Genomic DNA, 144,179 nt, shown 5'->3' on the forward strand with positions numbered 1-144,179 from the left:
TTTTCCTATGAGAAAGGACAGAAATCAGAGCAGACAGCCATGTACAGAGCACTAATCCAAAAGATAATGGGAAGAAACTTTGCAAGGAGAGAATTCAATTCACTTTATAACAAGAAAATGTTCATTTCTCACAGTGACATCCAGAATGAGCAGTGCTGGGTTCCTGCCGGCTCAGCTCTTTGTATAAAGGTTGTGATATTTTGTCAGCAAGGAAAACAAAGGTGCTGAGATGGGCTGGTCAATAATTGACTGAGCCTTGTTACTCACTGCAATCACTATCTTGTCACCACATCTCTGTCTCAAAGTTTCAGTTAAAACTAGTGAATCACCACACTGAAAAAGACTTCTTTTTTGGAAAAAAAAGGAAATTACCATCACTGACAACAACAACAAAGACTTCCTATCTGGCTTTGTCAAAGGTCACTCAGCAGTTAAGTCCATTTACACTGTGACTTCTATCAGCTGTGAAGAACACAGAACAAAGCGAACACCAATATTCACTCCTCTGGCTTCAGAAATTTCCATGGAAACCCTTTTTTCCCCCCCTTCTTTTTAAGTTACCTCAATCTTCAAAGAACCAGTAAAGGACAAAGCCTGCACTCAAAACCACTTTCACTTTGCATGTCTGACATTCCTATTTCCAGCCCACCTGAGAGTTATAACCTTGACACATTTCTTGGCAACTGCCTGGAGTTTTATCTTCCAGCAGTGAAGGTAAGTGAGCAACTCCTTTCACCACTGGATTACAGGTTCTGTGTATGGCCATCAGTCCCAGCCTCCCTCCAACCTGGCTTTCACCTGAGGACACAGCTCTCCTGCAGTAGGCTCAGCACTAACTCAGAAAACACCCTGTCCCAAAGCACCCCTCTCTGAAGAGACAGAGCAGATAAATCAAATCTTTTCCCTCCAACCTATACGTGGAAAACCATGCTGGTGTCTCAACTAAATGACAAACCCAAAGGCAATTAGGTCTGATTTACAAGGGAGTCTATGCAATTATGCCTCCAGCTTAGGGACCTAAATTGTCTCAATTGTTTTTGAGCCCATGCCTTAGAGAAGCCCAAGGGCTGACAAGAAAACATGGAGACAGAAAAGAAACGTGCCCCCAGCACCCTGACACATTCCCAAACTCATAGATCATCCCTCCTCCATAACAGCACAGCTGCTTTACCACAAGGGCTGCACACCTCCAACCTTCAGCAGCAAATGCAAAATATCCACATCTAACCACTAACATTCACTATTGCAACATATCAAAAAGAACAATCCAGAAAGTGAGACAGTATTAAAAAAAGCCCTTAGGGAAAAAAAACCAAATTAGCAGAAGAAGAACAGAAGTCACTGACAACCAAACAGATCCAGGAAAAGTCCATCCTGCTGATGGGAAGGGAGGGAGAGAGACCCCAAGACATCACCACCTCCCTTGGCAAAATAACAGCAGACTCCCCACATCTTCATCAAGGCCAAGCCAGCCCTAGTCCAGGCTAGAATGGGTTAATTCCGAGCTCAGGGCTGTGTAGCAGGAGCTGCACAGGCTGGGATGGAGCAGCTGCCTCAGCAGGGTGACAGCAGTGCCCTGGCAGGAGCAGAGAGCAGGGACCCAAGCCACAGGACAAGGAGCAATCCATCAGAAAGGAAGCTCCCACCAAGCCAAGAAATAAGGACACTGCCAAGATAAAGGGTTTCACAACTCAGGGACTCACCCCAAGTCCCAGTGTTTCAGACCTTCCTACAAAGAATATTTTCAGGATTCCAAATTTCTCCTGGGGTTAAAGTCAGGAGTATGAATTATTCTCCAAAGAAGCAAGACCTAAAATACCACCATTTCCCTCCTGTTTTTATTAATAGATTCTCAAAATGCTCCAGGGTATCCTTCCCACCAGACAAGGAGACAGAACTAAAGCAACTTCTCAGCATCACATTGGCAAAGGAGCATCCAAGCTGGGGAGAATCCTGGTGTCTCCCAAGGGTAGAGTAATTCACAGCTTAGTATCCTAGGTTCCCATGAGGGTTTCTATTAGTATTTTAATTTCTATTTCTGGCTCTCACATGCTTAAAATGTCTTGTGGTTTGCTCTCAGTTTCTCAGGTGTTGTTTTTTTTTTAATAATCTGATTGAAAAATTAGCCATCCAAGAGGAAAAAAGCTCAAGCTGAGACGTCAAAACATCCATACAAATCAAAATTTGAATAAAAAAAATAAAAATTATTCCCAGGAGAGATTCTTCAGTATACAATTAGACTGTTCATAGTTTTGTATGCACTCAGATGGGTCTGTGTGTGACTGCACACCGCAATAGCAGAAGCTTTCTCTGTGCATGTGTAGCTACACCTTGTTTTAGTATCAGGATGCACTTTTTTCCTGCCATAAATCAGGTAGCCTCCTCAATTTCACTGCAAAATTATTTTATGTGTAATTTAGCAAGCCATGTTTTCTATGCTTTACAAAGATTCATGCACTAACTCAGAAAGTCCACAAGGAACACAGGCTATTTGATCACAATTATTTTTAGAGGAATTAGTTGCTGTAAGAAGATGAAATTACGATAGCTCAAGCAGTGCATACTCTTATGTCATGCACATCAAGATAATTTGTTTTGACTTGGTCTCAGGGATAATTTTTAGATAAGAACACAACCTCCTAACAACTAATTTTCTTTATAACATCCTACCACTTAGGAAGGTAATTTCTCAGCCCCTCTGTAATGTAGCTATATGAAAGATCACAACTCCACTTGAATGCCTCCAGCAAATGTGATCCCTCCACAGGCCCAACCCCATCACTACAGCAACAACAAGAATTTTGTTCTTGCATGGCCAGGCAGCTCTTTGTTCCAAACAGTGGAAGAATTAAGCATTGTGGCCCAGATCCTCAGCTGATATAATTAGATGGCATTTCATTGAAACCATGGCTAGCTGATACCAGCTGAGGAGCCAACCCTTGATCTGCAGCAGCAGCAACAGAGGAGTAATAAACAGGCAGGGGAAAAAACCTCCTGTTCCACTGCCTTAATAAAATAACCAGCTCAGTGCTTCCAACAGGTTGATGAAGAAATCCCTGGGGGTTTAGATCATCCAGAATATTGCATCCCAAATAAATGTATGGGAGCACTCAAAACCAAAAGGCTGGAGTTGGAAGCTTTGGCTTTCTGAATTTGGTTGAGGCTGGTGATGTGTCACCACACAGATCTCCCCTTTTCCCTTCCCTGATGTTCTGACAGGAGCAGTCCCCCCCTTCCAGCACTATTTATCTCCAGCCTGCAGCTCAGTGCTCCTTCAGACAAATTTAGGAAAGCCCCATGGGAAGGAGCAGGTGACCACACTGCCTTTATGATTTGGGAGTGGAGATTTGGTCAAGATTCATTCCAAAAAATACCAAATACCTAACAAAACCCTGGGCCAGGAGGCAGCCAAAAGAACACTAGTATGCATTATTGAAAACAATACCAGCACACCACTTGAAACGTGTGTTGCTGGTTCTTCATACACAGAAAAAGCTGAAAGTGAAACCAAACTTATGGAATCACCTCCTGTTCAGAACCAAGTGTATTCCTCGGCAATAAAAGTGATTTTGGCAGTGTGGGAGGTTAATGCGCAGCACCCATTAGAGGGCCAGTGTGATCTGTGATTATAAGGCAAAGCACCAGTAAATTAGGTCAGCACATGGATCCTCAGAAGGAGGAAGGAGAGCAGGAAGAGGACCCTGGGCAGCATGGCCAGAGGGGCCAGGCAAGGCATGTGATGCCCTAAGGACTCCCAGCATCACAGACAGAGGTTCTCAGAGAGGAAAATCCATTTTTCCATTAGAAGTAACAATAAAAATATTACACTGATTCAAAATGTGCAATCAGGCCTGACTTACAGCTTGCCCTGCTGCATTCAGGCTTTGCAGCAGAAGGCTGTAAACCGTTATAACAGAAAATAATAGCTGGGTATGTTTACTCACCCAAAACCATGCTTCATTTATTTACCTGAATACACTATCACGTACACTGACCATTGTCACTGCTCACTGAGGCAGGCAGACAAAAATGGGGAAAATAAACATCTACACAGATTTCAGCAGCAGATAAGCTATTAATTCATGCACAAAACAATGAAGAAATGCCAGGACATACGACAATAACCCCTCCTGAATTCTTGATTGTATTATTAAACAAAAGCAAAGGTAGAACATGCAAAGAAGTGCTGAGTGCCAATTTGTAATACCAAATTAAAAAGCCTGTTAGATCCAAGGCAATCCTGGCTTGCAATTGTGATTGTAGCAATTCAATGTGAAATTCCCAATAACATTCAAGTACTTCAATAGAAGAAAGATTTTAATTAAATGACCAAAAATAAAATAAAGGGTTGATGTAAGGGACTTGATTTCATTTATATTATTGAAATGAGCTGTATGCAACAACCTATTGATGTCATAATATTCCATTAAGAACTTATTATTTTCTTGTTTACATATTGCCAGCAATTATAGGGCTAATGCTGGTCCAACACACAGCACAGCAGAAATAAAAAGTTCTTTGCCACATACCCTATGAAAGCATCAAGTTTAGTTAAGGAGAAATATTTAAATATTCCTTACTAAGACCAAGTTAACTTGGAAAGTTAAATAACAAACTATCTTCTACTTCTAACAACTGCCCAAATCGGGCATGATAACAAAGACACTGTGGCTCTGTGCACACAAATTTGGTACTTAAAAGCCTGCTTGAACAATAGTCAGCAGTTACCAAAATTTTTGAGATTTTTATCAAGTCATGAAGGCAAATGTTTGGAGCCAGAGGAGGTAACTTGCATGCAAACATTGCACTTGCACTGAAAGGGAAGGGGCCAGGGCCTCACAGTACATGGACAGGGAGGTAGGGCTGAAATCCAGCTGGCTGGACACAAATCCCCATTTCCTCCCTTGCAGCAGAAAAAGGGAACCCTTCCCTAGCAGGGGTGGATCACACAACCCACAGATCCCAGCACAAACTCTCTTGCACCAAGCTCCCCCTTGCCCAGGGCCAGCAATGAGGTCTTGAGAAGCTGCACCAGCCTTGGGATACCTCAGACCCCATCCCTGAGCCTGCCTGCCAGCTGCCACCCAATTCCCAGGCTGTGCTGACCTGCAGCTCAACTCCTGACTTCTCCCATCACACATTTCACACATCAACAATCTGTGGCTTCCTGACCACAGGCCACCTCAGCCCTCCAACCCAGCAGATCCTTCAGTTCCCATCTCCCTGGCCAGAGCACCAAACTCCCTGCCAGCCCCACGGGATGGCCAGCAGGAATGCAAATGTGAGATTGGCACTAATTTTGTGCTCCCAAACAGATAATTAGGGAGGTGAGAGGGGCTCCTTCACTCACACCCAAGGCACAGTGACTCCAGGACAAGAGCAGGGCTCTTGCACCTGGCTCATGGGAAAGGACCAAGGGAAAGAGGTAGGCTGGTATCCTCCTTGTGTGATGTGCCATGGCCCAGAGGGGCTTGGGAAGAGCCAGCTGAGCTCTGGCTTCATTCTCTTGGCTTCACCAATCACCACAGCTTAGAGGCACCTAGGGGCTGTGACACACTGCTGGTGCTGATCATAACCAGCCTTCAGGACAGAGGAAGAAAGAGTCAAGAAACAAGGAATTATGCATTTCCTGTAGTCTGAAGCAAAGCTACAAGCACTCTCTGCCAGAGTTCACTAACTGGCCTGTGCATCTTATTTCACAGATGACCAATCAGTGGCTAAAGGCATTTGTGGATGCTGAAGTTGAGAAACAAATGCAGAGACAGCTCTCTTTTATTCACATCTCTGGGGCACTTTGGTCCAGGCAAAACTTGCCCACAAAGGTCAGTTACAGAAGAGAATATAGTACATCTACCAATTTCACATTCTTAGATAAAACTCAAATGTTTCAAAAGCTCAAGGAATAAACAGCTTGTGGAAGACTGGGAGATTCAGTTTAAAGGCAGACAAAATTTAGATGAAACCATACTTAATAGCCAATATGCACTAAAGGTCACACTGTTAAAAACATGTCGTTTCAAGGAATTAGTTACTTTTTCACAATATTGTCATTTTCACCTCTTGAAAGTCATGCAATTAACTGCATCTAGTTGCTTGCATATTTCAAAGCCAGTCTCCCTTGCATTATGTAACTCTTACACATGGAGTTTGACACAATGTTCTTTTACTGTAAACTAAATTCAAACAACTTTAAGTTAAAGAACTCACTTAAGTGATTTGTAATTTCCTCCTCAGACCTGTTCAGTTTCACCCCCATCTAACACCACAGACCTCAGCTTTAGTAGGACAAACATTAAGGAGAAAAAAAAAACAAACTCTCCATGTAGCTAAAATTTGCAACCTACAAGTTCTATTGTGCCTCGCTAAAGGAGATAATGTGTCATGTTATGTATCCTCACTTGAAGTGCTACAAACAGCTCCCCCAGAACTCCTTAAAAAACCACAGCACAGTGTAACATAAATGATACACAGGGAACCACGCACCCCTCACTGGTTTCTGCTGCTCTTCTCCGTCAGCTGTCCAGACAGCATTTGTCCAAGCTGAGCTTGGCAAAAAAAAAGTGGGAATAAACAGAAAGCCTTGCTTCTGGCTCTGCAGCAAAATGTATTTCTGAGACTAAGTACACTGCACTTGAAGGGTCCAGCTGTACCTCTGAACCCTGGGACTACAAGGTCGTCTTAGGACAGCAAGTTTTGTCTCTCCACAAAGGTACAGAGCAGTCCATAGGATCATGGTCCTGTTAGGCTGTTTTGTTTTGGTTTTGTGCATCAGTCTCTTTTTTTCCTGCTGGAAAATCAGTGATTTCCCTTGTGCAAAACACGGTGACACTGTAAAACTGTATGGATGTGCTTCAGAGGAGTGCGGGGGACAGGGCTCTGCAGAAGTGCCAGTGTTCCAGAAGTGTTCCAGAAGTGTTCCAGAAGTGTTCCAGAAGTGTTCCAGAAGTGGATGGAACCTGGCAGGTGGGGGAAGACTTTTTGAGGAAAAGAAATGTGACTCAGTGCAGGGAAAAAATGGACCACCCCATTCAGCATTGAGATATTCTGTGGGAAGGTGGTGGTGGGTCAGAGTAAGCACTTTACCTTTCTCACCCCTCCTACTGCCCGACTCAACAACTGCTGGAGCCCTGCTACGGACCACAGGATCCAGGGAAACTGCCCAGAGACAGAAATCTGAGTTCCTGCCTGATTCTGCCAGTTCTGAGCACCCCTGCGCGATCACCTGAAGAACCAGGAACATCTCGTTCCTTCCTCCAGAGTGCCCTCGCTCTCAGCCAGCCGCCAGCAGCGTTCTGCGGGCTGTGCTGGCCCCAAGGCCACCGCTCCCACCAGCCCAGCGGGCCACCCAGCCCCGGAGCCCGCTGCGAGGGGAAGGCAGCAGGACCAGGGCAGCAGCATCCCGGCTCAGCACAGCCCGGGGGATCCCGGATTAGCCAGCACGGCTGGTCCCGGGGGAAGCGGAGCCGCGGCTCCCCGGGCTGACCTTGCCGGGCCGGGGGCGAGGGCAGCGGGCAAAGCGGCGCTTGCAGCCCGGGCAGCGGCGGAGCAGGATCGCCCATCCAGCCCGGGCACACACCGCGCTGCTGCTTCGCAATGCTGGGAGCGCAGATTCCTCTCTCCTCTGACGCTTCTTCTTTTTTATTTTTTTTTCCCTTTATGTATTTTTTTTTTCCCCCAAACCTTTGTGGAACAGACGCCCTCTCCTTGCCCCAGTTGGAGCTGCAGTAGAATGAAAAGGGGGGGTGGGAAGGAGGGAGGAGAGGAGGGAAAAAAAAACCTCTTTTGGTTGAGGTTTTCCTGTTACTATCACTGTAGCGTTTATTTAGCCAATCTCCTAACTATGACGTGAGGAAGGCAGGAATCATGGCTCGCTCATAATATTTAACACACCCACTGAAAGCTGGAGCCGCAGAGCTACTAGTCCAACCAGTCTCCAGAATTCAGTGTAGCTGAAAGAGGTTTTCACTCTGCACCTGCCAAAGATCTCTCCCCGCTTTTCCCTTCTCTCCCCCCTTCTCTCTTCCTTTCTCTCTCTCTCTTTAAAAGAAAGATCTGTAAGACCCAGCAGAGATCAAAGACCTCTTCGCTAAAAAGAACCTCTACTGATTAATATTAGTTTCTTTCTTCTAATCCTTCCTTCTCCCCCCTCTTTTTTTTTTTTTTTCCCTGTGCCATATTTAACCTTTATGTTGCAGTTGTGCCATCAGACAGTTTTGCAGCCAAAAAAAACCAACCCAAGCCAAAGCACAAGCCCAGCTCGGATACAGCAGCCACCCAGACTCGATCTCAGTTGAACATACTAATCTCTCCCAAGCACTGGACGCGATGGATGAAGAAACTGGAACCGCTCTAAGAAAATGATTTTCCAGCCAATGTTCTTAAAGAGTCTGAGAGAAGAGAGGGAACAAGAGCGAGCGGGGAGCGCTTCTGCTGCATCACTGCTCAAATCCAAGGGAAGGGAGTCAGCGTTTCCAGCACAGCCAAATATTATGGATGATTTTTTTTCTTCTGTCGCCTTTCCGCACAGGTTTTCTTAATATTTTTCCTTCCCCCGTTCTCTTCCCCATAATTTTTTTTAAATTTTATTTAATCAGCGCCTGTGTCTGATGTCGGTTTCTCTCCAAGAACCAGTTTTCCCCGTTTGTTGTGATCCCTGTAATAAAAAGAGGGAGAAATCGTGAACAGATGGCTTTCTATATTACCATGCCGCTGGCATTGTTTTCCTGTTGATTTTAAAGGCTCGGTCCGGAGCTCCTTTTCTTTTTATTTTTTTAATATTTTTCCCCTTTTATTTTTTTTTTTTCCCTCCCCCTCCCAAGTTCTTGATGATACTGAGACATGAGGACCTATCGGGTTTAGCCTGTTTATTTCTCGGCGCCTATGGAGGTAACTTTATTGACTTGATCGCTCGCTTCCCGACCCGAGAGGAGCACGCCGGAGCCCCGGGGGGGGCCCGGCAGCCCCGCGCCCGCCCGGGCTCCGTCCGCCGCCTCCCCTCCCTCCCCCTCCGCCGCTAATTCATCATCGCCCCGGCCATGAAAATGCTCCTGGTCCGCAAGTTCCGGGTGCTGATCCTGATGGTGTTCCTCGTCGCCTGCACCATGCACATCATGATCGACCTGCTGCCGCGCCTGGAGCGCCGGGGCCCCGAGGGCCGCCCGGGCTGCTCCTGCCCGCCGCCCGCCGCCGCGCCGCCCCGCGCCGCCGCTCCGCGCTGGCCCAGCAAGCACACGCTGCGGATCCTGCAGGACTTCAGCGCCGAGCCGGCCTCCAACCTCTCGTCGCAGTCGCGGGAGGCGGCGGAGCGGGCGGCGGAGCGGGCGGCGGGCGGCGGGGGCGCGGCGGAGCGGGCGGCGGGGAGGGCGCGGCGCTTGATCGGCCCCGGGGCGCCGCGCCCGCCGCCCCCCGCCGGCAACGCCGCCCCGCTGGCCGCGCTCTTCCAGCACCCGCTGTACCGCGCCGCCCTGCCCCCGCTGGCCGACGGGGACCTCCTCTTCAATGTCAACAGCGACATCAGGTTCAACCCGCGGGCGGCCGAGCAGCCCGAGTGGTGAGTGGCCGCGGGGGGGTGCGGACGTGGCGCGGCCCCCGGGTCGCTGCCCTTCGCTGGGTAGCGCGGCTTTAGGGTGTCGTGGCTGGGTGGAAGTGGGGCACGGGCTTGAGCCGAGCGTTTCGGGGTCACCGGGGAAAAAGAGAAACCGTTCACAGGCTCGCCCGGTCGCGTTCCTTCGGAAAATAAATGCACTGAAATACGGAATAAACTCAGGAGCACGGGAAGGCTGGAGCCTTGGAGCTTCCTTCCCCTTGAGCTGAGGCCGAGGGGTCGGTCTGCCCCATCTCCAGCTGCAGCCGAGGAAGATGCTGCCAGAAGAACGGTGTGAGGAAGAGGGTGAGCTCACAGCGAGCCTTCCTCTCCAGCACCTTCCCTCTCTCCCACCCAGCGGTGAAAGGGCTGAGCAGTGAGGCCAGGCAGTAATACATTAACTTTTCTCAAAAGCAAGGTCTAGTACCATAAAAGCATTCATCCTGGCAGGTATTTCCGCTTTCAGGATCTGATGTGTGCTACATTTTTTATCCTCAATTAATTCCCAGTGCCCTGCACCTCCGCAGCTCTCCAGCCTTCAAAGCAGTCAGTTGCCTCTGTGAATCGTATGCCCTGTTGGCTCCTAAGAAATGCTGAGAAATTCAATGACTGAAAAATCAAAAGGGTTGTCTAATACAACAGCACCCTCTTCCAAACACACTGACATTGTAATGTTTAAACAGCTGCATTGTACCGTGCAAAAGCTCTGTCAAGCTGCAGAGCAGACAGCATGATCTAAACCTTTAGAAAGAGAGGATAAATAATTCCAATTTCCGCCCCATGAGTATGTGAATTGTCCAGGCCCCTTCCATCTAATAATCCTAACTGATTGTGAAGGGAAATAATCTGGAAAGTTTTGGGTTCCCTGAAAGGAAGAAGGAAAAAAAAAAAAAAGTCACAAATGCCTAAACATCTGGAGATGTCTGTAAACACAGAGAACTCTGCATCAAAAATATGGGTTAGTCTGTTCAGTAGGTGAAGAGTGAAATCAGCACTGATATCCACAATGTAGCTGCCTGTTGTACATATTTTCCTTAGTGGCTGCAGCCAAAGTTCACAGAACTAAAGTGAAATTCAGAAGGCAGTGATCATTTCAATTAATTCTTTGCTGTAATAGGTTCCTACTGCTCAGGAAGGGGCAAGACCAGTTCTTCTGTAGCAATCAGTTCAGAGTGATGCAGTTTCCCTCATTCTCCCTCTTTAAGAAGGAGGAGGGTGTGGGAGCATTGGGCACCACAGGTCAGGTTCTGCTGCCTTGGTTTCCTGCCCCACATCCCTGTTAAATAAAGGTTCAGGATGATGCTGTTGTTCGAGTCAGACCTGTAAAAGCTGTGTACAACATAAAGCCAGCTAAACACAAGGTAAAACTTGACCTCTGTGTTTCTGCCATAGAGGGGCCTCTGCCAATGCTCAGTGATGCTGTGCTGAGTTTTGCTCCTGACTTTCATGGGTGTTAAATCAGGCAGCATGAGGGGAAGTGAGAATCCATCTCCCCATTAGTCCCAGATGGGAGAAGGCTTCTGGTGCAGGGAGGGACCTGGGACCTCTCTTCCTTCTGTAGCTCTTTCCCTTTCCAAGTTGTCAAAGTTTGAAGCCCTGTTTCTTGATGCGTGTTACAAACTGTAACATTATTTCTTTCTCCTCAACTTTGGGTTTTTGTTGTTTTGTTCTTTTTTTTTTTTTTTTTTGGTGGTAGGCAAAATGAAGATCATCATGAAGAATTTTTGCCAACTGGAGAAACCTCCATAGACTCCTACCCAAACTGGTTAAAATTCCACATTGGCATTAATCGGTATGAGTTGTATTCCAGACATAATCCTGCAATTGAGGCTTTACTACAAGACCTTGTCTCCCAAAAGATAACCAGTGTTGGTATGTTTGGATATATGTTATTTTTTATCATTATTTGCACTTTGTTCAGGATCTCACTGTTGTTTGAGTATTAATATTTTGCATGGCTTCTCTCCAGCATTTCTGAAACTTTGCTTTCCGACTTCCCTGCTCATTTTCCCTGCTAAATGTAACGAGATATTGCCTGCTCTGTATTACCTGAATAATTGCCAAGTCTGCCAGCAAGGCAAACCCCATTCGTGTCAGAGATCCTTTAGTCACAATCAGGCTGAAAGCGCCCTTTTCGGTTATTTAAAATAAAGACACAGACCAAAAAAAAGGGATGGCAGGAGGCAGACAGCATCTTGCACGAGCTAGATTTGTATCACTGGCTGATTATTATTTAAAAGGCTGTGCCTGGCAGCGCCTGCCTTGCCAAGGAAGGAGAGGCTGCCCTGCAGCCCTGCTGCGGTGGCTGCGGGAGCATCCGGCACCGCGGGCTCTGCGGCTGCAGGAGCTGCAGCTTCCCCAGGCATGGCAGGGAGCTCCAGGCAAGCCAGCCTGAGCCAGAGCTCAGCTCTGTTTGCTCTGCCTGTAAATCCACACCAGGGATGTTCCCGTGTCAGCCTTTGGCTCTGGTTAAACAAGGTGCCACCATTCGGGGCTTTTCTCCATCCAGGGATGTTTTCTCCAGGGCAATGTGTGTCTTCTTGAATTTAGCTGCTTAGCTGCACAGGGAAAGAAATGTCACAAGCTTAGGTGAAAGCCCTGGGACACTAAACAAGTGTGCACCCCGTGGTTTCCAGAGGTAGGGAGTTGCAGAACAGGCAACGGTTTCCATCCACCAGGCAGAAAATGGAGTTACTTGTGCTGACCACAAAGTTGCGACGTCCCTTTCAAAGGGATGAAATAGCAGGAGCTCTGTGAAAATGCTGATGGTGTGTTGGCACTGTGGGATGAGGTCAGCAGGTCTTTAACCCTGCAAGGCAAAAATTCCCCTGGCTTCAGCAGGAAATGGCCTGGGCAAGAATAGCTCAAGCAGCCCTAAGGTTTACATTTTCCATTGTGTGAATCACAGTGCTGCTGAGCAGGAATAAAGGAGATCCTTGGTCATCAGGAGTGGGCTGATTTAGCTGCTTGGGATGGAGTAGGTGTAAAGTGCAGGGTGCCACAGGAGAGCTTCAGCTCAGTGAATCTTGCCGAGCATTGGCTGTGCTCAGTGCACTGCTCTGCTGGAGCAGCACTTTGTGTAGAGCAGTTTGTGGTACCCAGGTGCCGTCCCACATGTTGGACTCGAGGGTCCAGTGGACTTGCAGCTCAGGAAAGATGACAAACATGGGCTTGTTTATTAACCTGTGATGGGTTTCCTGTTCCCAAAAGTCTGGATCAGAGTGAGTCATTAAGGGGTCATGTTTGCCCATTAAGCCACGTGTTTTCCCTTCCCCAGCTCAGAGGTGATGCTGCAGGTAGCAGCAGACTGCCCACACTCCTCTGGTTTGCACTGGAGGGTGATGAGGGCATTGTATGGACACAACCTGGGTGATTTTCTCCCTGATACAGCCCTTGCCTTTCCTGACCTCACCCCTCAATATCCACCAATTTTTGGAATGTTAGTGGCACACACAAATGGGGATTGAGCCAGCACTTTGTAACGTGTGCCTTGGGCACATGCACTGAGGAGGGACAGTCTGTGCCCATCCCTGTCCCCACAGAGAGCAGCAGTGCCCAGGCAGGGGCCAGGCTGTCCCCAGAGGGGCAGAGGTGATGCCCAATGGAGCCACGTCCTGCCCATCTCTTGAGGTTTGCACAAAGTGCCGTGGCTGTAGCAGTTTGTAGCACATGGCTGCTGAGTGCTGATCTTTACTCACCTCCCCAACACTCCAGAGCTCAGACATGAGGAGAGCAGCAAACTCAGCAGTGCTCGAGCCATGAAGTCTGTCCCTTCTGCAGAGCAGGGGGATGGCTGAGGTGGATTGGGGACATAGAAACTGGTGGGAGAAAAAGGGAGGCAGGAGCAAGAAATAGGAATTTAGCCCTCACTCTTCACTTGATCTTCTGGGCTTGGTGTTCACTTGTGCTTCTGGGCATGTGGCTTCACCTCTCTCTGCTTCAGTTGGCCTAGCATAAAAAAATTACTATCATAAAAAATGAGAGTGAAATCCTGACCCTGCTGACGTAAGTAGAAGTTTTTGCCACTTACTTCCCCGGGGCCATGATTTCACCTAATGTGTCATATAGATGTGTCATGGGGTTTCCATTAATTCTGGTTTCGATAGAGCTTTCAGATCAATGGGGGGAAAGGGCCATGGGACCACAGAGGAAGATTTATGGTTGCTATTAGTGATTCCCTTTGGGATTGTCTCTGTTAATGTTTGAACAAGGCTCTTAAGAGCATGGCAGGGCCTCTTATGCCTCTAACAAAAAAACACAGAGCCATGGTTTCTAGCAATGAATCAGGATAATTTCCATAAATTAAACCATGAGGTGTATTTGGTGTTGTTTTTGACCACTATGGGAACTGACAGGGAATGATTCCTACACATAAATCCCAGTCTAAAATCAAGTATATGGAAATGGAAGGGGACTTTTGCCAATATAGAGATGCCAGGATCTGAATTTTGGTGTTGGCATTCACTGCCTGACCCTGTGGGGATTCAGGAGCTTTGTCATCTTGCAAAGAAAGAAAGAGCATATTGCTAATGTACTTTTAAAAATTATTTTTTGCACAATGCAACTTCTCTTATTTTAGGTTTCAAATTCTTTGGATGTTTAAAAATACATGCTTTAAAGTAATTCCTGCCAGTTTTCAGCTTTACTGCAGAGCAGCAGAGGGATTCAAAAGCATGTAAGCTGATTAATAAGGAGTAATATATTTGACCAAAGGACATTTATAGGGCTGTTACATTCTTTGCATATTCCTGCTTATCTTCTAATTAGCCTTGTTTCTTTTCCTTATGCTCAAATTCTGCTGGGTTGGTTTTTTGCTCTTTTTTTTATTTTTAAGGCAGCTGGAAAGATGTCAGGTTAAGAGTATAAAATAAATTGGAACCTTGATAATGCCTGGTCTTCAGGCTTCTTTTAGCAAGCAGGACAATTAAATATACAGGGTAACGTGCATTAGATGAAATGGGATAGGGCTTTATCCAGTTCCTTCCCAGTGCTCAGATTTACTTTGGCTCTAATAGAATTAGATGGTTTGCCTGATACCTACAGTAATTAGATCCAAACTGCAGCAAAGCAGCATTCTTGGCCACACTGTGATTTCTCTGCTCACCCTGCATTTATTTGTGGGTGAGAGTGGTGACCAGACTGATCCCCCACGTCTGCTAGAGCTGCTCACACGACTCTGTAATGTGCAGTGGTATTTTAAAATGAAAACGGTGACAGAAGCAGTTCCCAAGAGCAGGGAGCACCAAGGTGACATTTTCTTGATGTTGAAGTTTAAATGGAACAAATCCATGGATGGGAAGGAGCATCCCATCCAGCTCCCACAGTGACACCTAGAGCTGGCCTGGAAAAGGACAGGGTTACCCAGGCTCGGGCTGAGGATGTTTCTGTGCCCTGCGTCTCTCTATATATACATATTTCCTATTCATTTTGTTCAGCATAAAGGGATAGCTCTTAATTTGATTTAATTCACTGAAAATTTCCTCTTGCCATAAATAGGAGCCTAGAGAGAATTGTTTTTCCACTGAGCACTGAAGCCTGGTTTTCAGAAGCACATGCACAGGCAATTGCACATTTCCTTTGCCTTTCATAGATGCTTATTGCATGCATAAATAACCACAGTTAGCTATTTTCTTGCATATTTACAAGATGTCTGTGCATAATTGTGGCAGCACTATCAGCAGTTTAACACCAGCTCTGGCATGGTGTGTTGGAGGGGCACTGTGGCCTTGATCTTGCTGTCCAGGGAGATTCCCTGTAAACAGAATAGATTTTGTAATTCCTCTGAGTAGATGGGACTTATTTTGTTGATTCTTTAAGTTCTCTGGTTGTAAAGGCTTGGAAACATTACCTGGCTGAGGTAATTTGTGGGTCTGTGATGCCTTCAGTTTGTACAGGCAGCGATTAGAAAGTGAGTGTGTGAGGTTACTCACACCGGGAATAAAAGATGCAATTACCTGAGGTGGACTCTGCTTCAAGGCAAGGAAAGAAAAGAGAAAAGGGAAAGACAAGATGTTAAATATTGAACATAAATTCTGCCTCTAAAGAAAATCATGAAAATTTCATCCAAAGGAAAGGAAGAAGTGCTTTTGAGAACTTGTGAAAAACAATGAAATGTTGCATCTTTGATTTACTGCGCAAGGAAACAATGAATCTGCCAAGAGTCAACAGATTGATTTAATGTACAGCTCCAGATGAAATGAGGGGACTTAAAATGTACAGAAAAGCCTTCAAATAATTTCACAGATCTCTTCCCCTGCAGAAATCTTTTACTTTCTTGACTAAGCCAGAAAGTCCTTTAAAAAACCTAGCAGAATTGGCTGAACAAGGACAAACCAAGAGATGATGAGGGCTTGAATTTATTTTTAAATATGTTTTTTACAGCTTTTACAGGGCTGTGTCTCCAGCCTGGGGCAGAGCATTACTTGTTAAAGCCAATCAACATGTTTATGTTAGATTTAGGCTTGATCTATAAATAGGAATCGAAAATGGATCTGAGCATCCTCTGTTTCAGATGTTAACTGCATCCCAGGCTGTGTCTGTATCTCACTTCTCAGGCACTAGCACTGCATAATTAAGTACATTTTAAAATGTTTGTTGGATTCTGACCAAAAGAACCAGAAAAAGTTCAGAGATCCTGTTGGGAGTCTCTCTCTCCATCAGAAAACCATATGGTTTAGACAGGCTGGTAGGATCAGGGTTATCATGGAGCAAAACAGAAGAGCTGGAAAGCCAGCCCAGTTGGAATTCCAAATCCATCTGGGTCAAATCCCTCTGGGCAGCACTGCCAGTACCAGAGGGTAGCCAGGAACCCTGCACAACTTGAAAAGATGAGTGAGAGATGATAGCTGGGACATCTTTTGTGTTGGTTGGGGTCTGTGGCTCAGGGTGGGGATTCAGGACTGGTGTTGGTGAGGTGACAAGGTGGGGAAGTAGCAGACGTGGCAGGTGGCCATGACAGCAGGCTCAGGGATGTGAGTGGAGAGGGGATTTCTGCAGGCTTGATCCAAAGTCTGTCAGAAAAACACAGAAGGAATCCCACCAATTTCACTAATCTTTGGACAAGACTCTAATCCCAAACATTCAAGCAAAAAGATATCTCAGGGAATTTTTTTGCAAAGCCTCCTGAAGTTAGGAAGATTTCTGATCACACCCCAGAGCCCTTACACTGGGTTAACAGGAAAGGTTAATGCTGCTTTCCATCTCCTTCTACTTTGGAGGGAAAAGAGGGGCTTTGAATTGCCTGAAGATGAAAAGTAATGATGACATTGGGATTTGTTTTTAGCAGTGTGCCAGTACATCCAGGAGCTGTGTGAGACTTGATTTGAAGCACCTGCTGTGAGCTAGCAGGTTTATAAAGCCTTTACAGAGCTGTTTGTGACCTGTGGTCACAGTATATTAAAATACTTCAAAAAAATAGAAGCTGAATTTAGAGTGTGACTAGTGGTTCCTTTGGAGTCAGCACAGCCTTGTGTTGCAAGGCTTTTGTAAAAGTCCCTGAAGCTGCTGATCACAGATGTGACAGATTGCAATGGGGCAGCACCCTCCAGCTCACTGGATTCTTCAGGATTGCTCCTGTGGGCAGCAGATGGAGGCGTGAGGATGTCTCCAGATGTTTGTTTGGGACAAACCCCTGGAAGATGACAGGCAACAATGGCCAGAGGGACATGTTTAACTGAGGCTGAGCAGGAAAGGGAGTTCCTGGAGGAGCACATCTCAGAAAGCAAGAGGGGAGCCAGAGTGCTGATGTGACACTAAGTTAGTACAGGGGAAATGATCTGACCTAGAGTGGATCATCTCCAGTGAGATCTGCTCTTCCCCAAAATTTGGGCAACCTGGACTGCTCCAAGGCTGCTTGCAGGTACAGCAAAGTCTTGTTGAGCTGAAAAGAACAGTCCAAGCTTAGGTGTCTCCATCTCTGTGTGGATTAATGTTGGGCTCTAGCCAGCCTGGATTTGGAGGGTGGCCTTGCATCACCCCCAGCCTGGCCAGCACATCTGTGGCACTGGAGGAGGAGACAAAGTGGGAATAGCTGCATGTGAGTCTGGATAATGGGGAAAGCCAAGGTGGAGCTCTGGCACTGGGTTGTTTTCCATGATCCATGTGGGTTCCACCTTGCCCTGCCATGAAGCACAATGGGACACAATTCCCACCAGTGTCCCCCTCTGGTTTTCAGAGTTCCAAAGTTTGCTCCCAGCAGCCGTGGAGAAACAACTTGTGCCAGCAGAACTTGTGTTGGGGTGAGGCTACTGGTGCAACCAATTAAGGCAATACAATAAGATGGATCTAAAAACACAAGGGAGATGCTTTTGTCTTACTTCAGCTCAGTTCCTTCTGACAGGAAACCAGGCTTTTGTGTCTCATGGAAGAATTATTCTGAATTGTTAATCTTCTTCATACATTTCCCTGCTTGGTGATGACATCCTCGCTGTTGAGTTTGGCTGCTAACAAATTCATTATCTGTGTGGCTTCAATTAGCTGAGTAACCAGTCCTTTCAGTATCTGAAACCCTGTGCTTAGAGAAGGGAGTGCTGAAACTTCCTTTTTTATTTCTTTGCATTGCTGTGATGGCAGGGGGGTAACCTGATTTGTTAAAGATTAGTGGATCTTTAAGGTCCCTTCCAACCCAGACCATTCTGTGATGCCATGTTTCTTTGAAATGCCAGGCCTGTGGTGGTGGCTGGGCAGTGAAGGTGGTGGGGACTGCCCTGTGCCTGGCCCTGTGGCCCTGTGGCCATGGGGCAAGGGCAGCTCCAGCTGCCCACACTGGCCAGGGCTGCTTCCAGAGTGGTCCCAGGGCACCACAGGTAGGGTTTGGACTGGAAGCTTCTCTACTTCTCATTCTCCTCATCTCTGAGCTGGGCATGAAAAAGCCTTGTGCTCCTCCTGCCCCCAGGTGCAGATAAAATGACCTGTCCTGCACAAGGGAGGGAGTTTAATCCAGGAAAGCCCTCTGCTTCTGCTTTACCTGGTCAGTGCAAATTGCTTAATGCCCTTTAATTTCTAATTATTTATTTGTTCCTTTGGGATAAAGTGGAAAGGCAAGAGAAGACTGGGATCAGCAAAACAGCAGGGCAGGAGGGATTTTATTCTAGGAGAACTGTAATTACACTGACCAGATTTGCATAGCATTTTGTTGCAAAAATATAGGTTACAAGTGCTGAAAGAGAGATGATGACCTATCAGTGATAAGGCACAGAGATGAGTAATTAAAAAGATGTGCAGCTAATGGCATTGGTTAGAGAAAAAACATGTACAAGCTGTATAGGTGGAACAAGGGCTACTCTCAGGCAGAATTTACAGGGCAAGATAACTTGACATTTTGTAGTTCTCCAGTTGACTTGGCTTTTGTCAGAACTGCAGAGAGAGGGATTGATTATCTGATGATTCCTAGAAAGCATCTTTAAAAGAATGACTCATCCACACAGCCCTGCTGGCCATGGCCTGCCTTCCCAACACAGAGGTGCATTCAGGAGTCAGGCTATAGGTCATTTCATTTAGTAGGATGCTTTTGATTGAGGCAGCAGAAAAGCAGCTGTTTTCTGAAGTATATGTTTTTAAGTAGCCTTGTCATCAAGTAAAATGCATTTTTATGAATTCTTATATGTATATTTTAAAAAATCCTAATTTTAAAACCACTATAACCTGGCTGTTACTGTGACATTGTCCAAGTTTTTCAGAATGGTATGAGTGAGTATCAGTCTTAAATTCCCATTAGCTCCCAGCTGGGAGATGAGCAGAGCCACTGTCCTTGTCACCTTCACTGTCCTCTTCAGCCAGGCTGCTCTGCACAGCTCTGCTCTCTTGTATGAGCCACCTCGGGATCCCTGGAAGTTAACAGCTGGGCTTGGATACATCTCCATTGTGCACAGAGGAGGTGAATTTACATATCTCTACTGCTCAGAAACAGTTATTAAAATCGCAGCAGAGATCAGAGATTGCTACAGTATCTGCTCATACTTTTAATTAAGGCGCTGTCTGCTGTGCACTGGGCTGTACATCCCAGCTGCAGCTGCCTTTGAAAGCATCCCCATCTCCTTCACCAGTGTCAGCCCCTGGTTAAAAGGGACTCCAAGAGCAATGAGAGATGGAGAAAACAAGACTCCAGAGGTCTGCTCCTATAGGTGCTGCTTATCTGGGGTGCTTGTGGAGCCCATGGTGGCCAGAAAAAGGCAAAAAAGTGTCAGGAAATACAATCCATGTTAGTCCTGGTCAGCAGCTCAAAGCCCTTCTCTGTACTCTGCTGAATAATCTGTTGTCCAGTTCATCATCCTGCTTGATGCTCTGATACCACAGTGCTGAACTGATGCAGAAAAACAGATATGATTTGGTTTCAAGGAAGCTGAGTGTAAGCAGATCTGCATGTCTCATTTTAAAGCTGTTTTGTGTTTTGCCCCCACAGCAATGAAATCAGGAGGCACCCAGCTGAAGCTGATCATGACATTCCAGAACTATGGACAAGCATTGTTTAAACCAATGAAGTAAGTAAAAAAAGTCTGTGATTTAAAGTGGAATTGTGGTGGAGTGGCCATTTTCTAAGCTGTTAAAGGTTTGCTGTAGGTTAATGTGTCTGGTTCCTGAGCCTTGCTGCTGAGCCTCAACCTTCAGGGTCTGTTGACCCCTTGTCCTGCTAGGGGAGGACGTGAGGAGATGCTGAGGAGGCTTCAGAGACATTGTAGTCTTCTCAGGAATGTTATTCACTCTGATCTCTGTGAAATCTCCCATCATAAATACAGGATGTTTTCAGCATTTCTATCTCATGTAAACTTATTCCACAGGTCTGAGCTTTATCTAGTGTCAGTGCTCCTCTGGAACATGGCCAGACAAGAGAGATGATTCAAAACAGCTTTGGGAAGAGCTAAAGAGTATTTGTCTGATAAATTAGAATTTAATCAGTTGATTTATTGTTGTTTGTATTAAAGAGTTGTACTAGTCATTTGGTTAGGTCTATGCTGAGTCTGTGAAAATGAGTTTATCCAAGAATGGTACTGCAAGGGAAAGACTCTGGAGAGAAAGGGAAGAACTAGGATTATGCAGCCTTGATTTCTGCCTGCCTGGATCCCACTGAGATGTGTTGAAGTTATTCAGGTACAAAAAAGGCTCTTGAATCCTGACCTGTATGTTTGTGTTGTAAGAAGGAAAATTACTCTGTGCTCATTGTAGAGGGTTTAGCAAAGACACTTGGGGCTGCGAAAAGTTTAATGGAGCTATTCAGTGTCTTTGTCAAGGGTACCACTGGAATCATAAATTCATTTCCTTATTTCGTTCCCACTGTAGGGAAGTTCAGTTCATTTCCTCTAAGATGGTCCATGGAAGACTAAAGTAGCAGGGAATGGTTTGGAATGTGTGTTGGCACTGTGCTAGAGCTGTAGCAGGGAGTGCAGGCTGGAGAAGCTGCTGGCTGGAGACCGACAGATTCCCTCTTTCACTACAGATTTTGCTGTAGATTGACTTCAGACAAGTACAGATTTGACTTGATTTTATTTGACTGCCACAAGGGTCAAAAAATTGATCTGACCTTCCTTCAACCCAAGTTTGAGCAGGGACCCTCCCTCTGTGCCTCTATCCTGGGAATCACAAGAAAATCCTGAGCTTCCAGAGAGTACAAGGCATCTGTGCAAAGGCCAAATGCCTCTGTGTCATTTCCCAAATTGCACACAAATTTCTCCACGTTTCTAGTGGATCACTGGCTGCCTGGGAGTGGTTGGAAGAAGCACAGACAATACTGGCAACTCAGACAGCATCTATTCCAGCACCTGTCCTTCCTCTCCCTGAGGGTTTAATCACCAGTGCATGAGCCTGTCCCTTTTATCTGCAGGTTTGATGCACATAGGCACAACTCCTAATCGTGACTTGTCCCACATGCAAAATCAAGAACCAGGGGGATTCAGGCTGCCTTTGAGCATTTGGCAGAGTCATGGTTGCACTGTTGGCTTTTCAGTGTGTGATATGCTCCTTCTGCATTCCCTCAGATGCAGATAATCTCAGCCTTTATCATTGGTATGACATTGTAATTCTGGGAATGCTAATGAGGTCAGATCAAAATACTGTACAATGCACAGCCTCAGCAAGATGATGGATGACAACAGAGGTGTAGCCACGTTCCTGTGTAGGAGCAATTCCTACCACCCGCTGGAACAATAACAGATGATGTCTTAATCATTCCCTTGGCTTGGTTTGAGGGGCAGCAACACCCTCTTTTCTCACTGCTCTTTGTACTGCCTAAACCACTGGAAGAAGCATTCAGCAGCTGCTTTTCCAGGCAGCACACCTTCCAGGAGCAGCCTGTTGTGCTGAGTGTGGCTGAACGCATTAGTGCTTTGGAATAAGGCTGTTTGCAAGCATTTGTCTTCACTCTGATAACAGGGAACAGGGAGCCAGATGCTCAGCTAGCATAAATCTTCCTACCTCCTTTGGCATCTGGTCCCACTGGCCTCTTTCTCCACCTTATGGACTGTGGTTGATGAAGTTCTTGGAGAGGTTTGCAGAATAATTTCTTTATACAGAAATAAGCAGCCTAGAATGAAATAAAAATTTAAAAAACAAAAAACAACACACACACACAAAAAAGCCCCCAGGCCTTAAATCTATGAGACTTATGCTTGTAGGATCTTCTTAAGTCCCTTGACAGCCTTAAGACATGGCAATCCTTAAGATATCCTCAACATGGAAGCCCTTAACAGCTGCCATAATGTTTCTTGTGCTTCCCCTTTTCTATTGGGTACCCTTTTTATCCAGGCCTCACAAAGCTGGATCTTCCTTCCCAGGACAGGAGGCTGTAGGTAGCTCAGGAACATTTCTGCTCATCAGGGCTGGCAGACAATTTTTTTCTAGGTAGTTTAATTTGAGAGCCATAAAATGTCATCCTGGTGGCTACATCTGAGATGAGTTCATTGAAGGAAGTCGTCAGTGGGTAGTCAGGTTGTCTCCACCTGGTGCATCCCACGTATTCCACTTGTGTTATCAGCCCTGTGGCCTTTCAAAGCAGCAGGAATTACACGTTTTTTTCCTCATGACTTGATAAGCCTCTTCAGACAAGCAATCTCCTTCATGAAGCCCAGGTAACACTATTAGATAGGTGTAGGATTTCAAGCCTGATCCCAAGGAATATTGATAATCCAGAGTTTCCTGTCCTGTCTGAGATCTCGAATACTGAAAGCTGCATGGTGTGAGGTACATGAAGGGTATTATGTAGACATGAGGCCAGTCCCAGGCTCTGTTTGCATTTGATTCTCTGGAATTGCCTGGAAAGCTGTTTTTGCCACACATCACTGTACTCAGCGTCTTCCAAACTGAATTAATACCTGTTTGAGTGGGATTGCAGCAGACAGCAGAGGCCATGCCAGCCCTTCCCTGACACAGCTGGGCATCTGCTCATGGGAGGGGAGCTCTCCAGACCTTTGGCAGTGACTTCTACAGGGCAGCCACAGCAAAATGTGCTCCCTGGAAAACTGCTGAGCACACTGCAGAACTCATCTGACTGACTCTGCCCTTTCCCAGCCTCCCAGTTCCACACTGAATTTATCCAGGGAGCAAGCCAGCTCCAGAAAATCCCAGGCAGAATTTGGAAAGGGGAAATTAGAATCAGCCTTTGGCATCTTTTTTTCTCTGTGTTTGACATTAACTGACAGCTCTTCATCTGGTCATTGATTCAGGCTAGTGGATCAAATGAGGGAAGTGTAGCAGTCAGGGAAATGTGATAGCAGTAAATAAAGCCTGATCAGCTGCAATTATTTTATTTATCCGTGGCTCTGCATCTTCATTTCTGAAATAATTGCCCATAAAGTATTGCAGAGGAAGCCAAATCTATTTATAAATCCTATGGCCCAGTGTAGATTCCTTTACTAATTCCAAATGCATGATAGAAAAAGCACGTATTTGCTAAAACTCCAGGGAAGATTTAATGTATTTGCAATGTATCTTAGAGCTAATGTGTACTTTTATTTAGATCATAACAGTTCAATCATACAAAATTATTACCATATGGGACAGGAAAAAAATAGCAACCTCCCCTCCTTCCATGATTAGTGGAGCTAACTGTACTAGTATTGTACATACAACATAATAAAATTTATTTACGTGATTGCTGATATCTGCAGTTGCAGCTTTCTGTATGACTTATCAGGTAGGGATGTGTAGAGCCATAAATGTCAAAAGAGTTTTGGCTCATTTGTCCAAAAGGAGCATTTGTAGCTTTGTAGTTTTATTTGGTTTCCCTTTGTTTCTGCTGGCTCGTGGAGTTAAATAGCTGGCTCAGCCACAAAACCAACACACTATTTCTTTCCTCCCAAGGCTTTATTCTTGAAGAGGGAAATTCTGCTCCAGCAGAGGCAGCATTAGGATTCCTATTGCACACATTGGTGCCAGGATTTTGAGAGAGGTTTTTACAGTTCCTTATGGAAAAGCCAAATAGGATCAGATAGAAAATTATACCTTGTTATTGGAGTTGTGAGAAAAGTGTCCCGTGGTCTGTGTTTAGAAATGACATCTCTCATTCCATTTTTATAGGCTGCATTGTACAAATGTGTGCAAGGGGTATTCATTATAAAATCTTTGAGGCTTATTTTTTTCCATTCAAAGAAATACTACTGTATCTAGTGAACTCAGTTTTGAATGAACAGATAAAAGCCAGTTCTGCTCCAGCTTTAGATTTTACTCAATATTTTTAACATCTTTCTTTTCTTCTGATTTTACAAGTCACAGTACAGGATTAGAAACAGCCACATGACTGTTTCTTCCAGTAGATGAAGACTACTAAGAGTTTAACTTGCACTTAAAGTCTTTATTAAAGTAGAGCCAATTAGTATCAGGGGGATACCAGGCCAGAAGAGGATTTTGGGGTTGTGGAATCCAGTCTCCTTGAATCATGGGCATTCATTAATTGATCAAACACTGCTGACTGTGTTATTTGTAACTTTGGCTCTCACTGTCCCTCCTGAAACTTGCTGCTGTGGAAATAATGCTGCCCATGGGAGCATCTCCATGTTCCTGCAGCCTTCAGAGCCCTGACCCATCCCAGTGCCAGCCACAAAACTGGCTGGTAGTCACAGCCTGGGGCAAGCTGCTTTTCTACAGGACTGAAACAAGCACACCCACCTTTCTCTCGTGTTCCTGTAGCTGTCTCATGGCTCAAAGGCACAGGTGCTGTTAACTGGGCTGAGATCAAGCAGCCAGGGTCATGGGAAAGCCAGTACTGGCCCTCAGGGGAGTGGATGTGACACCTGGGGATGTGGTTTAGTGGTCAACGCCGTGTGCTGGGTGTTGAGCTGGGAGTTGGGCTTGGCAGTGCTTATTAGTGCTTGGGCTCAATGATCTCAGGGGTCTTTCCCAATTTAAATGAGTACATGATTCTGTGATTTTCGTTTCAATTGGCAAAGCACAGCTTTTCACTGGCTTTTAGATGTCACACAGTGGCAAAGGATAGCAGTGTTCTTCAGGTTTCTCTTTGATTTGCTATTAGGACTGTTCAACAAGTAATGCATCTTTTGATAGGGATATTAAATAGTCCAAACAATCCCTGTAATACAAACAACCATTAATCGCTTTCATTTCCTATATTGCCTTTCTGGGGTAGTGGCTGTTGTACCTGGGAAGTGCAGCCTCCAGGCTTGATTATCATATCAATTAGGGTGGTGTAATCCTTCTGCACTGGTGGCATTGCTTCCAAGTCAGAGGAGTTGAAATGAACTCCAGAATGGAGGCTGCTGAAAGATTGCTTTCCTTATTACATCGCATCTCACGCTGTTTTGAGGAAATACGTTTTGCCAACCTGTTACATGTGAGCTGGCAGGCATCCAGTGTAAACATACTGTTATAAGTCAACATAGCAATTAAATCAAATTGCAATGTTTCCTCTGAGCAGCTAGAGAAGTGAGATGTGCATCCAGTAGCTGCTGTGCTCAGAGCCTTCCAGGATTAGCGCTTTGGCACTCTGGAATGTGCTGTGTGAAACCCAACTGAGCAGTCGCTGGTCAAAGTACAACCCAACCACTGAGACTGGTCCCTCAGCCTGAGCAGTGTTACTGTGCCACTCACTGGTTCTGTGCAGGGTGGGTTACTGGAGACCTAAGGTTGAATAAACCGGTTGGAAAGGTTAAAACTGGCAATCCCAGCATTTGGTTTATGTAGGAGTATTTTAAAATTGCAAGGAATGCTCTTGTTATATCGTGAAGGAGAAGTGCTTTCATTGCTGCTGGAAGGAATAATCAGTAATCAGATATTCTATGGACCTCATCTATGAGATTTGGGGCTTTTTAAGGGCATTCAAATTCTTGCCAACCAAATCCCTACTGATATGTTTACCTGAATGAGACTGATAGGTACATTTGATTGTACTTAAATCAGGAATAAATCTGGAGTTAACTGGATGAATTATATCCTTTGATATTTAAAGTGCATGAGATCTGAATGTGGTCCTAAATAAGGACAGTGGGGGATGCTGTGTAGTATTTTAGCTCTTTAACTTTTGGTATATTATGCATGAACTGTTTTTCTCTTTTATAACTAATCCTGTTCATCAGATCAGACTTCTTCAGTATTTCAGTGCAAATTGCGTTTCAGGACTCAGCAGTGCCTCTGGTCCAAATCTCATTTATGCAGATTGGAAAATTTGTGGTGACTTCAAGGGGAGCTGGATCAGGATTGAGGCTGACTGATGGCCCTGGACAGCAGTGAAATCTTGTCTCTGTCCACCACCATGCTCTGTATTTCCCCTTGCCACAGCTCAGCAGCTGCTGGTTGGAATATCGATCAATCTCATCCAGCTCAGGAGCAATTTGTTCTCAAATTCTGCAAACATGTTTATGGAATGACCCCAGAGTCAATGTCTGCAAGCCCAGGTAGCTCAAAGGTTGTCCATTCAGATTAGGATCTGTGACAGCAGATTTCACTGTGCCAGCAGCCAGGAGGGGAAGATAAACCTCCTTCCCTCTCTGGGCAGCAGCTCCTTTGTGCTATCCCAAGCTGAGCTGCCCTGGATTATCCCCTCCTGGAGCAGGGCAGGATCTGCTCTAAGCCAGGACTGGACAACGTGAGTCCCATTGGTGGAAGAGACCAGACTTTATTCCAACAAACCAGAGCTGTTTTGCTGGATATCAACATCTCTGTGGGGTTCAGCTCCATCCCACTTCCCAGCACTGGGAAGCTGCCATCCACCACTGCTGGTGAATCACCCCCAAAATCCCTCTCTCCTGACATTCCCATGGCATCTTCAGCTCCTGACAGAGAAGACTTTGCTCTACATCTCATAGAAATGCCAGCCCCCCAGTCTCTGTCACTGGGGTTTTCTGCACAGCCTTCCACCCTTGCATTTCTCCTTGGGCTGTTTTTGGCAGATGATAACAGGATGCTCAATATCTATTTTTGTTCTTGTCTTACACCAACACAAATGGGCACAGGTGCTGCCTGTACCTGACCCTTGTCACTGTTAAAAGGCAGACCTGAGTCTGCAGCCACATTTTACAGTACAGAATTGTCTCTGCTTGATTAGCTGTCTTCTAGGTACTTAGAGAATCTTGCTAATTAGTCTTTGAGAACAAAGACATGCTGGTGTTTATTTTTTCTTTAAAAGCCATTTATTGCAGCAGCTAACTTTTTTTTTTTTTTTTTTTTTTTAACATTACCACAGTATATTAGGAAAGAAACATCTTCAGCATCTGATTTTAATCAAGCCACTTCTTCACTTTAATTTTCTGCATACCAAGAAGCGCAGTCCTGTGGCTTTGTCTTTTAATCAGAGAGGCACTTTAGCTCCTCAGTTCCTTATTTCACACAGTTCACCATGTATCAATGGTGCAGAGAAGTGAAGAGCTGGCATGAAATACATAGCCTGTAATTTACTGCTGAGTAACAGGGCTTGGCACACAGGGGACTGGTGGAGCACTGAGGTAAGATGTCCTAGTAAATCTAAGCAAAAAAAAATGTGTCCGCAGTGTTTTCAGTGGGATATGCAGATACTGCTACCCTGAAACATTCCATGGGAATTTGTCTGTTTCTCTACAATTTATAATCCTTAAACTAGGCTCCAGGGGCTGAAATTCAGGGGGGAGGAAAATGATTTGTGCAAGACTTGTGGTGTAAACCACAGGCTGAGGCTGTTTTCTCTCTGGAGCAGCACATGCGGCTTTGTCCTGAGGATGAGTTGCACCACACTCATCTCACCCCTTGGGATGAGTTATTTTTGGATGTTTTATGGAGCTAAATTGCTCTTTCTCTGTCCCTGGTCTTTATGTCACACAGAGATAGCTCTGGGGATCACCACCACTTTGGAGGAGGCAGATGGGGATTTGGCCTCTTGCGCCAAGATTTGTTTGAAGTTTGTCAGCTCATTTCAGCTCTCAGCATTTCTACAGGTTTTTGAGTTAGGGCTGCTGGCCATCCAAAGTGGCAGGAGATAAGCAGCAGTGAAGTGGATGTGATGAAACAGCAAGTGTAGGACTGAGGAACCGTGCCCAGCTTCTCCAGAGGTCACCAGTTCAGGCAGCACAGTTCTGTGGTCAGTGACAATGCAGAACTGGTGTGGCATTTAGGACAGACCCACAGCCAAAGTATCAGTGCCTTGCAGGTCCAGACAGGAAGGTTTTGGCAAAGCTGAGGAGAGAGGGCACAGCAGAAATCCAAATTATGCCCTTGGCATGGTGCTGTGGGTGACTCACCGCTGTAAACCAACAAAAAGGGTGTTTCAAATAGCCATAGTAGCTCTTAATAACACAGATTTAGGGCAGGCTGAACTGAATTGGTTTTTTTTTCCCTGAATTTTTTTTTTTTTCTGTGTCTAGTTTAATAGTCCTAGTACTTTTCCTCCTAATTTTTAATTTTTCACTCTGCTGTAGTTCTGCATATGGGTAAATAAAAGTGAGAAAGCCTGAAAGACTCATTTGCATGTGAAGAAGTAGCAGAAACACAGAGTAAGTAGCATCTGCAAATGTGTGGGAGATGGAGAGTAGCAGGGGGACAGCAAAACTGTTGTAAATAGAAGCAGCTTAAAGTGCAGGATTATGTGCTATGGATAATAAAACACCCCAAGCCAGCACATAAGCCAGATACTGTTCTCAGCAGCAGCATCCAACTGATCCTGTTAGCACTTCAAGACCCTTTTGTAAACCTTGCTAATTGGTAGTCCAAATTCTTTGTGCCAGGGTGTTCACCTGGCCATAGGACACATATGGCTGGCCATGGAGACCTATAACAGCAGAAATATTGCACACAGACCTCAGCTACACACAGGTTGTATATGGATTTTAAACTGCTTTGATTAGCTGGCAGCAGGCAGCAAAAGAAATGGAGGTGTTAAATAAATTTGTAGGTTTAATGGGAAATCTAGCAATAATTGATTTAATTTTCTTTGATTCCCAGTATGACTGACTTGTATTTAGTTTGAGTCTATCTTGTGATACACAAGAAGGGAACTTTGACCCAGCATATTTGTGTTGCCCTGTATTCCTGTTTGAATCACCACTCTAAGATAACCCAGCCAAAATTTTCAAACAAACCTCTTTTGCATCTGATTCTTTAGGGGGTTTATTAAGCAGAAAATCTGATTTTCAGGGCATAAGACCCAGAGATTTTTCAGCCTTTCATGTTGCAAACCCAGGGTTTGTGTCAGGGCTCTGAGTGAGCCCCAGCCAAGAGGAGGAGGGAGAGCAGTGCTGTAGTTCCAGCGCCAGCTCTGTCTTCTGGGCTGACAGTGGCAGATAACTGGCAGCAAAATCCTGGTTTTCTCCATAGGACTGAAGTGTGGGGCGAGGGGTTGTTGGCAGTAGGAGGATGGGGTGCAGAAAGAAGTATTTGTGCCAGCCCTGGAAAAGGTGGGGACAGCAGCTGTCCCTTCATCTTGACCCAGTGCCATCAGGAGGGCAGAGTCTGCTTTTCCCATTGCCTGCCTAATTTTCCTATTCCCAGAGCCAGCTCCAATATTTTTTTTGCAGCCTCTCAGGTGCAGGAGCTGGGTAACTGGGATTTTAGCCCAAAACATTCCCTTTTATGCTCTGCCTGACCTACTTGTCACTGCCCATGGGGAGCTGCGGGGGTTTCTGCTCCGCTTGTGCTTTGCTTCCAAGAGTCAGGCTTTTGTGCCCAATGGTATCATGGTGCCTTGAAGTTATCTTGGCATGCACTGGGTATTTTGGTAGAGAAGCTGGTTTTTCTGTGCTTCAGTAGCGCTCAGGACACTGATGCTTTGCCTGAAGCGTGGCAGAGCTTTCCTGCTGCGGCGTGGAGGGGCAGTGCCAGTCCACAGCGAGCCCGTGAGCACAGACAGGCCCTGCTCTGTTAGCAGTCAGAGAGAGGAGATGATTTTGCAGCATATCCAGGCCACCTATTCAAGTCCAGGTTCTTTTGGCACCCGTGAAATTGTCTGACAACTTGTGAGCGGGCAGCGTGCCATGTGAGCAGATGGGCTGGCTGTCCTGGCAGCCAAGAGCCTGGGATGCTCAGCTGGCAGAGGGGAACGGGAGCAGAGCTCCTCGGTGCTCCTGTCCAAATGCCTGTCCCTCCTGAAGTTACCCAGGGAAGAGCAGGCCTGGGGGATGTCTGGCATGGGCACGGGGTGTTTCACAGCAGAGATGATACCCCCACATTCTGCCCTGGGCTCCTGCTCCTCCATCACCCAGGACAAGGCAGTTTCTGAGATGCTTTCAGCCTGAGCTCCACCCTGGGGCCAGCTGGCACCTGCCACCATCCTGTGTCCTCCAGAGACTCACCTTGAAGACAGCAGCACAGCAATTATTTTTTTAACCACCTCTGCTAGGTGGTTTCCTATGAGAAGTGGATCCTGAGATAAAGGGATTAAAATATCCTCTTTGAGGCTTCAGAAATTGTCACAAGGACTTTCTCCAGGGGAAGGACTTAATGCTCATCACCCTGAGGGGCAGCTTTCCTCACACAGGCTTGCACTGCATGATGATTGACGCATCATTAATTAACTCTTATTAATTAACCCCATAATCTGAAGGGATGGGGAAGGCATTCCTCGCAGGGCTGGATCCTGTCATTTCTTTGAACACTGGAGTCCCCTGTTCTGCTGCATTCCCACACCCATCTGGCTTTGGGACTGAAGAAGCTCATAAAGAAGGCAGGACTAATGAACAGCCTTTTACAGGCCCCCATCAGGTGCCTTCATTTCCTGGCAGCCACAGTTCAAACGAGTTTTGCAGGAGAGCAACTATTTGTATCTGTTACTTGCAGTTTAGAGGAAGAGGAAAATGGAAAAAAAATAAAAATAAAGTATTGGTTGTTGCCTTTCAGGCTTCCCTTGTTCCCTGCTGTGTAGGGTATGATGCTGTGAAAGATAAAGGATCTGTCTGATGTGACACAGGTTCCACCTGTCTCATCCCTCCTACTGGAATGGTCATGCTACATAAGCCCAAAATTAGGACAGGAATTCAGTCCTGCCTCTGTCTCCTTGTTTACTCCATCATAATTTCCTCCCTCCCCACAGCTCTCCAGCCCTGTACTGTGCTGAAGGGCTGAGCTGCACCCAGAACAGCAGCACAAGGGGCAGTGCTTCTCCTGCTGACTTCAGCTGGGCTCTAGTGACCACTGACAATCTCCCATGTCAGGCAGCAGCATGATTATAGCTTTCTTTCACTAATTCTGGCTGCATTTGCTGTTGAAGGAACAACAATGCAGCGATTCTGTAGTCTAAATGTGGCCTAAGGACAGAAATTTCCCTGTTTGCCCACAAACACAGATTCTTGGGGTGATGCCAGTGCCAGTAAGACATCAGTGGTGCTGATAAGCCAATAGTCATAATCACTGATCAGTGCTTTGCTGATGTTCTGGCAAGGCTCTGGACAATTCTGTGCCCAATATTGTCAACCCTACACTTTTGCTATTATGTGCTGCATCCTTTGGCAGGAGAAAGACCTTCTCAGTGATCAGAATGGTACCTGGGCTGCAGGAGGTGCCCAGCCCCCCCATTATTCTTGGCATAGCTGGCTCCTTTTATTTGGGGTTGTAAATCAGTGCTCATCCCTCCGATGCAATTCCAGACCCAGCAGTATTAATCCTGCCATTTTGTGTCTCTGCAATTGGGAACGGCCTCCTGTTGCTGACATCTGAATTACATTCTTAACAACAATTTCCTTTGTTATACAGAATGATGCCAAAGCAAACACTGCTGTTGAAGGCTCACTATCTGGTTTAAATAACACAGACCTTTAAATGGATGAGGACTATGAATAATTTTTATGTAGATCCTGGGTTTGTGTTTTTTACTTGCTTGTTTTTGAAAGATTTGGTTTTGGGGTTTTTTTTAATCTTTTTATTTTAATTTGTTTATGTATTTATGTATTTATTTATTATTTTTATTTTCCCTGGCAGTGTAAGCCTGTCACTTTTGCAGTAGGACAGTTTGGAAAAGCTCCCTGATCCCTCTTAGCTAATTGTACTCTTATTATGTTTTTGGATTCTCTTGTCCTTCCTTTCTCCTAAAAAATGCATTGAATTGCCTGATATTGCACCAATTCTTTATGGCAATATCTTCTAGATTTAAAAGCTACATGTGTTGAAACTATTTTGGTGTTACCAAAGCTATCTAGTGTCTGTGAACTTAAGGAATGTATTTTCTGGCGCTCAGCAGTGACTCCAAAGCCCCAAAGAATTGCACTCAACAGCCCTGAATTTCAAAGCCTGACATCACTGTGAGCAAGGAATACAAATCCATCAACAGAAGCAAGATTTTAATTGCTTTTGAATGATTCTATAGAAATCTAAAATTGCTTTGTGGGATGAAAAAAAAAATCCCCACTTTTGTCTGTGAAGGAGGTTTTAATTCTGGTGAATAAAATAAGTGGTTGCTGGAATAATACAAGATTTTTTCCCCTCTGACTGTGTAGCTGTTCCTACAGCCACTGCCTGCTGGGATTTTATCCCTGAGCAGTGAGACATCAGAGTTCATCAGATATTATATGTGGCAATTGCCAAGCCAGGAGAGGCTGTTTGGTGGCTGGAAGATTTGTGCATTCACTGTTAAAAAATGAGACCACCTGCATTCTTTTGCAATGTGACCTTCTCTAGTTGGTCATATGCTGTGTTTTCTTTGTGATCTGATCTGATTTTAAGGATAATCAAAAGACCAACAGTTCTTTAAAACCCAGTAATACCTTGACTTTTCTTTTACAGTTTTCCTTTTTTTTTTCTCTCTTTTTTTAAATGAAAGGAATGAAAACCTTTGCAGGCGTTTCTACATCTGGCTTAGCTTCTAGTTAAATGATCTTCAGGGAGGGCTGGAAAATATTACTTCTCCTGTTTAGAAGAGAAGCAAATGAGTCATATTTTCCAAAATAGTTTTCAAGGAAGGGAATATCAGAAGTTGTTTGTATTTTCCTGTTTAATAGATTTAGTGAATACTTAAAATCTGGTCTGCATCACGAGAGGAGCAGCACCAGGGTGTGAGTGGTTCCTGTGCCATGGCAAATGGCAGAAGCCTGCCCAGCTGGCAGGTGCCAGGGCAGAATCCACATCTGAGACCCCTGGGATGGGGCAACCTGAGGGTCCCTTCCCTGTCCCACCCCTTTCTTGTGTGGGGGTCAAATGCTGCAGCCTTCCTGGCCTGCAGAGGAAATAAAATGTGGTCTCTTGTCTCATCCCAGCATTTCTGCCTGTGAATCAGCTGGAGGAATCCCCTTCCCCTACCTAAAATATTTAGGATGCCCAAAGATATCCAGGGCAGCCAAACTGGAGAGACCACAGTGGAGGCTGGGAGCCTGTCCCACCTTCTGCCTCTCCACGTGGCTTCTTGGCAGAGAAGCCTTTGCTGAGACCCTGAACAAGCCTCAGCCCAGGCCAGGACACAAAAAAGTTTCCATATCCCCCGTGTCCACCTAAATCAAATCACAGATGAGCTAAACCTTCTCAAAGGCGTTCAAGGACATCAACAGACATCACTCAAGTGGGGCCATAAGAACATCTAATACAGCAATAACGTTTCCTTCACCAGGTATGGAAAATATTGCTGAGCTTGTTTCAGGAAAAACAAAACATGACAAGAAAACCCAGTATTTTATATCTTATTTAGCATTACACTTACATAAAGGTGTTTGGTTGCAGCATCTGACATTCCTCCCTGGTATTTTCCTGGAATTCAAAGCATGTTGATGCTGACATGTATTAGAGTACAGAAAACCTTCCTATTGAGGGCCTTTAAATAATTTTAATTCTTTTCAGAAACAAAACCAGCCATTATTGTATTTTTTAAACACAGTCATTTTGTCCTTTCTTGCCTAACCTCATATCTTAAAAATTCTTTTGAAACAATTATTTTTGAATCGTTTTTTCCTTTAAATTGACCATAACAAACCAGACAGATCTCTTCAGGACTAATTTTCCACCTAGCTGAAGAAATTAGCTCTTGCTTTCTCCCTCCCACCTTGAAGCCGTGCTAGGATGGTTACCTGGATACCCTGCCTGTAAAGGATGTATGTGCTGAGGCAATTTAAATAGCCTTAGATTTGTCATCTAACTGCAGACATCATTAGCAAAGCATTATTTGGCTGGAACACTGTAGGCTGAACATGGATAACTCCTCTGTGTTGAGGAAAGATTTAATTTAACCACCTGGTGACCAAATATTGTCAGTCCTCAATGCAGAGCTGCAGCAAGGCTGGTGTGAGGAATACATGTGGTATCTGGGTTGGAAGTTATTCTCCTGTGGTGTATAACTCTTGGGAATTCATTCTGAACCAGGAGGAGGACAGCTGCTTTTAAATTTGTTGGTTCAGAATCTGCTGGTTAGTTTATTTTGGGGCAAGGAAATATTTCTTGTGTCAAGGAGAAGAGGAAGGAAAGAAAATATGAGCCTGGCTTTTCCTTTTTGCTATGTAACTTTTCTCCTTGTCACAGTCCCCATTTCAATTTATTTCTCTGGTTATCATCTCTGGTTTTAAAATAGCAATCCCATCAGGATGGAAGGATACTTATAAGCAGGTTTTTAAAAACTTTTAAAAGCTGCTGAAGTTACAGTGATATTTTCAAATATGTGACAGAGTGTAAAGCAGGAAATAATGGCCTCCTCTGTTAAAAACTACTTGTCAAAAGGCAGAAATTGGCATTTCCTTGGAATCTGACTGTGGAGTGTGGTCAGGCTTGTAGTCTGGGCATAACAATAAGGAACATGTGAAAACAAATCTGAGTTTTAGGAAAAGGTTTTTTTTTTAATTTTCAGATCACTTTTTAGTTTAGGATTGAATGTAACATAACCATCTTAAGGCTGTAGCCAAAATCAGATCATTTATTATTGAATCCAGTATGATTTGGACAACTCAGCTGGAGTCTGGTGATCTGTCAGGTTCCACAGACCTGCAGCCTCCCATTGAAGGTGATTCTGCAGCTACGGCTGAATTGCAGAAGCACCACAGTTGCAGAGCTGCCAATTACATATCCCTGAACATTCTTCTTGGCAAATCAGCCCCCAAATCATGTTCAGAAATCAGTCTTAAATGAAGCACGGCTGCAAAATATTCTGCTGATCTGTGGTGCAAGTCCTTTTCCTTTAGTCATAATTGATGTTACAAAATATTTTATGGCTTCTGTCATTAGTATTCCCAGTTGGCTCAATCTACAATTTATCTCATGCTGTAAAAATACTAAGAATTTTCTACTGATTAGCAGCAACAGTAGGGCATGTTTCTACATTAATCAACATGGGGTATTTTTGGGTGGGTAAGGAGTCTTTTGTCTTTGAATTATAATGTGTCTAGATTTGTTACAAATCTAGCAAAATGAAGATGTTTTTCAGGTAGTAATTAAATTCTTTCAGTGACATAAAGTCTACTGTGCACAAGGCTTCGGGATAATGAATATATTTATTTCCAGGAAATCTGCAGTATTTTCCTTGCCATTTGTAGGACTCAGCATATAAATAATGCAGGCCATGCTGTGCTGATTTTCAGTTCATCCCAGGAAATTATGCCATTAAAAATGCCACAGTTCTTTCAGGCACACACAGACCCAGCAGGTAAAGGGAATATTCATGTGATGAACAGTGACAGAAGCAGCATTAGCTAATGCATAACCTTGCAAAGCACCCCTTAGACAATGAAATTGTTTGCAGTAATTACTGTGTGGAATGAGACTGTTGTTTAACTTAACATCGTGGCAGCCAATCTGTGATCCATCAAAGTGGCTCTGAATTTGTAACCCAGGGTTAGGACTTGGAAATGCAAAATAAGGTGAAGGAAAATGAGAGCTCTGGAGCCTCCCCACCACCCCAAACACACACAGTTGATGAGCAAGGTGAAAATGGAACTTCTTTTAAGCAGTTCTGGGAATGTAAGGTCCCCACAAATTCCTCCCAGCCTTGCTTTTGTCTGTGAGCATATGTTGCTTTTTGAAATCTGCAATTCTGGTGTTAAGATCTCCCCTCTAGAAAACCAGCAGTGGCTCTTGTGGTGCTCAGACAGCAAAGATCACAGGGTGTGTGAAAGCAGCACCGTGTCCCTGCTCTGTAAGGTGAGAGTGCTTTGTGTGTTTAACAAGGAAAATTTACCATCTCCAGTTCGTAGGCATTACTTATGCATAAGCAGAGCTTTAGTACGTGTTGCAAATGGAAATCAAGTACATGATGTGCCTGGAAGGAGTTTATCCGACTATTTATGGGCTGATCACATTTGGAGCTAGAACTGGCTTGGTTATTTTTAGTTGAATAACGTTACAGTAGTAGTCACGTTTATAAAGGAGTGAGAAGATTCTCCTGCAATTCACAGACCTTTCCCGCTGGATCTCCTTTCAAACCTCAGTGTCCCCACGCTCTGTGCCCCAGAGAAGAGGCTGAAATCCACCTGCCAGGGGCTGCCTGTGTGACTGCAGGTCAAGGAGTCACAGCCCAGACGCAGATTTAAACTCCCACAAAGCAGCTTTGTGGGTCTCTGTGCCTTTCCTCCTTCCCTCCCAGCTCTGTGCAGCGCACTCAGATGGGCTTTGGCTGCTTGAAGCCACCTGCTCTGCTCTGGAAGTGGACCATGATTGTTCTTTGGCAACCCAGGACAGGTTTTCCCATCCCTCTGAGGTGGTACCTGTGTGGAGTGCATGTGTTTGCCCGGTGGTGTTGGAGAAGATCATTTATCAGAGCTGGAGTTGGGTGGAACTGGCACAAAGGAGCTTTGTGCAGGAGGGAATTCAGCTGGGCACGAGGCTTGCTGTGAAAAGTTCTGACTGCATCTCTCAAAAATCTCAAAAATCTCTCTGTCCTTTGGGGAAAAAAAAAACAAAAAAAAAGTCCTCAATCTTATTTCTCATCTTTATTTTCATGATAAAAATCAACAACTTCAAGCTAACGGTCTTTGATATGCCTCAAGAAGAAAATTCCAATCATTTTAAAGATGCAGATGTGATACATAGGTACTTCATTAGCATGAGTCATTGTTCCTTCTTTCTTACAAAGAAAAGGAATTGAAAACCATTAAAAATCATGAAATAATAAGACAGAAGCATATAATTTAATATGGTCATCTATTAAAAATGCACATTGTGCATAAATAATCAGACATATCAGCAGGGAATCCACAACCATCTAACAACTAAGTTGCTTTGCAATTGCCATCTGACCTGTAGATAAGTGGAAACAATGTCTTCATTAAGCTTACAGAACTGAATATTAATCATGAGCAAAACCAGCACTGCAAGATGAAGTGGAGGTCTTGCTATGTCCCTGGGAGCTGTGTGCATGTACCTAATGGCAGGATTTAACTATTAAGGTCATATCAAAAATAGATCTGCTATTTGTCCACGGGGCTTACTGGTCTGCTACAAAGGCAATCGGATTTAGGATGTCATTTAAAGACTTACTGCATGTTCTGAGAAGAAAAGGTGTAGCTGGAAATATACCCTAAAAGACTTGACTTCACTTGATTTGTCCTCTTATTTCCTCCTCTGGGTGAAAAGGATTAAGAACAACCGAGTGTTTAATTTTTATAGGATTTTATGAAAATAGTGGGTTTTTTTTGTTTGTTTTCATTGTCCCCACTGCTCTGGCCTCTGCCCCTGCCAGAGCTGGGTGGTGGGAGCAGGAGATGATTCCCTGACATTCCTGGGACACCTCATCCCCTGTTCTCAGACTGCACTGTGGGTGTGTAGGTGAAATCCCTCATTTGGAGAATGCAACAGTGCACCATCAGTGTATGTGATGCTGGAAATCAAAGAGTAGAGCCAATATTTTTAAAGATGTGACTAAAAAGATCTGTATATATATATATATATGAAAAAATGGGATTTCAAATTTAATCTTCTTTGTACTTTTGGGTCATTTTCCTCCTTTTCCTGGAGGTGAGCAAGGACCACATGTTATTTTGTTTCTTTTGGTTTCCTCTTCCACCTGTTTGAACCAGTAAGCTGATTCAGTCTGGAGGTGCTCTGGCTTTCTGTAACTAATCCTGTAATACTTTCTTGACATTCATATTGATGTTGAGTAGTTCTGTCAATACAATCACTGCCTGTGAGCTGCATGGAAAACAGTGCACAGGGGAAAAAAAAAGAAAAAAAAAACAGGTTTAATTCTTGCCAATATTTGTGATGAAATGAAGATCTTCACTCAACTTTATTGGAATTTACTCAGGCATTTGGTAATAGCAGCCTACTGGAGATTGCTTAAGGAGGGAACTCAAGGGACCTGTAATAAAACACAAAAAGATGGCTTGTGTATTCTTTGCTATCTGAGATCTCAGGTCCTGAAAGTGCCAGACACACAGTGTGCTGTAGACAGAGTTGAAATTCCAATATTAATTTAAGATTCTTCAGCTCCTGCTCTTGCTTAATCCTGCATTATCCACCTTGATATTGGCAGGAGCTATGGAGGATATCATGGATGTATTCAAACTAAACGCTAAAACCAGAGGTTATGTCTCCTGTCCCCCTTGCCAAGGCACAGATGGGAGCAGGGTGTTTGCTGTCAAAGCCGGCTCGTTTAGTTGTTTGGTTGAGCCTGCATTGGTTCCACAATCCTCTGGAGTCCTCGAGGAGCTTTTCCCATGAATTCACTGCCCTTTAAGTTTGAGTACAGGCAGGTCAGGCCCCAGTTTATGAGCTGGCTCTGTCTTTCCTGATCTCGTTCACCTTGAACTCATGGGGAACCTTCCACTGAGTAGAAGGAAAGTTGGAACAAATGCAGAGGAGAAACAGTAAGTGCTGCAGGAATGGGACAATGAAGTGCCATGATTAAAGCACACTATCGCCTTTCTCTGCCATTTACTTATGCCCACAGTAGGAAAAATGAAATACAGGTGTCCTTGGCTTTGGGAAAAACATCATTCTATCTTTGAAACCAGACTGCTGTGGGCTGTGCACACACAGCTATCACACTGTACATACAGTAGATAAGTTTCACATTTTGTAGACATTTAAACACAGCTAAAATTTCAAGGAGAGGTAACCAGACATTCACCATTAGAGAAAAGCAGCTGAACATCATAAATCAGCTCCACAAAAAAATAAAAAATAAAATAAAATCTGGCAACAATATAATTTCACTAAAGCTTTTACGGTACATCTTTTGCATAATTTTCCTCCCCTCTCTTGTCCTCTACTCTTGCCTCTTTTTTTAACATGTTGTTTTTTCTAAGCTCTGCTTTTTCTCTCAGCCTTCTCACACTTTATTGAATTCTCTCCTTATCTTACCAAACATTCTCAACATAGACAGGCTTTAAATTAGCTGGAACGAGTGTCTAAGAGTGGGGCAGGGGAGCACACCTGTTTCACACAGAGCACTGGCTCAGCACAGCCACAGGAAAGCGTTCCCTGCCTGTACACACACAGATCCCTTCCTTTATCTCCACTCCAGCTCTGAGTGGGTGCATTTTTGCAACCCACCAAGCGTGAATATTCCTCTGCACCTCGAGCGTGGGAGTTCACCGAACGATTGCACTCGATGGGAGATGTTTATATTAAACAGTGATTGCCCTGAGCAGCCAAGCCAGCCACAGCCTTCCTTCCCTTGCACTGCCAGGGAGTTCTTCCTGTAACATCCTTTTGCTCTTTGTCTTTTCATATGGAATATTTTTCAGAGATTTCAATAGGTCTTTTTCTAATTTTTTATAATTATTTTTATTTTATTTAAGAGGTGCAGTTTAGGCCAATACTGAGTCCTTTTGAAATCTTACATCCACTGTCATTTTAAGTGATTCTCCTCTAAGCCTGCACTTCCATTTTTTCCCCTGAAATGCTGTGTCTATAACTGGGATAAAAGGAGCAGAGGGATGATGCTCTGTGGCAGGCAGGGTCTGTATTTGCAGCTCCCCAGCAGCAGGGCTCACATGGAGGCCAGGACATTAAAATCTTCCTTCTCAGTGGAGGTGGAGAAAAGGGAAAAGATGCTAATATGGCTTGATTTTCCCCTGGGAATAACCCAGTGGGCTGCAGAGCATGAACCCACACTTCATGCACATGGCTGTAAGCTTAAAGGACCCTGATGTGTAATTTCCAGTGTAATTTGTGACTTATGTGGTGCCCTTAACATAAAGTGTGGATTAGCAGGGAATGTTTCCAGCCTGGAAAAACAGAAGTTTAAAGGGAAAGGAAAGGGTTTTTTTTATAGGTTTGTAAAACAGCATGATTATTCTGTGAAATGGGTACTAAAAAAGCTTCCAACCCAGTACACTCTTCCTCATGCAATAAATGAACAACCAAGGCTGAGGAAGATGGAGTTAACAAACTCAAATTTGGCCAGGAAGTGAAACATTTAGGCTAATACTGAGATCATCCAGGGCTGTGTTCTACTTGAGAAGTTAAAGCATCTTCTAACTGAGGCTGAGGAATGTTGAAGTTGTTGAGAGGTTTAGGAGCACCCAGGAATATTTGCACTTGTAAGTCACCTTGGCAGCCTCCAGGCAGTAACTCCCTGAGAAACGCTGGAAGCGGTGATATCAGCACATTCCCAAACATGTAACCTTCTGCAGATGGAAATAGTCCAGGTGGGAGATGTGTGAGTGAAGGGAAATCAGCCTCAGAGGTGTACTGATCACCTGCAGGGCTTTGCAGAGGGATGGGGCCAGTGCCAGAGCTCAGCTGGGGAATGGCGAGCAACAACATGCTGCTCCATATTCCTTGTTTAGGCAAAATTCTGGTTGGGAAGAAAACACATGAGAAAATGAGGGGCTACCCACGAACTCCAGAACCAGCTTAGGGCAAAGAATAAGTTGGGCACTCTTCACAGAGATTGTGTTGCTGACAGGAGCGGTAATGAGGCAGGAGTTAAAATAAAATAAATGAGGAAACAGAGAGGTTGCATAGTTTGCTTTAGTAGAGCAATGAAATAACCACACCATATCAAAGCAGTTCCCTTTCCTTTTGTAACTATGAAGCAGTCAGAGGAAGGCTATTATTCCTCCTTTCCAGCTCAGAGAGGCACATCACCCTTTGCCACTAGTTAAGGAATGTTAACAGCAGCAGGAAGGCGAGTTCAGAGGTGTGTGTGCTTTACTGGAGAATGACACCTTCGAGGAGTTAGAAACACACAGTCCTGGGGAGCAATTACCTCACAGTAACCACATGCCTGCTGTCCTCAGTGGCATAATTATGGAAGATTTTTAGGATGTGGGATTGAAGCAAGCTTGAAAAGCAAAACTTTTGGTTCTTTGGGTGAAAGTCCCCTCTGATGGGCAGAAGGATGGGGCACCAGTGCATCCTCTGGCCTCTCTGTGGGGCATTCTCAGGGAAAATGATGTATGGGGCTGGGGCTGGCACTCAGAAGGTCTGGGGTTTGCAAAGGAGCTTTTACAAGATGCTCTGATCCCCTATTTCTTATTTTGTACTGAAACTTTGATATGCATAGCTGGTAAAGCAGCTCTAAAATAAGAATTTCATGCTCCTTTTTTTAAATATTGGTCCACACACTATGTAGGCTCTGTCCCATTAATGATTTTGGTGGTAGTTATTTGTCTGCAGTCTTGGGCACTTAGTGCAGTTCAGTATCCAGTAGTTCTTGAATGTTAATCTGGAAATACAAAAGTGTTTGAACTTGTGCATGGGCATGTGGGAAGGGAGGAGGGAGCTTGCTCTTAGGGTGGTTTTGGGTCCTTGGGAAAGCACAGCTCTCCTATATAAATGCAGATACATAGGTAAGCCATGACACAACACAGTGAAATCTCAAAGGATTTTTCACTTTCATAGCCTGTGCATCCTTTTATTTATTCTTCTGAGCCATAGGTTTTATGCCTGTTACATGATCTTAAGAACTAAGAACTGCAACACTTCATGAGTGAGAGAGAGGGAGACACAGGGTGCAGAAATTCAAACTCTCAACTACTAATTGGAAGAGGGAGCCTGGGCCAAATGTGCTGAATAGGGAGTGAAAACCCTGTGGTGCCTTTAGTGGTGTCAATACAAAGTTCAGACAAATTTTGGCCCAGAGACAGGAGAACGTTGTGTCTGTACATTGTGCTCATACACGTTGTTTGTACTGCCCTGTGGCCCCTCAGCACATTCCTCTACCTGGCACAGCTCAAAAGGCATTTTGAGAGCACAAGAGCTCTCAAACGTTGTCTGAGCCTTTCTAGATCTCTTTGTATTTGTGTGGGGCAGGAGACACACTGGAAGGCAGGATTTGAGCCTCGTTTCACTCACCAGGAGTCTTGTTCACAGCAAGGGACTGCAGGCCTCAGGCTCAGCCTGAAAGGCGACATTTGGGGCCTACCAAAGCCCATGGCCAAACTGACCTGTGCTTTTGGCAGAATGCTTTTTGGAAAATGATTTTTTCCCAAAGAATTTGTTGCCAGGGGTGGAAAGAAGAAGAAGAAGAAGGAGAAAGAGCAGTTCTGAGTCTGGCAGTGGGCAGGCTGAGTGGCCAGAGCTGCTGTGGGGATCTGGTGCTGATCACTGGCTCGCTCTTGCAAAGTGCTGAGCACAAAACAGCTCGGAGGAAGGATTAAATCTGTGCTTGACTGTCAAGGACACACACAGTTCACTGGCTATATGTGTGCCCAAAGTTAAGCATGTGCTTAATGAGGCTCGAGTGCTTCGCTCAGGGCAGAGCTGAATCCTTAATAGCTCCATGTTTTTGCAGTTTTTGCTGAAAAACGGGGCTAATATTTTCCTGCTTCCTGGGAGATTTTGAGGACAAACTTAGTAGTATTCATGGTTCTCGTAATGACAGCAAGGAAACTCATGAATAAAAAGGAAGAAATTATGTATCAATACATCAGACTCAGAGTAATTACTTTTTCCAACCTATAAACCTATTGTGAGCCCAGGAATTTCAATGGGCACATACATCACGTACAGTGAGAAGAAAAAATCCAAAAAGCTGAAAGAAATTTGAGCTCTGCTATGCTTCTAATATGTTTAATGTTTTTGTTCCATTAAATCCCTACCCTTAATGACCCCAGACATATTAAATAACATTCTCAGGGCTGAAGAAATGCTTCAGACTTCTAATTTTACACATATTTTTTCCTCCTGTGCTCTCAGACCTCTAGAAGTGTTGTATATTGAAAAACCTCTGTTTAAAATACTCTGCAGCCTTTTTCTTGAAGGGATGCTGCAGGTAGCTGGGCTCACATGGAGCTCTGTTTGCTCTTGACAGTTTTTCAAAAATAGTTTTTGCAGCTGTATCATTTTTTCACGTTTGCAGTTTGTGGCGAGCAGACAATGTTACAGTGGAGCCTCAAAGGGATAAATAAAGGGGAAAGATGACAGATATCATGGGCTTGGCATGGCAAAAATGCTCACACCATTTGCTTAAGAGCACAAAGAAATCTAGACCATGCAGGGACAGAAAATATTATTGATGATATAATTTCTTAATGAAGATGTCTTTAAAAAGATACAAAATATCACTGCAACACCTCATTAATGACATCTCCTGCTTTTTTAATTGCTGTGAGGTTTTTTTTCTCCCTGCTGTGACAACAGCATTGACCATGTTAACATTGGCGCTGGGAACTCTTTTGTTGTGCTGTCAAGTACCTTTTAATCTTTCAATTTGTGTATGTCAAGTCAGGTTTCTATCTCAAGGATGAACCAAACCGTATTTCTGGGTCAAGAATTTTTTTTTATCTGCAGAGTAAATTAGTGACAGGAGCTTCCCAGAGCTTGCCTTTCTTTTCATGCTGTGACTCATTTGTTTTTCTGTGCAAGCCCTGCTTGTTCTCGATGACAGAAAACCATTTCTACCCAACAAGCACTGCCACTTAGCCATTGTGGCATCAGTGTTCATCTTCTCTCTACATTCCCTCTTCCCATTAGCATCTCAAGGAGGGAGACAAAGATGAGTTTGCAGCCAGAGTCCCACCTTTGCACCCCTGTAATTTCTGGGTGTGTGTGCTGCCTCCTGTGCAATCAGTGCTCCAGTATGAATTGTAACCCTCCTGCTGAGCTCCCTGGGCAGGCAAGGCTTCTCTAAATCAGGGTATGAAGACCTGAGCTTCTGATTTTGGAAATGCACACTTCAGCTGGCCATAAAGCAGCTGAGATCAGCCCCATAATGTTGGAAAAACTCATCTTACCTCAAATGTTTCTTAAACTTGTGTGCTTTCTAACACTATGCCTGGCTTTTAAATGCAAAAATTCCTTAAAGATATCACTGTAGCACTTCACTAGTGTTTGCAGGGTGCTGGGGAAATACAGGCAAATGTTATAAAGAGTGATCCTGCTTGTCTGGGCACATCATGTCCAAACCACAGCAGGCAATGTTAGATATTGCTGTATGTGCTGGATTATACAGTAAATGACTCTGTACATCCATCTGGAGCTGGGTAGCACTGGAGCTCAACTCTCTGGAGCCCACCTGCTCTGTAGCAGCATTTCCTTTGGCTTTCTTTACAGCCACCTCCTAAACAGTAATAACAAGAACAGGAATAAGAACAGGAATAAGAAAATAAGAATAAGAATAAGAATAAGAATAAGAATAAGAATAAGAATAAGAATAAGAATAAGAATAAGAATAAGAATAAGAATAAGAATAANAGAATAAGAATAAGAATAAGAATAAGAATAAGAATAAGAATAAGAATAAGAATAAGAATAAGAATAAGAATAAGAATAAGAATAAGAATAAGAATCACAACAGCCTGTGAATCTGAGCTCTGATCAGGCTGAGAGCTCAGCACCCAGCACACCCCATCTCCTCAGCCACATTCCCAGGGGACAGGAAGGGGACCAGTGGCTGTCACACCAAAAAGCACAGGTGGGGAACACATCCTGACAAATGTGCTTACACTATTAGATTTTTTTGCCATTTGCCTTTCCTGTGGTGACAGACAGCTACTTACTGGGCAGAGCTGGAAGTAATATTCTGAATTGCTGAAGGAAATTTTCCCAGTTGATCAAACTCTTATGCGTTTTGTGCTGATCAGAAATTCTCTTCATGTCTTATGCATTTGAAAGCACAAAAGAATGAATGAAAAAAGAGCTATTCTTCTGAGCTGGTAGACAATGAAATGATGATTGGTGAGATTATGCCTTGACTTGACTGTCAGCACAATGTCAGTAAAGGCAACAGTATAGAGAAGGCACATTTTGAGATATTAATACTACTAAAAGAAACAGAAAAGTCCCCAAAAAGAGGGAAATGTCTGGGTGTATTATTATTTTTATAGTTTAGTGGAGAATAAAAAGAATTCTTCATATTCTTGGATCATATTATTTGCCCTGATTATTCATCCCTTCGTTTCATATCTGCTTGTGTAGGCAGGAATGGTAACTCAATGTTTTGCTCAGGTGAAAATCTGCTTTTATATATATATATGTATATATATATATATATTTATATATGTAGACATCTAGTGCATGGGATGGCAGGAAGCTTTCACTGGTGCTGCTCTTAGCAAGGGACTGACTTTTCACAACCTTTTCTCAAATGCCCTGAGCTGTGTAGAGGAATTAGAGGTTGCTTCTTTGTCTTCTAGCAACATTGCTGGTTTTAATGGCAAAGCCTAAAATAGGCTTTCAGGTCTCTGGGTTGGATTTTTAATGAGTTAAAAATAAATTAATTGTGCTTAGTAAAGAAGGGGATTCTGAGCTGAGGTATCTGTGGTCTCAGGGCATTAAGGCTTTGTTCCCAGGCCGTGGCTTGGGGATGCTCTTTTCAGGAATGGAAGCCAGTTGTTGTGGTGTGTTTGTCACATGTGGCCCCCCTCAGAAAGGCACTCACATCAACTGCAGCAGGTGTCTCTGGGATGGTTCTACCCTGATCATGGAAGGAGAAGAAAGAGCAAGGCTGGAAATAAGCAGGGGAGTAAGGCCAGCATGAGAGGGCTGTAGCTGTGGCATCACAAAAGTACATTTTGAGGATCAACATTAGAGCAATGTCTGTCAAGAATGGTTTAGTTCTAGCTGATCTCACCCTGGGGCCAGGGAATGGGCTAGGTGACCTCCCGCGCCTCCTTTTGCTTTTCCACTGGAAACAGAAAGAAAACCCACCTCAATATGTTGTTTCCCTGGGGATTTTCTCTCTGTCTTCCCCCCACTGTCCTTCTGTGCCAGGTAACATGATATTTATATATACAAATGTGCTTTCAGAAGCTTACTGCCATTCTCTGCATAGGAAGTTTATGATTTATATTAAGCTAACTGGTCCTTGAGCATGTGCTGTTGTCAAGCTCTCTCCGTCTGCTCAGGAGAAAAGCACTCCAGGGCTGGCACGCAAGAGCATGATCTGGGTATTTATCCTTTTGGCAGTTTGCTAATTATTCCTATTGCTATCACATCCCTGAGCGAATTTCTGTCTCTCTGCCACAGTAAATACTCTCTCATTTTTTCGAGCTGCAGAGCTGCTACTTAAACTGGAGGAGCCTGAATATCCTGCAGGGGCCCATATTGTCATTTGGTTGATAGTGGTGAAACGGGCCAAACATCCTTTCTGTACCACTCAAACTGCATGTCTTTGCATTCCTGCGTTGGCCACTCATTTTCTGGCCCATATTCTGCTCTTGTAAACAGCTCCTATTGTCCCTGGGAGTGCTCTTTGTAGCACAATGCTTTGATAAAGCCAGAGCCATCAGCTGCCAAGGCTCCATAAGGAGTCAGAAACAGGCACCAGATATCTCTGCTACTGTAGATGTAGCTGCATTAGCAGTATCATTTCTCATCCTAAGGACTTACTCAGCCATTAAAATGTATTATAAAATTAAATGCCGTTTTTTTCCACCTGTTCTAAGTGGTGCCAAGTGCATTGAAAACCCTCCCAGATGATACAACTCTGCGTGCAAAATCTCAGTACCCTCCTAAGGACTGCAGCTGCCTCAGAGAGACCTTTTTTTTCCCATGGGCTGCCTCCTTCACTTAGAATAATAAGCTTTAGATGATCTCAGGGCACTCTAGATCCTCCTGCTGCACAATCCAATTTGGCATAAGTGTTGTATGGAGGGGAGGGAGGGAGAAAATCTTGCAAGCAGACACCGGACTTTCAGTCTGAGTTTTCCATTAGGACAAAGAAGAAGTTCACCAGTGGGGGCTTGGGAGATTTCATGCCTGTCTGTGTTGGAAGAAAGGCACTCTGGAATTGATGGAGCATCTGTGCTTCAGTGGTGTGCTGGATCAAGGGGCTGCCTATGGAGCTTCCAAATACAAAAAAATCCCAAGTCCATTCCAGGCCATAAAATCATTGAAACAGCAGCAAACTGCTGAGTGGCCACCTTTTAGTCTCGTATTAACTATCCTTTTAGTCCTGTATTAGCTATATTTTATCATTTAGCTAACACTGTGTATGAACTGTTGAGCCTGCAACTGGGCTTCAGGACAGGTATTCAAACACCTTAAGTGCTCCACAGGAAGAGAGGAAAGCTGCTTTCCAAAGGAGAAGAATAGCAACATCTAGCTGTGGGTAGACCCCGTTAATCTCCTGTTATCTGTTCTGATAGCCAAATTGTGCTCTTATCAGTGTTAGTCCTGTCCCTGCCAATGCAATTACAAAGCCTCTCTGCTTTATATCTCTTTCTGAATTTGCTGCTGCCCAATTCCCCTGGCTGGGTCAGGCAGAGGCTCTGTCTGCAGAATGGCCTGACCCAAGCAAACCCGCTCCCTGCTGCAGCAAAGCTCCTTGTTGTGCTCCCTAATCATGCCTAATCCCAGTGGCTGATTCCCCTGATTATGTGTCAGAACACGAGGGTAACCTGTTTAAAAGGAGCTGTTTTCCAAGCAGCAGCACATCCTCTCATTAGTTCAGGGATGTGGGTCTGACACCAGAGGTGTCTCAGAGACGTCTCTGGGCTGCAGAGATCATGTGTCTGTCAGGATAACACTTAGCTCACCTTGGGCTCTCTGCCCTATTTTCTATCCTTCTGGCTGCTATACAGATAATAGAGCCCCTCCAGAGCAGAGGAAGTCTGGCACTGAGCAGGATTCTTTCGAGTAATGCACAGCCCTTGTGGGTATTAATCCTGGTAGTTTAGGCAGGTGTATGCTAGTGATCCTGGAAACTAAATACAGATTTCCATGGTAAGGGTTTCGTTTTTATAATGCTGTTTTCTCAAATGCCAGAGAGTCTGCAGAGCCTGCAGTCACCCTGTGGTGATTTGGTTCATGAACAGCAAAAAAAAATCCTGAGATATTATTAATGTTGAGGCTGCAAGACCAAGCAATTGAAAAAAAAAATAAAAAATTTACAGAAACATTGAAGAGAAGTTTAAGACTTTATACTTTATACTTTCTGAACACAAATCACTATGTTGATTTATTCAAATACTACTCAAGCAAACCAGGTCCAAACTAGAGCTCGAATGGAGCTAACTCACCAGATTTATTCATGACTGTTCATTTATCAGAGCAGCTTTCTCTCTTCTGTTTGTTAGCATGACTCATTTTTATAGCCACTGGATCAGATCACAGTTGCATCTTGTCTTGTGTCAACACAATCATGTCCCTGTCCTGTTTAAAATCATTCTTTGCTTCCTATGTTTTTTCTGAGTTGTGCCATGGTGGGAAAATCTTCATGGGCTTTGATTTCCCCTTAGTTCTGATTTCTTCCCTACACGTGTTATGGTGCTGATTTGTCTTTTCCTCATGCTGTAATTGGGCTGGTGCCACAGTGTAATTTTTAACTGTGTGCAGTATCAACAGACCTCCATCTGTCTCTCCTCCAGAGCTTCCCAGCCTGCCTTTATAAATATCTGCCAAATCCTTCTCCAAAGAGAGGATCACCAGATTCCAACTGTTTGCAAAATAGGAGCTGCTGCCAGAAATCCTCTCCCACCGTCTGCAACCTGTGCAGAACCTGTCCCTGCCTGGTGTGGGATGGCACTGCTGGCACTGAGGAGCTCACACTGGAATTCAGAGTCTCTCAAAAGTGTGTGCTGGGGGCAGAGGGCTCAGCATGTCAGTGTCTGCTCAAGGGTCTCGTTGTATGTGTCATTTTATTAGACAATAACCTCCAGGTGATAAAACCAAATTGATTTGTAGGTGGGGGTGGATTTTTTTTTCCCCCTTTTAAAATGGAATTCTGATTTAAAACATGCTGTGGGGTGGATCAGTTCCAGTGTTGTTTTAAAAGATGTTTTACTTGACCTGGAAGGGTCTGGGAGTTCATTCCCCTTTCCCAGCCTGTCACTTAGTGACTGAAGACCAGTGACCATGATCCAAAGCTGGAGTAACTGATTGGACTTGCTGAGAGCAGTTTGATCTTCCACCTCTCTGATTTTTACATCAGAATAGGTCATTAGAAGAATTAGCAACAAACAGGCTTGATTAGATTGTGGACAGTTAAAAAAAAAAAAAAATGCAATTTTTAACATGGATAACATAAAATTATATATCAATGCAGTTAGATAAAGTCAAAATTCTAGATTATGATGTAGGTGCCCTTTAACACTTAAAGCCACTCTCATATCAGTCTGTTAATGGCATTGGTTCAGAGCTCTGTTAGACTCACGTGGCTTTATAAGTTCAGTTGTGTATCTTGGGCTACAATCCACACACGTGCTGGGATGGCAGCTTGCTCTGGCTGGGAAACTCCCAAGGAACCTCTTCAGGTACTGCTGCAGACATCAAATTAAAAATAAATGTCGGCTTGAATAAAAATCTGTCTAGTTAATATCAGATCCAAAGTATTAAGTTTCTTTTATATCTGTGGAAGATTGGAGAAAGTCAGCACAAAGGCTATTTCAAGGTTGTTTCAGGAAAGGGCTTCATGATTGTATCTGCTACGTCTTTGTTCTGGAGAGCTCTGCAGAGGAATATAAGGGATGTCAAGAATCTTGGGGGGTTGGTAAATCCTCCTTCCAGTCTACTTTCTGAATAACAGGATGTTTTCAAGAGGCAGAGAAGTGGGTATGATGTGTTGGACATGTGCATGGACCATATGGAAAGTGGCTGTAGAGTGTTTCTTGTAGAAGGAAGCACCTTAAGCTCTGAAGAAACTTGGGAGTTTGTTTCATGATGTGTCATCTGGTTCAAAAATACTGGTATTTCCATTGTCTAGATTGCACTGTGGATTTGGTGTCCATTATTGAAGGTTTTAGGGCAATCAGTTTCATTGTTTTCTTAGGACGGTGTGCTACCACTTAATAATACATTATGACAGCAAGAAGATATGTACAAACAAGCCTGAGCCTGCAGGACAGCTGTGCTTACTCCCAAATGAAAAATATCCACATCCATTTCCAGGGGTGGCAGGGAGCACAGGGAGCAGTGGAAGGGAGCTGGGCTGGGGCAGGGCTGTTCTTGCAAGGCTGAGATCCAGCCCTCAGTTAAGTCTGATTTTCTGGAGCAAAGTTTTCTCATAAATGAACAGCTGTGATTTCTTTTAAAGTGCCTGGGAGATAAAAAGCAGATGGCATTGATTAGCTAATTAATAATATTTTCTGCACCTTATCAGCTGTGCTTGATGTGCGTAGAGTTTGTGAAATCTTGGGGTGAGGACTTGTTGAAGAAATCAACTCTTAAAAATCTGGAGAGGAGGGAAGGCTACATGCCAATATGTGATTTTATGTCCAGCAGAAACAGGTTTATCTTTTTTCCTTTGAATTTATATTCAGGGCTCATTCCTTCATTTTTTAGGAGCATATGCAGGATGAGGTTGCAGCTCTCCTAACTCCTGACTGTGAAGTGCATTGTGTGGCATGCCAGAGGTTCTGCTCTCCCCTGTTCCTCTTTGTGGGTGTACTCCTTGCCCTTTTGCGTTGCTTATGGAGACAAAGCAAAATATTACTTTTTATTTAATGCCAGGTTCACTTTTAGCTTGTGTCCTCGTGAACCCTTTGTGGCCAGAGCAGCTCCCTAGCAGGATTTCTGCCAAGTGTTGGCCACTTCCATGACCTCTGCTGTGACAGTGGTCAGTGCTGTTTTCCCACAGCATCACTGGGCTGGTTAAGGCCTCTCTGACCTTGAGTTCTACAGGACACAAACACTTTGATGTTGTTCATCATTTAGGGTAAGATAGAGTACCTTGCCAAGATGTTAATATAAAAAAGAATGTCTGAGAAGGGATATCAGGCACCCTGTTGGGTGCACAGCAAAGTCCTCATGAAGTCAAAGCCCACAAGACTCATTTGGTTTCTCCAGCAACTTGGAGAGCCCCCGGGTGGATTTGTGGGCAGAGACCAGCTCTGGTAGTCACAGTGGTGGGTGGACACAGCTCCAGTCCTCAACAAACCCAAAATTAGGACTTCAGTGGAGGTTTGATCTCTGCACCAGCACCACCCCAAAGCCTCTCATGCACCAAGGTCCCCGTGCAGAAGCTGTATTTTAATTGCCAGCAGGCAGCACGAGTGACACATGAGCTGTCAGCTGGGCCACCTGTGACAGCAGGGAGTGAGAAAGAGCTTTGTTTTCCTCTTCTGGAGAGTTGTCCTCCCTTGCAGATGCTCTGCAGGCAGCTTTGCTGTGCTTATCTCCCTCTGAGGACTTCAAAACAGGTTGAGGTGGGACACAAATGTTGCACTGGTCAGCTGCTTGAGCTGTGCTCCATCCAAAAGGACTGGAAGCTGCCTTGAGTGAGACAGGATTTGCTTTTCTCTTACACAGAGCTTTGTATTTTCCATGTACTGTAGTGTGGAAGCTTTAGCCTTCCTATTTCCAGCCTTCCTATCAGAATAACATTTTTTATTAGTTCTTAAACTGAAGAAACAACAAACTCTGCATCCTCTCTCAAGCACAGTCTTGCTAATGTTCTTTGAAACATGACAAGTGTCGTGGTCATCAAACTGCAATGATCCTGTTCCTTCTGAAATGAGAAAAACATGTCACTTTTGGCTCTAAGTAATGCAAAGGGAGAGGCATATTCTAGATGGGAGCTGCATGGCTGCCAAAGATGAAAGAAAAATGTTATTACTTTTGGAAATTTCATAATTACAGTTAATGATAATTTAATGAAATGACATTGTCTTCACCGTTATCGCTAATGAAATGTTTGAGAGTGATAAAACAGATCTTGTTAAATAGAGCGAGGAATTTGAGTGGAACACCTTTGTGACAGCACACTGCCTGCACAAGTCTTGAATTCCTATTTTTTTGTTAGAGTAGCTTAAAAAAGAAGATAAAATGAAGGCTGCATGGCAAATATTGCACAAATGAGGTATTTAAAGGTCTTCCATTAAGCAAACAATACAAATCTCCTGAACAGCACGCTGATGGCTGATCACTGCTCCTTAGCAATGCTAACCCTTCATTAAAACACTTCCCTTGTTGTCCTTTGCAGGCAAACCAGAGAACAAGAAACCCCGCCTGACTTTTTTTACTTCTCAGACTATGAGAGACATAATGCAGAAATAGCAGCATTTCATCTGGACAGGCAAGTAGAACGGATTTGCTTTAAAAGGGGAAATACTGTGATGAGTTGCACTTGGCTATTCCTGTTACTGAATTATTTTTTAAAGGGGAAACTGGAACAAAGGTGGGCAAATGCCATGAATAAATGAAATGGCAGATGATGAAAGAGTAAGTTAATAATTAGGAAATGAGACTTACTCTGGAAATGAGAAACCTGTAATAAGTAATTCTCAAAAAGAAAGAGAAGTTATATTGAAGAGAAGCTGAAAAATTAATTTCCCCTGTGACCTTCAAGTAGATATGGAGAGGACCCATCTCCCAGGGAAAGTGTCACGTTAGTGTGATGGGAATCTGGCTCACCCCAATTAGCTCAGGGCATGGAGATCCAAACGAGACTCAGGGAATGGTGTGAGCATTCAGAGAGGAGTAATGGAGATGGAAGTTCTGGTTTCACAGCAAGAAGCTGGAACTGTCCTACATCAGGAGCATATTCAGTGGGAAGGAGAGGGCAGTGGTGGTCATCTCATGCTCCTGTTGCTGAATGTGTCCCCCCTCCAGAGTTAGTGCAGGGGATGGTGGATACCCCAAGACTGCAGCCCACCCTGCCTGCCCAGATTACAGGTGGGAACTACTAATTAGTGATTTACAGTAAATCTGGAAACAACAGTATTTCACTGAAGCATCTTTCACACTGGGAATGGCCAAGAAACATCCTTTCAAAAGTGCAAAGCTTTGGGGAATCAAATTATTTGGGGGTTTGTGTAGCATTTCTGCCTTCTGGGATGATGGCTGGGATATGAGGATGTGTCAGTGGGTGGCACAGGGTAGATTTGCCATTTAGAGCCAATCCTGATCAGATCCTTCAAGGATCTTCTCCATTTTATTTTTGTTGACCTTGGTGTTGATCCCTTCTGCTTTATGTTTTATATTGCCGTTTTAAGCAGATGGTGCTGTAGAAAAAAGCATCAGTGGAGTTCCTACAGGGGGTATGTTAAATATCCACACACTGAGCAGGAAAAGCAGTTGCTACCCAATGTAGAAAATCTGAACAGCAGACAGTGGATATAAAAATCCTGCCTATGGGGAGACCTTGCACGGCATCTTTGCTCTTTTACTGTATCTAATAGCAGTGCTTCTTGGGAAAGTTTTTATGATCTGTGAAGGCAGGGGAGTTTGGGGTAGGGAGAGGCTCTTCTCCCAGCCTTTGCCCATGGGAAGATTTTTGGTCTCAGGGAGATTGTTTAGGTTAGTATAAGGGTATTAAAACAGAGAGGAGCAGAAGGAAATAAATCAAACACATACTAAGGCTGTCAGAAAAAGAATTACATGGTGTTTATGTAAGAAAAAGGCTGAAATCCCATTCCCCAAGTCACTTAAAAAACTGGTGAGCAAATGTATGTCATAACAACCATAAAGTAGCACAAAGTAAAAAAATAAATTTTTGCTGTCTCTGGTTTTTGGAGTCGTATGTATCTTTGTTTTTATCATGGAACAATACCCTCCATACTTTTCTTGTATTTTACTCCATACTACATCAGCAATGCAGAGCTCATCATATTCAGGACATATTTTGTAATACATTATATGAGGAATTATCCAGTTTAAAGTTGATGGTCTTTATACTCCTTAAAGACCACAGATAAATGTGCCTTCAGAGTGTAATGAAGCTTCCTAAAACCTATAACTATCATTACATTTTAATCCCTTACATAAACGATGTCTTTTCTCCCTCTTGCAGGATCCTGGATTTCCGGCGCGTGCCCCCGGTTGCAGGTAGACTGGTTAACATGACGAGAGAGATACGAGATGTTACTCGTGACAAGAAGCTGTGGAGAACATTTTTCATCTCACCAGGTAGTCCTGGAAATAACACTCTATTCTCTCTATCCTGCTGAACACATACTTAAGGAAACGATGTGTAGATTGCTTAATTGCTCCGATATTTCTAATAAAACTGTCTTCTAGACCTTTGAATAAAAATAAATGTGGAGACATAGCTTACAAAGAGGACTTTATTGTTTTGAGTTGAGTGCCTTTTCCCCTTGACAAATTATCTGCAGAGAGAGGCTTTTATGTTCGCCAAAGCAATGCATTCAACAAATGTTTTATGTAGAACAATTTCTAAGGCAATTTTTTCTGGTGCTCTCAGTTTACCCAAAACCTTATTACCCAGCCCATTAGTTATCCAGGGGTTTTCTCCTGCTGCAATGTGATCTGTCACTTCTGTTGGTTAGATGCATTTATTTCTGGGTTTGACTGGAGGACCAAACCTAATTTCTCAGAGCCATTCAGGTTTTATTACAAGAGTTTGGACAAAAAATCAGAAAATAGATGTGTAATATATCCCACTTCCAGCTCAAATTCTCTGTTGGGCTAGAAGTGACCTGAATTGTTCCCAGTCCTCACTCTGTCTTCGAGGCCTGACCCAGAAGCTGATACCACTCACTCTTCAGTCTTTGATAACATTTTGACTGGACCTAGTCAAGGATGGAGCTCCACAGGGTGGGAATTTTACAAGCACAGGGTAAAACCCTATCCTGCTCACTGTAATATACAACTGGAATAGGGAAAAATGAGCAAAAGCTGGGAAAAAGAGGCAGCATCTCTGTTCAACATCTGGGATGCTGAGATGGAGAAATTAGGGCTCTGAGTTAAGGCACAGAAATAATGTTTAAGTTTGTTCTTGCATATGGAATTTATAGGTTATAGGTTCAAATGAAATCAGTGCCAAGTTCCAGTAGCTTAACTCTTATTGTTTCAGCTGAGTGCAAGTGTGCTTTGCTGAACTGAGGGTGACTTGTGTAAGAGGCAATCTGGAGCAGAAACCTCTGGAGATCTCTCCCTTGCTCTGAGTATGATTGGCCAGAAGCTGTTTATCCCAGATCCCTAAACTCGAGATCCAAAGACTTAATTACAGTTTCTCCCAATGTAACTGTAATTTATTGCTGTTAGCTAGAAACCAGAACCCTGTCATTGCCAAGCTTTTGCTCTTAAAATGTTTATCACACTTTTCTGATCCCCAGTAAAGTCATTATTACAGCTGTTATTTTTAGCTTCATCTTTATGTTCAGCTCTGGAGGACACAGTTGAGCAGACAGTTATTTATTCCAGGAACCTGACTTGTAAAATACGTTACATAATCACAGAAGGTTTCATTTTACCCAGTATTATCACTCCAATTTTACATATACAGTTATGCTGACAATACATGTTCACCAAACCTGGTGGACACACATTTCTGTATTTGCCTTGCTGGTTTCTCTCCCTCTTTGTTTCTCTATACTTGGTTTTTGGCTTGAATTTTGTAGGTAAAAATGTGCAAAAATCGGCAAAAAAATATTTTGACTGTCCACAAGATGCTTTGGCTCACTTTAAACATGAGCCATTTCATTCCCATTTTGGCAAGTAAGATGTGCATTAGTTGGTTTGCTTTATTTTTAGTCTTCCTAGGTTATATTTCAAGACTTAGGGGTGAACTTGAATGATTTCTGAGAATTACAACACTGTTCTCAAGTACTGAGCAGCTTACAGCAGCCAGAGCAGGGTAATACAGAGTTAAGGCTGCCAGTTTGGATGAAGATCTTTATCTTGCCATTATGAAATTCCAGACATCCAAGCATAATCCTTTATTCAAATTTATTTAGAGGTCTCAGATAAATTCAATTAAAATATTTGATTAACTATGAATCAGGCTTTTCTGGAGAATAAAATGCTTAAGCAATTAATTTTTCTTTCCATTTTACATTTCCTGAATCAATATACTTTGGTTAAATCACGTTGGTTACTTGTCAGAGTTCTTCCCTACAAGTCCCCAGTTTAATTAGTCAGATTCTCATTAACATATGCCCAACCTCCGTCTTGTATTTCACACTGACCTTAAAAGGCAGACATTAATTAATGCTTAATGAAAAAATAACAAAGATCCTAAATTAAGCTTTTAGAAACAGCTTTCACAAGCCCAGCAGGCAGCTCAGGCAGCAGATTGAGGGCAGAGAAGGAGGAGCAGGGTGCTGGGTTGAGACTCGTGCTCTGGGGGGTGAGGATGAGGAGGGAACAGGGAGCCTGGGGAAGGCTGACTTGCCCCTCTGGCAGAGGAAGGACAGCTGAGTCAGTTGGTTTTGAGGGGGAGCTGCCTCCAAAGGTGAGGGATTGAGGTGTGACCTCTTGGTATGAGCATGAGCCAGGCTATGCCTGTAGAGGCTCCTCTGGGCTCCCTCTCAGGTGGCTCTGTCACTGCATCTCCATCCCCAGTGGTGCTCAGGGACAATTAATGGTCCTGGGGATGCTTGGTGCCTGCTGGCAAAATATTCCTCTCCATGCACACACACACACACACACACAGAGCTCTTAAAATCAAACAAGCACTAAGTGAAATTGATTTTATAGGAAGATGTTCCCCGTGGTTTGCACCCTCAGAGGGTGGTTTTTGATGATGCTCATCAGTCATGGGATAATGGAATAAACTGAGTTGGAAGGGGCTCACCAGGCTGATCAAGTCCAGCTCCCAGCCCTGCACAGGACACCCCAAGGATCCCACCAGGAGCATTGTCCAAACACTTGTTATCTCCTAGAGCAGTGTGGGGAGGTGTTAGAAGAAACCTCACTGCATTTCCACTCCTGGGCCACCTCCCTTGTCCCATCAGGTGTGGAAATCCAGGCAGCCACAGGCAGCTTCAGAGAGCAGTGCCAAGCAGCATCCCTGCTCCCATGGAAAAGTGGCAATGGCTTGAGCAGGCAGGTCAGTGGATGCATTAGGCTGCACTCAGAGAGAAAGCAGATTGCAGAAAAGTGCACTTGCAGGCAGTTTGGACTTAAACATGAGAAATGGAATTAGGTCAGTAATTATTTAAATTAATTTTACGTTCTTTGCAGCAGGGCAGACTGCAGTAGCCCTGCTACTCTTACAAATGAATGGTAATTTGCTAGGAAAAAAGAGACATATTAATGATGTCAGCCTTCATTTTGGAAGTAATAGAGGCAGCAGCTTAAAGAAATCAATGTTACACAGCTAGTAAGCACTATGTTTTTGTTCATATTAACCAATTCCAAGGGATTATGGATTTTTTTCCCCTCTCAGCATACAATAGCAGCTCTGAATTACCTATTATTTTGAGCAGGTAAATGAAAGATCTTTTCATGCATTGCTGTAGTAAATATTCAGGATTCTTTCCAGTACTCCAGTTGCACAGGCTTGCTAAATGTCCTCTATTAACAGTCATGCAAAGCTGAATAAAAGAATTACTCTGCCAAGCAATTTGCTTTAAGGTATCCCCCCTTGTTCCTTTTCTTCCTGAGAAGAATTATTGTTCAGCTATCAGGAGGATGCACAGAGAATGTGCAGATGAGTACACAGGCACTCTGGTTCTTAACTGTTGTAATTAGTTAGAGTTTCAATCACCAGACCATGATTTTTACCTGTATTTCATTATGAGTCACATCCATTCCTCCTCAGATAATGAAAATCAGACACTGCAACATGGGGTTCTCTTGTCTTTATGGTGCTTTGGGGAAACAATTTTGGTTTATAGGGAAGAAGGCTTTTGCATGTTGGAAATGCACAGCATTTGGACATTCCAGCATCTATAAACATCCCTCCTTGTCTGGTTTGCCAGCACTGCTGCTGTTGCCATTCCTGCCCACCCTGCAGGAGCACAAATTCCTGGCTGTTGCTCCTTTTGCAGGTGTAGTTATGCAGAAACACCTTTATCTGGTGAGAGGAACATATGGTTTGGGCAATTTTAATGAGAGGAGAAGTGTGAGCAGCTCCCTGCTCCAGTAGGGAGCTCATCTCCCCTTTCTCTCTTATTTTTGCTTTGGAAAGCCAAACCCTGCTCTCAGCATGGGACTGCCATGAAGCTCTGGGCTTGTGTCTCTAGCTGGAATTTCACCCTCAGCCTGCTGTGCAGAATGTGGGTCACCTACTTAGGTTTTCAAAGAGCCTTGCTACAGCACCTTGAAGTATTAAATGAGAACTGTGGTTTTCTATATTTGGTTCGTCTTTTTTTTTCCCACATTTTTAAGAAACCTTAAAAATGAATGTTTCCCCAGATAATTCAGGCTGCTTCATCTTACTGCCAGTATGTAAGGACTAGGGCAGACATAATAAGATGTCTATTCTGTATCAATCAAGGCTGTTAATTTTTTTTAGCAGTAGCTTGAGATCCAGGATCCTTTCATTTCCACTATCCCCAGAAATCGAACGGGAGCTGTGGGGAGTAGGTACCACAGGTCTGAGCCCATGGGGGAATAACTGCCTGCAGATGAAGATTTGATATTGAATATAACTTGTCAGTGAGAAATATCCTTGTGGTTTTACTGCAAGCTCACTGCATTAGTGCCAGGACACATCTTGCCATTGCTGAGGGCACTGGGTGCTGGAGCAGGGAACGGGCTCGTGGAGGATGGGTAGCTGGAGGATCCTGGCAGGGATGAGTGGGATGAGTGGCTGGCGTGGTGCAGGCAGCACATGTGCTCACTGCACAGCCCTGCAGCAGCAAACAGCAGCACTGCCAGAGCCCCCAGCTCTCCTCAAGCTTTACCTGGGTACCAGTGTGTGATTACTGTCAAGTGATTAGCCCCAGTTGCATTCGTTGACAATACAGAGCAGGGTTTCATTGTTCCCAAAGCTGAATACAGAAGCAAACTATTAAACAGAGTATTTATCTTCCCACTGAGTAAAATGCTGTGTTTAATACAACTCCTTTTTCTTGAAAGGTCAGATTTACATAGTGAGCAGCAGAGGCTGTGATGGCGTGGGGGGCATTTGCCGGCCCTTTTGCTCTTTACAAAACCGATCCGGCAGGAGATAAACGAGCACTGGCTTCCTGCTGCCAGGTGAAAGTCAGGTCACAGAAACCCTGGAAGATAAGTTATCTCAGGCAGTCAAGATAAATCTGCATGCTTCCCTCCCTCCACAGATGAGGAGGTGATGCTGAGACAGCTCAATTGAAGCCCAAGCCCCACTGCCGCTTCAAATCAGCAGAAACACAATTTTTAAGAGAGAATATTCTGCTTGGTAAAACATTTAAATTGAAAACTCAGAAGTACAGATATGTTGAAAGTTCCCTTCCTTCCTTTCGTAATTTCTGTTCTTCCTTTTCTCTTCCCTGAAGTACTTTTCCTTGAGTAATTGTCAACAAGCTTTTTGGCCACAGAGTAAATATTTCTGGATTAGCCAGGATATATTTAACTGCTATGATCCAGCCCTGTGAATATAAATATACAGTTTGAGCATGGATGGATGTGTGGCTCTTGTGAGTCAGTCACAGTAGAGTGATGCAAAAAGGCTGTCTTAGAGTAATCACAGCTTCATGGACAAATCAGGTGGCCATCAGCAGAGAAAGCTGGGGCATCAGTGGGAAGCTGGGACAGATTGTCAAGTAGCAACACATCAGCCTTACAGTGTGGTTATTTGGTATAATTCCATGGTTTAACAGCCAGCCCCACATAATGCAGCTAATTAATCAAAAGCATCACAAGATTTTTTTGCTGTTGCATGTTCCCCTGGTTCTCCTTCCTCAATCACAGGTCCTTGCTCTGTTCCTCCTTCCCTCCTGTCACCCCCAGAGCTGTCCCTGGCCTCCTGACTCACCATCTCCCACTGGCAGTGCCCCACCTGCCCTGGGCACTCTGCTGGATGCAGGTTTGAGCTGGGGCATGTCACAGTGCTGTGCAAAGCCACCACTCACCTTCCTGTGGCAGGCAGAAAATCACCTCCCTCTCCTCCCAGCCCTTCCTGCCTCATTTACACTGAGCCTGCCCAGAGGGAGAGGAGCTTGGAAACAATATTTGAATTTAGAGGCCTTGTGGGGAATTAGGAAGCAATGTGATTTCTCAGCTTCATGCATTACCATGAGGAAAGGGCACAGTCTTCCTCTAATGACACTTTATGTCATAAAGCAATGTCACAAGAGTTGTAGCACGCTGGCAAGAGCAGCAGTGTGCTCCTATCCCTGTTCCCAGCCTGGTGTTGGTGGGCTTTGGGGATGAGCTGCTCTCTCTCACCTGCAGAGAATTCCCGTGGGCAGGGTGTTCCTGTACAGAGCTGGGTGTTCCTGTTGGTGCAGAAATATGTGGTGGCAGTTTTGGGGAGGTTTTAAGGTAACACACGGTCCAAAACCTGCTGCAGATTCTTTTTCTGTGGTTGTTGGAGTAACGTGAGGGCTGGAGGAAGGGATTTGTGTTTGAGATGTGTGCTGGCAGCGTTACATTCGTGCTATTTCCACCTTCCACACACACCCCCTCGGGACTCTTGATGGTAAATAATTCTCCTTGCAAAAACTGCCAGTTCTTCTCATTCCAGCAAGGAAATGAATGAAATGTTCTCTGTTCTTAAAGAAATGAGCCAAGATTTTGAGAAGTGACTTAATTTTGGGCACATGCCACTTGTTCCAGCCTGGGGTAGCAAATAGGTCCCAAGGAATGTATCAGTCTGGGAGAATGAAAGGAGAAAGGACAGGATTAAAAGAAAAAAATGGTTTGGAGAATATAAATAGACTGGATATAGTCACTGAGAGCTTAGCACAGGGCGTGATCCCAGCCACTGAAATCAATGTCTTTCTAATGGTTTCAGTGGAGGAAAACTACGTGTGGTAACAGGGGTTTGGATTTATTTCTGCTCCTACATACATCAGTGCTTTTATAAATTCTCAGTACTAATTTAAGTGTAGGCTTTAAAGTTCTTTTCCTTTCTTTGCCAGCCAACAACATCTGCTTCTATGGGGAATGCTCCTACTACTGCTCAACAGAGCACGCCCTGTGTGGGAAACCGGATCAGATCGAAGGGTCTCTGGCTGCTTTCCTGCCTGATTTGTCATTAGCAAAAAGGAAAACCTGGAGAAACCCTTGGAGGCGTTCCTACCACAAGCGCAAGAAAGCAGAGTGAGTAGTGGTGAGCAAAGCTGCAGAGGGTGATGGGGAAATAACCCAGCCCCTGGCCTTGGGAGAGCAGCTGGGTTTTCCCTGGGAAGGGACAGGGCACGTGCCAGGAGCTCCAGTCCATGGTCCTGAACCCAAAAGGACTTTCAGTGGCACAATTCCTTCACGGGGCAGATACCTGCAGTGGGGTAGGCAGGATGCAACAGAAACTCTCTAAGTCCTATCAGAGGGAGAAAGATTCCCTGCTCTCAGCAGCCCTAAACAAGTCTCAGATGCTTGCACCATATGACTGATGGTGCAGCTAGTCTCCTAAATCCTGAACCTACTGGCTGGATAGTTTTCAGTCTTGTGATTTTCTTTTTTTTCCATCAGTCACAACCTTCCTTGCTTGCCTGCATTGCTGGAATTTGCTGCCTCTACCCAACCCTGCCCTCAATTGAACATGACACAAGTAGATCCTTGCAAAATAACATTTTTTTGTTATTTTCAGTAAGCTTTGTATGTCACATAAAATATCAAAATACTGCCTTTTCCAGATGGGAAGTTGATCCAGATTATTGTGAAGAGGTTAAACAAACACCCCCATACGACAGTGGGACCAGAATTCTGGATATAATGGATATGACAGTTTTTGATTTCCTAATGGGTATGTTTCATCTCTTTCAAAAATTAAATGCAACATTTAATTAGAATAAAAACCATTTCTTTCTGCACTGCTCTGCATAGCTCAGCAGTTTGCTAAAGCGTGGTTGAAGCTGCATTTACTGTATATGCTGTTCTAGATGATGATGAGAAAATGCAGATTTACATGGTTATGTATTCCCATCAGTGCAGATTAAAGGAACAAAGATGTTCAGAAATGCAGAGTGGTGATGAATGCAGGTCAGGCCAGTCTCCTTCACAGCAGTGAAGGGCTTCACAGTTTGCTTTAGTGAGTGCTTTACCCCTGTAATATATGGCTCCTGGGTGCACATGCAAGGACTGCTCATTACTGGTGCTTTGTTTTCATCCTGCAGGAGTGTTCTCTGATGCTTCTCTATAAATTGTCAGGGTGTGGGGGGGAGGGACATTGCTTTGTCACAAAGGCAGCTGTGGATTGTATCAGGAATTTTTCTGTTTATGTAACCTGATCTCAATAAAATAATTATTTACAACCAGGTAATAGTGACCCATTCCAAGAGAATAATTCTAATTCTCATTCTCATATGAAACCTTTTTCTGCTGCAGCCAACACACCTTTAAGTTGCCAACCTGCATCCTTGATCCTTGGGCACGTGCCAGCATGGACACACCCTGTGCCATTGCCCCCACTGAGATTCCTGAATAGGCTGCAGCAGGAGAGGCCAGGTGACAGCTCAGGAGCCATATGTGCCATCTATAAGTGGCTCAAGACAACTGCCACAGAGACAAAATTCATAGCTTGGCAGCAGTGCTCTGCACATTGACCTTAAAAAGCTGCTCAGTCAGGGAGAGCTGTGCAGATCAGCACCATCCTGATCCATCTCTTCCAGCCATGGTACAGTTCTGGCTTCCCAGGCAGTCAGCAACTGGGCCAAAGCTCTGGCCAGAGGAAAACCAGGATGTTTGCCTGGTGTTCAGAAAGCTGAATGCAGTATTCACAAAGTGATCAGGATTAACACCCCTGCCCAAAGCAGGCATTTTCTCCTCCCTGAGCAAAGCCCTGCACATGTCACATGTACCATGTGCGCTTCACACGCCCTACAGACCCCAGGCTGCAGCAGCAGGGCTCCTTGCCCCCAGGGAAGGGAGCTCTGCTGGATTAGGACACAGCTGCCCTACAGGAGATCTGCCCCCCCAAACAGCTGAGGTGCTGTTGTGCTGGAGAGGGGTCTTTGCTGTACCCCAGGAGGGGTTGCTGGAGGGTGGGAAGCTTGGTTTTGTCTCCTGATGGGTCCTTTAGAGATCAAGGCTGAAAGCCACAGAGAACTTGAAAAGCTGCCTGAGGTGTAACAGCCCTCCTGGTATCACACACTTTGGGGTATCCACAGTAGGAGCAAATGAGCTCTGCAGGTTTGCTGCCTTCTCTGCTCTACCCAGACATTGTTTTTGGGGAGCACTGGGCTTTTGCATTGCCCTGACCTGCAGGCTCAAGCCAGAATGAGAATGGTCTTTTTTCTTCTCTTTGTTCCATAGGTAACATGGATCGACATCACTACGAAACCTTTGAGAAGTTTGGAAATGAAACTTTTATTATCCACTTAGATAATGGAAGAGGGTAAATATCTTTAATAATCTTTCTGGGGTTAAAGGAAAAAGAAAAAAAGTCTGTCTTTAAAATAGCCTTTGTTACATTCTTGCTCTTATCTTTAAATAGGTTTGGAAAATATTCCCATGATGAACTTTCCATATTGGTGCCTTTAAACCAGTGCTGCAGGTATGTTTTTCCTCTGGAGGTGTTTCCTGCTTTGTACCATGGTTTCCACTAACAGGACTGAAAATGCTCAGGTGAAACTTTGATTGCACACTGTGGGGAGGAGGAGATGGTGTGATCCTGCCCAGCTAGCCCTGAGCATTAGCACTGCCACGTTAAACGCTCTCTTGGGATCAGGATCTTGCAGGAGCACAGCTGTGAGCTGTTGGGAGAGAAGCTTTAAGGCAAAATACACATCCCATGGAAGTCAAGTGACAAAATCCCAGCTTGTTCTCATGCTTCTCAACAGCTTTCCTTGGAGCCCATGGCCAGGGCTTTCAGAGGGGCCAGGTACATCTGGAGTTTCAGCTTTGCAGGGTGAGCTCTGTGTCTGTGGGGGCTCTGGGCAGCCCTGCAGGGTGAGCCTGAGGAGCCTCTGCTGCTGTCACACGTGTCCCTGCTCAGTGCCAGTGTCACATGTGTCATTGCCAAGATGGACGTGGCCCTATGAATGCTGCACCAGCTCCACTTGGTGCTTCTCCAGGTGAGGGATGTGAGGGCTGCCTGCACTGCCCCAGGGATCTGTGCCCCAAAACCTCTGCACCTCAAAGAGCCCCAAAAGACTGGTGGCCAGGTGACAATGCCAGCTGCTCATTAGGACTGTGACAGAGCCTGCTTCTCATCATTTCAGATCACAGAATAGGCTCTTACACAACTGTTGTAGTTAGCTATAAGCCTTTCAGCACTGTCCAGATCAACAGTAATGGAAATAACTGATTTGCATTTTTTTCTCTCCTTTCCCCCTTAGAATCAGGAAGTCTACCTATCTGCGATTACAGCTGTTAGCCAAGGAGGAATACAAACTCAGTCTCCTGATGAAAGAATCTTTGCTAAAAGATAAAATAGCTCCAATCCTCTACCAGCCTCACTTGGAGGCGATGGACAGGCGGCTGCGGATTGTCCTCAAGGCTGTCAGTGACTGCATAGAGAAGGATGGTTATGACAATGTGGTTGAAAATGACTTTAACACGGATGTGAACACTGTTACCACCGAGAGGTAGTGAAATGGCAAGACTATGTTTTTACCAGCTGAGTCAAGAAGATTCAAAGAAGAAAAGGAAACAAAAAAACAACAAAAAAGTCTTACAAAAGACTGTGTATGCCACTTTGTGAATTCAGTGAATTCAGAAATGAGATATAATTGTTCCCAAAGTAGGTAAAGTGTAGACTCTGCAAAGGATTAGTTCATTAAGAAAAATAAGTCTAATGTGTTGCTTTTCATTAGTTCCTGAAGAGAGATTCTGAAAAGATTCAGAAAATACTCAATCACTGACAGACAACAGTCTGATAGCAAAACACCTCCTGTCCTTTTTGTATAGAAAGGAGGCCTTTACTTAATATTTTGTATTTATATATGGTATATCTATGAAACACCAGACCTACTTTCCAAATTTAACTAAGAGGGACAGCATAGTTTTGTGACTCACACTTTATTTGTGGTGACAGTCCACTTAGTATTTTGTGTTAACCCTTTAAGTGCTCTAATCCACTGTATCTTATTTAAATTGAATGCTTATTTTCCCCCCAGCTACTCAGCATTTAAAGGGTTAAGGCATTATGAACTTTTAAAGGCAAAAAATAATAATAATTATAATAATAATGATAATAAATACAGGGGTTACCAGAAGGGAATTTCACTAATTGTGCTTTGACAGGAATACTTGAATGTTGGTTTTACAAAGTGATGTAAAATGACAAGTTGTACTATTTGTCCATAAGGAGGTGGCAGCTCTTATCTTTCTAGACTATCATAGCTGAGCTGCTACTTTTCAATTTTGCTTTTGATAGTTTTGTGTAAATATATACATATATGGGTAAAAAGCTGCTTTCAGCAGCTCTAGGCTTACTTTTGCAGCATTTTTGTGGAATTGTTTGCAACGTGGTAAAAGTGCAATAAAGATATGCAAAATGTGTAGCCATCTTGTCTAAATGGATTCATTCATCTTGTTCAGAGCAAAGCTCTGTGGCCCAGCCAAGTGTCCCAGAAGTGGCTTTTTAAATTGCCATCCCCTTTTGTAGCAGCAGAATTGGAGCTGGAGCAGGGAATTGGTGATTAATACACACTGCAGTGCCAAAAAGGGCCAGGGTGTTGAAAAGGGTTAATCTTTCCTGTGAAAGCTTTGTTTTGACTGTCATTTCAATATCCCTTCCTCTTGCAATTATGGCTGTAGAAACAAGCTGTGGAGCAGCACCTCTCAAAGATTATGCCTTGACACGCTGCCCAGAGAATTCAGAAACACCAGTGCCTCTGACTTGGCCTGCAAAAGCCCTTGCACAACCTCGAAAATCTCAGCCTAAATTAGCTGGAAACATGGTATTCTTATCCAAATAGCCTTGAATCGTGCTCAGCTGCATTCATTCAAGATCTGTGGAGACTTTCAGCCCAAAAGCAAGCTATAAATTGAACACGTGGCTGTATTTGACTTGTGAAAACGTGGTGTGGTACAGCAGGAATCCCTCATCGCTCCTCTGGGTGAGGAGAGAATTTATTATGACAATGCTCATCACAACTATAATTCAAAGCTGCCATTTATTTCATTTGATGTCTTTTTTCCCAGGGATTCATAACCATATACTTTAAAAGCCAGGTAGACTAAAATGTAGGCATTTTGGCATATTAAAATTATGAATGAGAGAAAAAGCTGCTATATGGGCTCATTCACTTCTTAGGTTGATATATTATCACTAAAAATCACATGTCTCTTATGTTTTATTGCCCATTTTGAATTCCCATGGCTCTCACATACATGGCATGCAAAGACAACAGAATATCTCAAATTGTACAACTGTGCATGATCTTGGAAAATTTCTGGTTTATCCCATGGCTTTTTTTCACTTTTGAAGACCCACCTATGATGACAAGGATTCCTCTGCAAAACAGCACTGGAACTGAAGTGTTCTCTCCCCATTAGCCAAAAAAACCCCCAAAATAAAACATGGGACTATAAAAAAGGTGAAATGGGTTGTGTTATCCTTGGTATGTCTTCAATGCCTGGCTGTGGTTTTCCTGCAGGTGCAGCTTTTTCTTGCCATGAAATTGTGCCAGGACAGCAGAGGAGCTACAGAATCACCTTCCCAGGGCAGCTCTGCTTTCTGCTTCTGGGATCAGCTCAGCATACCTGGTTTGCTTTTGGAAAGTAGCACCTGGCAGCCTCTTTGTTCAAAGAGGATCAGATCAGTGAAGGTTTGGCCCTTTGGAGGCTGGGTGCAGGTCAGGAGCTCCTGGCAGAGTGGTTCAAGCTGAAGGTCTCTGCAGAAGGCTGCCTGGTGCTGTCAGGGATATGAACTTGCTGTTATGGATTTGGTTCTGAATTTCTATAAGCAAAATGAGTAGTGTTTTCATAGATTAAGTGTTGTTTTGTATGGAATAAGTAGTGTTTGTAAGGGGTATAAAGAACTAAAGGTCATAAATCCTTGCCACATTGTAAAGAGTTCTGAAAGCCTCCAGTTTCCTTCTTCTCCTGGACTTTCATGCTTCCCCTTGTAAGCTCTGTGCTGCAGCTTTCTAGACTTATAAAAATTCTTCTCATTTCTAGTCTCAAATTAAGCATACAGAAAAGCTGAAGGGGAAGCTTTTCTTTGGCATGAGTCACGCACGTGCCTTGGAAGGATGGAGACACTGGCTCACGTGCAAAGAGGTTTCCTTTCTTCGTGCCTCTGATGAGAAACTGGGGTGAATGAGCCCCAGGTGGGCAATGCAAGTCTAAACTCACTGCAGGGTGCTCAGGAGATGGGAAAGAGCTGAGTCCAGACCCCACCTGGGCTCAGGGTAGCTGAGGACACGGCTGGTCTGGAGGGTACTGCAGGGCTGGAAGGGATGATTAATTAAACAAGCTGTGGAGTTACTTCTTGGTATCTACCAGGAAGCTCTGGTGTGTTTGCGTTCCCGCTGCCAGGCACCTGGAGTTTTGACTCATGCTCAGTTTCTAGGTTTTTGGAAGGGAAAAGAATTATTGCCTTATTCTGCTATTCCTTTTATATGTGAGCAGGGGTGAGTGGGCACTAGATGGGAAACTGGGAGTGAACTTTGGCTCTGCCTTTCAGTTCATGGGCTAACACAGCCCTGAGGATGGCTCTGTACAGCCCAGTGAGGGGCAAACCCCCACTTTTGGGGTGCATCTGCACTGTCCCAAGACACAGCTGGCCTGAATTCCTTCTGGAAACCTTGTGGGTTTGTCTTTAGGCAAAGGATGTTGCTATGTGAGCCCTTGGCTCTGAAAGGGCTGTCACTGTGTGTTTGGTCAGTAATCCAGGAACTGAGGAGGATTACTGTGACTTGGTGTAAGATCTCTTTAGGAGCCCTACATATTTACCAGACAAAAATATTCGTTCTAGGAAGATAAATAAATGTCAGAATTCAATTGGTTTGTCCCTGAATCTCAAAAGTAGGTGTAGCAGCAGGGCCCAGACAATTAACACACTGAGAAATCTGCGGTAGCCTGTCAGGGGCATAATGCATTCAGCACAATAAATACAGTATGCACAGTAAATAACAGATAAAAGACATAATATATTTCTAAAAGCACCTAATTACAACGGTATCTGACAGCGCAGAATAGCTTACCGTATTCTCCTGAGTAATTCAGAGGAGAGCCTCATTTGTTTTTGTGGTTTTTCTGTTATTTAAGTATCAAAGGGAAATTGCAGGCAAAAAGCTCTCATTGTTTGAAGTAGGTATCACTGTTGTGATCAGCAGAGCCCGTGATGTATACACAAGCTGGAAGCCTGGAGCAGATTGCAGTGTAAGCAGCAGCGAGATGTGTTGTGTAGGAGGAGGGAAACTGGGATTTCAGCCTGACTGCTGCCCTTGGGCTCTGAACTGAAAATGAACCTGTCTCAAGTGGTGTTACAGGGAGGAGCATCCAAAGGGAGTTGTGGTTCCATCTAGTGGGCCTGTAGTGGTGTGGGTGCGAGGGGGACACCCTGCAGTCCACTGCAGCAGTGGCATTGTCCCCTTTGTCCCCTGGGCACGCCCAGGCCACCCTCATGACTGCCAGCAAGGCCCTTGTGACCCAGCCTGAAAGTGCTGAGTGTCCAGCTCAGAGCTGGAGACACACTGGAGCACCAGTAATTTACATCCTGAGGGAGAAAACTTTTCTTCTAGCACTGAGTATATAACCACAAAGTTCATTTTTCAGAAATTATTCCAACTATCAGTTGTTCCTGTGGAATTTCTTGCCCATGGTTGTTTTGTGGCTCAATACACAGAAATAGTTGTGCACAAGGAAAATTCTTTTGAAACTAACTTGAGTGTTTGGAGGAAATTTTTAGTGTTGTGGGATGAGTTTTCACATGGAATTTCAAGTTACTACCAGTTGGAAGCTGCTGGATTTCTTGACAATAATAGTTTTATGCTAAAAGTCTTCATAGGTAGCCTCCAGCCATAACTCTTTCTGACCAGATCAAACTCAATTATCTGCTCCCTTGTACATTTGCATCAGTAAAGTACCACTTCAATGCTTTTGGGGGCTGGCTAGAAAAAAATTAAAAGCAATTCAATTTGGTGGGTCAAAAGACTTGAGAATTGAGGTCAGACAAGTTCTGGCCATGGTTAAAAATGAAGCATCAGCAAAAAGGAGGCCGTTGATTTGGCAGTACCAATTCCTCTTCCTCCAATGGGCAAAGATTTGTGTCTAGAAGAGAGCTGCTGAAATACCTGCTGCTCCACCTTTTTAGACATATTAAACACTTTCCAAGGTTTTCATTTTATGTGAATGATATAATTACAATGACCAGCTAACGGGGTTTTGAGCTCACATTTGTATCCAACCTTTTCTATGAGGATTTAGGTGCTGGGAGATCAGCTCCTCTCTTTCAAACGACTTTCCCACACAAGCAGCCCCATCCCCTGTCACGAGTAACTCATGTTATGCCTTGGGTCGTGCTCAGGTGTGGCCCCAAACCCAGCAGCTCCCAGATGGAATCGGCAGCTGGAACCAAAGTAGAAGATCTCAGAATTGGAGATGTCAGATCAGAGCACTCTCCACTTCTGTGAATGTGGGAATCTGGGTCACGTTGTGCCTTGGCCTCAGTAATGAATTGCATTAGGATCTCATCATAAATTCCTCTGACACTTCTGGAAAGGTGCTGACTGACAGACACACGCACAAAACCACCTACAGCATCTGCTAGTTGACCTTGACACTACTTTAAAATACATCCTAGGGTGATTTGGGACAGGGAATTTCAAATGTCAGCCCTGCAGCTGCTGGGGCTGTGCTGACAGCAGCCGTGTGTCGCTCCAGAGAGGGGCTGCAGCCTGCTGGAACGCGGTGATCCCCGAGCACCCGCCCTGCTCCCGGGACCACCTGGGTGTCTGCAGAAGGGGCCATAAATCAACCTGCCTGCATCTTCTGAATCCTCACACACACAGAAATGAGAAATGAGAGCTAAAGCTGTAAGCAAAATGTAAGGAATGCAGCTGAGGATGCTGGGGGAAAGAAACAACTCAAAGATGACAGAGGCAAGCTGATGGTCAAATCCACTCTTGTAAACACCTGTACCTGAGCCAGGAGCAGTACTTATTGCTCTGATCACAGGCTGAGCTTTGGAAATGGAGCACAAATCTGATTTGTAAACTAAGCAAATCAGGCTATCCAAAACTGCAGAGTGCTTTCCTTGTAGCTTTTCCTGATAGTCATCTTCACCAGAACAATTTATGAGCCAGAAATCTTTGCCACAGACACCATTTATAAATAGCAATGATAAGAGGCATTTCTGGTTTGTCCATTGAGTGAAGTTTGTGTTGTTCTCTATATCAAATCAGAGCCCTTTCTACTGATTTTTAAGTAACTCCTTCCTAATCAGTGAAGTCAGTGAGAGTTTTACAGATGTAGAATTTAGGTAGATTATCTTCTTCACTGCCCCATTTACAGATGAATGGTCTCTTTGACATTCCCATGGCTTTATTAGTTATAAGCTTTAATAATTTATTATTATTGTTTATCTTTTCTCTCTATTTCTAGATGTTTGCTTCACTGATTTGCACTGGATTTCCATTTTTAATGGTTGTGGTTTTTGCCTGAATAAACACCAACATTCATTATTTATGACTTGAGCCAACTTTTTGCATTGTAATTAGGACTTTTTTAAATGCTGGAAGTGAACTTTAGTCTCTAGTTTTGCAGCAACACATTGGTTGTGCCTTCAGAGCCCTCACATTGTGACATGTCTGGTAGACTGAAAGAGGAGCTTGTGTGATAATCCCTGGAAGTGCTCCAGGCCAGGTTGGATGGGACTTTAGGAACCTGGTCTAGGGGAATGTGGTCTAGGGACATTGGAATGAGATTGTCTTGGACATCCCTTCCAACCCAAACAATTCTAGGATTCTTTAGTTCCTGTGAAATCACTTGCTCCTTCTTAAATTTATCGTGAGGGATTGTAAATGTTATTGGCACAAGCAACCTCTGTATCAGGTGTAAGAAATAACCCAACCTCATTGATTCAGCACCTACAGGTCCTCCCAGCTCCAGCTGTTATCTTGGCACTTGCACTGAAGCTGGTGTTTTGAGCTTCCAGCACTGCTCCAACACCAGAGTGTTTGTGTGAGGTTTGTGCTCCCCCTGGTTCCTGGCTGTCCTGAAGGCTCAAGCAGCTCTTCAGAGCAGGGTAGGCAAGAGGAGCCTGCTGACAGTCTTCAGGTTTGATGCAGGAAGTGGAAGGAAGCTCTTCTTTCAGGAGAAGCCCAGACAGGGTTAGAAAAGGTGTGTCATGACTCGTGTTTCAGTGATAGTCAAGCACTGGAACACGCTGTCCAGGGCTGAGTCTCCATCCCTGCAGGGATTTAATGATGTGGCTCTGAGGGACAGGACTTAGTGGTGGACTTGGCAGTGCTGGATTAGTGGCTGGGCTCAATGATCTTAGAGGTCTTTTCCAACCTAAACATTCCTATGATTCTATAGTTCTAGTGGAAAAATCAGTTATGTCCAGGATGTGTGGTCCCCACAGTGCATTTTTTTCACCTCTTAAAGAGGCAATGGCAGAGCCATCCCATGAAGCCTGAAATTAGGAGTGTTTTCCTGTTACAGGGCCCAATCTAGTGAAGTTAATGGAAACCTTCCCAGCTGTTTCAATTTTCTTTGGATCCAGCCTACAGCAGCTGCAGAGATACAGAGCTGCTCACCTGAGCTTCTGAGAAACACCCTGGAAATGGGGATGTTAAAAATTACAGGTGTTTCATTTGACCTGGTGCTGGTATATGTGGTTCCTGGTTAAAGAGAAGGGTCTTAGCTGTTTACACAGGTTTCATTTTTGCAGCAGGAGAAAACAGATAGTCCCTACCAAGGAGGGAGGGCAAGAAGTCAAAAGGAAAATATACGGACTACACAATCCTGTGCAGTCTCCAGCTGTCAGACTGCTGCATATTTATGACAACATCTCACACATCCTCACCCTTATTAGAGCTTCCTACCTCAAGCCTGTGATGGTTGATTAGCATTTTGAGAGGTTCAGACACTTTTTTTACCAGGTCTCCACACTTGGCACCCCAGACTGAACGATTCCAACGTGGAATGCTGGCAATTTGCAGGGATGTTGGCTTTCTGACAGCATCCCACAGCAGCCTGAGAGTGCTTTCCAGTCCCCTCTGGTGCTAGGAATGGTGGTGAACTGACTGGTTAGACACTGCTTCAGCCAGGCAAGAAGCTTCTTATTCACTCATCAGCCTTCAAGCCCCTTTGTAGTGATTTAACTAAGCCAGCACAACATGGAGCTGTAGGTTGTCTGTGCTGCTCTGCCATCTGAGGCACCTTCAGAGCAAAGCTGTAGGGACAGTGACACTGCCACAAAGGCTATGGCAGCTGCCCAGGATAATTCAGAACCCAAATAAGTTTCAAAAGTTATATGAAACAAGGAAACATGCTTAAATAGGAGCACTATTTAAATAAAATCAGCAATGCACCAATATCAGCGAGTTTTAAAGAGCAGCTCCTGCTTCCAGAGCTTCTGTGCTGCATCAGCATGCTTGGCACACCCTGCTCCCCTATTCCCAGGCACACGTGGGTGTCCAGCTTTGGCTGGAAGTGAAGTCAATAGAAGGACTACAGCAATTATTCTGGTTGTGAATCACACCTTCTTATGAACGTCACTTGGAGGAAAATATCATCTCTGTCAACCTGTTAGCAGCACTGGTGGTACAAACACGTCAAAACCCAAGAGCTGGTGATATTTTTTTTTCATTGAAACCTCTTATTCACAGCATTCCTGCATTCACAGCATGTCCTGCAGCTGTGGAGCAGCTCTGTGGGTCACTCACCATGGGCCTAAGTCCTGCTGTGGGAATATCCTGTGGGTGCTCTCCTGATGGGTTCCTAGCAGCTGAATTACTCTGGGGAAATAATATATTTTTAGAACTATCTGTTGAGTCATTAAAAGGGGAAAGAAAAGCTCATTATTTGGTTCACTTCAGCAAGAAAATTTGCTTACCTTTGAGGGAAGGATCATGCCTGGGCTCCGGGTACATCCTGGGGTGGAGGCTGGTGCCCGTGTCTAGCACTGTGCTTTGGACTTTGCTCTGTCTGTGAAACCATGAATGGATAAACATATTTGGAAGTACAGCTCGTGGCCTCTTCCCTTGCTACAGCTTGGCTCTGGGGGTGACTGGATAAACTCCCTCCCTTGCATTTCTCAAGGTATCTGTCCAAAAGCGTTTTTCTCTCTCTCTCACTCTCTCTCTCTCTCTCTCTCTTTCTTTCAGGGATTGTACTACAGGGAGCTGCATTTTCTTCTTTCTCTGCAACATGTTCTAATTTATAGGATGAGATTTGTGATAATTGAGTTCAGAGCTGAATGCTGAGCCTTCTCCATATCCCCTGGGGTTTTCCTTGGAACAAGATGGATTGCCCAGTATGCTTCACACAAAAAAAAAAAAAATAATGAATGAATAAATAAATACATGAATAACAGCATGCCTCATTTTGCCTATATCTTAGCAAGAGGGAAGCTAATTCTTTAAGTATCAGGAATGCGCTCATTATGCAAAAATGACAGAGCAGATGCACATATTCAAAATAAGTATATTAAAAATCCCATTTTAGCTCCTGGAGGACAAGTGCAACTGCAAAATTGGGTGCAATTATATTTCTCTTCCCACCTATGGTGTGTTCTCATTTGAATATGTATTTGTTTGAGCCAGTTGCATCTAGAAGCATGGAGTTTCCTGTGATTGAAAAAGCAAATTATTGTCACTACCAGCTTGTGATACTTTACATGAGAGCCTGGCTCCAAGGTTGTCTGAAGTCACTACAAAGGCTCTTTTAGGGTCCAGCTGGCTTTGCATGCAGGCAAGGGCTGCTCTCTTGTGTAGCCAGTGCTGGGCATGTGTTAACAGCCACACAGAAGAGCAGAGGACACAATCCAAGTGGGGCTGTTCATCATAACTATCATTTAATCAAAATAAAGTGATGAACTGGTAATTGGATGTCCTTGCAATGAGTGCCCAGAGCCAGAGCCCCGGGAAGGGTCCCTTTCATACACACAAATAAATCAGACAAGGAGTCTGCTGTGGGCAAAGAGATTAATCTTTGGCATGAGAGTGAACAATAGTGGAAATAAGTGTTGCTCATGAGACCATTGCTCTGTGTCTGACTGCAGAAATATGCTTGGTGCTTGCCAATGAAAGGAGCTGGTCTTTCCTAGCCCTACAGTAGCATTAAAGATTGTTGAAGTTCTGCATGCCCAGATTTATGAAAAGGCTCTGATGGGGAAAACCTGACTGTGTCTTCACAACATAAAACTTCAGCAACATAAAACAGAGCTGGAGGTATAAGACCAAGCCCAAACAAGGACAGGGACATTGGGAAGAGATCTGGAGAATGGACCCACCCAGGCAAGGAAGATGGACAGAATCTTCCATGGAAATTTAGCTGCAGGAGTTATCCTACAGTATTTTTTTTTCAATTGACAGTAAAAGTAGGCTTTATCTCACAAAATGTCAATCCCTTTTTTTTAAACTTCACATAGCTACAAAAAACAGGGCTTCAAAGACCAAAAGTCAGATGAACAGTAGAGAAAAGAGCTTTTTTTTCCCCTGGGGGACAAATTAATAAGAACAAGAAGGTGATGCTGAAAATGCTCATTAACAGACCTGTTTCCTAACACGTGGCCTTACAATATTTTAACTGAAAATTCTGTTCATTCCTGCCCATCCTGCTCAGCTGAGGTGCCCTGGCAGTGATGCTGCTGCCACTGTGGAGGTGTCTGAGCTCCCTCTGGTACTGCCCTGCAGAGGGACATCTGATCTCACATCCTGCCCTGTGCACTGAGCAAAGCGGGGATTTCATCTGCTGGAAACCTTTTTTCCCCTTTAAACTCATCCCATTGCCCTGAGCCCAGTGGAGCAGGCAGAGCCTCAGAAGCAGCCCTGTCCTGTCAGGATCAAAGCCACAAAGAGCCTGGTTTCCTTCTGTGGGAGCCCAGCGTGGCCTTGGGGAGCTCTGTCCCCTGCACAGAGCAGCTCTGCTCTCGCAGACAGCTATTTTACCAGGGCAAGGGAGCTGCTGCCTGCCTGCTCAAGGTGCTGTGTAATTCATATCAGCTGAAAATCTGCTTTTCAAGCTTTGGTGAGCCAGGTTTAATTGCAGTTTGGCGTTGCAGGTTCCCACTTGGCTCCATTTTTTCAGTCACATATTATGTGTGATCTGAAGCCAGAGATTTTTTTCTATTTCTTTTGCTCTACCAACAATAATTCTCTTACCTTTTCTCTCTCTCCCTCAAGCAAACAAGTTAATAACTACATTTGCTCTTAATTATCCCTAAAATAAGTGCAGCTCCATAATTTGAGAGTTGGGATGTCTTTTAATTTAATAAGAAGTGCAAAGTTAAAAGAAAAAAGCAGACCAAACAAAATGTAGCATTTTGAATGGTAGAATATTCAGCATCTGTGTCTCTAATTTTATATCTGAAATGAGTGTTGAAACCAGGGTGATGGGTACCAGTGAGACACTACAGCAAGAATGCTGGTTAGTTATGTGAAGAGAAGAATCCCTGACAGATTATTCTGGGGTTATAGTAAACACATCCAGAAATAACAGAAGACAAAATTAGCTGCAATTGTTAACAGAGAAACCTGTGTGGAATATGAAATAAAAGAAAGTGGGAAAAAAAAAGGAAAAAAAAAAAAGAAAGCTGTGCTTCTGGGACTATTTTTATTTCTATAAAGAAGACTTTTACAAGATCTTTCAACCTCACCATCAGACAAGAGGAAGGTTGTCTGCTTTCCAAGGTTTAATGAGCAACACTTTTGAATACTGCTGTGGACTTAGAGACCTTCTAATGAATACGGTGCCAGTGGAAAGCCGCCGTCGTCCAAACTGAAAGAAAATATGGCTCAAATAACAGAAAACCTCATGTTCAAGACTCTCTGGAAAATACAAGAGCCCAGGTCTGTCACAGGACCATGAGGCTGACACAGACTGCATCTTCAAGGTATTTAACTGGGGCTAGTTCTGCCCCATAAGGTGCCTGATGGTTTGGGCCAGGCCAAATCATGTTTGGTGTTTGGCTCCTGGTGGGACTGCTGGGCCAAACCCTGCTCTGGCTTGATTTATTTGTAGCTGGGCACAAATCCAGAGGGGATTTGTCAGAGGGGAGAGATCAAGGCGGCAGAAATCTGAAACAGTCTGCTCTCCTTCACAAAGGGTGAAAGGAGGATAAAAGAGTGCAGCTGAAATCAGTTTTTGAAAATAAATAAACCAAGATAGGCTTTTGGGTTTTTTTGCAATCTATTCTTGATTTCCCTAATTAGTTGGGACCAACGGCAGCAACACAAATAGAGAGTGTGGCATTTAGCTGGACAAAAAGCAAGAAGGACTAAACTTCTAATTAAACCTCCTGTATGAAGATAAAAGACGTTTTCCAAAATAGCTAAATACTGTACTTTTATCCATAATTAGGGTAGGATATTGCCCCAGAGGATCATGAAGGTAAGAAGACATAGACAGGGAGAGAGGTTTTTTATAGCTGGGTTTTTTAAAGAGATTGTAAAATTGTCACTAGAAATTTACTGAAAAAGACAAGTCTGTGGGCAGAAGAACCACAGAATGAGGGAAAAAATGCCACAGGAAGGAAGAAGAGTAATTCTAGGAGTAAACAGCTACTTTTAGAAAATACCATCTGTCCTGAATATGAATTTGCCATATACTATGACTCAAAAGATTTTTCCATTGAATTCCCAGCTTGGCCTTTGTTCAAAGTTGAAAATCTTAACCTGACTTAGATAAGGTCACTTCCCATCATTAATGCATCCCTTCATCTGGAGCCAAGGGTTACTGGGGAGGAAAATCTCTATTTCCAGAGTTCATCCCAACTGCTCCTGTGACCTCATGGTGTCACTGGGTGTTTTCACCTCCATTTGTCCACCTCTGGAAGCTGGCAGGAGCTGGGTAACCCTTGGGAAGGGTGTGGGTTATCCTGGTCACTTGTTAATGCACCTGGAAGATGCAGCAGCACGTAAGCACCAGGAGTCATCTCACAGCAGTGCTAAAAATGCTATATTGCCTAAAGTCACAGCTGGCAGAACATGGACAACAGGCAGAGAGGGAGTGACCTCTGCCTTCTGCATGGAAAAAGATCCTGGGATGTCCAAAATGCACAAGGAAATGGATTATTTTAGGTAATGGTAAGAAAAATACATTCATAAGCAGCTTCACAAGCCATTTATATTCAATCTTCTAATTATCCACAAACACTGGAGGTGGGAAGTTGTCTTCTGAAATATGTTATTCTCCATCAAAGATTGTTTTCTTCAGGGTTTTCTGTGATATCAGTAGGAAATCAGAAAATGAGAGGGAAAACAATTAATAGATATAAACATCAATCAGGTTGGAAAACAGGCCTAATGGATTTGATCCTTTGAGGGAACGAGGCGGGCTTTCATCCCTAAGTCCCAGGCAACTCTTAAAGGATGAAGAACAGAGAAGTGAAGAAAAAAAAAAAGCCAGCCCCAGCTGAGGGTTGCATGGGAACAAGCTTAGACAGAGACTGTCCCCAAATGGCCTCTTAGGGACAGAGACTTTTCCCCCTACATTTTCCCTGGAAAGAATTCCCTTTGACTGATAAAATTGACTTGGGGACAAAGCCAAGCAGGAACAAAGAGTTCTCTTGGGTCCAGTCAGAGGAAGCTCCCCACACCCTTCCAGAGGCAAGGAGGGGCTGTCACTGTCCCACCCCCAGGTCTGGAGGGGCCCAAACTGCTGATGGCTCTTGTCACCCACCCAAGCCAGCACCACAGGGAAGGGCAAGAGTGCCTAAGAGGGGTGTGTCACATCAAAAGTCTCTTGCAGTTAATTCTGACTTAATGTGGTTTGTAGTAGTGCCCTTTTTATGTGAACGTGATAGGGGACAAGGGATCCATCAGCACAAAATGAGAATGAGGCTGAAAATGCTGATTTGGGCTGGAAAGTAAAGCAGCAGGTGCTGTTCCACTGTGTTTGAGGTAGAAGTGACCTTGTCTGGAGACTGCTGAGTGTGGTGTAGCACATCTGGGACATGGAGCCTGGCTGATTCCTTTTACTCTGGTTTCACTGTGCTGGAACTTCAGTGTTTTCCATGGATTTTCCACCTAATTTATCCAGACAGACTTTTGATTACAGTTTTTTCTTCATTCCTTTGTGTCAATTCAGCAAGTCCTGCTCTGGAGCTCGGATGCTGAGCAGCACTTTTCCCCACTGGTGGCTTTCTGGCTTTAATAAGATTATTACTGCAAAAAAAATCTCCTCTTTACATTGATGTAATGGGCATTGCAACACAGCCTTGCTGAGTTTTCCAACACCAGCTACAAACACGTTTTATTCTGGTGGCCTCCAGTTTGGATATTCAAAGTCAGATGCCCATGGAAGTTCTCCAGTTGTTTCCTATCAGCCACAGCCTCTTCCCTCTTCCTGCAGAACTGGAATAGGGACACCTGGGACTCTCTGTGGTGTGGCTGTGGACAGGGACACTCAGCACACACACACATGGGCTGTGTTTTATACAAACACTGTCCCTCCTCAGCAGAGGAGTCCAACCACAACCTGCTCCTGAACACCAGCACAAAGAGCAAAGGATGTCTTTCAGCATGGACAGAAAGGGAGGGAACTTCAGGGAGTCACACTGCTCTTAATTAGCAGTTATCTCCAGCAGCTTGTGTGATTAATGGCTGCACCTCACACTGTGCCTGTATAAAAGGTGCAGGGAAGGTGCCTGGAAAGTTCTTTGCCCCCCATAATTACTGTGGAGACTGGAACAGTGGGGATCTCTTGTCAGAGTAAACACCTCAGTCCTTCCCCAGCTCAGCTCTGTGCAAGCAGCACAGAAATCAGCAGTTCCTGGAGCTGGTTTGGGTGTTGGGACACGCTGCTGCAGCTTCCAGGCTGAGCTGGTTTCAGCAATGAGGGGCTCTGGCACATCAGGGAGACGGGAGTTGAAAATTGTGTCCTCTCCACCACGGATCTTTGGGCATAAAGGTGCAGGTAGCAATAGTCACCAGCCACGGATTTGGAGATCTTGTCAGAAAAGTTGCTCCACCAGCCCCAAACATGGCATTACTCTGAACAGGAATGCAACATTTCCCAATCAAAGCTGAATTACATGAAAATTACAATCATTTCATGGCTATCAAGGCAACTCTATTCTAAACCTTGCTTCCCTCTCCTTTTCAGTAAGTTCACTTAATTGCACATTCACTGCAAAGTAAAGAAAGGTTTTAAAGTACATTTACCTTGTAAAAATATCAAATCTTCTTTAGAAACGAGCACTGGTGAATTATGAATGAAGGCATGCAGTGCTGAAAGTCCCTGCTTATACATTTTTAAATGTAGCCTTTCACTTCTGATAATACTTTTAAAAACCCACTGGGCTGGAGCTTACATTCTACTGCAAAAAACATTCTTTGCCACCACATTCCCTGATCTGAAGGAGTCCCAGCTGCTCCAGTCCTGCTGTCCCCCTTGCAACCTGGAGAAGAGGCCAGCAGGCTGAGCAAAGGTCACTTCAAAGGGCAGGAGAGGGAGAATTCATTGGAAATAGCAGTTGCAAACTGAGAAGGAAAAGTAAAGATTTCAAAATAAAAAATTAAAAACCCACAAAAATTAATTCAGAAAAATGTTCAGGTTTCTCTTTTGGCTCATTGTTGAGCAGGGTGGTTGGTGGTGTGGACATGCACAACCCTTTCCAAGCTTGAGAAAAGCAGCAAGTAAATTCAAGTAACATGAACAAGAGACAGAAGAAAACTTCCAGCTCTTTCCTTTCCTGTTGTGCACTATCTATCAATCTTTCTTCAGAGTGATTTTCATCTCTCCAGAGTTAAAGGCCAGGAGGGGATCTCAGACCAGCTCTAAACCTGATCTTCCTTCTGTCAACATTTCACCCAGTATCCCAGACTGACCCCATAATTACATGAGCAGAGGAGTTACCTGAAAGGCAGCTGTGGTTGCTTTGAAACCACAAGGAAATGACAAAGTGATCTGCTCCCCTTGGCCCTTCTCCTGACGCTCTCCATTCACCACCATCGCCTCCTCTCCAGCCTGAACGTGTCACCCTTTTGCTGTGTCCTTCTCACCATGTTTTATACATATCCTGCAGTCATGGCCCCTTGCAGCTTTCCATTCAGCTCAGCTTCTCCAATTTGGCAGTGCCATTCTCTGCTGAGCTCCTGTCAGCCCTCCCAAACCCCTCCATGCATGAACAGTTCCATCACAGGTGTTTATCAAAAGCAAACCTTCTCCTGTCTACCTCCTCTCCAGTCAGATCCCACCTAGGAAATTACCAATTCTGTAAATTTGGGCCTTATCTAGAAAATTTGTTTTCTAATTGCTTGGCATTAATTATAGTCCTGTCCATCTTATCTTCACAGGATTTACTGTTCAACTCTTGGATGACAAGAAGTCCCACGAGCAGGAATGGCTGCTCTGATTGGAACACTGATGTAGCAGTAGCATCCTTGTAGTCCTGGACCTTACTGCATTCAAGCTACCCAAAAATGATTTTTCATGGGCCAGAGGCTTCCTTGAACACTTCCTCCAAAATGCTTAGTGGTGAGAATAATTAAATCTGATTTTTCCTCTAGCAGATGATGCCTCATGTTCTCCCTTTCTCAGGGCTTCAGTATCTCCACCTAATATTAGGCCAGAGATGTTGCTAGGATATGCTTTTGCTTGAAAACAAGTGTCTTTTTTGCTTTTCTTAACTCTTTCTGCTCTAGATTTTTGGATATATATCTCCACCTCATTCATTTTCTGTACCAAATGGCATCCAGTTTGAGCTGGCTGCTGCCCATCCCTACACACACATTTTCCCATGTGGTAGAGCTTGTTTTTTACACTCCAGCTGGTGAATGCATTTCACCAATGGTTCAAAAGCAAGCTTGCACCTCAAATTACTGTCTTCTATCTTAGGTAGAGTTTTTGCATTTTAAGTATTGGCCTATTCCCATTTTCTTTCATTTTTTTTTGGCTTTCCAATCAGTTCCACTTGACAGTGATCAGCTTAGTGAAATAGCTCCTTTGCAGCACAACATATGCACTGCTGGGTTTGTTCACTAAAAAATTTGCAGTCAGCAACCTGTGCTTCCAAGATACAAATACACAAAAGAAACAAACCAGGGTCTGTGATTATTTCCCAGTCTGACCTCCAAAACACATTACATTTCCTTGTACAGACTCCTGGTCTAAAGGAAAAAAATATCATTTAAAAAATCATATAGAACAGTATAGGTAGAAACTTAAATTGCAAAATGTCTCAAGGCACAATACATTACAGTGTACCAGTTTTTACAAAATATGCATAAACCAGGTGGATCAGGCTCCCATCCCTGCACTTAAGGGAATTACCAGCAGTGTGATGTTCCAGTTCCCAGCCATTGGCAATATGCCCTCCTGTAAATGCAATTAAAAATCTCTGCCTAGCAAATAAAAAAAAAGAAATAAAAGCAAATTGCTGTCTTTTCTCAAATTTTTTATCGGACTGCACCATCTAGAGGGCGGCAGCAGCAGCATCACCCAGCTCGGGAGGGTACCAGTGATGGAGACATTGCTCCATCCCACTGCACAGAAAATACTCCCACATCCCTGCTATAATCAGGGCAGCTCTGCAGGAACACATGTTGCTGAAAATATTCTCCTGTTTTTGTGTGAGTTGCTGTCAAGGTGAGCAAGGGACATGACCCTGACCCTGGCCCACCACCTGCAGCCAGCAGCTGTGTTTGTGCTCTTATTAAACCCACATTAAGCTTGGTAGTGAGCTCTTATTTGGCAAGGGAGGTATTTCCTGTTTTGCAGTAAGACATCTGACATATCAAGCCATTAATCAGTTTATTATTGGGTTATTCACAAATACAAACGTGGCTCAGTGCCAGGTCCTGCATTTGGATCACAATAACCTGCAGTGCTACAGGACTGGGGCAGAGTGGTTGGAAAGCTGCCCAGTGGGAAAGGACCTGGGGATGCTGAACAGGGAATGAACATGAGCCAGGGGTGTCCTGGTGGCCAAGAAGGCCACAGGCTCCTGGTCTGGATCAATAGTGTGGCCAGCAGGACCAGGGCAGTGATGGTCCCTCTGTGCTGGGCACTGCTGAGGCCGCACCCCAAATCCTGAGTTTGGGGCCCCTCATGACAAGAAAGACATTGAAGTGCTGGAACATGTCCAGGAAATGAAGCTTGGCAAATCCACCAATCTCTGCCTCCAAAATGCAGGTCAGTGTGATGTCTCAGACAGCCACTAAGGGATGTGTCCAAATTCAGCTTTCCCATCAGCTAATAAAGAAATCATCAATAATATTAATTCAATAACAGTCTTGAGTACTACAAGAGCTGTTTGAAATAAGCCTAAAGATTGAGGCTCCTCCCCAAAGGTGTTGTCTTTTCCTTACACAGCTCCAAGAAATTCAGAGGTTTCCCAATCTACCTCCCATCTGGTAGCAAATACACTGACAAGCTGCAGGATAGATGTTTGTAGGACCCAGACTGCTGCAAGATGGAGAGGTTTGTAAGACTCAGATGGCTCAAACAGCTTTGCATTGTCCTAAGGAAAACTGGGGACATCCCTTCAAACTGGAGAAGTTTGCTCTTCTTTGCTTCCAAATAAAGATTAAGTTCTAAACTGCCCAAATCAGATATGAATGCACTGGGGTTGGAGCCAGGCAACAAGCTTCAGATCCAGACTTCAGCAACCAAAAATAACCTTGGGAAACAATCTTCTAAACTCCCAGATTTAATTAAGAACATGTCCATCCCCACTCGTATTCCAGGGGAATGAATCTAAACACATCTCTGGCTCTCAGCTCAATGCTGCTCAGCCCTGTACCAAACAAACACAAAAAACTGAAAAGCTTTCTTTTTTAGAAGATGGTTTACCCACAAAAGATAGAGATATACAGGCCATTAACCACAAAAAACTGAGATGAATTCTGCATGCTCCAAATTTAGAGGGTTTTGGGATCCAAGATTTCTACTGATTTCCATTTCAAAACGCAAATAAGAGTTCATGATTCAGATAGCCTTTCTACAATCTTCTCATCCTGGTGTCTGATTTTTACTTATGGGATAAAATGAACAAAAAGATGTGTTCCCTCCCAAGCTCAGTTTGTGCAGAATAGCTCAAAGTACATTGTATGACCCATAAAACTCCCATGCTCCAGATTTCTCAGCTCCCAGGGCACAGTGATGCACTGCCAGCAGATCTCTCTGCAGCACACGCCAGAATAGGATTCTCTTCTTATTTTAAGTGGAAAATTTGCTTCTTTGCATCCTGCTTCCTAAAAACCCTTTTCCCACCCTGGTGTCCTTTGTCAGCACCAATGCATCTGAGCAATTTTCAGGACTGTTTCTGTTTGTAGGCTGCTGCCACAGCATAAATGGCCTTTAGCAGCCCAGAACCCATCCCAGGTAGCAAAGGGGCTGTTCCAGGTCTTTCCCAAACTTGCTGAATAGATCACACAAGAGCCACCAAGCTCAGGTAAGTCAGCCAAGAGCTCTGCTGTTGTCCTGCAGATCACTGCTCATCATTTTAGCATGGACAGTGTTGTTTGGGTGGAATAAAACGAGAGATATGAAGTAAAATAACCAAGGCTGTCTTGTACCATTGCTTCCTTTCAGTGGATGCAGGGTGTTGGGCAGTGGAGACATATGATTTGGAGAATCATTACATTCTCCATTAGTATCTGAGCATTTAAAATCCCTTTTTATGATTTTGACTGTCTTTTTGTTTTCCAAATTGACTGGTATTGAAGAACAACAACAACAAAAACAAAGGGGCAATTTGTCAAGACTCCCAAGAAGCTTTAAAAAAAACCAATGGTTGAAATAATCCCAGTGCCTCACCTCCACCCACTGATCACCCTGCTGAGGACCAGCCTACCAAAGGTAACCCCGGAGCTCCTCCTTCAGACTCATTAACAACAGCATCTGCAATTAAATATAGACACATTCCTTGTTGTTTCCTGGCTCGTGTCACCACCCACACAGCTGCCCCCATTCACCCCAGCACTGCCATGGTGTCCAGAGCATCCAGGTCCTCTGGGGCTCTTCCAAGTACAAATCTGGGCTATTTGGGTGCCCCTGGAGTTGTGGCTGCAGTCTGTGCTGTGGGCAGCAGAAGAGGCACAAAATAGCTCTGTTGCTGGTGGAGCCTCATGCTGCAAAACACCTCGTAAAATACCAATTTCACCACAGAGCTGGGCTGCAGCTGTATGAAGAGATGCTGGGCTTTCTTTACTTTGGGGAATACTCACCACTACTGAGCAGGTGAGCACACAAGATGTTGGATTTAGGGATATCTTTCACATGGCAAAAGTGCTGACTTGCCTACCCTGTGATTTCCAAGATCCTATTTTTTTTTTTTAGTTTTGGATCGTACACAACTAAATACAGAGTCCCTGAATCCCTGAAGTTTTATAAATTGCTGTTTTCCTGGAAATTCACACCAGCAGTAAAATACTATAAATCATCTTCTGTTATTTCCCTAAAAGCATTCTATCCAGAGCTGAAGAATAAGGACTATAATTTCTAAATTTGGAAGTCCTGAGAATTATTCATAGGACTCGAGGAACAACTTGGAAAATCAGGAAGATACTAAAGAAAAATAAACTACTCTCACCAATACTCATTAACTGAGAGATGTGCTTGTGAACAACCAGTCCTTCACTTGTACAGAGCCAAATGAACTGCTGCACAAACAGGTTAGTCAGAAAATACACAGGACTTGACTCTCAAATAACACAATCTACTCCTAATCAAGACATGTGGTTTACTGGGGAACTTGCCTATATATTCCTGAAAGCACCACACACCAGATTAATGGGAAGAAGCTGAGCTCTCACTAAAATACTTGGCTTCTTGAAGGCTCCATTTTGTTAAATTCAGCTGCCTAAAAAACACTGAAAATTAGAAACTTTTAGTGTTATGAAGTTGGCTTCAGCACTTTTAAATCCTGAAGACATTTCAAACTGAATATCTGATGAAGAAAAATAATCTAAGGTCAAAACTTAATGAGAAGAAGCAGAAACAAAGCTGGTTGATATTTAAATGGAGAGTTTTTTTATTACACTTACCAGCTTAACCATAAACCATGACTTCACAAACAAGCACACAGCAAAGCTCCCAACCTTGCTAAGGACAGCAGCACTGAGGACTGGCACTGCTCTGTAAATATATTCACCTGAAACTACTAATGGTGAGGATGCACTTGAGGTGGCAGAGATCAAAGCTTATTTCTCTTTGGACTCTGCTGTGCGCATCAGAGAGCCTCTCATAAGATGAAAAGGATGGAAAAAGCAAGGAGGGAGTTTACACCTCTTTCAGGAGCCATCAGCAGTAACCTCAGAATACAATGTTAACTCTGGTTCTCTGCTGAAAGTGGCTTTCATGTGATGGAAAGCCAAATACTTGAAGGATGATAAATGATGAACTGTGAATGATAATTCTAATTCAGAGGAAGAGAAGGCAGTTTATGTCTGGCTTTGAGGAAAATGTAATCCCACGTCCCTGACACATTAACCATCAAGTGTTTATCCTGGAAGGAAGTTGAATAGTTTAACTGGTATTATCATTACTTTTATTTTTTTTCCAGAATGAAGAAAACCATTGATAATTGAATTTAGTTACAGGATGAAATACATCAAATCAGAATTATGATTGAGGAGGGTTGAGTTATGCAAAAAAAGAAATCATATTGGTAATGGTGAAATATTATTATCACTTGGTAATTAAGACTTGGGAATCAGATTACAAAGTGTGATCCTATTATAAAGATGGGTATTGTGGAAAACTGGACTATCCTAGGAGGTTTGAGCAGCCACAAGTTGCACCTTATGGAGAAATTTGAAGGGATTATAGCTGAGGACAAACCAGTCCATTGAGAACCTGCAGCTCAGTTCTGAGGGAAGGTGTTCTCCCTGCCTGCCATCCCCTTCCTCTAAAGAAACAACATCACTTGCTTGGGGGCCAATTTCCAGTTGCTTTTGCCCTGCCAGTTTGATCTGCATTGTTTTGGGATTGTTCATGCAGCTCCCAGAAACGTTCTGCGTGGGAGAGAGCTGTGAGTAAGTGAACTGGAATGAATTACCGCTTTCAAAGGAAAATAAAATCAGCAAAACACAAGAGCTCTGCCTCTCCCTGTCCCTCCTGTTCCCCGAGGTGCAGGGTTTGCAGCAGTGAAGGTGTCAGCAGGGTGCAGAGGGAGGCAGTGAGTGCTCAGCCTGCCCTCAGCCGGGGCTCCAGCACAAACCTGACCGTCCCAGGCTGGGCCAAGGGATCCACAGGGGATCCTTGGCTCCAAGTGACCACCCAGCCTTCCCTCAAACACTCCCTGCAGGGCCACAGCTGTCCCCAGGGCCTGTCTCTGGTGGCTGGGGACACAGACAGTGCTGTGTATGCCCTCCAGCTGCTCACAGCCCCCTCCCCAGCCATCCTGAACTGCAGCACGGTGGGGCAGCTCCCTCTGCACCTGCAGGGCCTCCTCTGTCCAGCCAGCTCGGGCAAAACTTGGGCTCCTTGCATTTGTTTGTCTTCTGTTTTCCCATTCTGTTCATACCAGATAATAAAAACTCCCAGATTCTCTGAAATGTGTGCAAGGCAGATGGGAGGAACAGTTTTGAATTAGTTCAAATTTGCTGTGTTTTGGATCTGTCAAGAGCTTGTGTGACCCTCAGAAAAATCCCTTTAACCAATGACCATGTGGCAGAGAGCTGACAAAACACCACAGGCCCAAGACTGGCCCTCCAGCCCCTGAGTAGCTACCTAAATATTGCAATTTGTGTTTTAACATCATTGAGCTTGATGGCCCCAGGAAAGACACACTGCCTGTGGGATAGCTGAAAGGAATCTCTGGGGGATGCTGGTACCACCACATTCCCAGCTCAGCTGGGAATCTGTTCCTTTGCTCCAGTGTTGCTCCTCCACTCCTGGCTGACTCTTGTCCTTTCCTCTCTGGAATAATTATGATGGCTGAAAATAAATGTGTGGACAACTCGTGCCAGTTTCCACAATTTAACAGCACATGGACATTTGTGTGAAAGTGTGAGCCAGGATGTTTCTAATTCTCTTAATTCTCTTGACAAAATGGTTTTATAAATAATCAGGCCTTAATTGTGTGATTCCAGTTAATGCAGAGGGAGTTAATTAACATCTGGAACAAGTTTCCTGGCCCAAGTCATTAGCTGTGTCTGGTGCAGAATTCAAACATTGTATGAAGGGAGGCCTAATGCCAAATGATTCTGGACAGCTGGAATGAGAAATGACCAAAGAAGGACGAGGTGAGGCAGCTGTGCCAGGGTCGTGTCCATTTCTGGTAAACAAGAGTACACTGAGTTGGGCTATGGATGTTGTGCCAGCCCAAGAGGTTCTCTGTGTGGCAAAGAATGGCATCATCTCTCAGCTTATTCTCATTCCAAACCCTCCAGCTCCTCCTTCTTGACTCCAAGAGCCCCATGGGTCAGGATTTCGGAGGCTTTCATAGCTGAGGCAAGAAAAATCCCACTATCATAAAGGACAAACTACATATTAAGAAGCAATTCTTGGCTATGAGGGTGATGAGGACCAGGCACAGGGTGCCCAGAAAAGCTGTGGCTGCTCCAGCCCTGGGGATGGCCAAAGCCAGGCTGGAGGGGGCTTGGAGCACCCTGGGACAGTGGAAGGGGTGAAATGAGATGAGCTTTAAGGTCCTTCCCAACCCAAACCACTCTGTGATTCCTCAGCAGGTCTCTGATGCAAGCTTGCACATCCCTCCTGTGTTTCTGTCTGCAATCTCAGAGAGAGAGATTTAATTTTGTACTGCAAAAATCACAAGCACACAAACTCTGAACCTCTGCCTCATGTATCCATAGCAAAGAGGGAAACAGGGATGTGTCCTTTTAACCACCAACATCCCTCCAGCAGAAAGGTGCTGGGCAAACCAAGGACAGAATATAAAATTTTGATTGTCCTTTTGGGTCAACCCAAACAATTTTGTCCAACCAAAAGTGATTATTTATTTTCCAGTTATTTATAAAGCTTTTAAAATATCTTTCCATCACATTTGGGATTAAGTAGAAGATGTGTTAAAAAAAAAATTCCAGAATCTCATTTAATAATTGTCCAAAAGCTAGAGACTTGTCCACATTCTCCCTCCACTGTCTCTGAAGCCATGAATTCATGAGAGCAAATGAGTCACAACACAAGAGTAGGTAGGAAAGCTGACTTTTCACCCTAGAAATCCTCCTTTTCCTATTTTTCACTGCCAAAACACAAGTGAGAATTTCCAGAACTGGATTTTCACATATGCCTTATGAATCTCCTTATCCAGCCAGGGCAGGGATGATATGTCTGAGTGTCTGTAGCTGCTCATTTATTTAGCACCTCTGATGTGATGGATTGGCATTGAAGGTTTCTTGCCCATGTTCCTGTTTTGGTAGAATCACGTGCTGTGCTTTATGCATGAGTTTTACACTGCTGCAGCTAGAAGGCATGCAGATGAGGAATGCTTCTCCAAATAACCCCCTAGCTAGGAAATATAAACAATTCTCACTGAACTCCAGCAGAAAACCACAAATTGTGGTGGAAATTTTATTTCCATGAAGTTCTGCATGGGAACACAAAGGAGATGCAGAAGGGAAAGGAATTCAGCTGATGGATGTGGGTGAAGCAGAGATAAATTTAGGATGAAATTCAGGTGGACAGTGCAGCTTTTTCCTTTTCCCAGGAAAAAGGGTCACCAAGTTGAATGCCTCGAGATCTCTCACAGGGAGAGCCAAGTACCCATCCAGGTTTGGGAAAGTCTCCTTGTCCTTATCCCTTATCTAATTAACTAGGAGAAAATGTGCATAAAAACCTGCATTCCCCCATTCTCCTCTTTGCCAGAGAGACAGATCTTGTACTAAAAAGAGCTAAAAAAGATAGGAGTTTATTGGTGGTGTAGGTGGTTGTTGAGGGATTCAAAGCCTGCTGAAAAACACCACTGGTTTCCTCTGATTTAAACTGAAAGAGAGCAGATTTAGGTTGAATAGAAGAAAGAAACTCTTCCCTATGAGGGTGATGAGGCCCTGGCAGAGGTGCCCAGAGAAGCTGTGGCTGCCCCTGGATCCCTGGAAGTGTCCAAGACCAGGTTGGACAGGGCTTGGAGCAGCCTGGGATGATGGAAGGTGTCCCTGCCATGGCAGGGGGTGGAATGAGATGACCTTAAAATATTCCCCCCCCCAATTCCAAATAATTCCATGATTATATGAGACATTTAAAAGGTTTGGAATAAAGTCCTGAACTGCAACCAAGTCTGAGAAGCAGCAAAAGTTGTTCTGCTGGGAGACACCAGTCTACCCCAGTAAGAGGATGGAAGGTCAGCTTTCAGTCCTAAACACTGAGGTGCTCCCTGTTATTCTATTATCCCATAATGAGCAGTAATTCAGCCCTGGTTGGATTTATGACTTGTCTGAATTTCATGTACAACTTTCATAATCTCTGTCATAATTACCAAAATTGCAAATAACTTTTTAATATCAATGTTAAAAAAAATTAGTCAAATCTTTCACGGCATTTTTATTGCCTATTTACTATCTCAAATCAAATGGTTTACAACGTTGTGTTCTGAAAATATACAGCATAAGAAAACACTAGCCTGGAAAAATTATGCTTTTATGATAATGACAGAGGTGAGTTATAATTGCTCTAGTTAAACTGTAATGGCTGCACAGATGCTGGGAAAAAGCTATTGTACAGCATGTTCTGCCACCATAAGCATGGCACCTGCTCGCTCCACCATGGTACATACAAGAGCATGTTAACATTTCTTTATGAATATTATTTTCAAGGATTATAATTGGACCATAAACACTCACTTGGGGATAAAATATCAGCATGCAGGCTTTAAAAATTACCTTGAGAAATATTCTGCCAGTTTTGCATGTCTGGATTTCAGAAGCAAGTTTATGAGAGATCGTATAGAATTTGTTTCTGATCTTGTATGACTCAGAAATGGTTTGTGTTCTTCTTAGGGTCTGTATGAATTTGCAGCAGGTGAATGTAGTGATATTTACAGAGCCAGAAACCAAATCCTCCATCTCTCAGGAAGTGACAATGTCTATCCCCAGATGATGTGTGACACAAGTGGCAGTGGCAGGAGTTTCCTGTGTCCTGCACCACCCACCCATGGTCCCACTCACTCCTGAGGTGATGCCCAGGGACACCGACCCATGATCTGACTCCTTCTGCTCAATCTGGCCTCCCAAAAAAACTGCTGAGATGGAAATTTAATCCAAGTGTATTTCCCACTGGAATGGGTGAGGAATACAGTGGCTCTGAGCTGTGATGCACATTGCAGATGTGCTGGAGATGGACAAGCGGGTTACACTCACCCCTGCAAGAAAATACAGAAACAGAGATAATGAACATTACTACACACATGACACTGCAGTCATTTGCTCTAATTCCCACTATAGAAAACTTAATCTATTAAATACTGTCAGTAAATATGAGAGGACTTTGGTCAAAGTGTATTGTCTGACTTTTCATGAGCTAATTTTCATAAATAGAATACAAAGGACTGAAAAAAGTGTGCTTTGCTTACAGGTTGGGTAGAAGCAGTCAACCAACACAGTTCTGCTTTTCCACATTGTTATAAATCAGAAGCAGGATCTTTTTTAGTCTTTAGTTTGAGTTGCTGGAATTTCAGTGAGGTAAAACACCTCCAAAGAGAAGAACCACTGCTAAAAATCAAAGTGAACATCTAGTTGTATCTCAAGGATCACAGGTTTTAGTAAAGGAGAATCTTCCCAAATCTGTGACAGGGCTTCTTCTTTACTTTAAACCTTCCAGTCCAGCTGGACAGAGTATGAATGAAGATCAGACATTACATATTTCATTTCCCTCCACTGAATCTCCTCTATCTTACTCAGTATTAAAGCCCTGCTAATGCCTTAGGCACCAGCAGCTGACCCTTTGAATTAACACCTCCTCTGCAGTGGATGCCTAATGCATATGCCTATTGATGTATTTTAGAGTGGAGATAATTTTTATTTTGGCTATCTTCTCTGGTTTAATAATCCCAAGAAAACATCTATCTATATGTTTTCTCTCATCCCATGTATTTCCCCCTATGCCCTGCTATAATGTCTTGTTATGTTCCACAGGAAAAGCCTTCTTATGTCCATCTTTGTCAGAACTCTAGGAGCCACTAAAGCATCATTTTAAAGGGCTCTTTATCACTCAGATGAATTTTCCCCTAATTGTATCCTTTAACTCCAAAAGGGGTTTAGGGACATACTTTGTATGAAAGATGCCACAGAAAACTAAAGTTGCATTGCTAGTGGTTCTGCTTTTATATTTCCATCCAGGGAAACTCTCTGCACACCAATTTGCTTTCTCTTTTCCAAAACCCATTTCCTCCTGGGGCTATTTCCTGGGACAGAGCTGTCTTCAAATAATTTAATTATCATGTGGCACACACCTTTTAAGTCCCCCCTGAAATGGTGCATGATGCCTTTGGTTTACATCACTTGTTGGAAAACACTCCAAAGCATTGAAAAACTATTAAATTGTTACAGTATTGGATGCCAACACACAGGGCTATTAGTCTAATTCATCCTTCAGATCAAAGCCCACACAGGCAGCTCTCCTGCCTACAGCTATTTTCCTTTTACTTTCCTGCTTGACAGTAGTCCCTCATATCCCTCTGTTCTACTTTCTTTGAACATACAGATTTTCCTTTAGTCATGGAAATACAATTTATGTCTATTATACTGTATTATAGATTGCAGATCAGGACAAGCGTGCATTACTGCCCGGAAAGTCTTGTTTATTGTACGTCGGTTTCCTAAAAAAAAAATAAATAAATAAGAAAGCCACCCTGCTCCGCCGGGGAGAGAAAAATACAGAGGGGGAGCACTCGGGGACTGTGGGGAGCTGCACTCCATTCTCAAAGTTTAATTTCCAAGTGGAGACCTTGAAGCATGATTTATTAACATCATGCCGCTTGCCTTTGTCACGTTGTGGATGCGGAGGGGGAGCGCTGGCCCCTCTCCAGCCTGGACCACCCAGCGAGCTCCGCGCAGCTCCCGGCACCGCACACCCGCTCCAAGGGCTCACCCCAACTCACCCAGCAGCCTGCCCCTGCCACCCCAGCCGGGAAACAGCGACAACAGCAACAGCAACACCCCCCAAAAAATAATATCCCAACAGACGGGCTGTCTGGGACGCGAGAATTGCAAAAAACAATCCCCACCCCATCACGGAGAGTGTGTGTGCACGGAGGAGAGGGAGTGTGAGGAGGGGGGAGAGAGGGAATGAGACAGACAGAGGGGAGGGAAGAAGGGAGGAGGGAGCCCAAGCTCTGAGAAACATCACTCCATCTCTCTCACTCCACAGGAGCTGAGCAAGGAGCAGGACGATGTTTGACAACACGCAGTACCCCTATAACTGCTTCAATTATGATGGGGATGATTATCCTACCTGTAGTTCTGACGAGGAGAAAAAATTCACCAGACCAGCGTACAGGTAAGATGAAGTTTTTGCAAGTTCCCCCTGTCTCTGGTGAGGTGTCTGAGCTCTGGGCTGGTGGGATCACAGCTCTCAGGGGAGCAGGGGGCCAGGTGTGTGCAGTGGGTCTGGCCCTGGTGCAGGCACTGCAGTGGGCAGATTCCCCCCTTTCTGTGTGTGAAGTGCTCATGATTTGTTTCCTCCCATGAGGGGTCACGGCAACTCTGGCTTGCCCTTAAGCCTCTAGCTCTCAGACGGTCTCTGACCTCCAGGACCCCTGGGAGAAAGGAATTAAATGTTTCAATGTGCCAGCGGGTGAATTGGACGCAGAAAATCCCGGTGTGGTGGGAAGAGGCGCGGTGTAGATGTTCACAGGGACACCCAAGGTCCTTTCCATGAGCAGGCTTGGTCTCCAGTGACCGTGACTCTGAGCCTGGTCTGTCTCACTGCAGTCTTCCTGCTCAGGAAAACTTTTCAGATGGAGTTGGTGCGGTGTGTGACCCTGTCCTCTGCCCTGAGTGCCTGGCAGTGACCCCTCGGTGTCACCTGGGGCTCGTGGAGGACAGGCAGTGACCACACTCAGGACTTCTCCCTGGGACACCTCGGGTCAGGGCACAGATCCACCGAGGGAATTTTGGAAGCAGGATATAGGCACACGTACCCATGTGGTCCTAAAAAGCGAGTCTGTGAGTAGGGCGATGGTGTAACAGCAAGTTTTCCTTTTTCCAGCTACATTGCCTTAATTGCAATGGCCATCCAGCAAAGCCCTTCAAATAAAGTCACCCTCTCTGGCATTTATGACTTTATAATGAAGAAATTTCCTTACTACAGATCAAATCAAAGAGCCTGGCAGAACTCCATCCGACATAACTTATCGCTTAACAGTTGTTTTGTGAAGGTAAGATCAGTTACTGTGTATTCACATACACACTGTGCATGGCTAAAAAATATAGGCAGCAGTAATCTCATCACTAGGAAAGAAGAGAAACAAACAGCTGAGCTGCAAATCACTTAAAATCTCTCTGAGTTGTCAATTACAGAGATAAGGAATATATCCTTGTCTGATGTATGCTAATAGATAACAAATTGAAGAGGATGGGGCTTACATCTTACTCATAGAATGACAGAGAATGGGCTTAAAAGTCTTGTCATATGTGTTTACACCATTCTTAAATGTAAATGAATGCAGATGCTAAACAGCAGCATCTGTAACACATACAAATACTGAACTGCCTTTAAATAAATACAGGTTCCCAGAACAGAAGGGAATGAGAAGGGGAAAGGAAACTATTGGAGTTTTGCAACGGGATGCGAATCCATGCTGGATCTCTTTGAAAATGGGAATTACAGGAGAAGACGGAGGAGGAGGAACGTGAAGAGGGAACATAAGGAGCAGAGACCAAGCAGAGTGAAAAGTCCTTCATCCCCCAATATCTCCTCTGTGGACTCTGCTTTGAACAACATTTCCTCTTCTGAAAGTAAACATGAAAGGATTGAACCGGGCCCAAAACTTCTGGAGCCTTGTGGGTTTGCTCCAAACAGCATGACCAACAGGCAGAGCCTAAGCAATTCCTCCTTAGCAAAATCGGATTCTGAAATCAAATTCAGCATCGATTACATCCTTTCAGCCCCTGACCCTTTGCCTGTCCTCAGATCTCAATATAACATGCAAGAAAATAAATATCACCTACTGGAGGCCCCGCATATTAATCTCCAGTTCTGGACAATGTGATGTTATTTATTTGTGGTAACAAAGTCTGAGTCTCAGTGTGTTCAGCAGCCTCATGTCACTGAAAATCAGCTGCCTGCCTCCTCGTTCTCCTCCCAAGCAGTGCTCAGAAAGGGTTACAGACTCACCAGCTGATGCTCTGTCTGTACCCAAAGAACTTTGCTAAGATTAAAGCATAAATAACAGTTACCAATATCGGTTTTCACCATGCTGAAATTTATGAAATTCTAGCTTTATTTTCTAAACTGTCTTGGATGTCATTTAGCACCACAAAGAATTTCCTTCCTCAAGCAGAATCTGACAGAGAAGAGACTTTCTTATCATCCACTGCTTTATTAAAGACAAAGTGAATTTGATCCCACTTTCAGTGGTGGAAATTAGGATTAACTCCACTGGGGTATATAGGTCAGAACTTAAGCTGATCTAAAACAGTGTAATTCTGTCGACTTATACTGGCTGGGAATGTAGGGGGGTGGAGGGCTGGAAATTTGTTTCTTAAAAAGAATTATAGAAAATCATCCTGTCTTCCCTTATATTTTATTTTAACATCCTGTTTCAAACTGCTTTGCAGCTTTAATTCATTGTTCATTAGGAAACACAGCTGTTGATAAAGTATGTCAAGTATATTTTTGTTTATATTCGGGGCAGAATTGTTTAAATTGTTGAAGTGAAGTTGTATTCAAAATAATTCCAATAGACAGAATTGCAAGGGTGCTGAACTCTGGTAGACTTTGATAGGTAATGTGACAGTCAAAGAGTCTCTTAATGCCTTGGTTAATGAAAACCCCAGCACTTCCTCCCCTGTACTATCAGAAATCTTCCTGAGATGCTGCAGAAAAGTCCTTGACCATATTTCATTTAACAAGTGTGAAGGGAAGCCCAGCACTGCAAAAAGCTCTGTTGAGTGTTGAGCAAAGCTTAAATTCCACCTACCTGCTCCTAGACAAGCTGTATATTCCCATTAAATAGATTTTTATTGATCCTTCTTGCAAGCAATTACCAAAGTGGTGCTTGATATGATTTCAGCTAAACTGGTGAGATTTATAATTTCCAGATATCAGTGTTAGCTCATGAGCTCCATTTCTGAGAAAGCCACTTCATTACCATTTACATGCAGTGAGAGATTTTGGAACAGAACCTGATGGACAATGATGAGCTGTAATGAGCTTTTAAGAAGTTGCTTTTATACAACTTGTTCACAATGAATTGCTTCCCAGAACATAAACAGTGGTAGCAAAGGCTCCACACAATCCTGGCTTTGACTTGGATACTACAGGCTTCACCTACTGCAGAAAAAAGGAAAAAGGACAAGAATTCTGATGGTTTTAAGCAATTAAATGCAGAGATAAAATTATCTTTGCAAGAGGAACTAAAAGTAAATGAAGGTATATGAGATAAGATTCAGCATAGAGGTATGCTCAGGCATGACTTGAATTTTTATGCAGAAGCTTTGACATTTCACTAAGTTATTTTACATTGTGTCTAATATATACTGTACATTTATACTATATATTCTTATATATTGTTATTGAGAAAGGGAGCAATATCACTGCACTTATATGTTGTAAAAATGCATGATGTATGTTGTCATGACGCTGAAACTCCTGCCATATACTTAAAATTTACCTTCAGTGGTATTTCACACTGATTGGTAATAAATGCCCATTTTTTGGAAAACGATAAAACTTGTTATCTTCAGGCATTTCTACAGCATGCAAAAGTCTTTGCTTCTTCTTCAGAAAAGAGAAAATGGAAAATCATGTCAACTACATCACTGCATGTCTTCCAAACTTTGAAGGGATGATTTCTTGAGACCAAATTCTGCCTTCAAATGGGAGCTTTCGACTCTCTGTGAATCAACAGTTACTCTGGGTGAAAATCTGAAAGCAAAATTTGGCTCTTTAGACCTGATTGGTCTACTGTTTACACAATATTAGAGAAAGAAGAAAACCTCTGGGGGGGCTGGACAGGTGGATTCTCATGTGAAGAGGGACGAGAATTTGCTCCTTTAGTGTTTATGCTCAGTAGTAATTAGGTGTGGGAAGAGCATGTCCTCATTTAGTGCTTCAGTGTTTGCATGCACTCATTGTGGGTGGGTACCTGTGCACCTCTGGGGTCCTGCCTACAGATAAATATTTGTGTTTTCTAAGCAGATTCTTTTTCCTGGTTGTTTTAAACACGGCAATGCTGCTGTTGGGCTGATAGTGATGGTACACACCTGCAGTATATTTGAAATACATATTTTCTGCTGTGAAACATGCAAATATGATTGTTACTATGTGTTCTTGGTTGATGCTGTTAACAAGAGATAATTCAGTGACAGCAAAAGTTCCTCCTGAGCAACACCTGGGTAAGGTGAACACTGTGGGCTGCTGAGACCAGTGGAGATACAGTTTATGGCTACTAATCAATGTAGAATTAATGCATTAGGAAAGGCAAAAATACACCCAAGTGGATTTACAGCAGGGATCCAAAGCCATTTTCTGTAAGATGAATTAATATTCACAAATAGCCACGTCCTTTGCTCACAGTAAAGTGCCTGCTAGGAGAGACTGTCATACTTTAGTTTCCCTAACATATAATCAAAGAAATTTGTGTACAAATAGGTGTTAACATTTGTTTTGCAAAGGATATCAATCATATTCCGAAAAATGAAGGGACATATTTCAATTTACCCAGTATATTATATTCTGAGGACTCCAGAAAGGTTTCCAGCAGTTAAAGTGAATGGCATTTAATATAGAACAACATAACAGGGGTGAGGGCTAGACGTGACCTTATTCAAATGTCGTAGCCATTACAAAGCCATTCCCAATGTAATTATAATTAAATACTTTATGCCTTTCTTGCAAATCCTCTGATCGATCATTGATATTAACATTAATATTGTATTACCCCCGAGCAAATGTCTCCCACACAAGTGTTATGGATCACCAGGTTTCCATTAACAAAGTTGTGAGCTATTGCCGTGTGCCGGTCGTGGATAAATTTACGTAAATTACTTTTTCTCAGGGAAGGGGGGAAAAAAAAGTCCAGGTTTCTTTCTTCTCTGAATCCACAGCATTTCTTCAGCTCCATCAAAGCCTGCCAGGCACTTGTATAAAGAAAGGAAATAAAATCTCACAGGAGCATCCCTCTTTGCCTGTGTCGAGGCAGGTGAATATTCCCCTGTTTGGTGCTGGGGTTCAAAGCTGAGCTGAAGCCAGGGATAAGCAGTGCAGTGCAAGGCTCTGCATCCTCCAAGACTGTCAATGGGCTGGGCAGGCTGGGAGAAGGTGTTTGGCTCAATTCCCCATCTCATGGCACCTTTGTGACTGCAGAGAGAGGCCCAGAATGAGCCATGGATATCCTCAGCCCAGCAGAGGAGCCTCACGTGGGGGCTGACACTGTCCCCAGGCTGGGGTGAGGGACAGCAGCTCCTGCCTGCTGGGCTGGGGGCACAGTGAGGGGGAACAAGCCTTTAGACCTCTCCCTCCAGGATCATAAATACCTTTGCAAAGGAAAGATGAAAGGTTTCTTTCTGGGGAGAGGCAAGGCTTGGCCTCGCTGAGGGACCCTGGAGGGGGGTTGTTTGTCTATCCTCCTCAAGGAAGGCTTCCCATGACAAAACAAAGATTTTGATGGAGCCACGCCAGGTTATTATGCAGCGATTTCACTTCTACTGATTTAATTTCTTAGGTTTTTGCCACTGGTGTCAAAGAAGTGGTTTTTTACACAGCAAGATGATGCTCAGCCTCAGATTGAAGGTCAAAGATGCAAGGATGCATCTTTTCTCCCCCAGTGAAGAGAGGCTACATAACACCCAAGGCAGGCAAGCAGCTAACCTCACTTACAGGGACCTCTCCCTCAGCAGAACCTCCTGCAAATTATGGGAGCATTAATGCAGACCAGGATAGCTGAAAACAAACCTTTTCTTTGTCAGTAAAGCCAAGTTCCCCTATTTTTCTGTCAATCAGAAAGATCTTATTAGTCTCTCTTAGCTGAGACCAATTAACTCCTCATATAAAGAGAAGCAGTGCTCAAGGAGCATTTGAAGGTTGGAGAGCTGGCTCTCCCCATGCCTTTGCTTTGTTGTGCTCCATCCCATGGCCTGAACAGCTCCTCAGCCACTCAGCAGGTTGGTTTCTCCCTCATAACCAAATCAGGATTTGTGCACTGTTGTATGGTCACAGAGGATTTCTCTTTTGGCTACCACTCACCTGTTCCTGACCAAATCTTGTGAGCCTCTCCCACTCTGTAGCAATAGAGAGGACATGGTGAGAGGGAAAGGGGCTTGGAGGGACCAGCCTCGGGGAAAAACTTTGCTGCACTTCTTCCAGTAGTACAGAGCTGATATCTCAAGGGCTCTTGGGGTTGTGTGTCAAGTCTCTGCTGCAAACTGAGGGCAGCAATACCCCAGGTCCAACTGCACTCAGCTCAGGGAGAAGAGGGAACCTCCACCACACACCCCTGAGCACACAGGGACCTGAACCTTCAGCTCTTCAGATAACACAAATCCCTGCCTGTCATCTTCAGATCCCAAAGTCAAGACATGGAAATCCTGTGCTGCTCATTCTGGCTGGCCTCTCCCCTCTCTGTCTCTCCTGGGCCATCCTCTCCTCCCTGCTGTGAGGATGTAAATCCTTGCAAATCCATTAAGTTTGGTATAATTACCTCTGGAATTGAAATATTGAAATTGAAACATGTGAAACCGACCTTTGCATGTTATACCCAACATCTCTCCTCACACAGTCTGCAAAACTGTGCCAGCACCTCCTCTCCTAGATAGAATTCTCAGAGCAACAAATGGTTCTAACCTCTTTATTTTGCCTCAGCATCAGCTTCTAATTGCTTTCTCCAGAACGTGGGTACCATCTGTGCTGCTCTGCACAAAGAACCTACTCTCTGCCTCTGTTTTACTGGGAATGTCTTTCTTTTTGCACTTAGGGTCATTAAATTAAAGAACAGGGTAGGTCCTATGGAACTTGCACTGGAATCTTTTTTACCCGGAGAGCAAACATAAAATAACAAAGTGAGTTGTGCTCCCTCCCACCCTTGCTACAGTGGTTGGAGGCAAATCCAACTGTGAGAATTTTTCCTGAGAAAGAACTGCCGGATTTCTCCCACTGTGAAATCCAGCTGTTAATTCAAACAGAAGGGATGGACCTGACCAGATAGGCCAACTGGCTTGTTTCCATCTTAAAGTCCATTGTGTTCCACAAGTCCCTAAATTTATGGTCATGAAGGTCTTCCAAGCCCTGTAATGAAGTATGGCATGCAATGTTTTTGTTATGGAATGTGGGCTGCAAAGGAAAAAAGAAGGTTTGAATTTATCTTTCAAATGAAGATCCTGGAATCTCTCAGGATAAACAAGCTAAATTAGGAATCAAAATACACCATGTTTCTCACCATAACTATGGAACTGAAAATAGCACTTGCAGAGCACTGACAGAAGAAAACTAGAAGTTGCAGGAAGCACAAACCAAACCTTTTCTTGTCATGTTTCTCTGTGTGTTCACTGCCCTTTGTAGCAGCAGATGAACCCTGCCATGCCAGCAACAGGAGCCCCCTTCCATCTTTTGGGAGTGGCCCTTCTGACAGAGTATCTCAGAAAAAAAACTCTGCACAGCAAAACTGAGCTGCTGGTGTCCATCATCAGCATTTTCACTGGGCACACACCACCTTGTCATGCTCTGAGCAGGTTGAAAATAAGGTACAGAAATCTCTTTGACTTGTCAGCCTGCGAGGTGCAGCTCAGTGCAGGTCTCAGTGCTCCAACTCCTCAGACTAAATGTTCTGCCCAAAAGCTGCTCCTTCTTAGGTCTTTGTAGACATGATAAAGAATTAATGAAAGTTTGTTCAGTTTCCATGCTGATATCTGTGGTTCTAAATAAAAAAAAAAACAACCAAAACCAAAAAGGCTTGCTGGAATTTGTGCAGGGAAGAACTCTGCTCTGTCCCACAGTCATTAAACCCTTTTGTCAGCCCTGCACTGGCCCCAACAGCCCCACTCTGGATCCAACTGCCCCCAAAGCTGCACTTTCCACAGCTGCTGATGGTGAAACACTGTCATGTTCTCCTTGTGAAGGGAAAAACATTAGGATAGAACCAACTTCCCTCTTGGGCCCAAAGGCTCTGCTGACCATTAGCCATCTGTCTGAAGCAGGATCTGCTCTGGCTGAAAATGCTTTTGGAGGATTCATGCCACAGATATTTAACCCTATGACAAAACTGCTCCCCATCTTCCCCTCTTTGCTCAAGGCATTATGTTCTGCTGGTGCATCCAGCATCCTCTGCCACCATCCCCTCCTTCCAGCACGGCTGTGGAAAAGAAGCAGCACTTCCCATAAAAGTGAATGTGGAAAATAACAGGTGCAATGAGCTGTGTTTCATGATTAATCTGTCTCAAGCTTTTCCGAGGCTGAGAGCTGTATGAGCAATTATCAAACCCTGGGAGGCACTTCAGCACTAATCAGCCCATAACATTTTCCTGCATTGGAGCATCTGGGACTGGCTGCATGGCTTGAATCCTGACTCTCATGAAATGAATGAGAGTTTTGCCATTGGGTTCCAGGGATCAAAACTTCATCTTCTATTGCCAGGGCCAGAGATTAATCAGATTAAAGGCCATGTGGACTGCAGAGAAAATTAAATACCTGCTAGCAGTTCCTTGGTGTCTTCTCAAGACAAAATAGCAGCTTCCTTCCACAGGTTTCTCTTGCTCTGTCTTTCAGCCAGACAAAATACTTGCTGAATTCAATGAGAAATGTGTCCAAATAGGGAATAAATTCCCCTAAGCCCAAGGGCTGAACACAGCAGAACCAGATGTTGGCATCTGGGGTGAGATTCCTGGTGCAAAGATGTTTGCATGTTCTTTGAGAGCACCTCTGTTCTGGGGCTGGTGTACACACTCGAATAAACAAGTCACACTAGCTAATATCCAGACTCTGGATCTGAAATTTTCTTTCAACAGGAAACCGTCCCAAAATCTGCTACAGTTTGGCAAAGGCATGACTCTGTATTACTTTCCATTTTGTTTTGCTGTTGTTGAAATTATAGGAAAATAAATATTTTCGAGATGATACATTGTGTATCCCTAATAAATACCAAGGGCATTTAATATAAACTATGGACACATGGCTTGCTTTGTTGTTCTAAGTAACTATTTCCTTTTAGCCAAATGAAAAGCCAGTTGTGCTGTGATGCTGCAGATTATAAATTAGCAGCTCTCATATGGTTTTGTGCAATTGTTTCTTGAAGAGCTTTAGGCTACTTCAGACAAAAATTTCAAATAAAATGTGAATTCATTGAACTGTAACTTGTGGTATTAGTTTTATAATAAACAAAGGTAGGTCACATAATCATGTCATGAAAAACAACATTTTAAAATTCAAGCAGCAGCATTTTAATCCGTTTTAGGTTCTGATCCCGAAATCGAGAAGAAGCTTGGCTCTTTCTGCTTCCCAGTGCATGAAACCAAGACAAGCCTGTCCTGGGAGGAAAGCAGCCAGCCAGGCATGCACTGCCAGCCAGGTTAGCTGGGGGTGGGAGCAGAGGAGACACATTTCTTGCCAAGCAGAGAAGAAACTGCCCAAAGGCAGCAGCAGCCTGTTCCCACGCCAGGCCAGGACAGTGGGTCAGCCCAGAGGGGAGGGGGGCCTGAGCAGCTCCTGCTCCCACTGCTTCCTCAGCCCTGCTGGGGAACAGCTGGGGAACAGCTGGAAGCCAGGCTGGCTGCAGGGGGGAGACAAGGAGCCCCCAGGGGGGACCTGCCTGCCTTCCAACCTCAGCCACACAAAGCACTGATGCCGAAATATCTGTCCTCTGCCAGTGCATGCTGACCTTGGCGTGGCACAGGTGGAGCTCTTCTCTAGACAAGGTCCCACTTGCCTTCAAGGGAACCTCATTTTTGGGGTAGGAAACACACATTTTCCACAGGAATTCTGTACAGACCCTTGGGACCATCTCTTAGCCTTGTCTCACCTGAATTACTCCCAGCAGTGGATGGATGGGATGAGCACATGAATTGCTCCCATGCAATCTCAACTCCCAGCACTTTGTTCTCTCCCCTGTCCCTTCCCATCAGGTGACAGCAAAAGGAGTACAGGGCTGCTGGGGGTGATGTGAAGGAGCAGACCAAGTGCTGGGGACAGACACCAGGGTATCACCAGCAGGTCCACCAGCACTCACTGGCACAGCAGCTTCAAACCCCTCTCACCTGAAACACTCCTTGTTTGACAAATGTTTGTTTGAGAGGAGCCTCAGTCTTTATTTAGGGGATATTTTCCAAAATAAAAATGAATAATCATGTCAACTGTGTGCTACAGCATCATAAAGCTGTATCCTGTCACTTAACAACAGACAGGGAGAAAAATTAATATACCTGAATATATATGAAATTTTTCTTTACTTCTAAGCCTGCCTGAATTTGAGCCATTTATACCATGACAACAGCATAAGCTGAATTTGGAGAGGGAGGACAATACTAGAGCTGAAAATCCAACTGAATTTTTTTCCCTGTCAGGAATATTCCTACTAGCACAAGTCAGTTTTCTGTGTCCTGGCTCTACAGCCATGTGGGCATGTGCACAGCACATATGAAATTGATATCTCTGTCTTAATTCAAGGTTGCAATTACTGGAGCTGAAGTCTAAATTTTTCCAACCACCAAACTCCTGAGCTAAATGACTGTACAGCTACTGAAATTGATTATCAGGCTTCCTGTTTCCTCGCTTGTGACCCAGTAATATTGACATAAGGTACAAGGAAATTGCAATCAGAACTACTAGTAGCAATAGCTGGAGGCAATTGCAAAAGAAGTATTTCTGGTGGTGGCACACGGGCTGCTGTATTAGATTTAGTCATATGCTGATTATAATGCACTTACTCGAGATAGCAGGAAATTCTGTTTTTCCTTTTTTTAAATTACAGCCAAGAGAACATTTCTATTTGCTTCTGTATTCCATCCTTTCCTCTGGGATAGCCTAAATAGAAAACCTTCTGGCCTCAGAGACCCAGTCTGTTTTGTCTCCAGCATGGGCAGTGCCCTGGCAAAAATCATTTTGTGTCTCTGTGTGTCCTGCAGGCAGCAGAGTTCACCTTTGCAAAGAATTTTGTTGGGAAGGTGCTGTATCAGTTATGGACCTTCCACGCTGTCTCCACTTGCTGTCACCTGTCCTGTCTCTGCTTTAATCTCCCCTAATCTTGAGCAGCTTGTCCTGATGTCCCCCAGTGCCACTGAGCAGCTGCCCCAGATCAGTTTTGCACAGGGCTGAGCCGTGCCTGAAAGTGTAAGAACTAACAGCACTCTGATTCCACATTTAAGGAACACATAAAAGTATAAAGAGAAGGGGGATCAGGTTGCAGAGCCTTGGAAATGCTACTTTTAAGAAATAATCTTTTTTTCCCTGTTTTTTAAGCTCACATAAAGCAAACCCATGTCCCCAGCTAAATGAAAGAAGCCTTCCATCACATACTAACTCACACTGCCACCTGTTCCAGTAAACACTGTGCTGTTGCAGCAAGAAGCATTTCACAGCTGCTTCTTTCAAGAAAATGCCCACAAAAACCCCTTTACTGACAGTAAAAATGAGAAGACAACACCTGCAATTCCAAGAGGAGTCCTTGGCACTGGCAACAGTGATGTTGCAGAGAGTTATTGAGCCACTCTCTTCACAGGATTTCTAAAATGCCAGGGTTTATATTCAAATCCAAGCAATCCATGCAGAAACCTAAAATAATTTTGCCACAGTGAACATTCCCTGGGTGCAAAATCTCCTGGAGAACCCAGCTTGGCTCTTGTGATATCCCCCACGCTATTGCAAGCAGGAGCAGAACACAACATGACAAACACACGGGCTGTACGAGCAGACAGCTCTGCCTTTGCCTCCAGAGAAGTTTCCCAGGCCAAGCTGGGCTCATTACATTTGCTGCAGACGTAGCCTTGGTGCCATCCTGGAGTAATGATCCGTGCCTGAGGAAAAGTGGATTGTCATGGATGGTGGCTCCCCAACAGGCCAACCTTTTCAGAGGAAAAGTTCACCAGAAGTGGGAAAGTTGTTTGGGTTGCTGGGTCGGTTTTTTTTTCCCTACTTTGTGACCTGTGAGAAAAAGCCCTTTTATTAATGAGCTCTGCCCTCCTCTGTCCTTCAGAAGTGGCTGGGCTCTGCGTGTAGGATGAAGCCACAGCAGAGTTTAGCTTTGAGTGTGGATAAAACAGATAAATCTGCCTTGTAATTAATGAGATTTTCCACCTGCAACCGCTGCTGAAGGTGCAAGGCAGCATCTGCTGGGGCCACTGTGAGCTGTAACAAGGATGCAGCGTAGCACTTTCTGTCTCTTTGGACTGCCAGATGTTTGCAATTCAAACAAAAGCTTAGCTCTAATGAACCCTGACTTTTAAGGCTTGGAAACCTTCTGTGAACCTTAAGAAAAATGAGTATTTAAGAGTGTGAGGAAGCAGACGTGCCAAAAGGCTGTGAAAGTGACTTTTATTACTGAAATTTTTCTTGCTTCAAATGGGAAAGAGGGGAAATTTCACTGCTGCTCTGAGGTGTCTGAAAAAAAATTAGTTCAGAAGAGTTGTAAGGAATAACCAAACCTGTCAATTTTCTCAAAGCTCTTAGTCCTGGTCTCTCTCTGATCACCATGAAGTGGAATCTGGAAACTGGGAAAGCCTGTCCTGTCTTCTCCATGGCTCATGTGGAGCCAGGCTGTGTCACCTTAACCAGGTGCTAACTTCATTCTGCTTGCAATGCAGAATTAATGGCAATTTCACCTTGATTAAACCTCTGCAAAATGATGCTTGAAAGGAAAAGTCCCCAGTAAACTGACTTGTCATCACTAAAATCAGTCCAAGTTGCACAATGCTTTTCTTGCTAAGACAATTAGTCCTCAATCAGAGTAAATTGGAGGGGCAACTGGGTTATTTTAAGGCAGTGTTATTCTTTATTCAAGAAAACTCTTTTGTATTTGAATTATTTCCACAAAGTGATGCAGATAATTGTTTAATGCTTTGTCATTCTAATACATAATCCCTCAGCATCTGAACAGTATTAATGGGAGCAGAACTTGGCAAAGATACCTGTACATTTTTTTCCCCAATATTTTCCATGCCAAAGAGAGAACATCTCAGACAATGAGGAATGAAAACTTTCTAATTTTTGCCTGCAAGTTGATCCTGAAATACAATTTATTCCTCTGGCTGCTGCTTCAGGACTGCTTTCATGTTACTTTGGGTTTAATATATTACATTTTAGCCAGGTTTAACCCCAGTGAATAGGTGCACCTTGGTTTCCTGAGATAAATAACTTGACTGGCAGAAGCAGGACCCAAGACTCACTTGTCCTTTATAAAGATTTGTTTTGTTTGTTTAAATATTAGCATCCACCAGCTGTGCAAAATAGACCTTTTTCATTAGCTGGTTGATCATGCTGGGAAAAGCTATTAATTGAGTCAATTCCCAGCAATGGACTGTGGGGTTGCTACCAAACCACAAACTGATGAAAACAATAAATGCTAGACTGTATTAACTGTAAAGGTTAATCCATAAATCAAAGGGAAATGTCAGATGCCTTTTAACATTGATTGAGATGTAATTTGGTGTTGGTAGTGATATGTTTGTTACATAAATTCACAAATGCACTCAATTCCTGTTAGGAGTCCAAGTCTTTGTAACTTATGATAAATTAAGTAGTTTGCTTTATTTATGTAACCATGTAAAGACTGATCATCTCTTCCTGTTCAAGTTACAATATAGCACCAATTTTAAAATAAATGAATATTAATATCCAGATCTTCTTCCAGGGCACATTTTACTTGGCATAAAAATGAATACATTCTTGGTTTTCCTGAAAGTATGCCATTACCTTAAGTATGTTTAATGCCATTTTTCCTTTTAATTTTTGGGTTTGATTCATGTTTTTCAAATTAAAGCGTAAGAATTAGCCTTTGTATAAATGTGCTCAGAAATACAGAACACATTTTCTATATTATGGATACATCATATTTCAATATATAATGTAAAACAACAAATATGAGGAGGAAATGCCACAAATTAGATCAGAATGGAATACAGTTACAGACGCCAAAACAGCAAGGAAAAGATCATTACAGTCACTCATGGAAATGTTTCTTTCCACTTCTCTTCATGAAAGAAATGTGAGGCCAGGAATTCTTCACTTGATGTAACTGAGAATCTGGTCACCAGACCTGAGTAGAAACAAACAGAACCAACCTTTTGAGCTTTATCTGTCCAAGGAAATTGCCAAAGAAGGTCCTCAGGAACAGGAGCATCACTCTCAGGTCACTCCTAGCCAAAAAATGGGAGCTACTGAGCTTTTATCCAGCTGCTGCTTGGGTGGGCAGGGTGCTGAGCCTGCCAAAGCTGGGAGCACTCTGTGCTTCCAAACTCTGCAGATCCTTGGCTCAATCTTCATGTCCTATTTCTTCTTTTGGAGAGAATCACAAACAATACAGCATGGCAGGTAATAGCTGCAAGAAGTCCAAGGGAATTGTGTTTTAAATGCAGCCAGGTAATCACTGCTTAATTTATCAGAGCAAACAGTGGGAATGTTTTCCCTCAGATTCCTGAAGGGCATTGATCCAAACAGCTATCCAGAATGCTTCCAGTGAGATTAGGATATGTTAAGGACGCAAGACACAGCGCATTTAAAAACGTTCCGAAGGATTTTCATTCTGCAGTAATGCTGCTCTTGAAGCCCAGCAGTGGCAGAGTGTGTCAGCAATGGAGATGGGCCAGGCAGCACCTTCCCATGTGGATGAACCAGTTAAACCTCTATGGCTTTAATCTCTGAGAAAATGAAGTTCTTACTTACCTGGTTTTCATATTTGCTTGCACACACCTCATGACTGTGATAGGACATTTCAGAAATGTTTCAGTTGCCTCTAACAGACCTTGACCTGTAGATGAAATTTTAGGGGGGGCATTCCAGGGCACCTGTGAATCACAGAATCATGCACTCACTTGGTATGGATGGGACCTTAAAGATCATCTTGTTCCAACCCCCCTGCCACAGGCAGGGAACATTCCACCACAGTGCTGCTCAATGTCCCATCCAGGCTGGCCTTGAACACTTCCAGAGATGGGCCATCCATAACTTCTCTGGGAAGCCTGTGCCAGGGCCTCATCACCCTTACAATGAAAAATTTCTTGTTTGTATCCAATCTAAATCTACCATCTTTCATTTGAAAGTCATTCTCTCTTGTCCTGTCCCTCTGTGCCCTTGTATAATGTCCCTGTGCAGCTCTCCTGTGTCCCTTCAGGCACTGGAAGGTTGAATCCCCCTCTGCAGCCCCTGCTGTCCTGAAGCACAGCTCAGACACCAGGATCAGAGGGCAGGAGGGAAAGGCAGCATCCCCTGGACCAGTGGGGCATTGTCTGCTCCTGCCATGGAGCCTGTGGAGGCTGGCAGGGCTGGGGAGGAACAGGGCACAGAGGGTCTGTGAGCGGGGTATGTGACCCACACAGCCCTGGGGACAGCCCCCCTGCCTGCCTAAATCAGGGAAGGAAAGATGCAGAAAGAGATTAAGACCACCCTGACCTCCAGCCGACTCCCAGGGCTCTGCATTCTGTCCTCAGAAGGAAACAGGAAAATGTCTCTGTAATTCCAAGCAATGCAGTCAAACACGAGCCCCAGGTCCACCGCAGGAAGGCATCTGATAAACATTGCAATGTGTTTGGCTGAGAAGAACAAATCTCTGGGCTGATATAAGTCTGTCTCTCTGTCCATGCACTGTCTGGGGCTTTTGTCATTATTGGCTTTTTCCCTTAACATGATTGACCAATTCACAGGTTTTTTAGATACGTTTGTTTTATTTTAACAGCACTCTAATCAAATGTGCAACGCTCCTCACCTTCAAGGCTGGAATCATAATGAGTGTATAATGAGCTGCTCCACAGCCACAGTTCCCATGCCTTTTAAACCAGCTTCAACAGCTCTGAAATCTTCAGGGTAGATTAGTGGAGCCCTGCTGATTCACATGGCTATTGTCTCTGGAAAGAAATGAAAATCATATTAATATTCACAATGTCATTCACTTGTATGCTAATTGGGAGGATTGCAAAAAAAAAACCTACAAAGACAAGCACAAAAAGACGTGTGGCTAGAGTAAATCTCAAGGACATGAATAACAAAGTGTTGGGTGGAGTGGGACCTCTGAAACCAGCAGCTTTTGGGAATTCCTCCTACACTCCTACAGCTCAAAGAGAGGGCAGCTATCTCAATATCAGTAATCAAGGCTGTGCACTTGTCCCGTGGGCCAGAACAAATGGCAAGGGTGGCACAAACAGGGCTGGAGAGCAGAGCTGGAGGTCCCTGTGTAGGTGGGGACAGAAGAGCCCTGCTGGGCACCTGTCCCATGGGGATGGGTTTGACTGGCCACAGGCAGGTGCTGCCACACTTCCATAGCAGTCAGCTCCAGTGAGAATTCCTCCTTGTTCCACCTTCACCCCTGGATCATCTCAGGTAAAACATTCTGATCACTGCAGTGAGATTTTCAAAGTCAAATGTCAGCGATTTTTTTATTATTATTATTATTTTCTTTGTTTTCTCTAGTGTTTTCTTGAATTTTTGATTTTTCTGTCATTTTTATTTCCCTGACTTTGATTCAAACTGATTCAAACCCTGGTCTTTGCCAGCTCAGGACTAGAAAGCAGAGATTCCTCCTGTGAGAATCCTGCTCATTGCTTACATCTGGCCTCCTGTAGAGAAAAAGGGACAATAGAATAAACTATACAAACCACTACAGTCATCCCTGATCTTGTCCTCCTCTCAGTCTCACACTAGACACCAGGAATGACAACTCCTGCTTTGCTGGGCCTTCTCTGGTGTCACCTCATTTAATTATTTAATGTAAAGATAAGAGCAACACTGGGGTTTGCCTGGCTGCTGCCATTCTGGGGCACTTGAATATAAATATCCAGAATATTTTCCCTTTAGAATAAACCATAAATTCCTTTGTCTAGCTGAATTGATTTCATATATTAAATAAATCAATTAGCACAAATAAAAACCACTAAAAAAAATGAAAGAGAACAGAGCACACAGAGAAGCTGTAGTAGGAAGACCACTAATTCCTTGTCTCTCTTTTATACTCTGATCACAGAAGAGTGGAACTAAATTATTAACTAGGAATTAAAAATTACTTGGATTATTTTTTCTTTCTATTTTCTAATTCTTTTCTCTGAGCTATTGTCCCTTCCATTGCTGATGGTATCTACAGCACCAAAGCCAGACCAACACTCAGGTCCAGTCCCTTTCTCCATGTCTGGATTTAGCTTAGGGAGCAAGGTCCATACCTAGTTTTAGATCCCAGAGCTACAGCATGAAAACCAAGGAATACACAATAAATGTGTGGAATATACAATAAGTAAAAGCAGGAGGCAGAGCAGGTATGCAGTTCTTTAGCACTATAAATTCTTTAGTTTCCATTTTAATCAAAATCCCATATAGTGGCAGGGTCATACCCTGGCAGAGGAGATTGTCTTTGCTGTGAGCAGAGTTTACTGGAGCCTTCCAGTTCCTGAGGCTCTTTCTTTCCCCTCATGCCATCCTGAAATGCTGAAGACCATCCTTTCCAAGAAGCCTCTCAGCAGGTCCTTGCTTGAAATGCAGTTTTCCAGCTAAGGGAAGATTATATGAATTGAGATATTTAAGATACAATTCCATCAGATGCGTTCTAAAAGCTCTTGAGTTCATCTGTATCCTAAACAGTCCAGGGTTGTATCCTTTAAACCCTGTCTAACCTCACAGAGAATTTCCAAGATCTGCTAGTCTGGGGGAAAAAATTCCATCTCAGTCTGGTTTTGGCCCTGTCCTTGTCAGGATACACATCCAGTCTCACCTGCTGTGATGTGCTCAGCACTTGCCAGGCACAGCAGCTTGGCCAAGGCAGCAGAGCTGAAGTCCCTGAGCTGAGTTTAAATAAAGGACATGGTCACATTTGGTTACAGGAGGACAGCCCAGAGGAGGACAGCCCTGCAGCAAGAGCAGCCAGGCTCAGACAAACTCTCCTATTGTCCGGGGTCATCTGGTCTACAAACTGTTTCACATGAGAAAATTAGATTATGCCAAGCCAAGTTCTTTGGAGTTTTTTGGGGGTTTTGGTTTTGTTTTTTTATTTTAAAATTCAGCATTAAAAGGATGGAAATAATCGTAAATCTGGAAGCAATCACACACACATCACTTAGAAATGCTCTGCCTCAGTGCAAGGGAAACAGAATACATCAGTGCTGATTGGCCTGGGGTACCTCTCCCCCCACCAAGCCCATGTCCCAGACAAGTTAAATGTTTCGTTAATCAGGCGCTAACTATGGTTAAAATTAGGAGAGCAGCAAGGATGTCTCCTCCTCCTTCAGACTAATTCTCTAATTAAAAGCAGGGCCCCAGTTTGGGCTCTGGTTCGTGGCTTGCATTCTCTGAGGCTGAGGTTGAGCCAGCCTGGTGGGGTCCGGGGGCAGGAGGGGATTTGGGTGCCAGAGCAGGGGACACACGGTGGGAGCAGGCTGGGGACACCTGGGGACACCTGGGGACACCTGGGGACACACACTGTGTGTGATGGGTGCACTGCCAGCTGCTCTGGGATCCCCAGCTGTGGGTGAGCAGAAATGGGACAAACAAAAGGGCAAGTGTGTCCAGAGAGGGACACTTGGGACATCCATGTCCCTTACTCTCACAGGAGTGGCAGCAGCCACAGCCCCACCCCAAGTCCCCACAGAGCAAGGGACACCTCACAGGCACTCATCTTCTCCATGAGCCCCCAGACCTGGGGTATCTTCAGCTCCTCCACAGCTCTGCATGCAAAATGCAAAAAAAGTGCTCAGGCTGGGAAAAACTTAGATTTGAGGGCACATTTTTTTCCCTTGGAGAGTCTGAAATCTCATTCCTCCCAGGCTCTCTGTTTTAATTTTATCTATGTGCAAAAGTGGCTGTTTTGCATCACCATTCTCATAAAAGACATCAGCATGAGGAGAAATCCCATTTTCTTTTCAAGAAGCAGGAGATCTCCTCCATCTATCCATCCAAAGTGCTGTCATACCAAGATTTGAATCAGAAAACAGTGGTTTTGGCAAGGCATTTTGTTAAGAAACAAAAGCAAACCTGGCCATTGAAGGCAAGCAGAGAGGGAAGAGCACCAGAAAAGAAAACAATGGGGACATTCTGTAGTAACCACAAACGCTGAGGTTTTCTGCCATATTCTGTTTTCCATAAATATTGGCCTCGCTTTAATGTAGAGCAGCCAAGAGCTGCTTGTATGAATGCAGCCTCCCTAACCAAGAGCTTTAATCAACTATAAATAAAGTTGCTTTGACAGGCAATAACAAATATAAATTAACGGTGCTAAGGTACGTCTCAGCACCTTCCAGCAAAATGGAAAACCAGGAAAGGCTGCTAAAAGGCTTCCAGATGAGAAACCAGTATCTCTTTAGGGGTAGTCTACAACATTTGGGGGACAGCCAGGGGAAGGATGGAGAGTTGCTTGCCTTAGTGCACCTAACACTTCAGGAATCAAACACCTAGACTGGTTAAAATACAACTTTGTTCAAACCCTTCCTCCCAGGTCAACACCTTCTCTGCATTTTGGGTTTTCTCCATTTGCAGTTTAACTTTTGAGAATGAGGAGTGACTTGGGACACATTAAGCAAGTTTTGTGCCCCATAAATCCAGAGTGTTGAAGTTCCCCTAGTGAAAAGCTGCAGTTGCCACAGGAGGAATCTGCTCCAGGAGATGACGCATTTTGTACATCAGATACAGTGAGATTTGCATTGAAACCCAAAGATCTGGAAGCTCTGGGAATGTCACAGCCAGCAGTGCTTCTTGGTCAGCAAATGTGCTTCCTCAAGAAGGACCATGGGGCAAACACCTCCAAGGAAAGAGATCTCATTTTTAGCTTTGAACAGCAGGTACCAGAGAGTTACACCTGACTTTTTTTTAACATACACAATCTGAGACTGGAAAAAAAAACCACCTTAAATTTCACTCAAGTAAAACACTCCAAGCAAAAATCAACCATGAAATATTTAACTTCCATTAGTCCTCTCTCCTTGAAGAGCAAACACATTTAGTTCCATCTCTAAACAAAAGTTCCAGCAAAAAGGTTGGAATCAAAGGAAAGCAAAGCAAAGCTTCATCTTGAGAACACTGCAAGATTAGAGCATGATGAATTATTATTTGTAATTACTCTTAGTTATCATCTTCTCTTGGCTCAAGCACCTGAGAAACATGATTTAATTTTCAAACCTGTCAGGAGGACTCGCATCCACATTTTTTCCTTTTCTTCTAATGAAGTATTTGACCACAAACATTCACCCAGCTCCCATCCCAACACCCCACCAGCTCTGACCCTGTTTACTTCATGAGAGCTGATTCCTTCCCAGTCTGAAGTGGGGAATGACTGGAGGCAGGAAAGATACCAAATAAACAACGTTTGTAAGATTTCCCCACAGCAAAAGGAACTACAATACAGCGTTTTAACTCTCCCACTGTGCCAGGGAATTTCATCAAAGTGTGTGACCTTGGTGATCACGTGCCTTGGAACCCTGCCAGAGCCAAACAGGGAATTTTAAGTCAAGTAATCATTTCAATGCTTTTTTTCTTTCATTTACTGGCATTGAACCCTTAATGGGAGTTTATCATACCTTCTGTCTCTAATGTTAACACGTACAGATATTTACAGAAAAAACAGGCTGAGTTTCACTGGAGAGGAGGATGCTGGAGTCACACTGCAGAAGTTCAGCTCGTAAAGAGGAAAAAGGAGAGCCCTGATGTTATTTCAGCTGGAATAGCTACTAAATTCACTACTAGCTGCTTTCCTTGCTGAGAGCAGTATCTTTAGCCTGGTCAATGCTTCTGAGATTTTGGGATAAATTTGACATTAATTGCAAGGAACTTTTTTTCTAGCTGAGAACCTGGACCTGAGTTTCCATCATGAACCTCAAGGGTAGGTCCTTCATAACCTGCCTAAAATCCAGCCTAAAGAAGACTAAACCCTGGAGAAAAACACAGTTCTCTCAGAGCCATTTATAGACAAGGAAATAAATATGTTTTTTTCACTGACTGCTCAAGGAAGGAGATCATACACAGTTTGGTATCTGGCAACCACAGTTCCCCTCTCTCCCAACAACAGAGCAACCAAAAGAAAATAAAAATAAGTAGTAAAAATCCCATCTGACTGACAGAGCAAGAGCTCAGACTCCCTCTCAGGAGGCCAAGCCGAGGAACACTGTGAAGTTTTTCCATGTAGATGTGCCAAGGACTGTGTTTGCCTCATGTATTTTTTGCTCAAGAGCACAGTTCAAAAGGGTGAGTCTTGCTGTGATTAAAGCCCCATTATCTTTTGAGAGGCTCGGGGCAGGCTCTCGCAGTGAATGGATGGGGCTGTGTGGTTGTTATAAGCACTCAGAGGGTTCCATGGATACATCTGATAATATAAAAGGGAAAACACTCAACCCCCAGCCCAAACTCTGGCCTTGGGGATCACGTTTGGGCAGCAGCAGTGGTTGGCAGGAGCAGCAGGGCGACACGAGCCATGGGAAGAGGCAGTGCTGGTGCCACCAGACACAGGGAGGGTGAGGGCAGCAAAGCAACTTTTTTGGCTGAATGGCTGCTTGTTAGGATGTGGGTTTATCGTGCCCACATTCAGCCATCTGCTGTGGCTGAGAAATGATCAGCAGCTCCAGAGCACGAGAGAAAGGGTGCTTGGTAGCAGTGCTGCAGAGATGATGGCACACATCCACAGGCAGGTAAATGCAGGATGCAGAGAGGTTTCATTTCCCCTGAGCCCATCCTTTTGCTCCATTTGCACCTATAACCAGCTAGAACACAGATGTCTGCCTTTTAAAGGGATGGCAGGGTTTAAACAAATCCAATCTGGACATTTTTTAAGTGCTATTTCTTGAATGAATGAAAAACAAAATACAGCATTATACTTGTTCTGAAATCTCTCCAGTCTTAAAAAAAAAACAAAAAAAAACAAAGAATAAAGGCAAAGGAACAATTTAATGAATTTCGAAATAAATTGTTTCAGTGATCCTTATAGGAAATGTCTTGTTCTGAAAAAGCTCACAGTTCATATTCTGATTCTTCCCAAAGTTCAACTCTTTGAATTGTTTTGCAAACACTGGTTTTCTTTTCATAAAAATCACATCACAAGCTTCCAGAAGGATAAATAGCCTGAAAATTAAAGACAACACTGAGTTTTCAGTCAAACAAAACCATGCCTGGAACCACAATGAAAAATTGGGGGCAAGAGGGTGTGTATCTTACTTAATTTCATTCAAAAACTTCCACAAGCCTCTTTCATTTCAACCAGCTTTTCTCACAGTTCTGCATGGGTTTTTATTTTTGGGGGGGTGGGTTTCCCCTACTTTGGCTTTAGAACTACCTCAAGTCTTTCATGCCCAGATGAATCAGTCAGGGGGTGCTCTCCCACAGCCTTGAGGAGGGTGGAGGGCAGCCAGAGGAGCTGTGAGAGGGGACAGACTGTTCCCATGGAGGGCAGGAATGTGCCCAGGAGCCATCCTCGGCTGATGCCTGGAGGAGCTCTTTGTTCAGGAGGCGCACAGGCAGCTCCAGCCTGGTCTGCTCTGGTCTGAGTTAAGCCAAAGTTGAAGCATCCAAGATTTCCAGCGACATCCCTCACCAAGGAGGGGAGGAGGAGAAGAGATCTGCATGTAAATATACAGATACATATGGTATATGCAGATATATAGGGTGATGTGTGCATCTCTCTGGTGTCCACCTATGGATTGCCCACTGTGTCCCTCACTGCCATGCAGGACCCAGTCAAGACCCTCCTGGGCATGACTTGTGTCTGTTTCTGCAGCTCCCTCAGCCAGGTCAGCTGAATTCAGAGCCAAAAGTTCTCATTTCTGTAAGTGCCCTGGGACAGGGGACTGGCTGCAGCCACCAAAGCGGGTGAACCCAGCTCACACACACACACAAAAACAAAAAAAGGAACCATTAAACAGCCTGAATTGGAAACAGGCTTCAATAAATCTGCCTTGTGAATGAGGCAAGCAGTAGATGCCTTAGACCACCTGTTGGGATGGGGCGTTGGACAGGCTGGATGATTGCTGTGTTCTCAGACATAACCCACAGAGAAATAATGGCATGGCCACAATCCCTGCTCTTGTCCTTGCCATGGGCAGGCCCTCAGCCACACAAAGGGACAAAGACAAAACTGGTACCATGGTTTAAATGTTTGAAACCAGGCTGGCTCCAAAGGAAAAAACAGGTCAGGGCAGATGACAGGATTAAATGGGAAGAAAAATGGCATTGGGATAGGTATGGATCAAATGTTTGGTAAATGTTTTATCTGCTAAAATGTGCCTAATGGCAGTGGAGGAACCAGACCTGAGGGGAAATGGACATGATAGTCCAACTGGAACATCCATTGTAGGAGGATTCCCTAATGCAGTGTTAGAACAGTGGGCAAAGTGCTGAAATAACCAAAATACAGGCTTTGGGACTGTATTTTTTTTTTAAAAAATAGGCTTTCCTCAATATATAAGGCATCTCACCAGTCTTCTTTCTAAAAAATTAGGCATATTTTAGGGGAAAAACACTCGAGCTCCAAAAGCAGCTGCCAGAACCGCATTTCGGTCCTGTCAGGTCACCTCTCACCCAGCAGCTTTTCATCCAAGCAGCACAAAAGCTGTCACTCGTGAGGAGGGTTGTCTCAGCAGGTGAAATCTCCAGGCTGGTTACCTGTCCCTGTCCCTGTGCCAGGGTGGGCAGAGGAAGGGCTGCTCACTGTGTCCATCCACAGCTGCGGGGAAGGAAGGTTTGGAGAGCTCTTCTGTGTGGAAACACATTTTATCGTAGCAGTGCCCGTGCCATGGCTGGGTAGAGGGGGGATTTTCAGCAGCCTGAGACAGCTGGGAAGAGTCTGGGAAAGTTGCAGGAAAGCTGGAGGGTCTCTCATCCCCAGAGCTTGAATCCAGCTGAAAATGCCAACTCATTTTGGGAACTCCTCTACAGAAGCTGTGCCTTGAAACACGGCAGAACTTTCTGCATCGTTTCTCTGAGAAGGCAAGATAAAGAACTCAACTCTGCCATTATTAAAAATATAGTGGCCTCTAAATCTCTCCAAATACAGTCGATATGAAATAAATCATAATGAACAAATCAATTTTGTGGCAGCTAATGGTGCCATTTGTGGAATTTCACCACATGGTGGCAATAGTAGTAAAGGTTTGATGCAAAAGATTTTTCTGGAAGCTCCCAAGACATTTAAACTATAAACTGGGCTGCTGTTCAGCCTACCTTGTGGCATAATATAGCTCTGTTTTTTGTGTGGAGAAATCAGCTGTCACAGTTCTCTTGTTCAAAACTATGTGCACTTCTCACTCACACGTCTGGTGAGGACTACAGACAATTTTTGAGATTTTTTTTTAATGCCTTCTTCACTTCTTTTTTTCCCTTCTATCTTTTCCTCCTCCAAAACACTTAAGTGCAGCTTCTGTGAAATGTTAATTCACAGAAGGATTTATTCTCAGAATCAGGAAAATTGCGACATTCATTTCTTTAGCAAATGAAGGAGACTTCATAACACATAAGTTGCCCAAATGTTCCAGTAAGGTCAGATATTTGTGTACTAGATTAGCTGCCAGAAGAAGAGAAATAAAAATAAAAAAGAAAACCCTCACAAAACAAAATGTATAATAATAAAAACCCCAACCACCAAACAGAGTTAAAAAGCAGTACTTTGGAGTTGAAGTATGACTTCATTACAACTTCAGTTGCTAGTGGTGACTGACCAATATTGCAACATCATTTCTAGAGGTAATAATGAACTCCTATCATCTTTCATTCTGCTGAAATACAAACTCAGGGCTGATGTTCACCCACCTCCAGGGTGGAGCAGGGTTGGCTGGCTTGTACCAGGCACAGTGTGCACCTTTTATTAGGCGAGGAAACGAGCCACAAGGGACCACAGGATGCAGGCTGTATTTTAGGCAGTCAAATAAATATGTGTATTGTGGTTTGTCTGATAGGCATGTGACCCTTAAAAGCACCCCCCAGTGATGGTGTTTAGGGTGTCCATCACAGTCACACTGAGGTGTTGGTTGGTTGGAGAAGGAGAACAGAGCAGGAGATCTCTCCCATGCAGAGTTTCAACATGACAGCACACACACAAGAGTTAACACCCCATTCCCGTGAGAAGTCCCAGGGATTTTTGGCTCTCCCAGGGGATTTGCTGCTGTTTCAGCCTGCTCCAGGAGCCCCATGCAGTGTTGTCTGCAGTGCTGGATCAGCAGTGGCAGTTCCTGGAGCACCTGTGTTTTTCTTGGAGGTCTCTCCTCTCCATGCTGACCAGACCTGATGTTGCTTATCTCCAGTGATTAGGTCAGCTCATGTCTCCAGGACTGGAAGGAATGATATAAAAACATACCATCCTCCACCATCTCGGATGACCTGCCAGGAAGCAGTTTATTTATATGTCCCAGGCACTGGTTTGGATATGTGCAGGCAGACAGGTGCAGATGGAGCAGGAAAAGCCCCAGAAAAGTGCTTTAACCCTGTGGTCACCCTGCCAGGGAGGGCCCAGTGCACACACTCCACTGCATCACTAGGGACCACCTGGCAGCTGCCCAGACTTTTGCCACTGCTTCAGCAGTGACCACATTCATCCTGGCTAGCAGAATATGGTTTTCACACCTTCTGGAGGTAACCAAGCTGCTTGGGTGAAATCAGATGTCACCTGAGCCAAGCTTTTTAAAATGGCTCTTGAGCAGACCCCAGGATCACTCACCAGATGGTGCAGGATGGTTTGTCGGTGGTGACACCACTCCTGCCTTTGCTTGGAACCACCAGCCCAAACTGCATCTGGGACAACTTCCCGTGGCTCCCTCCCCTGTGAGCATCCACACTTCTCCCCCAGATCCCATCCTCTGCCCTGAAGGAGTCAAACAGATACCGGAAATAGCAATAACATCACAGAAACCGGTGTCTCTTTGCCAGTTTACCCCAGCAGAGCACAGATTCCAAGCATCCAGAGCTGACAGGGAGCTTTCCCTGGGGCAGCTGTGCCACTGCTGTGTGCAGCCCTGGCCGTCCCACGGTCCTGCTTCAGGAACAAAGCTGTTTGCAGGTCAGATGTTTGATGGAACAGGATTCCAAGAAGGGAGCCATCAGTAAAATTGATCTCTATGTCTGAGGAGAAATCTTGGATGAAATCTTTCTCTGCAAGTCCAACAAAAACAGCACATTAGTTACTCCAGTGGATTTAATTTCACATGTAATTCCTGGACAGATGCCCTGGGCTGAAAGAGTAAAATGTTCTGCTCCTGGACACTTGGATTGCATAAGAGTGTATGCCCACTGCTAAGCCATACACAAATTTTTATTTGTGCTCTGCCTGAGACTGCCACAAAGGCCAAGCTCTCAAGGGACCAGTATTTTTATACTGGTTTTCATAAACAATTAACATAAATCACTCAGAAAGGACCAGAAAGAAATAGTGCTGGGATCTCATACTGAAACTGCCTCATGTAACCAGGTTAACAATTATCACACATGAAAATAATATGTAATAGCTGAAACTCTGTGGTATGCCCCCAGGATTTCATGGTTGTTTTTAGATAAGGAGAGGCAAGGTTCTAGTGGAGTTGGACATCCCTGGAAACATCCTTTGCTGCAGGACTTTGGAGTCTTTTATCCTTGTTTAGGACAGAACACATCCCTCAGGCACATCTTCTCTGTGTGCCCTCAGTCTGGTATTGGTGCTTTTAACTGAATTCTGTATTTTCCAAGGGCTGATAATATCCTGGAGAGCCTAAATGGAAGGTGTTCAAACAGCAGAAGAAATCAGTAAGGCAATTTAGTGGGCAATTGACTTATATCACAATTTAACAGGTGTTTGAAGGTGTATTTGTCATTTAGCTAACTGAACAACACATTTGAGGAAGACACAGACCTTATCCTAATCTTCTCCTTGGATACACTAATCATCACTGTAGAAGCCCATATAAATCAATCAAACAAAAACCAGTCAGCAGCTGCCAGTTCATAGACAGAGTGATTTGGCAGGCAGACACAGCAGGACCTGCCTCACCCTTTCTCAGGGAGAGCTGGGCAAAATTCAAACCCCAAAATTCGATAGCAAGGAGGAAATTACAGTTATTCTTCTCATTTTTTATTTCTTTTAAATGCATTGAAATGTACTATGCCCTGAGCTAATGCTTGTAGGAACAGCAGAGCCTGTATATGCCTGGAATATTTGCTGTACAGTTTGTGCAGCACCCACCAAAGCACCAGCTTTCTGCATCCTGAGGGAAAGATGATGAGGATCACACAGTCTCCCACTACCCACATCTGGAGCTGTCCTCAGCAGCACCAGTTAATTGAGTGCCAATTAAAATCAGACCCATCATGTGATTTACTGGTGAATATACATCATTAGCTGTTCTGTCAGCTCACTTTACAAATGTTGCTGCTGTTCTTTCACTAGACAGAAGTGACCCTTTATGAAAGATTTTCCTTTTCACACATCAAGCAGTGTTAATCAATATCCAGTTCTCAGTGTTACATCCCTTCCCTCACTGAACACCTTGCCTGGCCAATACCCAGTCTATTAGAAACTAGGATTTCTCCAGGCATTTCTCTTAGTTTTACACCTGTCTGTGCTGTACTTGACAGAAAGCATTGCAGGCAGCAGGAAGTGTTTAGTGTATTAGCACTTCCCTGCAGTAAATATGTTTGGTTCAGACAGTGATAAAGAGCAAAGGAGGGTCAGGCTGACACCAGGAGCAGGCGCTGCCCCTTATTCCCTTTGTTAGCAGGTGGTGTCTCTGCCAGCTCCTGCAGGGACAAGGCTGTGAAACCCAGCCAGGGGCAGTGAGCTGATGAACCTGGATCCTCTGTGTCCCCTGAACAACATCCACTTGCTAACACAGCTGCAGCTGAGAGCACACCAGCACACCCTGTCCTCTGCCCTGCTGTGATTTCCTCTACCCCTTGCCTTGCTCAGCTTCTCCAGCCATTCCTCCTTCCTTCAGAGAAGGGAGGTGGAAGCTGCTGAACAAAGGCAAGCACAGCCTATAGCTCTGCTCTTTATCTTACTTTTGAAGATGCTGCTTAATCTCTCTCTGAACAACAGCCAGTTCCAAGAAAGCAAGAGAGAGCAAGGTCCTTAGGACGAGATGATGGATGGAGCCGTGGAGTTCAGAGCACTTTGTTCAGCCACTCAAGTTCTTCCTTTAGCTATTGATAAAGTTAACTGGATCAATTTAAGAGGCTTATAACAGCAGAATGACTGTGGATTGACAAGTCATGAAGTTCATAATCCACTTAGAAGTCATCAGGCTGACACAACCCAGACTGTACCTGGAATATTTAGTCCTAGTATATTTTAATAGACTAATTGTCTTGTAGATGCCATGTCTTAAATAATACTAAAATCATGTCTTCTCTGTTCAATGTTATCCTGGTTTTATTTTTAATATCACCACCTACTAACTGGGACAATACCCAGGCTTTCCTAAATCCATGCCAAAGCACCCATTAACTACTGTGAGCTGATACTTCTGAGAGCAGGAGCAAATCCCCATGGAGGTAAATTAGTGTAGCTCCATTAACTTAAATTTTCTCACACCAAGCAAGTAGCTCCCTGTCTTGGACTCTGAATTAGTCCCATATATCCACCAGCACCTCTTCAATGAGTTATCTCATTTTGTTCTGATGCAAAATAGAGACTCTACCACAGAGAAATGGTAGAGTTATGTCAGCTTGTGTTGGACTCCAGAGACATTTTCTGTTTGCCATGCTTCTCTTCTGCTTTTCCACTGAATGTGAAATCAGGAAATAATGAAGGAAGCTGCCATGGGAGTGTACTGTCATTGCAACTTGACTAATATTTTACCTGCCCAGCTGGAAACCCAGGCAGTCTTCTTAAAGCAGACAGGAGCCCAGAATTTTACAGACTTATGGTATTTTCAGCCCTGACCAAAATGGACAAGCTTTGAGTGTCCTTTCCTTTGCACTATTTTTTGTAATTTTTTAATTTCAGTTTATAGAGGGTGATGCTCCCAGCAGTGTACACAAGACCAGATTTGTGTCCACAACACTTGTGCAGCTCCAGGTACACATTCTAATTTAAGGTGAGAAGGGGCTGGGGCATTCTTTGAAGAGGGCAGTGCTGTATAAAGGGAAGGCAGGGAGGCAACATTCTCCTTCAGATCTGTGGTTCTATCCAGATATATCCACTGTTACCCTTTTTCTTGGGTTTTCAGTCTCCTGAAAAGATCCTCCAGAGGTGACCATGAAACACAAATGCAAATTTCAACAGAGCAGTTTGGGAATGTCCAAAAAATATAAAAATTAAATACAAACAAACAAACAAAAAAATCTTGTGAATCACCAACAAAATTCCTCACCATTGTTGTGAGGAATTCCTTGGAATTGCCAAGGCTGTGGTGCAGGGGAGGGACATGAAAGGAGCCCTGGTGCAAGTCAGGGGGGAAATCCTTGGTCTGAAGGAAGGCTTTGCAAGCTGCAAGTTGTGTGTCAGTACAAGTTTGTACAACTTCTCCTCTTTGAGCAGTCGGTTCATTGCTTCCGGAAGGAGAAGCAATGGAGTGAAACTTTGATATTGTTTAACAAAGCAACCTGTGTATGAGAGTCAGGGTGAGGTCTTGGCTTTCACGTTGGCTCCTGGCAAGCAGGGAAACCCAAGGAAAAAAACCACCTTTCCCCAGTCAAGAAAATGCTGCTGAATTTCCAATCTAATCCAGATTTTGGAAGAAAGATGACTGGCCCAGGGTTATTTTAGGTAGCTACCCTGACTATAGCAATTGTGTTGCTGCACTGACACAATTGTTCTGAAGGGAAATGACACAGCAGATTCAGAGCAACTTTCACAAACTGAAAATCAATATATTGAAATAACACGGGTGAATTCTGATCCCCATCACATCTGGAGCATTCTGGAAGCTGCAGCTGCATTTTTAAGCCAGCCCATTGCTGAAGCTGTTCTTTGTACCAGCTGGTCCCATATTCCCATCCCATTTGCACACTGGGTTTGGGGTGGTGTGAGCCAACACCTCCACTCAGCTCACTAATCCGTGCTCTTTGCAGCTTTCCAGGCAGGGCCAGACAAGATCACTGTTTGTTTGCTTGTTATTTCTTGGTTAGTACTTCTGACAAGTTCATAAAACAATATTAATGGATCAACCCAGAAAACAAAAGATTTACATATTTTAGCAAGCTGAAAAACAAATAAATTTACAGTTAGCACTGAGGCCAACAGAATAGCTGGTTTGGGACAGAGTGTTATGTTTGCATTCAAGTTTGAGAAATTTAATTTAATATTATTTTTTTTAGCTGGCATTAAGGGTGGTGGCAAGTGTTAAGGTATTTGTTCTCATTGGCAAATCAAAACATTCTGTTTTGAAGGGTACTTTTCCTGAATGTTTGTTTGTTTATATCAGTGGGAATAATTCTGCAGGTATGAGGCAAATTCTCAAAGCATTTTAATGTTACTGAATTTCTGTTCAAAAAAAAGGCCAAAAAAAAAGGCATCTAGAACAGTTCCCAGCATAAATGTTTGGGTTTGCTCTGTCCATCTCCTGTGTGGTGGAAGCAGAGGCAGGGATCAGCTCACTTTTGTTTGCAAGCCTTCACAGCAGCCAAGGGGTTGGCAGAGGATCAGGTGTCTGCATCCATGAGTGCTAGGAAGCCCAGGGCTGCTGTCCAGCTCCAGCAGGGCAGATGTCCCCTCTGTGGCACACAAACACAGAGCTCCTCTGCATGGCCTGGTCACAGGATGGGCTCAGCCCACCTGCAGGTCACTGTGCCCTCATGTCCAGCCTCACTGAGGTCATTAAAACATACCTTGGGTTTCACATCTTTTACATGCTGGCTTTTTTTACATGTTTTATTTGCCTGGCTATTTGTCCACGAGTTTGACAGCAGCCACATCTGTCCTTGTCCGCACCCAGGGGCTGGGGAGCGTGCTGAGGTGTAAACCTTTGAGTGTGAATAATGCACGTTAGCAGGCACATGTGATGTGACATTACCTGTAGGTAGATGTGTGCATGTGTCAGCTCTGGGGAGCTGATCCAAGCGTGCAGCAGGGAGGCAAATGCTGCACATTGCACAAGCTCCCTGAAGTGAGGAGGGAGTGTAGGACCCTCTGCCACAAAGTGCTTATTTGATTTCATTTTAGATAAGGACATTCCAAAGTTAAAATCCAAGCCTTGATAATGGTGATGAAAAATGAAACTAGTGTTGAATGCTCACTGCCATTCCTTTTTTTTTTTTTTTCCACAAAGACATCAGCAAGTTCTTTCTAAATTATGAATAAAATATGATACCTGGAAAAGAAGGAAAATTCAGAGGTAAAGCTCAGCTTCTTGACCTCATTGCCGTGCAGCTGAACAGCCAACACTGGGACACGATTCCAAGACATTCTGTGGGCATGACCATAGCAGTGCACAGCTGAGAAAATAAAAGACCCTCAGCTAGGGCAATAACCCAGATAAAGCATCACCTTTCCCCTCCACCCCAGCAGCTGGGGTGTCACTGATTTCCCCAAAGCACCAGAATCCAGTGCCACCCCCCAGCCATGGCAGGGGGACACGGGGGTGGCAGGAGCACGTGCCTCTGAGATGTGCTCATGAAGTCAGCCACATCCTGATTTTCTTCTTGAGTAGATTTTCACAACTCCAGCTGCACAAGTTGAATGTTCTGTGTGTTTTCCCCTGGTGCAGGGTGATACTGGAGACCTGGAGGCACAGCTGAGGATGTGTGGGCAACCTGGGCTGGGCTGTTGCTGTTTCCAGGGGAAAGCTGCTGAGGGAGGATTTGGAACACCCAGCACTGATTTTTGGATGTCAGTGTTCAGGAAGACAGAGATAATTTGGGGGATTTGGGGTGTTCTTTCTGTATTTAACAGAAACATTATTTAAAGTGATTCTTTGGAAACTGCTGATAAGCCTTGACACTGAAATGAAGGTTAATGGAGTAGGGGAGGTTTGCATGGCAGAGCCTCAGTTTTGGAAGAAAACCAACAAAGATCAACCTGTTTTAGCCACAAATCTCACACAGACTAGCAGAGAGCCATTTCAGGCTGCTGTCTGCACAGGTTTGGTCTTCCCAAACTTGTTGTATGAAAACCTCTTTTGCAGTTTCCAAGGGATGAACAGTGGTTAGCTTTGATGCAGATTGCTGGGGAGGCCACAAATATCTGCCCCTGCTTTCCTCCCACCATCCCAATGCACAGGGGGAGGTAATTCAGGGAGAGACATGTGCATCTTTTCTCTGCTGCTGTGTCAGAATACTGTTTGTAAATTTTAATTCTAGCAATGCCCTGATGGTGTTACCTGCTGACATGCAACCAGAACTGTGACCTGCAGCAGCTGAAGAAGAGCCACTTGTGGGGAAGCTCTTGAGATATCCAAAGTTAAGTCCACAAAGTCATGGAGCCTTTCTGGAGATGAAAATATTTTAAAAGAGTGATTTAAAGGTAAGAACACACACTGGTTCATCCAGGCAGAACCACACTACCCCCACCCTGAGCCTATCTTTAATATCTAATTATCAGGACTAATGACTGATTATGTGTCTCCAGTGTTCTCGACCTTTAATAATTCCTGTCCCAATATGCTTTACTGCTTTCCGGGGGAAATGTTATCTGAAGTGTGAAATTAACCATTCTTTTGTTATGAACTCACCACTTGGCCATAGCTGCTACATAGTTTCAAACCTGAAACATATTTGAACTGTTTCCAAGTTCATCTAGAGCGTGACCTTGTGTGTTTTAATAATTATAATTTCCTCAGTAAAGTACAACTCTAGAACCAGAGGAAAAAATGTACATACAGCTGCACGGGTGGGGATGGCTGACCTTAATGATGAGCTTTACAAATATAGCAGGAGGAAAGCAATAAATCTCCAAAACCAAAATGCTCTCTCATTTTAACCCCTAATATGCAGCAATGCCCAGATGGTGGAGGGGAGCAAACCTTCCTGCAGGCTGCCCCAGTGGCAGTGGAGATGGGAATGTGGCAGGAGAACACAGAGGAGGTATCAGGTCGATCTTCCTTTTCCTGCTGAGCTGCTCCCATTCAGGTTTTCCTCTCCAGAGCAGTGGTGTAAATGAGCTGAAGGCAGCAGGATTTGCCCTGCTCTGCAGAGCCCTGGGAATGCGTGCACATGTGAGTAATCCCATTGGAATCAAGGACTTGAAGGAGGAGCGCACACATGAGTAATATTTTGTAGATACAAGGGCTGGAATCTGGGCCACATGGCTCAGGACAAAGAGGCATGTCAGTTCTGCAGAAATAACACAGGCATTCGGCTTCCAAACTTCAACCTACTTAGCAAGTGCCAGAGTCACTCTTTCCATCCCACGTCGCGGGAAGCAGGGACCAGGACAGCAGGGTGACCTTTGCAGGATGAGAGCAGGGGCTGGGTGCTCGTGGCACCCAGGGAGAGGAGGGTGCACTGCAGCCAGGGTGCTCTGATGGGGCAGGGAACGGGATCTCACTGTGCAGGAGCTGTGCTTTGAGCCGAGGTCGTGCTGGGAACAAAAGCGTGCTGCAGCCTGCTGTAGGTACCATCCCTGCTGCCGGGGAATTTGGACCATAGCAGGAGGAAATAGCCTCTGTTTCTCCTCCAAACACTTCCCCTCTGTACAGCAATCAGCTCCTAAAGCCTCAATGAAACAGGGCTAAACAACAATCAAAGGAGAGAGCCAGGGCGAGAGACCACCCAGGTCAGGGTGCATTTGCAGGCATGCATCGCTCCATGCAGTGTAAGGCTTCTCTTAGCCACTTCTGGGAGATTTTACCATAGGAATATGACTAACACAACACTTGGCAAAGCAAAGACTAATAGTGTGATTGTTCTGTCGGCTTCTTCCCTTCTTGAGTAATATCGTGCTGAGCAGTGTTCGAGTGAGCAGTCTGAAAGGCCTTTTCATTATTGTATCGAAAACTCCTCTGACTGCAGATCTCTTAATCAAAGGACTTTTATGTAAAGTCACATTTTTTCCAAAACCAGAAAAGTTCAGGCTCAGAGCATAAACATTAGACTCATTATTTAGAAATAGCAAGTAAGTCCTTTGGGTTCTGGTATCAGATCAAAGCTAAAAAATTAAATTGCTTCAGAAAAAAATTAGTTCATTTTGGGAATCAGCATATTTCTTGTTTGCTTTTTCATTATGGAGCTAAAAAAAGGAATAGTGAGATTCTGTCAGTGGTTTTCAAGTGTTTTCCAAAACTGGATAGATGCTGCATGCTAAGTACTTCCACAGTCTGTGGAGGCAGAAAATATTTTGTTGACATGACAATAAAAACATTCTGCAGACTTATCGAATTATTTCCTCCGTCACCATCCACAGCCACAAGAAAGCAGCACGATCCCCACACTGCCCTGGAACAGAAACCTGCTCTAAGCTGGCATTGCCTCTGAAATGAAGTGCTGGAATCTGCCCCAACACGTGGAGGAAGAGATTTCTGTCCAGGCTGTGGGTGAGACTTGGGAAGAGGCCTCAGGTCAGCATCCCCCAGCAGCACATGGCCTGACCATGTTGTCCCAAAGAAACCCCTCCTTTTGGGACTGCCTGGTGGTAACCACTTTACTAAAGGTGGTTTGGGCAAAGATAATTAATTTATTATTGCTAATGAATTCAGCACCTCTATTCTGGCCTCCAGTGCTGTCCATCTTCCTCCTGCCCTACCCATACTTCTGCTCCTCCTTGCTTTTGGCCCCCACCTGGTTTTTAGGTTGTGGACACACAAGTGATGGAATTGGCTCTTGGCACAGGTGCAGGATGGAGATGTGGGGGTGGTGGAGAGCCACATCCCACAGATCAGACACTGCCAAGACAAATCCTACCCTGCAAACACCTGCTGCTGACAGCAGCTCCACCCTCCTGGTGCTGGTGGATGCTGAGTCCATGGTGCCATCTGCCATGCTGACCATGTGATATCTCAAGAGAGAGGGAGCAAGGGGAGAGGCCAGACTAATATTTGGGATTGCTTTCTTATACCTTTACCTTCCTGACTTTTTTTCCCAGCATCCATTACCTGTGGTAATTCCCAAGGCCAATGTGACCAACCTTAATTCCTGCTGATTTCTGTGAACTCTGCAAGTGCCTCAGAGAGTGGGACTCTCGAGAAGTGCCGAGGAGAGCAGGCTGCTGAGGGCTGAGGAATGGCAGAAATGCCCACATGTTTTCTGTTTGTGACACTGTGGCTGATGGGAATCATTTAATCACACAGTGAGACCGGTTCACTCTACCTTTACACCGGCCCTTAAGATGTTTCCCTTATCTCTGACTTTCTGTGGACGTCTGGGGTTTTCCCTGCCTGCTTCCTCTGTCACCTACAGATGGTTTTCAGTGCTTAATCCTTGGGAAATGTGAGTTGTCTCCATGACTCAGCTGCAGTTTCCCTGCTTGGCTGTCACACGGTGCTTCATCTTTTCTTACTCCCCATCTGTACAAAGAGGCCAGAAATGAGAGGAAAACAAGCATAGCAGGGCCAGCTACACACAGATCCCCAAGTGTTGAGGGGCCATATAATTTCTTAAATGAATTGGTCACATGATACTCATGATACTCTTTTTTTTCTTTTTCCTCCTTTACTGGGTAATTGAAACTTCATAGACATTAAGAATCTGAACCATGCGTAACAGTTCTTTATGTACAAACAGCTTTTTCCCTGCAAACTGAGGGTTTGTGGGGAGGAGAGTTCTGTGAACACGAGAGAGCAAGCACCTGTTTCCCACAAGTGTTACAATTCCCACAACTGGCAGGAACAGTTGATATTCAGGGCATAAATGCAAATTTTCCATCTCTACATCGCAGGATTATCTGTGTTGTCCCCAGTTAAACCTCCTCACTGAATATATAACTAAATCTTTCCAAGGGATCTCTGATATGTTCTGCCTTCATCTGGCCTAACTTCTGCCCAAGTCTTTGCATTTCCTATAGGCTCAACACTTGAAGACCTCAATTAATCTCCCAGACTAGGAGGTCTCCAACTAGAGATAGGAGGCCCAAGAACAGGGGTGGGTGACTTGGTCCCCTGGGTCTTATTGAATGGGAGACATGTGGTCATCAGATTGGCACCATGCCAGTGGAAATGTCCCTGCTGAAGCCAGGGCGTGTTACTCAACCTTGTAAATTCAGTTACATGGGAACCAATTACACAGAAATCCAAACTCCGGCAGGCAAGGCTGTGCTCTGCTGCTCTTGGGCGAACAACATGCAGTGAAGGTCGGGATTGAGCTGATGCTGAGCTGGCAGCAGTTCTCAGTCCTCTGGAATTCATGTCCTGTCTCCAGAAATTAGGAATAATATGTAAAAACCTCTTCTTCCATGCTGCCACTCAGCCCTGACCCATTATTTGGAAAATTGCTACTTGAAGAAGGAAAAGATAAATCAATGTACATTAAAAAAATAACTCTAAACTCTGGTTCAAGGCAGGGAATCAGAGGAGAGCAGAGTCCAAACTTTCCTGCTAGTTTAATAAAATGGTGTGATATGATTTATAAAGCAGCAGAAGTCAAAGACAAGCTGCCCTGAAGGCATTGCTGGGCAATGTGAAGAGGCACCTGGGAAGAGACTTTTTGGCAGAAAGAACTGGGCCCAAGGAGGTAGAAGTGGTCCTTTCTTAGATGTTTTTTTCCTTAACTACATTCAGCACCATCTGATGGAGCTCACTGATCTCACCACCACACTTCCCACCGTGGGGACATCGTGTGTTACAGGCACTGGAACACAGAGCTGGTGCTGGAAGCCAAGAAAGCAGCTGGGAAAACACACCACAGCCAAGGCAGCTCTGCACAGGCACCACCAGAGGGGTCTGGACATGGACACACAGCCTGCAATGACCCTGCACCCCACCCCAGGGATAAGACAGCATCACACCATGGCAGGAAAGCTGATTGTGGGGAAATGGGAATAACACCAGCACAAATTACTCCCAACTGAATTGTTCATGGACCTTCAGACACCATCAAAGTCAGGAGCACAGCAGGTTTGTGGCCAAATTCACTCGCTCCATACTCACACTGGGAGAGGGGAGGGTCAGCAGTAAAGAGATGTTATTCTGTGTTTGAAGGAAACACTCAAGCAGAGACCTATTTCTCCTTCTGTAAGAGAGTAAATTGGCCATAGCTGCAAATGAACTGCACTACAAACCATGACAAAAAATTATTTTATTTCATTGCAATCAGAAATGTCAGAATTTAAGGAGTAGAAAGTATTGATTTAAATAATTACATCATTTTATAATCTTAAAAGTGTCTGCTTGTAAATATGGAATAAAAGGACATTATTAGTTTTTGAGGAGAACATAAGAGTCTAAGACCCAGGGAGATTTCTGATTCTCTGAAAGTGGACACCTAAACCTCCTTTAAACTCTGGCCTGCCTACATTTTGGCAGGTGGCAGAGATGTTCTGCTTGTTTCTCCTGCCCAGACTTCACCCTTCAGTGCTCCACTTGTTCCCTGCACACCTTGAGTCCTGCCTGTCACTCTCTGCCTCTGTGTCCTGAGCCCCTCTGAGCAGTTTTCATTTCTCTGGGCTACAGTGTCTCTCTCTGTTTCATATTTGAACCTATCCCTTCCCTTCCATATCTGCACTTATAAAGTATCGCTTCTTTTCTGGTATTACTTACTCCTAATCACTCTGTAATTACATTGTGGAGCCCTGTCGAGCTCCCAGGAACAAAGCTCATATGAAGGATGCAAAAATGGACCTCTATCTCAGGGGAAATTGTGCTATGGCAGAGATGAGGAAGTTGTTTGATCATTAGCCTTATCTAGAATAAATTGCACATAATAACTTTTAATATTTTCTATCAGACTTGGTTCCTCAGACAGACAATTTTTTTTTTAAATTAAGCTATATTTAACTGAATTATCTATGTACCTCTGAGTCCTCAAAATAAGGTACTTAAATGTGCATTAAAAAATAAACAAATCACTAGTTCACTGAATGTGGCCCTTGTTTCACTGCCCTTGACACAGGCTTTAGAACTCCAAACTTTTGTATTGACTTAAGATAAATGCTGCAAGACCACAAGCAATGCATTGTTCTTATTGTGCCCAATAATCTAGTCCTTTTATTTAAATATGATATAAGTAATCCCAGAGCCAATGAAAGCACGGAATGACTAGGTGCTACGTTCCAGAAATACTGTATTGCATGGAAGAGTTTAACTCCTTATCTGAAAAACAGTTGGCTGTGACCGTATTAACAATTATATTATCAGTTTTCCTTGGCAACATTTATGTGTCAAAATGTATCATGGGTTTCACAGCTTAGTTCCAGAAATAGGCTGTGGTCCGCCTGACATCATACCTTCCTCCCTAAAACCCGTTTATTTTTATTTTTTTTGCTTTTCATCCTTCCATGAACACTTGTGCTCCCAGCCCTACACTGGAGCCACTCAGGCCATTAAGGCTTAATGAGATCTTCCCAGCTTCCAGCATCCCAGTTTGGCAGGAGGCTTGAGAAGTTGACCAAAGCCGCACGTTTTGTGCCGGAGAGCTGGGGACCTGGCGGCTCTGCTGCGGCAGGACAGGAGAAACGTGTTAAAGCCGTGAGCACCGGGCACAGCAGGGGCTGTGGGTGACTGAGAGGGGCTGCTGGTTCCCTGTGTGATGTTAAAGGATAAAAATGTATCAGGATTGGGAGGAACAACTCCCTCCCTCCATCCGCGCCCCGCGATGAGCTGTGCCATGGCTCCGCCAGCGGCACGGAGCAGGGGGAAATTATGAAAAGCCAGGAGCAGACAGAGCTGAAATCCTCCTCTCCAAAGCCTAGCTGGGCTTTTTAAATACTGAGGAACAGGATTCTTACAAAGGAAGCCTTACAAAGCGGCATTGTGAAACTGCATTGCAAAACTCGATTATGTGAAGTTGCAAACAGCTACGCAACAATGTTGTGTTGGAGACTGGGTGTCCTTCAGTGATTCACCAGCAAACATTGCACTGCCTTCTAGATTTTTTTAAATTTTATTTTATTTTTATGTCTTTTCAATTTTTTCACAAGTCCATATTAAGAAAATAATTCTAGAATGCTTTTATTTTATTCAAAGAAGAAAGGATATAAGGGATTCTGCCAATCCTTTCCTTCAAAAAGTAACAAGGATGAAGTATAACTAAAAAGATGTAATATGTTGTTATGGTCAGTTTAATGTCTTCATGAAAGAAACCACAGGCCAAAATATTTTCCTTTATTTTGAAGAAGCAATTTCCCAGATCTCAACATAACTGGCTTTTACCTTCAAAATCTAGGAAGTTATAAGATGGGGTAAAAAAAGAAACCAAACAAGCAATGAAACTCCAGCACTGAATTGAAAAGTTGTCTTAGGAATCATTCAGAAAAACTAAAACAACTAAGCTAAACTTTGAAATTGAGTGTTTGGAACACATTAAACTCTGGGACAGTGTTACTCAAGGTTTAGCCATTCCAGTTTTGATTTCATTTACTTTGGAAAAGAGCTCAGCAGCAGTGAAGTTAAGGCATTTCTGTCAGAAGTTGAAGAGAAGCTTTATAACATACTTTAAGATCTTTAGGGGTTTTTTGGAAGCTTCTGTATACTTCATGCAAACAGCTCTTCACTGGACAAATAGCATCTGAATATTGGGATGTTCCTATTAATTGCTACAGAAGTTTGTAAGTGACACACAGCCCAAAATAAAGATATATTTTAAAAATTCTTGACTTTTTTTTCTTTTCCATTTCCTTTTTTTTTTCCCTCCAAAAGCCAACAGCATAATTAAAAAAAAAAAAAGAGAGAGAGGGGGAGGGGGGGAAATACAGTGGAACTGCAGAACAAACAAGATGGCAAAATAACACAACTATTTTTTAATAAGCTGGGAATTTGCCTCAGTATGCAGTTCTTGGAGGAGAGGAAGTTTCTGTGAGCTGGCCAGATTCCCTGTTGCAGACATATGGACACCTGGAAGAAAAGACAAAAGAAAGTTTTATTCTTGTGTAATCCTAAGTTCAGTGACAAGGATAAGTACCCCTTATTCAGGAAAGCTTGAAAGATTGCAGAACCTGTAAATTGTAGCTTTTACTGGTTAAATGGTAAAGAAGCATAAACCTGGGATCTTTACTCTTCCTGTGATGCAGGATAACTCCTGTAACATTGATGGAGCTACAGAGTTGGAAAGTTGTTTTTGAAAGGATAGTACAGCTGGTGAAAATAAAATATACTGGGAAAAGTGAAGGGGAGATGGGGAGGGAGAGGAAGGGGAAATTCTATAAATAAAACCTGTATTTGAGACAAGTTCTTCTTGATCTTTAATGAGTTATGTTTCCTAAGGGAAGAGAGGAATAAGAGCTGTTATGAGGGAGACAATAGCTTGTTGAAAATTCAGAAGATATTTTCCAGGGCCCCAGCCTTGAGGCTGAACAGTAACAGAGCTGGACTCACCCAAGGACAAATTACAAGATTAATGTGGAGAGCTATAAAATCCAGAAGAGAAGAGAGATGCAGAGGTATGTTCCTCTCACTGAGACTAAGCAAGGGATAGAGGAGGATTAGAACCTAAACATTGCTCATGTGTCAACTTTTCTTCAAACCTAAGCTGTGGAAAGCTTCTTAGCTCTGGGATGATTTTGCTGGTCTTTCTAAACCTTAATTACTTAGCTATTAATTCCCTATCATCATTATTTATTTTAATCTATTACAGGGAGGCTTGGACCAGCTGAGAAGAGGTTGGGAGGGAGCTCTGGGGCACCAGAGACTCTGTTGCAATAACATTTTGCTGTGGGGGTCCAGGACAAGAAGAAAAATCATTTGATGCAGTTTATTCTGTTTATTCTGGGCTCTGTTATATTTTATTCTGGGCTCTGTTTTAGGATGAGATGACCTGAATTATACCTAAATATTGGCAATTGGCCTCAGCTGTTTTACAGGGTTCTCTGGTAGATCTAGGCACTCTTGCTGGGGACATCTGTGATGAAAAAGCAACATCCAAAGAGCTATCCTGCTTCGTCAAATGTTCCCTGAGCTACGTGTGTTATTAAACACCTTCAGTGTGTCAGTCATCTTTTGTTCTTGGGATGCACTGGGGCATGATACAGAACCCTCCCTTGATACAGGAGTGCTGGAAATGGACATTCATTGCTGCTTTTGACTTTAAAGTGAGCTGAAACTCAAGAAACAAGAAGGAAAGTGAGGAATTCTCAAACCTTCTTAATGCACAAAAAAGGAAGGGGTGTATCCCCTTCCCTTGTAGAGGTTTTCTTTAAAATGAAGTCATTCTATTTTGAGCAAAGCATGTGCTAATGTGTGTGGAAATGTGTCACTCAATGAGGTGTTACCCATCAGTTGTAACATTCCATTTTTAAAGGAAATGTGTTTTGCCATCAGGACTTGCAGCACTAACGTGACCAATACTCAGTTTCATACTCCATGATCTGCAAGTACATCAACTTAAACTGCAAGGCTGGTGTTAGGAGGGAGCATGTTTATCTAAAGGCAACACAAAAGTCACACACCCAGGCTGCAGGTGTTTTACTGGAGTGCTTCAGAGGCACTTTCTCATTAGGGGTTGACACAGATGTGTCTGTACATTTCAGAAATCATATTGGGTTACCAAACCTCTTGACATGTGCTTGCTGGGAGGCATTACAAATATTACCATCCCCCTCATGAAGTGCTTGGATAGGCTGTGTGTGTGTCTCAGTGCAAGTACAGCTCCTCAGGGGATGTTTGTGTGCCCTTGTGACCAGACTTGAACTGCTTGTGGATGGCCCAGCCTCTGGCACAGGTAAGGATGGGGAATGCAACCACCCAAATGACCTCTTTCAGCACTGGACTTTGTTTCTCTCACAGGGTCTGAGAAACAGAGCATCCACCAGTAAAAGGCACCTTTGCACTTAGAAATAAATATTTTCATGATATCCCCCAAATATTTGATGAAGGAAGAAGTACTGAAAAATGTACAGCTCTGAAGGCACCTTCTTCCCACTGGCACCCTGGAAACAGATGCTGAGGGAGCCAGTAGGACTTCAGATCCACAGAGCCTCTATTTATCTGTCCATGAGACAAAGGAAGTAGTGAATCTCTTCATGTTCTGAGTATTGTGAAAAAGGAGGAGGTGGAGAAAAGTGTCCTCTCAGAAGGACCTGCCACACTCAGCTGAACCTGCTAAAAGACACAGCCTTACTAAATCAGTAGTTGAAATAGAAACATCAGATGTCCACCCCCATGGATTGATGGTGGACACCAGAAGTGGGGCTGCAGGGAGCAGGTAACAGCACTCCTGCTCTGTCTGGAACATCGGATTTACGCCGTCACACACATCCTGTTCTTGGGTGTCACAAGTCAACTTGTGTCAAGAAAGTTCATTTGTCAAACACATCTGTTGACTTTTCTGAGTAAGTTGCACAAGATGCTCACCTCTCCTTTCTAAAAAAAGGATTGTGTTGCAGCCAACATTGCCATCAGAGCTCAGGAACCAAGAAACGTGTGGCTCATCTCCAAGGGGCTTTCCCCCCCGGTTCCTCACAATTGACAAAGAAGCCAATGTTGTTTAAGAGTAAGACAGGATGACAAATCCATGCATGTGCTCTACTTTGTAGCTGTCTGAGCCTGCTGCTGCAGAGTTGTCTTAAGAATGACGGCATTATTATATATTTCCTGGCACAGACAATCTAAACTGATGCCCATTTTCTTCCATCTGCCCTGGGAACTGCAAGGAAAAGAGCACACAATTGAATTGTACCCAGGATGGATTAAAACAGGAAATATCATCTAAAATGATGGAAAAGTTGGTTGTCAAGAAAAAAAAATTAAAATAATAATTGAAAATATTAACAGTGGATGTAAAACTGGAAGAATCTCAGTAGAGCAATTGTGATGTGTTATGTCACAGTGTGGCCCAGATTACTTCAGTTCATTCAGTGACATTTTCTGGGACATCTACAAGCATGAAATAGTTGGGTAAGGGATTGATTTCTTGTGCAGTTTGAAATATGAATCCAGCAAAGGAAATCCCAACCAATTAGAAAAGAAACACAGACAGGTGCCCATCAAAGAATCACAGCACAGTCTTAATGTTTGTCAGGGTTCACCTAATAACAAATGACAGATGAACCCAGTCCATCTCCTCGGGGGAGCTGTGGGGCTGTAGGCAAAGGAAGCCAAGCTGAGCCATGGAGGGGTCCCACACAGTTCACTGGGGCCAGAAAGAGCTGCTCTCCTGTGCCTGAAACCTCCCCTCTCCAGGGAGTCAGGCTGTAAAGGAGCTTGCTGTGGAAGCTGCTACTGCACAGTTAAGATCTGATAAGAGGGAGAGACAAACCAGAGCCAGCTAACAGCTCTTTCCTCCTCCTGGTTCTGCCACTTCCCTCTGGCTGCTCTTCTCCCACACTGTGAGCAAGGACAGAGAAATATGGATCTGCAATTGTATGGAAACTCCTTGTAACCTCTGACATTACTGCCAGCTCCTCATATCTTAGAAGGCTACTTAAATTACAATAAAACAGCTCAGAAGTCCCCCCTTCTTCCTCCTGTTTCCTGTAAGTAGAATTAAGCTCTGCCCTGACTCCCATAAAAGCTGTGGGTTTATGAGCTACCTGCATGTCAAGAAATTCCTCGAGGGAGATCCATTAATGAGCGAGAAGCAGCAGCACTGAGCAAGCTGGGGAAGAGTTTGCACCTGGAGGAAAGGTCTGATGGGATCATCACTGAATGGTGATGATGAAGACAGGAGTGTGTCCTTGGGTGTCTCTGTGAAATGGAACTTGGGCAGGCTACCTTAGCTGACCCTGCTTGAGGATGGCTTGGACAAGGTGACCTCCAGAGCCCCCTTCCAACCTCAACCACTCTGTGATTCTGTGAGCACAATGATGAACTTTGTTTTGTCCAATTTATGCAATTTCTTGCTGCCTTCATATCCCATGGCTGTAGCCCCCATTTCCTACACTTAGTTACCCATTTTCTGTGTTAGACAAACAGAAAGACCTCCCTGCCTCACGCATGTTTTCTGCAGAGACTTGCCCCAAACATCTCTTACCTTGACAGACCTGTAAATCTGATGGCATTCTCCATTTGGCTTGGGGGAGAGGGTCTGTGGGGAGATGAGGGACTGGGGACTGGAATATTTTATCTATTTTGCTTCCTAGGGTTGAATATATTGCTTTTTCTTGGTTTAGACTGGCAATTTTCCCACTGACACCCTGGGTGGTAACATGGCCACGCAGAATTCAGACTCCCCATTGGGCTCACTGGAGACAGAATTTCAGCCAGACACTTCTGTCACATTGCCCTAGGTCAGCTCTAACATTTAGGACCCTTGAAAAAGACATATAGGACCCCTAAAGCTTCTTTTCCCACCAAAATAACTGATTTAGAAAGATCTGCTCTTTGACTCCTGGAAAATTATTATCTGTATTCAGAGGGTTGCATATTCTAACTGAAGGTTTCGTTAGATGATCTGATCTCCTCTATGACTCACTCAATGCCATTTAACTACAGAGTTCTCTAATTCCTTGATTAAGGAATGTCTTATCTGTAGGCATCTAGTCACCATCTGAGGACTTGAGGAGACAGACAGATAAAAAACACTCCTTCATCTCTTTGCTGTATCTCTTCCTTAGACTTCAGTCCTTTACATCCTCTTTACAATCTGTCAATGAATGAGAATATGAAATACAGGGAGAGCTTAGTGATTCAGAATCAAAATGGATGGTGTCCCTCAAAGTCAGGGGCATGTGAAACTTATCAATATGTATTCAAGTGTTTTTAATTTGGGGAGAAAATTTCAGTAGGGTCATTTGGGAAAATAAACAAACTTGCTTTCACATTGCTGAGATTTTCACTTTGTTTTTCAGTTATCAAAACATGCCAGCCAGCTCAGAGACTAATGAGAATTCCACCCACCAAAACCAAATTATGTTCATAATGAATAGAATTGGTTGAAACTTCTGAATTTTGAGTTCTTGATGAAAGTGTGTCGATCACTTCAGTTTTCGAACAGGAAAGAACAGATTCTGATGTAAATATGGTCAAAGACTCTTTTCCATTCCATACTGTGTAATTAATAACATGTTGAGTTGGGTTTGTTCATTTTTTAAGTACAGAGATCTTCACAAAAGCTGTGGTTGATGCTGAATTAGGATATGGTTCATATAAATGCAACACCCAGAGAAAGAAAGCCATAAATCAGACAGTCTAGTTTACGATCATAAAAAAAGTTATTACCTTTCCATTAATGCTTTGTCTTCACTAGAAGGGGAAAAAAAAAAAAAAGCTAATTTGTAAAAGACAACCAAAAATTTAAAATTAGTTGGTTGCAACTCATGCACCTATCCAAACTCCACAAGCATTCAGCTATTTTAGTGTAAAAATATTTTTTTCCTTCTGTCAAGTCATATGCTAAGATCAGGAGGAAGATATGGAAAAGGTCAGTAAGGATCAATTTTTAAGAGGGACAGATTTCTCATTAATGAGTGCAATAGACTGATCACCACAGAAAGAATAAAATTTAGTGATTGTATCTAAGAAGTATGAATGTTTTTCTTGTCAAATGTCATTCCCTTTAGGACTTGGCAATAGTAACTTACTGCAATTTTCTTTCAAGTGAATTTCAGCTGGTCTGTGACTCTGTGTGTAATCGTTTTCTCATGATGGTAGTAAAATTTGACATATCAACTGTATATTTATAATGGAAATAAACTTCATTATGAGTCCCCAAAGGGACCTGATCTAAATCTCTCTGAATGAAAAATGGAAAGACTCCCATTGACTTCTCTGATCTTTGGTCAAACTATTGTAGCTGTAGAATTCTCTCACTTTGCCTCTTTATGCTGTGCTTTTGGAAAGCACACATATTTTAAATCTGTGTATCCGAGTCATCTTTTGTTCTGTTCCCATTGTCTCACAGAGCATGAGAGGCGCACTTGCAACATAAAACTGAAAAATTATCGTCTTGTTTCAGTGCTCTTTTCTTGGCAGCAGAGTGTACAAGTATGACAGGGCTAAAATCCCAAGTTTACATTAGGCTGAAGGGAGTGAATTTCACAGGAAGGTAACTGCTGACTTCTGTAGCATCATGACCAGTTTCAGGGGAGCAGAATTTGGCCCCATTTCTGCAAAATAACTGTGGCTTTCCTTAGCAGTCTGATCATGTCGTAATTCACTTTAATGCTCATGTATACTGGCCCAAGGGCTTATATAATTATTATGCCTGTCTCATCATGAAAGATGGATAACTCACACCTGAATACAAGAGTAGGAACTTGTTGTTTTGTTTAGATTTTAAACATTTTAAAATCATTATTAAATGAGCAAATTACAAATGCCCTGCAGAAGAGGGAAGAGGGTACAAGTCAAAGCTCTCTGGGTACTTCTTACTACTCCTGCTATGGGTTTTGAAGAGTAATAATTCATTAGAAGGAAACACTGAATAATAGGATTGTGGTGAATTTATCTGCATATAATGCAGGGAGTCAAAAACAAAGAGAAACTCATTTGACATAAACTGCATTCCAGTGGGATTTCAGAATATTTCATAGATCAATTAATACTTTACCCTAAGCCACAGGATGTCATATTCATGAGGGACCCTAATTATGCAGATATGTGTCAGGAGTGTTATTTACATAAAGGTTTCTGAATAACACAGATGATCATTTCTAGTTATGATAAAGTCCCAGAAGGTGGGTCTCCCTTGACTGGGAAGCAGAGAATCCCACATTAGCTGAGCCTGCAACACACATGAAAGTGACAAAAATCAAATATCCTATGAAAACAAGTGTCAGGAAGATGAAGATACCACTGAGGGAAGTGGGTAGAAAAGATCTCTTTCACTTCCAGAGCCTTATACCAGGGTCTTTGGAGGTTTGAAAATGGAAGTATTAAAACCCTGGGCTGTGGTAAAATGAAGAGGCTGTAGACATGGGATAAATCAAGACTCCTTGTGAAGGAAATGTGCCATGCTGGTGGAAAAGCACTCAAGGGCACTGAGAAAGCTGTTTCCAGTCATTCCACACAAATTGCACAGCTCCCTTCTTACCTCACTGGATACATTCAGACCTTCACCATTACCTGGTGTATATTTAACTTTGTAGGGGTTTTTTCTGATTCATTTAATACTTGAGCAGATAACTATTATAAACACTGTGAGTATGGTTTTTTGTAGGAACTGAAAGCAGTAGGAGTATGGGGCTGCAAAAGGCAGTTTCTTCCTTTTATTTTCCCTATACTCCATGTTAATGACCTTAATTTTCTTTCTTCTCCAGCCATATCAGCAGAATTTGTATTAAGATAGGTACTAAATGACTGCATTATTCAAGGCCAGCTCCACTCCTGGGGTCACTGTTCCAGCTGACTGAGTGTAGAGCTATAACATCCTCCCTCTTCACAATGAATACGTGACAATTAGATCAGCTTTACCTCCTGCGAGGAAGAGGACGAGACAAGGGCTGAGTGTCCACATCCTGCCTTCTCTGACTCAGGAAAAACCAAGTTTTGGGCTGCCACTCAGGCAACTTCTGCTCCTCTGCTGCTTTCCCACAGTCACTTAATGCTGAGACCTACAGCTTTTCTTTCTCTGTCACCCTGACAGCTGACATCATGTGCAAAAGAGTTTGGGAATTACAAATATTATAAAATCCAAAGTCCTCCTTTGTGGCAAAGAAAAACAGATAAAAGCTAAGGAGGCCAGAAGCTCTCTGCTACAGACTGTGCTGATTCAGTTATCCCTGTCAGCCATGGTCTTGTACTTATTTTTCCATGTAAGGGAAGGTTTTAGCTGGAGGACACTTGGGTGGATGCTAATTGACCTGTCCTGGCTGCAAGAGCTCTTATCCTTGTGGCAAAGCTAACTCTAAACCAATATCATCCATTTGGAGTTGGTTTGCAACCCAGCCCAAAGGGAAAGCTCAGGTTTAGGTAAGGCTGTGCTCTGCTTTGTGCTGTAATAGTGCTCAGAGAGGCTGCAGCAACATTCCTGAAACCATCCCTCCATAAAGCCTTGTGACCTGCTGAAATTCAAGTCAAAATCACACCTGGAGCATCTTCCGCAGTATTTGATGAGTAAAATTCAATAAACTGAGTTTCTATCAGTTATTCCCTACAATTTTCCTCATAACAGTTTTCTTACATTTTGTCTGAATTCTGCCCCGTCCTCCATGGTACTCTAACGAGAACAAAACACAGCTCAGTCCTGTCATCTGCTTAATCTTTATCTACCATTACCAGTCACCTTCCATGGCTGACCAACTTTGATCCTTACCTTTTGTCAGATGTTTGTTCTCTTGGTGAAGCACCTTGGTGCATCTTGTTGAAAACAACTCCAAGGATTTGCAGGAAAGCAAAGGGAAAATTCAGGCTGAAAGGAGGTTCTGACTGTAAACTCCTGAGGATGGCAGGGAGTAAAAAAAACAGGGTGATTTGTCCCACTGAAATGTTTCAACTGAGTTTGCAAAATCATGATTGGCAACTGTGGAGCAGGCAAGTATCAAAGGGAAGCAGGGGTTAAAGGGAGAAAGCCAGTAAAAGAATGTATCCTTTGTGCAGGGAGGTTATGCATTTAACAGATCTCCACAGAGTTACTTAATAACACACCAGATGCCAGCGTCCTTTCTGAAAATGGAATCAGAAGTTCAATGTCAGGATGTTTGCAGGCATTCCTCCTGGCTGTCCCTACTTGTGCCACAACAGCTCCAGCTTTTCTCTCTTCTCAGTGCTCCTGCCGTGGATGGATGTAATTGTTGTGGCTCTGTTTGCCATGGAGCAAAGGGACATTTGTGTGCCACGGGATCTCTGGGGACAGAGCCCTGCCATTCCAGCTCTGCTGGAAAAGGGGGAGATTTCAGTCAACCCTCTCCTCTCAGCCACCAGGTCTTGCACTTTACCAGGGGCTGTGAGTAAAGCTGAGCAGGATGAAAATCATTTCCCCGGCACTAATCACATTAAGGATTTCAAGCCTGGATGCCAGGAGGGTGATGAATAAGAGCTAAACCACCTTGATGGATCTGGAAGTTTTGCTGGAATTTCCCTTGCTCTGAAAATGCAGTCCAGCCATGATAAGAATTGCCACAGCTTTCTTCACTGATGGACCTTCAAAGAGATTCCTCCTTCAAGGTGTGTCAGACAGGAGATTCTGAGGAGGAGGGGGTATTGGGCTTTGCTGAGGCAGTAGTTAAAATTTTAATTTTATCTCCTGTCATGAACACAACAAAGCTGCCCCTCTCATACAGCTCTGCCAGACCATTTCAGAGACAGACTGGCTGAAGCCACCCACTCCACCTCCTGCAATCCTCCCTCTAAAACACTCTGTATCAAAATGGTTTGTGAAGCAGCTGGCCCAAATTCTCCATCAGCACCTCGCCTTATTTCTTCTCCTTAGCCCAGCACTTTCAGGAGTCTTTACAAATATTAATGCAGGACTAAATATCTGCTGTGACCTTACTGGGAAACTGAAATTCTGGGAAAGATGGAATGTGTTTGCAAATTTTAAATCTTCTTTAGTGATTTTATTATTATTATTATTATTATTATTATTATTTCTTCATGAGCAACAGGGCATTAAACTGATTAGATGTTTTCTTGATTAACTTCATTGATTCACAGTTGGGATTTACTCACAGGAACCAATTCCTGTTCCTCCACCAAGTCCAGCACCATTAGCTCTCCCTTGCTCTCAGCCAGGATTTTTTACCTTTACTCAGGTCCTTCCTCAGGACTCTGATGAAATAAATTCCCATCCAGTTATTGTTTGACCTGCAGAGGGTTTCATATGTATCAAGTTTTTATTTTGCAACCCACAGACTACTTTGGTTTTTTGGTTTAAATATGCTCTAGATGTAGGACCACTCTTATTCTTGCATGAATTTGCCAGCAGATTATGAAAGCTACCAATGGAATGAAAATGGTGTTAAACAAAAAAATTGAAGACTCATCTAATCCCATGTCAACACAACACTTCAAATAGGGCCTAAAAAACCACAGTTGGGTTTTACATGAAATTGAGAGGCACATTTGCTAAAAAATAAGCGACACAAAATATGTGTGCACTTCAAAGCAGCTGACCCTTGGGCACATCAGCCTGTGGTCACATACATGAAAGCAGAGAAAGCTGTGTTATTTCTCTGGACTGACAGACGTGTTAAGAGGCACCTGGGTAACGAGCCAGCACTTTCACTGCTGCTCCAAGCTCATCTTGGCTGCATCTGCTCAGTAAACAGAGGTCTGTGGGAACAGAAAGATTCCCAAATTTGTCTAGCTTTTTTCCAAGTGCAATCATTTTTCTCTCTGAATTCCTGAGTCCTCTTCTGAGAGGTTGTCAGAAAGAACAAATGGAAACAATACTTTTTTCACAGATGGGAGGAAATCTGAACTAGACAGATCCCACCCACTCTACATGTTTCACCTTTTTTCTACCAGTCAAGTCACAACTCTGCTTTGAGCAGATCCTTTGCTTGTACTGCATTTGAGTTGTAGGTGAAGCCTCACTGCTAAGGAAGAGCAAGACTCCCCTGAGTCATCAGATTAAGCACTTTAGTAGCTTAACACTTCCAAGATGCTTTGGAGCAAAGGTGTGAGGATCTAATTTGGTCTTAAATTTCAGTCTCTGATTCTATGGGCTCTTGTCTCCTGAGCCATCAGGAGGAGTGGAACAATAGGGGTGGTGAGAAGCTTTCCTCAGGAACTCTGACAGGGATATTATCTACCTAATGGGATTAGTATGGTAAATACCTTTATAGTGCACAGCTAAATAAGGTGAGACCATGGAACAAATAAATAAATACATTTTTTCTTAAAGAGCCAATGTGATTGAAATACGAATCTCCCTGTCTGCCTGCACTTGTGATCTTATTGCCAAGTGCTCCTTGGTCCTGTATAAAAGAAGGGGTTTTATTAGCTTCCCTATCCTGTATATTCATTTTACCTCCTCCCCAGCTCCTCACCTCAGCTGACTTATGACAGACACCATCCACCCCATCTGGAAGAAAAATAAACAGTCCTTGTGCCCTCATTGTAAAAAAGCAAATTTAGCTGGTGCTCCAAAGCCCTGAATGGGGAGAAATTGATTGATTTACAGTACAAGCAATCTCATGAGGAGTCCCTTATATCATCAGGTTGTAGGTTTAATTCTATTGAAAATAACTTTTTCATCCCCCAAGCATAAATTAATGACTCAGTAATTTACTGAGTCAGTAAATGCTAAATCTTTCAGTAGAAGAGAAGAGGTGAAAAAGTATTCTTCAGAGAAGCATTAATGTGTTGTCCTCTTGATTTGGTGCAATAATCACATTAATTAAGGCAATTTTAATTAAATTATTTTCACTTAGACTGACTCCCCAAATTGCAGTTATTAAGGATAAGAGCACTAATGGCTCATCTATGGTGCAGTGAGTTTTACTAACAGCTGTGTTAGCTACGGGAGCTTGCACCCCACAGGACTTTCAGACAAAGCAAGTGGGTGTGCTGCACCCACTGCACCGACAGAAATGTCACTATTGTCCACACTGGTTTTATTCCTGCTCTTTCTCCACAATAGCCCAACTCACTGTATCCTTGCCTTCTTTGTCTGGCCTGACATTTGGTCCCACACCACCAAACAGTGGCTGGTTTGAGGTAACCAAGCAGGAGCTTGTTGCACTTCAGGTTCTCTTTTTCTTTCTTTTCTAAACAGGTCTGCTTGATAACAGAGCAGTGAGGCATTTCTGAACACCACAGGGGCACCCACTGTGGAAAAGAAGCCCCTACCTATGTTTTTATGGTCTGTCCACACATGAAAAGATGCCTTTATACAAGATGTCCTTCTCCGTACTCTAAACATGAAACCTGTAATTAAATCGGAAAAACGAAGTTACCAAGCAGTAAGTACTAAAAAAGCTCACACTTCAATAGTGTTCTGTTTCTAGGAGCTCAGGTTCAGCCTGAAAGGATGGAAATGGTGCAAAAAAGCAGGTCACAGCTATTTCTAGAAATTGTGGAAGTGATTGGAGCCCCTTGACGCCAGGAGCTGGAATTTCCAGACAGTAAAGTGGCACTAAGGTAGACTGTGTCTGATGCCAAGGAGCTGGCAATTATTATTA

At 43.9% G+C, this 144,179-nt stretch overlaps 2 protein-coding genes and 1 long non-coding RNA gene across 6 annotated transcripts; 2 read left to right on the forward strand and 1 right to left on the reverse strand.

Moving 5' to 3' along the window:
* The first annotated feature begins 7,846 nt into the window (after window positions 1–7,846).
* On the forward strand, window positions 7,847–65,430 carry FAM20C (FAM20C golgi associated secretory pathway kinase). Of its 3 annotated transcripts, XM_015642978.3 has the most exons (12): window positions 7,847–8,527; window positions 8,820–9,550; window positions 11,280–11,455; window positions 19,983–20,061; window positions 52,137–52,229; window positions 53,946–54,061; window positions 60,907–61,087; window positions 61,621–61,730; window positions 63,239–63,320; window positions 63,420–63,479; window positions 63,766–63,999; window positions 64,264–65,430. In XM_015642978.3, the coding sequence occupies exons 2-12, from the start codon at window positions 9,036–9,038 to the stop codon at window positions 64,514–64,516; spliced, it is 1,899 nt and encodes a 632-aa protein (XP_015498464.1). In that variant the 5' UTR covers window positions 7,847–8,527; window positions 8,820–9,035; the 3' UTR covers window positions 64,517–65,430. The 3 variants fall into 3 exon arrangements, with proteins under 3 accessions (XP_015498464.1, XP_033373776.1, XP_015498465.1); XM_033517885.1 differs by having other exon boundaries at window positions 7,847–9,550; XM_015642979.3 differs by lacking the exon at window positions 63,766–63,999 and having other exon boundaries at window positions 7,852–9,550.
* A 26,847-nt stretch (window positions 65,431–92,277) lies between these two features.
* FOXL3 (forkhead box L3) lies at window positions 92,278–97,671 on the forward strand. Of its 2 annotated transcripts, none has more exons than XM_033518011.1 (3): window positions 92,278–92,443; window positions 93,155–93,323; window positions 93,675–97,671. In XM_033518011.1, exons 1-3 carry the CDS (start codon window positions 92,337–92,339, stop codon window positions 94,155–94,157), a joined length of 759 nt encoding a protein of 252 aa, XP_033373902.1. In that variant the 5' UTR covers window positions 92,278–92,336; the 3' UTR covers window positions 94,158–97,671. The 2 variants fall into 2 exon arrangements, with proteins under 2 accessions (XP_033373902.1, XP_015497830.1); XM_015642344.1 differs by having other exon boundaries at window positions 93,257–93,323.
* A 33,660-nt stretch (window positions 97,672–131,331) lies between these two features.
* LOC107210926 lies at window positions 131,332–140,634 on the reverse strand. Its single transcript, XR_001524038.3, has 2 exons — window positions 140,369–140,634; window positions 131,332–132,075 (listed from the first exon to the last, which is right to left on the reverse strand). It is a non-coding gene; the product is annotated as an uncharacterized LOC107210926 (long non-coding RNA).
* Window positions 140,635–144,179: the final 3,545 nt, after the last annotated feature.

The sequence above is a fragment of the Parus major genome, chromosome 14 (assembly GCF_001522545.3).
Source record: "Parus major isolate Abel chromosome 14, Parus_major1.1, whole genome shotgun sequence".
NCBI lineage: Eukaryota > Metazoa > Chordata > Aves > Passeriformes > Paridae > Parus > Parus major.

Bases quoted from the DNA above. Each gene is read 5' to 3' on its own strand.
- FAM20C (XM_033517885.1), top strand. From the start codon at position 9,036: ATGAAAATGCTCCTGGTCCGCAAGTTCCGGGTGCTGATCCTGATGGTG. The intron at 61,088-61,620 runs GTGAGTAGTGGT...TGCCTTTTCCAG, and splicing joins CACAAGCGCAAGAAAGCAGA to ATGGGAAGTTGATCCAGATT. The intron at 61,731-63,238 runs GTATGTTTCATC...TTTGTTCCATAG, and splicing joins AGTTTTTGATTTCCTAATGG to GTAACATGGATCGACATCAC.
- FOXL3 (XM_033518011.1), top strand. From the start codon at position 92,337: ATGTTTGACAACACGCAGTACCCCTATAACTGCTTCAATTATGATGGG. The intron at 92,444-93,154 runs GTAAGATGAAGT...TCCTTTTTCCAG, and splicing joins TTCACCAGACCAGCGTACAG to CTACATTGCCTTAATTGCAA. The intron at 93,324-93,674 runs GTAAGATCAGTT...AAATAAATACAG, and splicing joins TTAACAGTTGTTTTGTGAAG to GTTCCCAGAACAGAAGGGAA.